The sequence below is a fragment of the Phyllostomus discolor genome, chromosome 1 (assembly GCF_004126475.2).
Source record: "Phyllostomus discolor isolate MPI-MPIP mPhyDis1 chromosome 1, mPhyDis1.pri.v3, whole genome shotgun sequence".
Lineage (NCBI taxonomy): Eukaryota > Metazoa > Chordata > Mammalia > Chiroptera > Phyllostomidae > Phyllostomus > Phyllostomus discolor.
Genome location: NC_040903.2, coordinates 41602665 through 41709217, shown reverse-complemented (window position 1 = coordinate 41709217; position 106553 = coordinate 41602665). Strand labels below are relative to the sequence as shown.

Genomic DNA, 106553 nt, shown 5'->3' with positions numbered 1-106553 from the left:
ATAATCAAATTGTTGGCTTTCCTTATTTCAAATAAACTCTTAAAATTTTTTTCCCTGCCTAAGTATTTATGGAAGTCATAATATATGAAGGACAATCCTAAACAATTTATTTAATTGGTTCTCCAAGAAGAGAACTGACAACTAGACTCGAAAGGCTTGGCACTTTCTGCTGCCTTATAATCAAGCTCTGTAACTGAAGCAGGCGTCCAGCTGACACTCCCTTGCTGCACCCTGCGAGGACAGCATTAAACTGGTAATTTAGAGTATTCTCCAAAGGGACTGGGTTTTTTGTGCCTGTGTTGGTGTGTTTGAGAGTATGTATGTGTACACACTGTCACGTAATCATAAATATATTATTTATTCCTACATTGAAAACTATATATAGGAAAGTACTTATTTAAAAGAATATAGAGCAAACTCAATTATTTAGTGAAACTCTAGCAAAAACTTTCTAGCATCCTAGCTCAGTGCCAGAAAGAGTTAGAAATACCAAAGAAAATCCTGTTTGGCATATAGAAAATGAACAGACTAACCAATAAAAAACGTGGCAAACAAACTGAATCCTTCTCAGTTCAAAATAGTGAACACAACTAACAAAACAGTCAGAGTTATCCAAGAAAGTTTAGAGCAAAACAATTGACCTTTTCTTGCACTTGGAGGTCTTGATTACAGAGTATAAATCAATAGTTTAAAAAATGCAGGAATGGGTGGGGCAGGTGATGTGGTGGGGTGAAAATGGAGACAAATGTACTTGGACAACAATTAAACAAAAGAAAAAATGTATTAAGCTCTTCCATTTCGCAGTTTTCTACTACATAGTGATGAAACCAAGATACACAAGATATAGTCCCTGCCTGTAAGACACTCAGAGAATGAGGATGTAAACAAATATATAGCATAATGGATGGAACAATGATGAGTAGGATATTTAATACAGAATAACAAAAGAGGGGGAAGTCCTAGAAGACTTGGGGAAAATATTTTACAATGATATAAAAAGTGAGTCTTCCAGAGCATCAGTTTTCCAAGAACCTTGCTAATTACACTGTGGTTAGAGAGAAGCGAGCTACAAACTTCTCAGATTATTCACTTGAATTTGGCACAGGCTCTAATTTACCCAATTCAATTCCCATTTTTCAATTTGCTGAACAATAAATGGTCTAAACAGAACCAAAATAGATTTTCTCTTTATGCTTTTCATGGCTACAAATCTCAAAACCCAATCTTTTCCATTTCTAATCAGTCAGTTTGATTATTTGCCAATGAGGAAAATAGGTCACTTCCCCCACATATTTCAGTTACTTAAAGAAACAGTTGTCCTTTAGAAATGTTTTGGAAGGTTTCTGGAATGGATTGGGCCTAAAAGAGATCATTTCTCTGTCCCTTTTCTCCCCATGACACACAAATGATTCAGAGAGAACATAAGAACTCTGTGGGAAAGTAATTCCAGAGTACTGAAACACTCGTTTGCTTGTTTAATCTGGTGCACAACCATGAAATAAATCATCTAGAGTAAAGAAATCAGACCAAATCCAAGTTAAGTAGAAATTTCATTTTGGAGAAAAAGGCAACTGCATGAAGTTGAAGAGTTAATTCCAAGCAAACAGAGCTCATAGGGCATTTTCCAGGGCTACCCCTACATTTAACCTACCATCACACACACAAATTAGACTGAAATTACTAATGCAATAAAAAAGTGATTTATTAGTAAATGTTTTTCCCTTGAAAAATTCATCTGTCTAACCCAGTCATTTATTTTTTTTTCATCCATCCATTTGTTTACAAATAGTTTTGAGCATTTATAATGTACCAGGCAGTATTCTGGACTAGTCAAAGCAAGCTCTAGGAAAGAAGAAGCCAGGCAGAGGAAGAAGCAAGGCTAAGAGTCCTGAGGTGACAAGTCTGTGGATTTGAACAACAGTAAGAAGTCAATGTGGTTGGGGCAAAACTAATGAAGGAGAGACTGGTTAGATGAGGGTGAAGAAACAGGCACATGGGCCATATGAAGAAGTTTTGATTTTTCTAAATTTAAGGACAAGATTTTGTGATCAGTTTTCCATATTCTAAAGATTTATCTGGCTACTCTAAAGAGAAAGGACTAAGAGGACAAAAGTAGAAGGAAGATGAGTCAGGAGACACAGTAATCCAGGAAAATAATGGGACTGACAGATTGAGGTGTGAGCAGTACAGATGGTGAGAAAGAGCTGAATTCAGGAAATACCAGTAGGAAGACACAGTACAAATTTCTGATAGACTAGATTTAGTGGCTGACAGAAAGGAAGAATCCAAAGTTGACTCAAGTTTTGAGCCTGAACAACTGAGAGGAAAATTTTGGAAGAGGACCAGGTTTAGGAACAGGGAATCGAGTTTCTTTCTGAATCTGTTATATTTGAAATGTACAAGCCAGCAGATCAGGCAATCAATGGTAAATACAGATATTGGAGGAATGATTGAGATGGGAAATATACTTTGAAGGCATTTACATTTTCAAAGAAGGAGGGGACGAGTGCCATATTGCATGATTAGAAGAGAGAATGGGAAATGTAGCTTTTAGAAAATAATATAAGGAAATATATTGATGACCTCAAGAAATATCTTCATAGCTTAAGATGAAAAAAAGTTTTTAAGTATCACAGCAAAAAGAAACTTAAAGAAAAAATGTTACATTTGATTTTATTAAAATTAAGAATTTTTGTTATTCAAAAGGCTCTATTAAAGGCTAAAAAGGCCAAATGATAGTGCAAGAGAAAATACTGGCAATACATATAACTAACAAATAGCCTGTATCTACAATTTATAGGGAATGACTACAAATCAATAAGGAAAACTCATAACTTGATAGAAAAATGGGCAAAAATGTGAAACAGGTACATCAAAAAAGGAAGAATCCATGTGACTGACAAATATAAGAAAAGGAGCTCAACCTCATTACAAATAAGAAAAATAAAAAATAGAGTTGAGTAGAAAAGGGAAAAAAGAGAAGTCATGGACAACAGTGTCATGACTGTAGGGGGGTTTGTAAAGGTGGAAGAAGGCATAGGAGGTAATGGAAAGAATACAATAAAAAATAATGTCAAAAATAGTAACGTTAAAATAGATAAATAAATAAAGTCACTACAATATACCACATCTACAAACCAATGGATATAAATGGAAAGTCTGACAATAACAAGAACTGGCAAGATGGGGAAGTATAAATTGTTTTAATGAGCTTGGGGAAAATAAGCATTACCTAACAAAGGATATATGCATATCCTATGACCTAGCAATTCCATTCCAAATATGGTAAAATATAGCATAGGGAATATACTCAATAATGTTGTAATAACTATGTAGGTGTCAAGTGGGTGCTAGACTTATCAGGGTAGTCACTTAATAAGATATGTAAATATCAGCCCCGAATGGTGTGGCTCAGTTGGTGGGGCATCATCCCATAAGGCAAAAGGCTGCCAGATCAATTTCAGGACAGGGCATACGCTTAGGTTGCAGGTTCAGTCCCTGTTTGGGATGCATACAAGAGGCAACCGATCAATATTTCTCCTAACATCAGTGCTTCTCTCCCTTTCTTTCTCCCTCCTTTCCCCTTTCTCTAAAAATAAATAAATAAAATCTTTTAAAAAAGATATAGAAATGTCTTATCATTTTGTTGTATACCTGAAACTAACATGATATTGTCTGTCAATTGTAATTGAAAAATAAATTTTTAAAAGAACTATATTGTTTGGGAATTCATTTATACTCATGAAAAACTATAAAGAAAACAAGGCATTTATTACAAAAAAATACAGGATATTGTTTAACTTTAGGGGTGAAGGGTTAGAATTGTAATTGGAAAGGAAAAGGCACAGAGCTGCTGCTTTATTAGCAAACGTCTATGGATATTTGCTTCATGGTAAATCGTTAAGCTGTACATTTCAGTATTATGTGTCTCCTGAATGGGCATTGTTTTTCACATCTCTGATGCAGAACATCTGTGGGCATTCCCAGACATGGTGATGGGAAACAATTATTCTCACATCATTCAGGAAAGAACCTTTGAATAAAATATACAAAACTAGCCTGGCTGGCGTAGCTCAGTGGATTAAGCGGAGGCTGCAAACCAAAGTGTCGCAGGTTCAATTCCCAGTCAGGGTACATGCCTGGGTTGCCGGCCATGACCCCCAGCAACTGCACATTGATGTTTCTCTCTCTCTATCTCCCTCCCTTCCCTCTCTAAATCAATAAACAAATAAAATCTTTAAAAATATATATATGTATACAAAACTCTTTTTTAAGTATGTATCATAATGGATAGCAGGAAGTCATTTTATTCATATTCATGATCAACATTAATATTTTAAAAGTTTTATTAATTTAAATTTTTATGCATCCAGTAGGATTGCCTATCAATGTTACCATTGTTAATATACTTAAACACTTCTAATGCGCACAATTCTATTCAAACATTAGGTTCTATTTCTTCCACAACTATTAACTTTCCTAAACTATAAGTTTTTGAGGGTAAAATAAAAAGTATATATAATCCCGTTTTGTAACAAGAGACAAGCTCAATTGGTTCAGAGAGACTGTTAATCAATTGAATTTGCAATGACAAAAGTGAAAATGTTTTAAATAATAAAATGGTGAATGTGTGTTGTATTTCAATAGAATACTCGTACAGCCCTTAGAAAAACAGTTAGGTAATCAATGGCCCCAAGGTTTCTTTGCTGGTAATTTTCTACCTTTTCATTTTTAGTCCTTCTCTATGAAAGATATAAAATTAAGACTAGCATTTTACAGCCTTTATAATTTGCAATACTTTCATAGTGAAGGTTCTTAAATAAATATCCTTTAATATTCTGAACATTTCCTTTCCTATAATCACAGCAATTTAATTTCCTGTTTTAGTTCTATTAGTCAGGAAAAATGGCCAGCTGTTTCTTTATTTGATTTGCAACTGGGAAAGAAACCTATCAAATTTAGTGGCCAACTTTGTATGACTTTGAGATACTAATATATGTTCAGAAGAGATCAATTCAGTAAACCCCTTGAATATTACTAGATATTTATATATTTCCACTAACAGCAAGAAAGTATAAGAATTTTACTGAAACTTTCTATTTTATCTAGTGTTCTGGATAAAATTAACTCGTAATTTTTTTAAAATGGGTTTTAGTGCAGATATCCACACTAAAGAGAAACTTGAACATTAAGTCAGAGCCTTACAGATGAATTTTTAGATGGCAACAATATTCAGATAAATTTCATAAACAACAATGACAGCTATTAGTGTACCTACTATGTTCCAGTGTTGACTAAAACAAGGGCATGCAAAAGTAGGTTTACATTTGTGAATACATGAAACACAGTTTATTCTTATATTTTTATTTATGTATCAACTATTGTATTATTTATTATTATTAACCTACTTTTGCACATCCTATATTTTCACATTATCATCAGACATTTTTGCATACTGTTACTTTTTAAAAAAGAAGGGATAAGGAAATAACTCAACTCACAATATGATCTAAGGGTTACATCTAATCAAAGTAGTAGTAATTCCCTTAAATATTATTTATACTCTATGCAAAAGATCAGAGAAGTTAATTGATGTGACCAAGTTCACACAGTAGGAAAAGGCAGAAGACAGCTCAATTGCTGGTTATCCGATTCAGACTGAAGTCATCCCTCACTGCCCACCACCTCTTCTAGCCATTTACAATATTTCTCCACTCACATTGTTCTATTAAAGGACCATGATGGGACATGACCAGTGTTTCCATTTCCTTTTCTGTAAAATTTCAACAGTAATATCCCCTATTTCATAGGATTTTATTTCAGGTAAATGAGAAAATGTATTTTGTATAAAATAGGTAATATAAAATTTGGCCATTTACAAAAAATTAATAGAATGATCCAACAAAAATAATCTGAGTGGAAATATTTGCTCTGAAGATATACAATCAGGTAATTTATTTCACAACCAGCTATGCAGTCTAAAAATTTATTTTTATATTACTCTTAATTTCAATGATAATAAGCAAGATGTCTTTTTCTAAAGATCTATCTAAATCACTCAGGAGAGATCCAATATGGTGGAGGAGTAAGTGGAAGCTAAACTAATCTCCTACTAGGACCAATCTGGAATTACAACTAAACTGTACAGAAATCATCCTGAAAGACCAACTGAACACTAGCTGGGGAGAAGCCTTAAATCAACTCAGAAGAAAAGTGCCACTCTTTAGCAGAAAGCACACAGTTGTCTTACATTCGAATGTTCCCATTCTAAGGATCTCAGTTACCTCCAATCTGGTTGAGTAGTTTTATAAAGGCTGTCTGTTTGAATGATTGCATTGAGCGCCATTTCAGAATTCATGCAAAACACAACCTGATCAGGAAAAACGAAAGTGTGAAAGCTTCAAAGTTCACACTCTCTTGCTAGCAACATTTCCATTTTCTCATTAAGTGAAGTTAACACGAAATCTCTGTTTTTACACACACAGATCAAAGTGCTTTTCCTAAGTTAGTAGAAAAAAATAAGTTCTCATAAAAATGCTTTCTGGATCTCTTTCTTTTATAAAAATGAAGCACACCTACAATATTATAAAGTTAGCTTTTTTACAGAATTACAAAACTCATTTGGGTAGAACTCATAAAGCAAACAATTTCAATGAATTCTAACATTAATATGTTGAAAATGTGGTGGTTAATATTTTCAGGCCTACCCTACTATTAAACTATACATTATCTAAAACTTCCTCTACCCTATCTGTTAAAACTTGCTCCAGATAAAATAATTTTATAAGGCTGTCTGTTTTTACTGCCAGTTTTGCTAGGGTACACCCACATAAGCTGATTTACTGGATTAGTCCATGTAAACTGCTCTCAGTCTCTTCACCTGACCAACTTTGAAGTGATACTTCAGCTAAGAAAGCTTATTTTAATCTAAAACTTATACATTTTTCTCGCTGTTTTACTTCATTGGGGATGTTTTGTCTTTGAAAAATAGAAACCATGAAAGCAAAAATTATCTATTTTTCCCAGGATATTTTAGGAAAACAAGGTATGACAGTAGAACCAAACAAAGTTGACTGATACTCTAATATTTACAATTGTAGCCTAACGATACTCAAATATCTGATCAAGTCAGGCACCTTGCTTCCCACCATCAGGCAGTGCACATATGGTTTTTCCTCAGTAAAGAACAGAGGACTCATGCATTTCCAACCTACTGCTTTACCAATGTGTTCACACACATACACAGCTATATCTGCTTAAGGTTGCTGAGTATTTAACTCCTGAGATTGTTCTACAAAGCCATTGTGAACAGCTGCTAATTCTCCTTTGGGAGACCATATGTTCAGGTATCCAGCATACCATATGTCTCACATGTTAAGGAATAAAGTACAAAACTATGTAACAAAAATTCTCATTAATGACTAAAAGAATACAGTAAAATTTCATACAAAAAATCATGTTTTCTTACAGATCGAAAACCTAGTCATCAAAATGATAACCTGAAATAGTGAGGGTAATGATAAGAATAATAATTATAAATAGTTGATACTTATAAAGCATTTTCTAGCCATTAGGCCCCCTATGTAATAAATCCAGGACAGATATTATTATCATTACAACTATCTTTAAGAGGAAAATTTAAGGTTCAGGGCAGTTAAGTAAGTATCTAAGATCACAGAGCTGGTAAGATGCAGAGTTTGGATTTCCAGACAGGTTTTCAGGTTCTAAAGCCTGTGTACTTATCCTTTGGGCACTAATGATCAGAATAAGCATAATTTCAGTTTTTCAAATATAAATATTATTTTTATTTTCCCAACCCTCTGAGCTTTCAACCCAAGAATGAGACTCTCTGATACAAGTTCCCCCACATGTGCCTCCACATGTGCCTCCACATTACAGGAACCACCATGTTCTCATAATCCAGATTTTCAAGGGTTATTATTCATTTGCATCCTTTGTTATTAATAAATATGCACTGACTCTAATTCAAATTGAAACCTGCAGAATAATGGCACTTCAGTACATTTCTTTATGTCTTTCCCCACATCTTTCTGAACAAATTCTCACTCTTAGTGTGATGATACTGACCTATACCTCCTTTTGAACCATGCTGCTTCCATGTGTAAGTAGTACATAGAATTCTGGCCTATTTTCCTCTCTTTCCCAATCTCAAATAGCCCCATAGCATGCTCCCGTGAAGCCCCTTATAGATATACGCCTCACCACTGCAACCACCTGTCTTGCACATCCAGCCCGCAAGGGCTACCTCTGAAGATTTCCTGAACTTCCAAACCTTGGAAGTGATGGGTGTCTGCAGGGACAGAAAGGCTGGCTTCTCCCAAAGCCTGTGGCACACTTTTTCAACAATTATTAAACAATAAACAATTCTGAGCTTCCAAAGTCTCAATAAATATCTCTTGAATATACTATTTGCCTTGTAACTAATCATCCCTTCCTTAAAATCTCACCAAACTTCTCATTTTAATAAAATGTTCTGTTTTGGGCTGTGACTCCTCCAACTCCAAGACCAGACAGTACCAGGAACCTGACACATCCTCTGCACTCCCTCTGGCCATTGCCACCAAGATATAACTGACTCATCTGAAGGCAAGAAAACTAAAGCTTCATACATGTCAATGCAAGGAAAACAGATGCTGCAAGAGAACATAGGGTGAAGGTGTGAAGGTTGTTTCTAAAGGCTTCTGGACTTTAAGTAGTGTTCTGCTGTAGTTTTTCTACACTGTGGTTAACTCAATTAAACACTATCTACCATTCCTAAACTCCTTTCTAGTTCTAATGCTGCCATAACTTAATAACACTCATACTCATACTCATACTCATCATAGGTCAGCTAAGAAAACCTTGCCCTGTGTTCCTCTTATGATGATTTATGCATCTTATGGAATAATTTCCCAGATACTTTGCTAGTCCTGAACAGGTTTAGGATGCACTCTTTTTTCTTTTCAAACTTAAATATACCACTTTCTCTCATCTTTTCAGAGTCAGAGTAATTTAATGAGAAAAGTATAAATTTGAGTGAACTGTCAAAATCACAAGCAATATAAATAGTATTGTAAAAAAACAATACAAGCTCCAAAGATGTGCTTATACCACCTACTTGGACTAATTAAAAAACTTTTAAATCATTCTACAGATTTTATGGTTTGTATAATTATATTTTTCTGGTAAAGAAATAAATATATCCCAGTTTGATTTGTAGCTCCTAACAGAACAACAACAACAACAACAACAAAACCCAAAATAAGTCCTGTTCATCTAAAATTCTGAACCTTTTTACAATCCTGTCTCTAAAACCTTTCTTTTGAGAAGACTTGTCAAACTTGTTTTATATAAACTGCCTATAACTTCATTTTTTTCCAAACCTGGCTCATGAAACTTTGATTACAACATGAAATGCCCTTAATTTTACAGTAATAATTGCCCATAGTATGAAATTAAAATGAAGATTCCTTTTTATTTCACTAATTCTAGGTACCCAGAGGCAACTGTGACTTTTGTTTCTTTGTAATTCCTTATAATCTGGGGGACATATACTAGTTAAAAACATGTAATTGTAGGACTTTCCTCAATGGCAAACATTTTTAAAAATTAGAAAATAAGAATTACTCATAAGAAAGATTTTTCTAGTTAGAGGGATTCTTAAAATCTACCTCTCCCAAAAAGTGAGATTTGCTATGCTCCTGTAAAATGTTCTTAAATTTTAAAAGTAAAATTTTAAAAAATTAAATAATTTAATAGTAAAAAAAATAAAACATCTCTGTGAGGAAAAGAAACTGGAGAAATTGGAACTCAAACATAGAAGATGAGAATAGTCATCATGATCATGTTTGCCTCAAGCCAACTTGAAATTATCTACCAATTAAAAGAATATTTACTGAAAAACAAATATACATTTTAAATTACTTACATGCATATGGAAAAGTTTAATGGAATCCTACATTTTGCATATTATATTTTAATTGTTCAGGTAAGTTTTTAACATTTAAGAAAGCAAGATTTATGTATGTGTGTTTGTAGGTTAGATTTCTTATGGAAGTCAACAATATTGAATGCTATAATCATTGTGATTCAGAAGACAAGAAATATATAGCAGTTAACCTAATGATGCACTTATATCACAGCTTTCTCATGAAATTTACACAACCGTACAACACATGCATAAAACCGTCTCATAAAATCCTTAAAGGATTTAAATTTTCAATAAATTAGAATGTAGTTGGCTTTTATCTTAGAATTCCCATCATGATGCATAACAGATAAAAGACATGTAATGAATGTTTGCTGAATGAATGAATAAACAAAAGTTTAAAAATTGTAATAGTGTCTATACTCAAACGTTTCTATGAGCATCCTGATTACCACTGCATCTGATAGGTTGGCTAACTCCTCGTCACTTAGTTCTTTTTCTGAAGTTTTGATCTTTTTCTGTTCTTTCACTTGGGCCATATTTCTTTATCTTGGCACTCCTGTTATGTTGTAAGGGGCAGGGCCTTAGGTATTCACCAGGACAGATCAACCCATGTCACTGCATTGTGGTATTATATGTGGGGGAGGAGTCATGGAAGGAACAATGTTTTTTGCTTGGCTCTCACCCCACTTTCAGTCCCACTACCCAGAAGCAAATTGGGCCCTTCTGGTGCTGCTTCAGAAGTGAAGGCTATGCAAAGTGAAATTAAGCAAAATACATAGGGATCCAACAGTGAAGGGAAGGAAACCCAGACTCAAATTAACAATTAGGAACCAAAGGAAGAAATAAACATTCAACCAGAACAGAATGAAGAAACAAGAAATCAAAAAAATGAGGCAAAGCTTAGGAAGCTCTGGGACAACTTTAAACATTCCAACATCCAAACCATAGGGGTGCGAGAAGGAGAAGAGGAAGAGCAAGAAGTTGAAAAATTATTTGAAAAAAATAATAAAGGACAACTTCCCTAATCTGACAGAGGAAATAGACTTCTGGGAAGTCCAGGAAGCTCAGAGAGTCCCAAAGAAATTGAACCCAAAGAGGAACACACCAAGGCACATTATAATTAAATCACCCAAGATTAAAGATAAAGAGAGAATCTTAAAAGCAGCAAGAGAAAAGAAGAAAGTTATCTACAAAGGAGTTCCCATAACTCTATCAGCTGCTTTCTCAAAAGAAATCTTACAGGAAAGAAGGCACTGGAAAGAAGTATTCAAAGTCATGAAAGGAAAGGACCTACATTCAAGATTATTCTCTCCAGCAAAGCTATCATTTAAAATGGAAGGGCAGATAAAGTGCTTCCCAGATAAGGTCAAGTTAAAGGATTTCATCACCAAGCCCTTATTATATGAAATGTTAAAGGGACATTTAACATTATCTAAGAAGAAGGTCAAAACCATCAACAGTAAAATGACAATGAACTCACAAGTATCAACAAATGAACCTAAAAAACAAAAACAAACAAAGCAAACAACTAGAACAGGAACAGAATCACAGAAATTGAGATCACATGGAGGGAGGAGAATGGGGAAAAAGGTACAGAAATAAGAAGCATAAATGGTAGGTACAAAATAGAAAGGGGGAGGTTAAGAATAGTATAAGAAATGGATAAGGCAAAGAACTTATATGTGCAACACATGGACATGGACTAAGGTGGGGTGGTATGGAATGCTGGTGGGAGGAAGGTGAAGGGCAGAGGGGGATAAGGGGAGAAAAAAATGGGACAACTGTAATAGCATAATCAATAAAATATACTTAAAATTTTTAAAACATTGTAATGACATTGGAAGGAAAATTAAATTTTTTTCTACAATAGATGAAGATTTCAGCCACAGAAAATTTCATCTTATATGCAGTCATTTTTATTATGATTTCCAAAATGAAAATACACTTAGAAAAAATCTAGAACACATTTACTTTACTAAACTTTACTAAAGAAACTTTACTAAACTTTCTTTTAAAAACTTTTCCAGCATACAACATTTGTTATTAAAGGTTGCAGTGCGAATGGGTCAGATAGGTAATACAGAGATATACAAACACACAGAAACACAAGTGCTGTCAAACACATACAATTAAGGAATTTAATACATATGTATTACATATGTATATATAATACATACATATATAAAACATACATGCATATATTCATAAAAACAATCTTATGCACATTAACCAAAAAAATTAAAGAAAGTATTCTCAGGTTAGAGAATTTAACCAATACCAATACAGTTGTTTTTATAAGTTAGAAAAGTTTTACAAAAACAAAGTATGAATTATCAATGAATATACACATAGATACTCATTAAGAAAGTCCATAATACTGTTTCTGAAGTTATGAATTTCATGTAGTTTTAAACTAACTCATTGGTATTCTAAATAAAATATTTTACATTGAACAATGTACTCTAAAATAGCTCACTTATGTTTAAAAACAAATGAAATTTCTTATTTTGAAAGTGCCTTTTTAAACATTCAAATATATTTATGTTTTAGCCTTTGTAGTTTTACAACATTTCTCTTTGTTTCATGTTTTCTACTTGAAAACTGGATGGAAAAATACATAGCATATATTTTATACTTTTAAAAGAGGTCTATTTTAAATTTGCATGTGAAATATTAAAAGTGACTTTAAATGAATAAGCCAAAAAAAGTTTCTTCATTTTGAAAGAATGAATTGTGTAGGCAATGTTATAATAATTGGGAAGGAATTAAAAGCTTTAAAAATATCAGTGACACTGCCAATAACCAACAATAATCAAGTTTTACTTTCTCATATTTTCCTCCAGTTCACATCTAAATATATATTTAAAATTTTACTTGGTTTATAATCATAACTGTTGGTTCATAACTTGGCCCCTGTACACAGAGGGCAAGGAGGGATGAAAGAAAGGCAGAAATAACTCTAGATTTGTAGGAGGCAAGTTTAATAAGGGAACTTACAAGGCTTGGTTTGAGCAGCAGCAATATCAAATCTCCACACCCACCTACTAGAATCTTAAAAATTTGTACCTTGACTAAGTTCAGTCACGTATTCAATTCAGATGCCCTCAAGGTCACACCCTTGAAGATGGCTCCCACTACGGGAATGGTGGGCAGAACTTACATTTCAAGGACGGGGCAGAGGTGAGGAACCTCTGATTGCTGGAGTCCAGCTTGTGAGTCAACCTCCGGTCCTATTCTCTCAACAACATATAAAACAATTTTGTATTATGGTTTATTCACTTTATATTTTAATGTCATTTTATTTTGTTTCATGATAATTATCAAAGGCTTTTAGATTTCATTTAGTTTATATTTTTTCCTTTTTATTAAATGCTTATTTTTCATTTATTTTTTATTGTTGTTCAACTACAGTTATCTGCCTTTCCCCCCAAACTCCCACCCCTGAGCCCCCCCCACCTCCTTCCCCAGTCTCCACCCTCCCTTGTTATTGTCCATGTGTCCTTTATAATTTTTCCTGTAAACCCTTCACCTTTTTGCCCCATTATCCCCTCCCCTCTCCCCTCTGGTCACTGTCAGCCTGTTCTCAATTTCAATGTCTCTGGTTATATTTTGCTTGCTTGTTCATTTTGTTGATTAGAAAAAATAACTATTGTACATTTACACAGTGGAATTGTACGTAGCAGAGATGTACCATAGTTTATATTTCAATGCATCAGTTAATATTCATTTAAAAACTAGTTTTTAAACCTTTCTCACTTTAAGCCAATGGTTGGTTGCTTGATTATTAGTGATAGCTTTTAAAGTGTGTACTTAGAGTTATAATATGCAAATGAAGAAAATAAAAGTAAAATATAGAACAAGAATTTGAACTGAACAGCCCAGCTTATACACAGATTTTATTTTCAATACATTTGACCCATCATATCTTCAGGTTTCTCATCTGCAGATTCAATCAATCAAGAATTTAAAACAATATTTTTGAATGCCCAACCATAGATTCCTAACTGTGAATTGAAATACAGTTAACCCTTAAACAAGATGGGAGTTAGGGGAGTTAGTGGTGCCAACTCCAGAACAATGGAAAATTCACATAAAACTTTTGGCTCCCCAAAACTGAACTACAGTTTAGACCCAAAAGGCTTTGGGTCTATTGACTCAATCAGTCATGCTTGGGAAACTCCATCTGTGAAAGCAAAAATCTGTTTCCTGTCTGCAGTTGGTTGAATCTATGGTCATCAAACCTGCAGATACAAAGGGCCAAAAGATCCATTGAGAAAGATCCATGCGTATTTGGACCCACACAGTTCAAGCTTGTGTTTTCTATATTGTGAACTATATTGTTTGCAACCCAAGGGTGGTTGAATTCATGATGCAAGGGGCCAATTATCAACACTACTTAGAAAAAGTTGTTTCTTTTCATTCACAGAAAAGTTGTTCACATTCTGGGAAGTGAGCCACTATCACACAACTCATTGTTTGCTGTATTGTACACCAAGATATCATATGTGCCTTTGTCAAAATTATACATTCATAAAAGCATTCATCAATGTTGTTTTTGACTCCTCAACTCTATAACCCCCACATCCAATCAATCATTAAGTGCTATCAAGTCTCATCCAAGTCTAGAAATCTCACTGCCTTAATTCAAAGCCCTTCCACATGGATGAGTAAAAGGCTGTTTCCTTCCAGCTCCATAATCCAGTCTCTTTTTCACATAGCTAGTCAGGATTATTTTCACCACATGTCAATCTAACCATATTTAAACTCTTCATTAGCACTGCATTTATTTCCCCCCTCATCTTCCATCAGCTTCTCCTCCCTATACACACACATATACATGCACACTCCTGCATCCTCTATAGCTTGGTCAAATTTCATGGGGGTAATTTTCAATCACCCAAAATTACAATGCTCTCCCTTGTTTTTTACTGGGCTGATTGATTCATTACTCTCACCTGTGGAAATATTATATTCCTGTTCACCTTCAGGTCTTGAGTCAGATATCACATCCTCTGAGTACTCCTCTCTGACTCCCTCCCACAACAGTGGGATTTGGTTTCACTTCCATGTTCACATAGCACTCCATGAATGTTCCACCTATGGTTTATCTTATGTATTAAACACCAGTTTATTTGACTGTCTTCATTGTAAGGTTATATTCACCTTAGGATGTAACTTGTAATTCAATAATTAACATAGTGCCAAAGCCATAGTAGGTATGCAACACATTTTTTATAAAGACTTAATTTTTTATTTATCTTTAAAAGATTTTATTTATTTTTTTTAGAGAGGGGAAGGGAGGGAGAAAGAGAGGGAGAGAAACATTGATGCATGGTTGCCTCTCGAGCATCCCCTTCCCAGCTGGGGACCTGGCCCACAACCCAGGCATGTGCCCTGACTGGCAATCAAACCAGTGACCCTTTGATTCACTGACAAGCGTTCAACCACTGAGGCACACCAGCAAGGGCTAAAGACTTTATTTTTAAAAGAAGATTTAGGTTCACAACAAAATTGAGAGAATGGGACACAAATTTCCCATATATTTCCTGCCCCACACATGCCCATTATCAACTTTGTTCACCAGAGTGTCCCATTTGTTGCCATTAATGAACCTACATGGACACATCATAATCACCCCTAGTCCATAGTTTACTTTATTGTTCATTCTTGGTTTTCTACATTCTATGAGTTAGAACAAATATATAATGACATGTATCAATCATTATAGTATCATATAGACTATTTCCACATCCCTCTGTGATTCATGTATTCATTCCTCTTACTGCTACCCTATCTTCTGGCAACCACTGATAATTTTACTGTATCCATAGTTTTGCCTTTTTCAGAATGTTATATAGTTGGAATTGTATAGTATATAGCCTTTTCAGATTGGTTTCTTTCAGTCAGTAATATACATTTAAGTTCCTTCCATGTCTTTTCATGGCTTGATAGTTCATTTGTTTTTTTTAGTCATATTCTAAAAAGACTGAGTCATATTCCATTGTCTGGATGTCCCACAGATTATTTATCCAATATAAATTTTTATCAGTGAAGAAAAAAGGTTTAGATAAACATTATTTGCACATCTTTGTGTGCTATGTAATCAATCAACACACTTCTTTGACTTAGAATTAGTCAATCCTGTATTAGAATATTTTGTTTCTTGATCACCAAAGACCATTGTAAGACAATAACTTAGGAATTTTACTATTTGATCCCTGGTCTTATGTACCCTGAACTCTGTATAGATTTTGGTGAAAGATCCCATGAGTTTGTGAGCCTCAGATGGTACAACAGTACATATTGAGAAGGTCATATGGAAAAAGGAAGGACTGATCTAACCTTGAAGGCTATGTAGGATTTACACAGACAAATGAGAGTGAGAACAAACTAGATATTTTGAAGACTAGGGTAAAAGCATACAGCCTAGAATGCTCAAATAAATATAATTAAATTGGAAGTTTTTTTAAGCATGTAAATATCTGATCAAGGTCTTATTAATAACTAATACAAGAAATGCCATTGTGATTCTTTTTAGTTTTAGTACAAGTATTTTTTCTGATTGTCTTTTCTTTCACATGTTTTGGGAAGAAAGGAGATTGCCTAGGTGGAATAATGATTCTACTTGATCATATAATAAGGTTGAGCCTCTTTAACAAAGACTATTACCCAAGGAAGCTTTCTCCTCCAGCATAACTTGATTCACATAGCAAGTCACAATTATTTTAATCACATAGCAATCTAAACATTAGGGTGTGTCCTATCTAGTCTTCACACCAATATCTAAATTGGCTGCCAAGACCCATACTGCTATCCAAAACTTTGGAAAATTACTAGTTAAACCTTTATATTTTGTAATAAAAAATCAACATCCTTTGGATTTCAGGGAATATAAAATTCTTTGATGATCACTAGTATTAGGGTCACTGTAAAAAATTCAGAAAGGAATTCATCAAAAGATGATATAGGGGTTGAAAGAGACAAGAGCATTATGAGTTGGAGAGGATTCATATCCTAATGGAGGGTTAGAGCTTGGAGAGCCACGGGCCTTCCACCAAAAAGTAATAATGAAACTGCCAGCGTTTTTGGAAGTGGATTCAAAGGAGTGAGAAGAGCAGTTGCTCACTTCCAGATTCACAAAATACAAAATCTGGATAAAGGCTCACTGTCCTCCAACCCAGTGGCCCTATTGCTTACTCACTCATAACTGAGAGTTTTAAATTTTGCCTCCACTTGGGTCATGTGATTATTTATTACTTATGGAGCAGCACCTATACAGCTCATGTTTTACTAATGTAAAATTAATTAGCAAGTGTTCAGAAAGCACTTTGAAGATGAAAAGTTGTGTAACTGCTAAGTATTATTATTATAATATTATCATAAAACACATAAAAGTCACAGGATCTTGTAAGCTAAATAGATGGAGAATGACTGTGCAGCACAGCACTCGAGGAGAAGATGGCAGAGGAGCAAACTCCGAGGAGGAAGCTGGCATGGACTCCCCTGCAGAACAGGTAGGCTTAAGGGGAGAAGGGCTGGGCTGCAGGATGGCCAGCTGTTGCTTCTCGGGTCAACTTTCTGAAGGGACAAAATTAATGTTGCTTTGTTTGTATTTTAAAGTTCTTAAAAACAAGGTTACACTCTCAACTATTTATATGAAAATGAGAGCAATATAAATCACAAAGGAAAAACAAAAATGAGTAAGACTGATAAGCTTTAATCATTAAAATTTGTTTTGTGAATTTTTTGTGAAAAATCTTACCATCACAATTGGACCTTTCATGAAAGTATATGTATAATTGCTGAAATTGCTGAAGTAAAACTGGGGGAATTTACTTTTAAAAAGATAATTTCACTTAGAAAATGTAAAGATTACAAGGTAGTTACATCAATTTCTCATACTGTATGTTGATATAGAGACAATGTGTTCATAACTTGCTGTTTTACCTACAGGAAGTTTAGGTCCTAATTTTTATTACTGAAACATTGCAACACTGCACTGCTATACATTTTTAGTGGCATGATTTAACCCCGTAGTTGGAAACGGCTTCCCACTAGCAGTGCCATATGGTCAGATAGGAATTGCCTGAAAGTCAAAGAAATGTGTTGACTGATTACATAGCACACAAAGATGTGCAAATAATGTTTATCTTTTGATTCTTAATTGATCAAACTTGCTCACAAACATAAATGTTCACATATATATTACAGTCTTTCCTGGGAAATGCAGGCCTTGATAAACCTTTTGAGCTTAACATACATTTTTAATAAAAATTTTAGATGACTTTTCTGATTTTCATATCTTACCAACAACTACACTCCAAGTAGAGTATAATATTGAGCCGAATATACCTTCCTGATAAACAGTTTGAATAATCAGCCATTTTACACATTCACCTCAATATTTAGTTTAGTCAGCTATAAGAGAACCTCTGAAATGTTTTTCATCAAATGAAGTTCTTATTATTCATTTTGATTTAATTAAAAAAAAAGCTGGTAAACTATTTAATCTTGACTTCCAAGTAGTATGTTCTATGTTCTTCACATTAACTTGCTGTGCTCCTTTTGCTCCATAAACAGTATATGAGAAATCAGACACTGGTTTCATCCTTTAAAGGAATTAATAATTTTCAAGTAGAACTCACTATCAAAGCCACTGTTTCTGACATCCCTAATAATCGTTCATATCATTATTATCTTATCATTATTTTACCTAAATGGCTTCAGGGTACATTTGATAAAAATATATAATACTTCAGGAAATCATGGCAAATTGCTAAGATCAAAACAAGTTTTTCTATTCCTCCCTTAAGCTCTCTCCTAAGACTCAATTTCTGTTAAATAATAAGTAGTCTATTTTCCACCAACATCCTACATAATAACACTTTGAGAAAAATAGAATTTGTATGTCTGAAATTGTTTTTAAAGAACATTGTAAACAATCTAAATAGTGACAAAGTTGAATTTTCCTTTAAAATTAGAAATATACATGTACACACACATACATATACACACAGAGGAAAACTTCAGATCAATTAAACACTTTGAAAGTAGGAAGAATATATATTATTATATAATATATTATTATATATTATATATAATTATATATACATATATAATCTTAGAAAACTCAGCTGAGAATGACAGAAATAAACACTCAGTTCACCTGCCTTTAATTTTTATTTATTACCATAATTTTACATTTATGAATTAAGGTGGATAAGTCACTGTAATGATATTAGATTTTGGCTAACAGATAAGTGAGAGTTGCAAGTTAGAGTGGCTTAGATGATTTAATTTTAGAGGGATTGTGGGAGGAGGATAACAGGGGAAAGAAGGAGAAGGGGCAAGTCAAGGAACATGAATAGAGGACTCATGGGCACTGAAAATGGGGGTGTTGACTGGGAGTGGGGAGCATGATGGGGCAGGGGAAAGCAATGGGGGAAAAGGTGGGACAATTGTAATTGAACAACAATAAAAAAATTGAAAACAAAGCCATCACCCTCAAAAAAAGATCAGAAACAAACCCTAATCTTAACTCTAAACCAAACCCTAAATATACTAATAGTAGCCAGAGGAGAAATAGCTATCTAGAATTCATGTTATGTTTCCTAGATTTGAAATGACTTAAAGCAAAAATATCATTTTACAATTTCCCTTCTTTAAAATTAGAAAACTAGAATGGTGATTTGCAAAGTTTCTTCCACTTCCAAAAAGTTAGGTATGTCTCATTCTAGTTACATCACCATATAGACAAATTAAGAAGGAGAAACAATAAATGAAGTTTACCTGTGTATAAGTGAATTATTATGAAATTTGGCAACCTTCAATTTTTTGATATACAAATGCAGTGTTTTTATTTGGTTTAATCTATTAGAAGGACATGGCTGAGAAGAATAGAAAAATATACTCTAAATGTTTGCTACATAAAATTCACACTCAATTTATTACATTTTTTGAGACTTATCCCATGGCAAATTGTGTTGAGTAAAATACAGAGACATGCACCCATGAGTATGAAAAAGTTGCTTTAGAATATTTTATTCATCTATAAGAAATTGAGTTTTATAGTATGATTAGTCAGTTTTCTTTCCAAAAAATGTAAACCATGCCCTGGCTGATGTGGCTCAGTGGATTGAGTGCCCACTTGTGAACCAAAGGGTCCCCGGTTCCATCCCAATCAGGGCATATGCCAGGGTTGCAGGCCAGGTCCCCAGTGGGGGACATGAGAAAAGCAACCATACATTGATGTCTCTCTCCCTCTCTTTCTCCTTCCCTGCCCCCCTCTCTAAAAATAAATAAATACAAAATCTTTAAAAACATGTAAACATTTTAGATTTAATAAGTGAGTTGGTCAGATTGGGAAAGTGTTCTCTCCTAAATTTTTACATAGCGAGATGTCTTTCAGGTGTTTAATTTTTTTTATTATAGACCCAAAAAGTTCATAGACATCATATTTCTGTAGAAATATTAAGAATTTACTTTATGTGCAGGGTGCAACACTGATGAAAGAGATCAAAGACCTAACAAAATGGAAAGACATACTGTAATAATGGATTGGAAGATTCAGCACAGTAAAGATTTCAATTATCTGCAAACTAATATAGTTCTACTGCAATATCTATCAAAACCTAAGCAAGATTTTTATTTAGATACAAATACAATTATTTAAAGTTTATGGGGAGACTCATAGGAATTAATATAACTAAAAGCAATTTTGACAAAGAAGATAAAGTGGGAGGAATCAGTCTCCCTGATTTTAAGACTTATTATACAGCTATCATAATGGAGATCGTATGGTACTGGTGAGACACATTGATCTGTGAAACAGAAGAGAACCAAGAAGCAGTCTCAAGTATCCCCAACTGATTTTTGACAAAGGTACAAAAGCAATTCAAAAGAGGAAAGATGGTCTTTTAAGCAAGTAGTACTGGAGCAAGAAGACAGCCAAAGGAACAAAAAATAATCTCAACTTAAGTATCTTGCCTCATATAAAAATTAATTCTAATTGCTTCTTGGCCTTTTATCTAAGATCAAAGTTAAAATTAATTTAAAAAAATAATTTAAAGTAGATTATGGAATAAAACATACAAAATGTTAAGGAAAATAATATAGGAGGAAATCTTTGCCATCTATCTAGGGCTAGGCAGAGCTCTTAGATTCAACACCAAAATCATGATCCATAAGACCTGTATGAGAAATCAGACTTCATCAAAATGTAAAACTTTTTCTCTGTGAAACACTGTTAAGAAAATGAATAGACAAGCTACAAACTGGGGAAAATATTCACAAAACACAAATCCCACAAAGGACTAGGATCCAGAATATATATAAAGAATTCTTAAAATTCAGCACAAAAAAAGAAAACCCAATTAGGAAAAAAAAAAGGAAAAAGACATAGATGTTTCAGAGAATATACAAATGGCAAGTAAGCACATGTAAAGATATTCAACATCATAAAAAGTAAAATCACAGGATATTTCCCCATAGCTACCAGAATATTTAAAATAAAAAGTTGTTATAGCGAAAAATGTAGGCAGGGATGCACAGAAGCTGGGCCACTTACACATGTCAGAAGAATATAAAATGTTACAGCCACTCTGAGGAACAGTTTGGGAGTTTCTTAAAAATTAAACATAAAACTTGCATATGACTGAGCAATTAGAGTTCTGAACATTTATCCCATGGAAATTAAGATTGCTGGAATGGGAGTAAGTGGGAGAAAACTGTACTTGAACAATGATTAAAATAAAATTTAAAAAAAAGAAATTAAGATTTATTTCCACACAAAAACTTATACATAGCAAGTTTTATAGCAGCTTTATTCCTAACAGCCAAAAAAGTGGAAACAATCCACATGTCCTTTACTGAGTAAATGATTAAACAAAATGTGACATATCTATATTAGGACTTATTTCTCAAAAATGTTTAATATTTTAAAGAACTATTGAAACATAGAACTGCTTGAATGGACCACCAGAGAATTTTGATAAGTGAAAACAAATAAAATTCAAAAGGTTGCATATTGTATGATTCCATTTATATTAATTCTTGAAATGACAAAATTATAGAAAAGGAGAACAGTTCGGTGGTTTCAGGGGTTAAGGAGGGAGAGGAGGCAGGAGCCAATCAGGTATGATTATACAAAGGCAGCATGAGGGACCCTTGTGGTGATGGGAATGTTAAGTATCTTGACTGTGTCAATGTAAATATCTTGATTGTGATATTGTACTATTATTTTACAAGTTGTCACCATTGGGGGAGACTGGGTAAAGTGTTCAAGGGATTTCTCTAGAGATTATTTCATATACTGCATGTGAGTTAAAATCACAAAATGAAACATTTAATTAAAGTGTTTTGAAAAAAAATAAACAAAGGTCGTCTGTTAGGCAGAACATTCCATAAGACAAGTGATCCAGTATCTTCAAGTCAGTGTCATAAAAAATACAAAAGGAGAGTGAATATAAAAGCCATTCTAGATTAACAGAGATATAAGAAATATAATAACCTAGTGTAATGGGGAGATTTTGATTTAATTTTGTTCAACAATAAAAAATTGTAAAAGACATTTTAAAGATAAGCAGAAATATTGAATATGAACTTGGTATTAGAAGATATTAAGGAATTATTATTCATTTCATTAGGTATGACAATGGTCACATTTTTTAAATATCCTTACTTTTTAAAGGGAAAACATTGAGGGGTGAATGTCATAATGTAATATTTTTCTGTAACTACTCTAAAGTAGAAAAATACATGAAATATTGCAAAATGTTCATAGCTCTTAAATCTATGTGATAGTCATGTGGAGGTTCATTAAACTATTTTCTCTACTTTCAAGTATACTTTAAATTTGTCCATGATAAAATAAGCCTTTTCTTTATCCCATTTTCTTCATCAGGTATAGTCTTATTCCTTCACTTCCCGTTTCATCAAACTCTTTGAAAGAGGGGTCAATGGTCATTGTCTCTAGTTCCTTTACCACTCTCTTTCATATCAACTCTAATGAGTCTCCACTCCTAAAATATCTTTCATCAAGGTCAGCAATTACCTTTAGAATGCTAATGCAATAGTCCATTTTCCGTGTTCATTTGCTCATCTTATTTGACCCATTTGCAACATCTGACATAGTTGACTCTCTTCCTCATACTTGAGACACTTCTATTGACTCCCAGGACACCACTTTCCCTTTGTTTCCTTCCTACTCTCACCAGTTGTTTCCTGTCTCCTTGGCTGGGTCTTCCTCTTCTCTATAATCTCTTCACATGGGAGTACCCTACTGACCACATCTCGGTCTTCTTCCTTATCTGCATTTATTCCCTTGGCAATTTCATCTAGATCTTCTTTACATAACTCTATTTTTCCTGCAGAACTTCATATTGTTTTGAGAATTATGAATTTTATTAATTACACTCTTTGTTTGTTGTCTATCTTCACTCAGTAAAATGTAAGCTCCATAAGGAAAGAGGTCTTTTTTCTAAAACTGTGCTTAATGAATAGTAGACCATCTAAAATATTTGCTGAATAAATGAATTTTGATTTTAGTATTACCGTCATTATTCATATGTGCTAAAAAATAAGCATGTCAATTATTATATTTACTAATTCTACATGTTGTCTTCCAAGCTCAGCAGTCTACTGAACCCATAATTAGTGAAAACTAATATACTTTTATACTTAACATCAAATTTATGTTTATTGCTAAGAGAATTCTATATCTTACTACTGTTAACACTTGCTTTCTTGTTCTTTCCATTCAGAACAGAGTCAAACACAAAAATTAAACTCACAAGGTGTGGAAAGATTACCCTGGGTGTCATAATACTGGTGATCGCTGCAGTAATCATCGGACTCATTGTTCATTTCGTCACTCGTGGTAAGTACTCATGACACCTGGATTTCCAGTCACATGGATTTAACTTCGCATTGTTGAAAAGTTAGGAACTTTGACAGTGGGGGAAGGAAAGGAATCAGATAACGTTATTTGGCAGAGAGAATGTCTTATGGCTAATAACATTTACTACAGTCTCTGTTCTTTAGTGACCTTTGGCTAGGGCATTCTGAACCTGGAGATTTTGTATGCTCTTTTTTCAAATTCCTGGCAAAGATTCATGTGCTGGAAGTACATTAATAAATACAATAGTCACAGTCTTTATTGTTGTACTTACAACTTTCTGAAGAGATAATGAGTTAATAAGCAAATCTAAAAGCCTGAAATCTAGAATTCTAAACTAAGATTTCTTATTCCAAAACCTACAATTATTCTCTATACATTTTTTCTGATAAAATTCTCTCTAAAAGGTAGAGTATTTTCCATTAATAGAAGATTTAAGAAAGTACAAATTTTTCTATATATTTTTTATAAATTGAAAAATGTATGGGATCCTCAAGTTTGGTTTTTCATAAAAATAGTTCTTTGTGCCAAGCTATCAGTGTCCTGTGCTTATTATTTTCTTTCACCAACTCTTTCCTAACTTTTTCAAGTTAGGAAACTTGAAACTTTTTAAAAAATCTACATTCCCACAGGAAAATTACTTTGTTGAATAAAACAATAAAAATAAACAGGTACTATAAACTTAGTAATGCTTTTCTTTTTTTCTTTTTTTACCTTTATTTTTAATTATATTTTATTGATTATGCTATTATGGTTTTCCCAATTTTCCCCCTTTATCCTCCCTTTAATTCTCCAACTCTCCCCAACCCTCCAACTCTCCAGCATCCCCCTTAATTCATATGCATGGATTGCACATATAAGTTCTTTGAGTTCTCTATTTCCTATACCATTTTTGACCTCTCTCCATCTATTTAATGCCTACCAATTATGCTGCTTCTTCCCTGTACCTTTTCCCCCATTCCTTCCCTCCCTATCCCCACTGAAAACCCTCCATGTAATGTCCATTTCTCTTATTCTGTTCCTGTTCTAGTTTGCTTTGTTTTTGTTGTTTTTCTTTCTTTTTTTTTAGGTTCATTTGTTGATAGTTTTGAGTTTGTTATCATTTTACTGTTCATACTTTTGACTTTCCTTTTCTTAGATAAGTGCCTTTAACATTTCATATAATAAGGGCTTGGTGAGGATGAACTCCTTTAACTTGACCTTATCTGGAAAGCACTTTATCTGCCCTTCCATTCTAAATGATAGCTTTGCTGGATAGAGTAATCTTGGATGTTAGGTCCTTGCCCTTCATGACTTCAAATACTTCTTTGCAGCCCCTTCTTTCCTGCAAGATTTCTTTTGAGAAATCATCTGATAGCCTTATGGGCACTCCTTTGTAGATAACTATTTCCTTTCCTCCTGCTGCTTTTAAAATTCTTTGTCTTTAATCTTGGGTAACATAATGATGATGTGCCTTGGTGTGCTCCTCTTTGGGTCCAACTTCTTTGGGACTCTCTGGGCTTCTTGGACTTCTGGGAAGTCTATTCCCTTTCCCAGATTGGGGAAGTTTTCATTCATTATTTGTTGAAATAAGTTTTCAATTTCTTGCTGTTGTTTTTCTCCATCTTCCACCCCTATAATTCAGATATTGGAACATTTCAGGTTGTCCCAGAGATTCCTCAGCCTATCTTCATTTCTTTGGATTCTTGTTTCTTCATTCTGTTCCTGATGGATATTTATTGCTTCCTTTTGTTCCAAATCATTGGTTTGAGTCCTGGTTTCTTTCCTGTCACTGTTGCTTCCCTGAATACTTTGCTTTATTTCATTTTGGGTATCTTTCATTTTTTGACCAAACTCAATCAGGTCTTGTGGGCATTTTGATTACCAAGGCTTTAAATTCTCCATCAGACAGGTTAGCTATATCCTCCTCACTTAGCTCTTTTTCTGAATCTTTGCTCTGTTCTTTCACTTGGGCCCTATTTCTTTGTCTTGGTGCACCTGTTAAGTTGTAAGCGGGCGGGGCCTTAGGTATTCACCAGGGTGGGGCAACCCTCCTTGCTGTGCTGTGGTGCTGCCTGTGGGGGAGGGGCCAGAGAGGGAACAATGCAGCTCCCCTGCTCATCTCTAGCCCACTTTCCAATGAACTCATGTGAGACTGGGAGTTTCTCCACCACGGCAACCCCAGCCTTAGCCCACAGCCACCTCAGGGTCTATTTCCCCTTAAGTCAGTCCCTCCCACACAGTCTGCCACCTCTCCGCAGCCAGACCCGTCCACACAATCCGAAGCCGCACCTCAGTTTCTTTCCATCCACCACGCTACCCTTCTGGTTGTTCTGGTTGATTTTTTCTTTAATTCTGTGGTTGATGGAGTTCCATGCAGTTTGACATTCTGGCACTTCTGGTTGTTTATTGATTTTAGGTTAGTTGTTTTCTCCTTCTGGTTGTGCAAGGAAGTGAAGGGTTTCTACCTATACCTCCATCTTGGCTGGAACTCCCTTAGATTATCAGTAATGCTTTTAAACAAACTTGTATATAATTAATTACATCTACCTATATTTAAAAATCAGTAATACATGTTTGTATAAGAATCAGTTTATTAAGTATAGAACAATGCCTGGTGTGAATATAAATATTTTCTCCTAGAATTATCCCTGCCCCACCATGCCCCTATCCTATATAATTTATGGCCCACAAGTTGGGAACTACTAATTTAAAATATAGTATTTTCTGAATAAAATACATTTAGAAAAGGGGCTGTAGGGCTAAATAAACATCTATTTCAATTTGTAAGGGTAAAGACTGACAATGAGAAAAAGCGGCACACTGTGTAGTGGAGGCCATCTCCTCAAGCTCCAGGCATTTACTACTGTCTCAGCCTCGTCTTCCACGCACACACTCCCACAGACACAGCATGATGACTTGTGCAAACACTGTCATTAGGTAGGTTGTCATGCCAGCTGCTACCCTGACAGATCAAGAATCTTAGTCATAGAATGTGCCCATAAACCTTTGAATAAAAGATGCTCACTCAAAACATAGACCCAGAACCTGCTGCCTTTCATCAAGTGTACAAAAGTGCCAAGAATTGGAGATAAGAAAAAGATATTTGAAGAGGTTATCATTAGAAATAGATGAGCTGTAATTTCTCATACTGTTACAACTACCCCAATAGGTAAAGAGGGATTTCCCTGTCATATCAAGCTGAGAGATGGCTTGGAGTGAGAGACAAATTGATCTAAGAATCTTACAGAATCAGGAACACCATACACTGAAGTCTGACTCATACCTGGAATATATAAAGGGCAAGAGAATTGGAGCTTGTTTAGAGGAGTGAAGGGGAAATTGTGCCTGTGGACAGTTTGAACAGTCTTTAAGAGAAACAATGCCTAAATGTTTCCTATGAAATGGACATAGGTCATCCAGAAAAAAAAAAGTCCCATCATCTTAGGCCCTGTCCAAGAGGCCACCTGGATTGGTAATCAGATTTCAGGTTTAAAAAATGGGAAATATCTTCAGCTGTCTAAATGCTGAAGAAAAGGTAAACTCAAAGTGGAATAGTTACATTTATCCATGTAAGGGAGCTCTAGCTGACACACCTCCAGCAAGGAGGGGGAAGGTAATTTCAAAGTTCAGTAAAACCTAGAAGGGCCTTATTTTTAGACATGTACTAAGTTTCTAGAACACCAAAGCTAGCTGTCAAATTCTCAGCTATTCAGGTAAGGACCTAGAGGGATCCCAACCCAGTTAATGAAGTCAAAAAAGTAGGAGAGCAGGGCTAGTATGAAAAAGCTTGGGGAGGGAGAACTCTCAACTTTATATCAAGTTCAAATACTGGTTATTATGCAAATCTGGGTATTTTAACTTTTAAATAGAGACAATATTTTGTGATTAATATTACCATATAACTTTTTATTACTAACAAACTTAAAAACTTGGTATATGGTTATATCTTATAAAATATACTTGTTTGAAATACCAGTTTATATGTATCTGTGCATATGTATGTGTACAGTTACCACTTTTGTTTTATTCTGTAGATAGTTTTGGTGGGCCTAGAAGAAACTACTTATGTGAGAATTGTTATGGGCTCCAACATATTTAACACCTTCCTCTTGGATTTAGTCATAGTATTACCTCTTCCCCAGACATTATAAACACTAGTGGGTTATAAACACTTCTGAAAAGAAGAGCAATCAAAATTAAGTACTTCTGCCTCAGAAGAATAAGTTTTGATAATAAGTTTTCTCAAGTCATAGTAAATCTGTAGAAGCAATAATGGAATCATTTGAGACTGTGTAAAATACTTTGATAGGGCTTCTTAAATCCTAGATTTTATTTCCTTTTTTTAAAGTCGTTAAGTGGTTTTTCAGCTTAAGGATACAGTATCTTTTCTGAACTAAAAAATTAAACCAGAAAGATTTTTAAATATATAAATTTGTCACTAAACAAACTAAATCTCAGTCTGAGTAACTGAATTGTATACTTTTTATACAGATGCTTTGGCATCATACATAGGCAACCTTATAATGCTCCTCATCTGAATGAAATTTTCAGTATCATTTCAGATTTTCTCGCTCACTATTCCAGATTCCAAAGCAGGGAGCAACCAGCCATCTCCTCCCTATAACTACTGTTTACCTTGGGACAGTAATTACTTAAACAAGACAGCTGACCAAACCAAAGCATAGAGCAAATGCTCCAGAATACCTACCTTTCTCTGCTTCACATGACTTTATATAATGGTAATGCCATATTTTCTATTTAGTTAACATTTTAAAAGATACATAGATGATAGATGGGTAGATAGATAGATGATAGATAAAATGGGGAAAAGAATAAGAGTATCTGAAACTATATACAGATTCAACACAACAAACATTCACAGGTGACTACTATGTACTTAATGACAAGTACTGGGTGTGGCACTCTAATGGGGGATAGCAGTAATGAAGGAAAGCTTCTAGTGCATCACATTAGTCCTTGCACTAAAATTGCTCCGAATCTAAAGCAGAGCCAGCATACTTTCTCTGTAAAAGACCAGATGCTGTGTATTTTCCACTTGACGAGTCATTACAGTCTCTACTACAACTACTTGAGTCTACTGACATTGTGTTAAAGTAGCCAATATGTAAATAGATGAATGTAGCTGTTTTCCAATAATACTTTATTCATGGACACTGTAATTTTAATTTTGTATAATGTTTACATGTCACAAAATATTTGACTTTTGACTTCTTTTTCAACTTTTAAAAAATATAAAAACCATTCTTAGCTCACAGGCCACCTAAAACCAGCCTGTAGGCTTGATTTCATAGTTTACTGACCCCTGGTCTAGAGCAATGAATCTTAACCCTGGCTGCACTTTATAACCACCTGGGAAGCTTTTTTAAAAAAGTATGTGTACACAAGTCCACTCTCAGAGATGCTGTCTAGAATGGAAATTGTCATTTTAAAAGCCCCACGTAGTTCTAAAGTGCAGCCAAGGTAAAGAACCACTGATCTAGAGAGAAACAGGTACATGTAAGATTCAGAGACAAATAAGTTCAGAGGTCAGTAACCCAATTCAGTATGTCACTTCAGGATGACAGAGACCCGGGCTAACTCATATAACTTATCCTGGTAAGATGTGCGTTTTGTTAATCCTGGTCCATAAAGAGATGATGGGACATTTGGAGGGGACCTGACACTGTATTCTCCTTCTTCACTGATACCCCAGGGCTCTACCTGATCCCAAATAGAAATCTTGGAGATAAATACTTTTTTCTAAGTTGATCTGTTACAAAGGAAATACTTTCAGTAGTTGTAGATCAGGGGTGTCAAACTCATTTTCAGCGGGGGCCACATCAGCCTTGCAGTTGCCTTCAAAGGGCTGAATTAACTTTAGTACTGTATAAATATAACTACTCCTTAACTGTTAAAGAATTGAAATTACATTCCACCCTTTGAAGGCAACCTCGAGGCTGATATGGCCCCCGGGGAAGATGAGTTGTACACCACTGCTGTAGAAACTTGCTCATGGTGGGAATTGCTCAAGGCATGCCTAAAGTGTGAATGGAGAGAAGGCTTAGGATATGGGGAGAGGTGTGCTAAAAAGCTAATCTTGACTGTTATAATTAGATAATTTTTTATTTTAATATTTTATTTATTTTTATTTACTTTTTAAAATATATTTTATTAATTATGCTATTACAGTTGTCCCATTTCCCCCCTTCACTCCCCTCCACCCTATACACCCTCTCCCACCCACATTGCCCCCCTTTAGTTCATGTCCATGTGTCATACTTATAAGTTCTTTAGCTTCTACATTTCCCATACTATTCTTACCCTCCCCCTATCTATTTTCAACCTACCATCTATGCTACTTATTCTCTGTACCTTTTCCCCCTCTCTCCTCCTCCCACTCCCCTATTGCTAACCCTCCATGTGATCTCCATTTCTGTGGTTCTGTTCCTGTTCTAGTTGTTTGCTTAGTTTCTTTTGGTTTTGCTTTAGGTGTGGTTGTTAATAATTGTGAGTTTGTTGTCATTTTACTATACATGTTTTTTTAATCTTCTTTTCTTAGATAAGTCCCTTTAACATTTCACAAAATAAGGGCTTGGTGATGATGAACTCCTTTAACTTGACCTTATCTGAGAAGCACTTTATCTGCCCTTCCATTCTAAATGAAAGCTTTGCTGGAGAGAGTAATCTTGAATGTAGGTCCTTGCCTTTCATAACTTTGGAAACTTCATTCCAGCCCTTTCTTGGCCTGCAAGGTTCCTTTTGAGAAATCAGCTGACAGTCTGATGGGAACTCCTTTGTAGGTGACTGTCCCCTTATCTGTTGCTGCTTCTAGGATTCTCTCCTTCATTTTTACCTTGGCTAATGTAATTATGATGTTCCTTGGCATGTTACTCCTTGTGTCCAACCTCTTTGGGACTCTCTGAGCTTCCTGGATTTCCTGGAAGTCTATTTCCTTTGCCAGACTGGGGAAGTTCTCCTTTATTATTTGTTCACATAACTTTTCCACTTGTTGCTCTTCCTCTTCCCCTTCTGGAACCCTATAATTCAGATGTTGGAACATTTAAAGATGTCCTGGAGGTTCCTAAGCTTCTCCTCATTTTTTTGAATTCTTATTTCTCCATTCTGTCCTGTTTGGTTGTTTTTTTCTTCCTTCTGGTCCACTCTATTGTTTTGAGTCCCAGTTTCCTTCCCATCACTATTGGTTACCTGTGCATTTTCCTTCATTTCTTTTATCGTAAACTGCATTTGTTCATCTAATTTGCAACCAAAGTCAACCAATTCTGTGAGCTTCCTGATCACCAGTGTTTTGAACTGTGCATCTGATAGGTTGGCTATCTCTCGGTCGCTTAAAAGGATGAGTTCTGGGGCACTGATTTGTTCTTCTGTTTGAGCCATCTCTCTCTCTCTCTCTCTGTCTCTCTCTCTCTCTCTTTTTTTGGTCTGATCGCTCCTGTTACATTGAGGAGCAGAGCCTTAGGTGTTCACAAGGGCTAGGCACCCCAGTCACTAGATTGTGACGTTGTATGTGGGGGCAGGGTTGAGAAGGAACAATGGCGGTTGCTCCATTCTCTGTGGGACCTCAGTCCCTTCTCTGGGATCCTGAGTTGCGCACTCTGCCCTGCTCCACAATCACCACCTCACTGGGTCTGCCAGCTGCCACTTGTGTACTCAGGGTCCACCCGCTGTGATCTTGCATGCCCCAGATTCCTTACACCACCCCTGGATGCCTTATGCACCCAACTCTCTGCTCTCCATGCCTCAACCCACGCCTGGCTGCTTGTCTTCACCCCTCCTACTGGTCTGGATGAATGGGTCTATTTCAACTTCTTGGCTGTCCGACTTCCATTCAGATAAATTTTCTGTCAGTTCTGGATGTTATTCTGCCTCTAAATTGTTGTTGTTCCAATCTTGTTTGTCCATGGAAGTACGGTGCGTCCACCTTTGCCTCCATCTTGGCCGGGAGTCCAATAATTTTTTAAAGTAGTTAAAAACACACTTGTTAAGCAGAATTACCAGAGGTATAGATATAAATGTTTGCTTTTTCTAAAACCATGGCACATTAGAACAAAAAGAGGGCACAACCCCTAACCCAGGACATGACATATACCTGAGAACCTTCCATGTCGTCCCCTTCTCTCTCTTCTCTGGGTTTTTTCCTCAGGTAAGGTTATATGGAGAAATTGCATCTGCATCTTGAGAATATGCCTTTAATGGCTTTGTCACAGACTCTCCACCTGCTACTGCAACAGCCACAGGCAGAAGGGCCTGGAAATGCAGGAAAGTTCACCATTCCCTGCCCTTTGTCACAAGAGAGATTCAGGAAAAATAAGCTTCTACATGGAGACCAAACTTTTGAGTTTCTCTATACCTGTCTCCTCACAGATGCCAAAAAATTCTGCTGCAGCATGGATAATGTGGCTTCACTGGCTTGGCCCAAGCAAACCCACGCAGAGTAGATCCTGTTACCTCCCCCTGGATCAAAATCTGAACTCAGTTCTCATATAAGTTTACTCAGGAATCATCATACTGAACCCTGGCCTCACCTTAGAATCACTTGGAGCATTTGATTAAAATAACATTGATGTTCTGACCCAGACCAATAGACAGACTCTGTGGGAGAGGGCACAAGTGATGAAAGCTCTTAAAACTCCACATGTAATCCTAATCTAGAAGCCTTGGCTGAGAGCCATTTATCAAAATAAGTCTTTCTTCTTATACTGTACTATGCATAAATATCACTTTGATGGATGTTAACTAGATTTACTGTGGTGATCACTTTATAATATATACCTATATCAAACCATTATGTTGTATACCTGAAACTAATATAATATTGTATGTCAATTATACATCAATATTTAAAAATTACTTGGAAATCAAAAAAATATTAAAATACAAAGAGGAGAATTAGTCAGGATCTAGTCCTCCCTGGAGTTATAACCTTAGCCCAGAATGTGACCTGGATTTGAAAATATGACTTTTCCAGAAAGAAAATTTAAAAAAATGAAAATAACACTTAAAAGAGATCCTAGGTCATAAGTATTTTTCTCTGCTCAAAATCTAAGTTTCATTTGAAGAGAAGGAGTGTGTTGTAGCCTTGCAAGGCCAAGAAGGTTCACTCTGGATTCGGGCAGACAGAAAATGCATGAAGCCCTGGAAATGGGTCCACATTGCTGCAAGCCCTATGTTGCACTGGTAAGGAGTCCCAACTCCCTCATGTACTAAGTGCACACAAAGTTGGCCAGGTGCCAAGATATTCTATAACAAAGTATGATGCTGTGCATGTGGGCCCACTCAAGGTTATGGGAATACTGCTTATCAGGCCCAGTGAGAGGGCCTGACTGACTCCATTTCCCCTACAAAAAGCTAATCCTTTATTATGATAGTCTTCTAGTTCCTCCAAAAGCAGCAGCACCTTTCACTCCCACGTTTACCACTATACCTGCTAATTAAGGGCTCAGTGCTCTAAGGATAACAGCTAGAAATTGACTTTCCTCTTCAGTGTTTAAAATTTATTTAGTAGTCCAACAAGTTACTGTAACCTAATACTGCTTCAATACTCTAGATTTTCAAGCTTGATATTCTAATAGAAATATAAAAGACAGCATATAATACATGCATAAAAATATGTAACAAGAAAATGTTCCTTGAAAATTTTCTTTTCCCAGCTTCACTGAGATATCATTGACATACAACATTATGTAAGTTGAATGCATATGAGCTCATTTGATACCTTTTATATTACAAAGTGATTACCACCATACAACTCTATATTATTTCAGATGTTTCCTTGTTAATGTATAAAAATACAACTGCTTTCTGTTTGTTGATTTTTTATCCTGCAACTTTACTGAACTCAGTTAGTCTTAAGGTTTTTGTAGAGTCTATAGGATTTTCTGTCATAAGATTATATAATCCATTTTATTTCTTCTTTCCAATTTGGATGTCTTTTATTTCTTTTTCTTGCCTGATTGTTCAGACTAGGTACCATGTTAAATACAAGTTGTGAGAATGGGCATTCATGTCTTAATCCTGACCTTAGAGAAAAAGCTCCCAACCTTTCACCACTGATGATGTTAGCTATGGGTTTGTTATATGTGGCCTTAGGTATGTTGAAGTGTGTTCTTTCTAGACCCAATGGGTCTTTCTAGACCCAATGGGTTTAGCATTTTTACAATGTGAAAGAATGTATTTTGTCAAATGTTTTTTTCTATATCTATTGAGATGATCATATGATTTTTTTATTTTTTATTCTATTTGGTATACCACACTTACTGAATGATATATCACATCTATTGACTTGTATGTATTGAACCAACCTTACCTCCCAGGAATAAATTAAACTTGATCAATGTGTATAATCCCTTTAATGTATTGTTAAATTCAGTTTGCTAGTATTTTGTGGAGGATTTTTGTACCTATATTCATAAGGAATATTTGTAGTTTTCTTGTAGTGTCTTTATCTGGCTTTAGTATTAGGATAATGCTGGCCTTATAAAATGAGTTTGGAAGTGTTTCCTCCTCTTCTGTTTTTAGACAGTTTTGAGATGGATTGACATTAAATCTTCTTTAAACACTTTGTAGAATTCACCAGTGAACCCATGTGGTCCTTGGCTTTTCTGTGTTGTGAGGTTTTTGATTACTAATTCAATCTTCTTATGCATCATTAATCTGTTCAGATTTTCTACTTATTCATGATTAAGTATTTGAAAGTTGTATGTTTCTCAGAATTTATCCATTTTTTCTTTGTTACTGTTTTTTAGCTTAAAGTCTATTTTGTCTAAGAATAGCTAACCCAGCCAGGGTATTATTGTTTTTGTCATCTTTGACAATTTAATACAAAAAATAATGCTGTATTATTTTTCTTTCCACTTTTTAATTTTTTTAAAGATCTCGTTTATTTATTTTTAGAGAGGGAAGGGAGGGAGAGAGAGAGAGAGACAGAAAAACATCAATGTGCAGCTGCTGGGGGTTATGGCTTGCAACCCAGGCATGTACCCTGGCTGGGAATTGAACCTGCAACACTTTGGTTCGCAGCCCATGCTCAATCCACTGAGCTATGCCAGCCAGACCACTTTTTAAATTATTTGTAAATGTGCAGGAGAGAGTTTCTTCAAATAATTTTCTCAGACATGAAGAATTTTCTCAGAATATTACAAAATGCTTTTACTCTTCCATCTTTTTCTATCTTCTGTCCCTTTTCTTTCTTTCTCCTCCTTACCCTCTCCTCACTCCTCCCCTCCTTCTCTCTTCTCTCTCTCCCTCTGTCTCTCCTGCACCCAGTGTATGAAGTAGAGGGGTACAATGGGACCTGAGAAAAGTTACCAAAAACTTTAATTTCTACTATATTTGATGTATTAAAATAGTACAGTCCAAAAAGCCAAAGCAATCCAGAAAAAACAAAGAATGAAGCCAGAGTTTTCACACTTCCTGACTTCAAATTATACTATAAATTAATGATAATCAAGACAGCATGATTTGGTGGAAAAACAGACACACGGACCATGAGAACTGAGAACTGAAAACTAAGAAGTAAACCCACATATATATGGGCAAACAAGTTTTGACAGAGGAGCCAAGAAAATACAATGGAGAAAAGAAAGCCTCTTCAATATGGTGCTGGGAAAACCAGAACGCCACATGAAGAAGAATGAAACTAGACTGCTGTTTGTCCCCATACATAAAAATTAATTCAAAATGGATGAAAGACCTATATAAGACCTGAAACAATAAACCACATACAAGAAAACAGGTACTAAACTTATGGACCTTGGTTGTAGGAAACATTTTATGAATTTGACCCCAAAGGAAAGAGAACTAAAGGCAAAAATAAGTGAATGGGACTGTATGAAACTAAAAAGCTCCTGCACAGCAAAAGGAATCATCAACAAAACAAAAAGGCAACCAACCAAATGGGAGAAGATATTAGCAAACAACAGCTCCAACAAGGGTTTAATATCCAAAATATATAAAGAACTCATACAAGTCAACACCAAACAAACAAATGCTCCAATTAAAAAATGGGCAGAGGACTTGAACAGACATTTTTCCCAAGAAGACATACAAATGGCCAACAGATATATGAAAAGATGCTCAACTTCATTAGCTATTAGGAAAATGCAAATCAAAACTACAATGAGATACCACCTCAGACTTGTTAGAAAGGCTATCATCAACAAGACAAGTAATAACAAGTGTTGGAGAGGTTGTAGAGAAAAGGCAACCCTTGTTCACTGCTGGTGGGAATGCAAACTGGTATAGCCACTATGAAAAACAGTATGGAGGTTCCTCAAAAAATTAAGAATACAGTTACCATTTGACCCAGCAACCCCTCTTCTGGATATCTACCTGAAAAATTTGAAAACATTTATTCTCAAAAAATATGCATTCCTATGTTCATTGCAATGATGTTCATGGTGGCCAAGACTTAGAAACAACTTAAGTGTCCTTTGATAGATAAATTGAAGAAAGAAGATATATTACATATATACAATGGAATACTAACTACTCAGCCATAAGAAAAGATGAAATACTATTATTTACAACAGCATAAAGGGACCTTGAGAATGTCATGCTAAGTGAAATAAATCAGCCAGAAAAAGTTAAGAACCATATGTGATTTCACTCATATGCGGGATATAAAACTGAAAGCAACAAATGAACAAATAAGAAAAACGAATAAAAACTCATAAACACAGACAACAGTATGGTGGTTGCCAGAGGGATGGGGTTGGGAGTAATTAAAAGTAAAGGGGATAAAATATATGGTGCTCGAAGATGGTTTGACTCTGGATGGTGAGCACACAATGCAATATGACTATGCATCATGGAAATATACACTTGAAACCTATATAATCTTATTAACCAATTTCACCCTAATAAATTTAGTAAAAAGAAAAAATTCCTCTATCATTTTGCAATAAATTTTTTACCACAAGCTTTTCAAAAAATAAATAAAATAATACAGTCCAGCCTACCTTCAACTTTATCCTTTGCTTTCTGAATGCTGTAGATTTGATTTCTTTGTTCTGTTTACTTAATTTGCAGTACTTACAAATTATACCTTATTTTACTTTTTTTCTGTATACATTTTCATTTCCTACATACTTCACAAATAATTAAATCTGTGACTCCCCTGTTTTCCTAAGTGTTATCTGTGATGATCACAAAAATTAAGATAGCTCGGCCTTAACGCCATCTTCTTAGAAACCTCTGCTCCATGAGAGCCAAGTGAAGGAAGAAGCAAATGGGCAGGCTGAAGCACAAAAGAAGAAAGATGAGGCAGAGGTCCAAGTAAATTGCTAGCTTGTGTACCCATGGAAGCCACAGGAGCAGAAATAAGGGAAGCCAGAGGCCAGGGACACTGGTACAAATTGTTCGACTGCATGCCTGCTATCGAGAACTTGTTGATGGATGTAGAACATAAAGTCTGATCTCCGCGACCACCTTTTGAGAGACCCATGCTGCTCTTACAACAATAGTCCCTTTTGGTCCTTTGCCCTGGACCTGTGACATTCTGGACTGGTTCTGTTATCATTTGTGGCTGAGTGTGTACAATAAATCATTTCTTCTTAGCTGAAGAAAAACAAATTAAGATAATAATTTATATTTTAATAAAATTTAATTTTATCTCATAATAACTAATCTGTCTCCAGATTTCCCAAACTTGAAAGCTAGCACATTGAAATATCATATTAAAAATCCTGATGACATTCTTGGGTGAAGTTATAATTTAATAAACATTCCTCTGTCAAAGTTATTTAAACAGAGATTAGAAATCAAGTTTGCTTAAATGCTAAAAACCTGAAATTTTATCAGAGTATTGTATTTCACATGATTTTCTTAAAAATAAAAGTAGTTACACAATGACCAAAGTAAGAACTATTTTTTTTTTCTTTTCTCTCCTCAGGGAAGACATATTTCTATTATCACATCAGCTTTAAAGTCAATAACATTGACTATGACAAAAAGTTTGAAAAACCATACTCACAAGAATATATGGACCTAAATAAAAAGACAGTGTCTTTGGTAAGTTAAAATGTTTTCTTATGAATTGTCTTTTTAAACACTATTCTCCTTAGAAGCTCCAGAATCCTAGCAATCACTGTCCAAGTTAGAATTTAATAACTTGTAAATTCACACTATTTCTAAATTAGGATACTCAACCCTTTCAGAAAGTCAGTTTCTGTCTTGATTCAAATGTTTTCCACACCCATAAAAAAAAGTGTATTCAGTTTCCTGGAGGGTTATTTTTCCCCTACTTTTAAGTTTTAATATACATGGAAATAGTTTTAGTAAAAAGTAGGGGCCCAAATTTATTTTATTTTAGGTATAGATAGCCAGTTGAGGTGGCAGTACTTATTAAACAATCCAGCCTATCCCAATGATTTAAAATGCTATCCTTGCTACATCCTAAAACCTCATATATTCTAGGATCTATGTTTTGGATTCTATTGTATACTGGGTTCCACATTAATTGTATAGTATTTCTTTCCCATACCTTCATTTTGAAGTCTTTCATCCCTTTATTTACAAGTATGATACTTTTAAATAATAGATAAATAAGGTTCTTTGTTTGTTTAATGCAACTTGATAGAGTCTTTCATGAAAACAAATTAGTATATTTGCTTTAATTGTAACAAGTATTAACTTGATTTTATTTCTCTGGTTTGCTTTAAGTAAGTTTTTGTGCTCTCTTTTTCTTATTATTGCTGATTTAAATCGTTTTCCATTCTATTTTTTTCCTCTTGAAAATTTCAGTACACTTCATTAACATTTAACTCATTTTTCCTGGAACTCAAAATTACATAAATATTTTCCTGCTATTATTTCAAAAGCTATTAGTCCCAACGAAATGTTATTTTTCTTACCTAACCCTCAATCCAAAAAAAGGGGGCCTTTAACATACTTTCTGTCTTCTCCTCCCTTTTCTACTCCCTTCTCCTCATAAGACCTTTTAACACTTTTATTTCCCCTCCCTTCTCTACCCTCCTTTCATCTTCCTAATAACTATACTTTGCTGAGATAGTACTTCAAGTTCTAAACATTGGACTATTATTAGGATATTTCTTAAAGTATGTTGCTTCCACTTTAAGCATTGAAATTGTACATTCATTATATTAAACACATACACACATCCCAAGTTTTACTGCTCTCCATATGCTCCCTCTCTTCTTAATCTTCTCCTCTACTGCAATCTCAATTCAGATTTATGAGGCCTGTCCAGGAAGTATCCATCCATTTAATATGAAAAATAGAGACACTTATTGAAGAAGATGCAAGAAACATTGTACATAGGACAATGACACCTTAGTCCCCTTCAAGGGAGGCACCTTGGTGCCTCACACCATTCTCCCGACTACAGCACAATGTTTGTTCTGCTCTGGTAGTAGAAGCTGTAGAACAAATTTTACCATGACAGGTTTTATGCCAAGATCCCGCATAAAAATCTCGGGCACAGTAGTTTTTGGAATCCCCAGATCAGTTTCTAGTTCTCACACTGTTAGTCCCAGATCTTGGTTGATTGCAGCCCAGACACGTTAAACATTCTGAGGTGTTCTGCTTGTGGCAGGCCTTTCAGAACATGGATCCCTTTTAACGGATTCTTAACCATCTTTGAAGCATTTGTGCCGCATTTTTATTTGTATTGCACTTATTATGTCATCCCCAAAAGCCTTCTGAATCATCCAAATAGTTTCCATGGAGAAATGTTCAAGCTTAATGCAAAATGTGATGCACATTTGTTGCTCTAGTCGTTCAGTCATTTTGAATGTGATGGCTACATAGTACATATGCTGACTCAGCAGCGTCTATAGCCCACACTGACTAATACAGTGAAATTGTCATTGTTCACACATGTGCATTTGAGTCCACTCTCCTTGGCTACCAGATTACATTGATGTCACCCAAACTGTTATATTAACAGTGGCTGGACTTTTTCTGGACAGACCTCATATATCTTACTTGACTAGTGTCTGTACTCATGTGTTTTTCTCAGTTGTGATATGTGAATGATGTATTACTAAATCCTTGCATATCCACAAAATATCTCTTTTCCTCTGACTTATAATTAAATCTTGACTGGGAATAGGTTGAATCGTAAATTTCTTATCTCAGAGTATGAGGATATTATTTCACCAGCTTCCAACTTCAAATGTTACAAATCAAATTTATTTTTTCTATAAATATATTTTTTGTATATAGAAGTTTGTAGAAATTTTTCTTTGTACCTGAAGTTCAAGAATATTACCCAGATATATCAGACATGTCTGAAAGTCAGTATACCCCTTTGAATCTACAGGTTTTCATCTTTATTTGTCAGAATCTCTATGTGTCACTATTATATGTCATCCATCTCTTTTTTTACATTCCTATTATTTATAGCCACATCAGAAATCATGCTCTACATGTTTTGTTTTTCACTCATTATTTTCTTTTTTAAATTTTACTAATTTGTGGTTATTTACTTGGCCTTTTAGACCACAAATTTGGATCTCAAGAATAATAATCATCTTTTTAAATTGATTAATAAATTTTTAACTTGAAAATTGTATTTACTTAATACCACATAGTCTTCTTCTTCTTCTTTTTTTTTCCACCTGAGTGCTCTCATGTGTGCTTTTTTCCATTAAGTTGCTATGTGTTTCCTCCCGTTCTGTTTTGATAAGCACCTAATCTATTGTACTCCTTTCTCTGGCTGCTGGTCTCCTTTATTGTCATTTTCTCCTGGTGGCATATTGGGGCCACTGTTTTGTTGGCTATAAGATGGGAGGTAAGATGTTCTTAAATCCGATAGGCCGAAGGTTGGGCAGCAGTCATTCTCCTTACCAAGCTTCCAAGGTGGAAGTCTTCCAGCTCCCCATTTTCTGCCCACCATACTAGCTTAGCCTCAGGAGTGAGGAGTCTTTGACCCCCTTTGCAGTTCCTTCTTGGCCATATTGGCACTTAGAAACCAACCCACATGGTCCAGTGTCAACTTGATCCCTGGGCATCCACAAACCTCTGTTGGCCAAGGTCTCCCAAGGGCCTGTTGTGATTCCATCTTTGTACAGGGCTCTCAGGTCATTCTCTAGGTTCTTCCTGACCCACAGAAGAGAAAGTTCCTCATCATGTCCCTGCTTCCAAGACTTCCATTAAATCCAAACCCATTCAACTCCAGGAGAGGCAGATATATTGGAACTGGGAATGAAAGAGAAATATGGCACAGTTTAACTATTATCTAGTTAGAATTGTTCCATTCACTGTATTTAAGAATAACATCCAGACCCTTATCATGGCCAACAAAGTTCTTTTTGTTCTCAAAGTTCTCAACAAAGTACCTACATGAACAACCTCAACTTATATACTCTCTCCCTTGCTCACTTTACTTGAGTTACAACACTTTGTTTCTATCCCTCAGTTATACCAGTTTCATTCTTATCTGAGGCCTGCTGTTCCTTCCATCTAGAATGCTCCTCTACTGTTTTCCTCACTCAGGTCTCACTCAGATGTCACTTTTCAGAGGCCTGATTTGATCATTCAAATTCTGTCCCCTGAATGACTATATCACTTTATCTTACATTTTTATATCACCTAACACTATCTCAGATTATCATATTTACATATTTATTCTTTGATCTGCTTATCATCTGTTTCCTGTTTTGAATCTCTAAAAAAGAATGGATCTATCTAATTAGTTCATAGTTTTATTTCAATAAACATTTATTGAACCAATGAATACATTCCAATTGCTTTGGAGCAGGAGGAAAAATAAAGATTAAATCTTTACAATTCCAATAATGAGTCAGTTTTTGAAGGTTTGTGTTTGCCAAAGTAAAAGTCCCAGGCATTGCAATTTGATGTCTGGTGCTCTGCGATGGTCCCATAGTGGGAACTCACCCATTAGGCTGAGATCAGGAGCAGTTGAGAAAATGATTTTTTAATAAAATTTCCCTGAGAAACACCTACGTATCCCACTTTGAACCTGTCAGCAGCATATAATTACAATAGAAGTCAAAATAGCTTGCAGTCCAGATATGAAAGAAGGATGCTACAGTAAAGAAAAAAATCCTTTTGGGAACATTTCTGTCAAGTTTATGTCACCAATGCTCAATAAAAGGCTGAACATGGAAGAGAAAATCTATTAGTTGGTCTTTTGAATCTACTTCTTCAAAATGAATATTCTGATATATATATGCTGCTTTTATAAACAAATATTTTTATCTCACTGTGCCACACAATTTTTTTGATTTAAAAACACTTGTAAATGAACTGAATCAGTATAAAGGTAATTTTCAAAAAGGCACATACTTAACACATCACGTCTTTTTCCTAAATGAGTCATGATCTGGGGAAATTTTAATACTATGTATTTGACGATATTAAGGAATTATTTAATTCCTGGGATGTAAGTAGTAATAAAATGAAACCGGGTTGACCATTTCATGATACCTGGTAAACTAAATGATGAGTACAAGAGTTTGTTACACTATTCTTTCTGCTTTCATGTATGTTTGAAGTTTTCCACTATGAAAACTTAAAATAAAAAAATTAAAATGTAATCATCATGCATTTTACTTTTTAACAGATAAATGAAACATTTCATGGATCCAAACTGAGAAGACAGTATGTCAAATCTCATGTTGTCCAAGTAAGGTATATAAAATATCCTGAGAGGCACAGAGAAGAAACTTCTGTCCTTCGCTTTCATATATCACACTCAACATAATATCTTTGCTTGGTATATGATTGAAAGGTTGAAAGAAATTTCAATTTGGGGCTTCAAAACCACTAGCATTAAATGTGAAAAAAAAAAAAGATGTTCAAGGTGTATTGAGAAATTATTAAACCAGAATCAAGAAATTCAGTTGATTGTGAGTTTCACATAAAAGTTAAATGCCTTTATTTTTTATTTTAAAGCACAAAGTAAAGAAAAGCAAATCTAAAATCAGAAATTGAGGTAAGAAAGAATCAGGAGATGAAAAAAGAAAGAATAGGTAAGGTAAGAGAGTCACATACAGAATGTCTGACCCAGGAGTGGCCAACTGGTAGCTAATGGGCCAAATCTAGCTTAGAGTGTGGATTAAATGTAAAAGTTAGGATATTTCATATAAAAAAAGGACTTTCAGAATGCTGAAAATTCAAAAGATGTGACAACATGGAGCCCCCATTCCCACATGGTACCAATGCACTGAAATCGGGGCTTTGCAGTTTGCAGCAGTCTCAAATACCTCTGCAAGGTGTGCATGTGACTTTTACATGACCTTTCTGCCCCTCTAAAACTCCAGTTCTCCATCTATTTTATGGCAGTGAAGATGTTTATCTAAACACTTAACCTGCAATAGATAGGAAAAATAATTATTATAAGCATACATAGAAATGTTAATATGCTTTGGGATCTACCTCTCCTTAAAACTAGAACTTGTGCTATTTAACTCTCTATGTTTATTTTTAAATAATTCATATTCTTAACTTTTTATATATTAATCCACTTAACCTGATGGCAACCCTGTGTGTTTTTATGTATTAGTTTCCCATTCTGCAAATGAGGAAACTGAAGCAAAGGTAGGTTAGGTCACTTGCCAAGGTCACACATTTACTAAATAATAAAGCTGTAGTTTGAACCCAAGTAGTCATATCTAGCTTATTTCATCAACTTGTCACTCATGCTCCACTACAATCCATTCCCCACACAGCACTTAAAGTGAAAGAGCTGATTATTTCCCTACCTAATATTATCTGACCATTTCCCACTTGTTCCAGAATCCTTATATAGTCTACATGGCCCTACCTGACCTGGCTGTCTCTCTCTGACCTCATGTCATACCCTTGTCCTCACTCATGACTTTATATCCAGACTTACTCACTATTATTTTTCCAATAAACATGAGAAATTTCATCACTGGCTCTTCCCAAGGAAAACTAAACTCATGTTTTCATGACAGGAGGTGGTTTTACAACTTGGAGTAAGGTGCCCATCAAAGTTAACCTTTCACCTTTGCACAGAAACTGAGAGGTAGAGGGGCTATGACCTTTGATGGTTTCATGTCAAAGAGATGGCTTTTAGGTCCTTGAGAGAGACATTTCTGGGGTTAAAATACAAGAGCCTTTTAAAAATTTTACATATAATTCAAAGGGGGAGAGGAAGAATTTATAATGACAAATTTTCTAAAGTAAATAATTTTTAAAAAGGGATTCAGGGGCTTAGAGTCAGGAACAAACCTGTCAAACATTTAATAAAGCTGGGGAGAATGTTAAGGCTATCTCGGTCAAGGTTTTTAAACTTGATGTTCCTTCTTTCTGGAACATTCCTCCTTCAGATCTTAGCATGACTCACTGCTTGTCATGCAGCTCTTACTTCAGAGAGGTTTTCTATAATGTTCTTACCACCACTCTTCAAATCATTGCTCTATTTTCTTCATAGAATTTGCTGGAAGATTATTTTACTTCTTTGTTTTCTTGTTTATGTCTCTCCTACTAGCATGATAGCAAGGACCTTGTGGTCTTCTATGAGCTGATACAGCTCCAGTACCTAGAACTATGAATTGAAAGTTCAGGAATATAAAGGAAAACAGGCACTCATTTTATAAAACTAAAAAGTATTTTATGAGTCAAGAGAAGATAAAATTAACTTTTAATTCACATTTTCAGTAAAAAAGAGGATCGTAATACCCTAATAATGCCAAATTAAGAATCCATATGTCTATATTTAGTTTAGTTTTATAGTTATTTGACATAGGAGAAAAAGTCAAAGTGACATCCCTGGTTTGAAAAAATATTTAAACAAAATGATATATGTCTTTGTCTGTTGCACAAAAAGTAAAGAGTTTGTCCCTACAGGTCAGACAAAAGAAAATTAGCATTGCACCTTCATAAAAGCATTAGAGGTGAGAATGCTTAATAAATTTGCAGAAGATAACTAAATGCTTAATATTATATAAAGGAAATAAAAATAATTCACACATAGCACTCAAAGGAAGAGCACTTTTACACATACCCTAAAATATAAGCAGTAAGGAGTGACATAAAAATTAGCTAATCTTTTCATTTAGAATTATCCTGGAAAAAATATTAAAATAATAAGGCTTTATAATCATTTATAAACTTGTATCTTGGCCATGGTTTCTGTTTTTGTTTGTGAGTGTTGTAAAGGTTTGCAAGTGTATGTTTTTAGAAGCTTTCTCTAGTCTCATAAAGCTTTGGGGTAGTTGTTGGTTTTCAAACACACAGAGGTGAGGAGGCGTAGAAACAGACAATAGAGCAGAAGAGACATTCCATTGAGTCAATGGCACTTACTCCTTTGAAAATTTTTGTTTTGTTTATTTATTTTCACTTTGCTTATTTTATATATTTTGTCTTTAAGTCAGAATTACAAATTTAATAAATCTAATCTAATGTTTTTGTTTGTGATTTCCAACAAGTAAAAAGGAATTGGCCCACTCTTGAAAATTTTGCCTTCATTAAAAAAATGATAATAAATGATTATTTTATCTTACCTATTATATTTCATTTTGTTATTTGCTATTGGCACTTTATACAGAGTCTATACCAGATTTATCATGCATAGATACATCCATATTAATGAATAACTCCTGCACAGTACTCGAAAATTTTCAAAATACCTCCATATACATTATCTTATATGGTGCTTATAATAAACCAGTAAATAACATTCCTATTCCCATTATAGAGATAAGGAAATTTAAATACAGAGAATGCCACAGCTTGCTGTAGTCAAGGAGGTGCCAAACAGTAAATCTAGAAGACAAACTCATTTCCCCTGAGTCTAAATCACAATCTTTTTACCCTTGCCATGTCCAGAAAGTGCCACTCTGATGCCCTTGGGAGAAACTAATAGCTACTAGGAGCTCTGCTTACTGAAGTATAGAATGACTCTATTAAAAATGATAGAGGCTCAGTAAAAAAAAAAAAGCCTAATTTATTTGTCTGTTTCTATTCTGCAGCCGATCCAAAGGGAGAGTGGTAATACATGCTGTGCTGAAGTTTATGCCCTGCTTTAAATATAAAGCAGCGAAATTTTGGGATAGGATAGAAACCATTTTACATCAGAAGTTAAATGGTGAAACTGGGTCTTTACATATAGATTCATCTTCATTTAAACTTTCAGGTAAACATTTTTCTGTATGGTATAGAGTGATTTTCAACTTTTAATTTGAATGTGATATTTTTTATGCAATTGAAAACAGCACCTCTCTTTAAAAATACTTCATATACAGTAAGAACACTGTTCAAGTGTCCAGGGTTCATTTTAATCAATTTCATGATATAATATCACCTTTGTATTATTGGAATTAAACCTAACTTGATGATAGCTTTTTAAAAAGTAATCGGGGTCCCCAGTAACATTTCTTTGCCATACAAAGGCAGCCTTTAACTCTTAAACTGTTATGGCTTGTTCTCTGGGTTATGACTTCTCCCTCTACTGTTTTGGATGTCTCAGGAATCTAGAGGCCTGTACTCCACAACTGAGTCTGGATCTCTTTAACATCAAACTTACTTCTTGATAGGCCTCCAACGGACTTTGTCTCTCTCTCACTCGTATGTACAATCTAATTCTCATTCTTAGTCACCTAACACTATTGTAAAAACAAACTTCTAAAAGGTAGAGACAAATGTTCCATCATTCACAGGAAATGAATGTCTCTCTAATCTTGATAAAAATACAGCCAACATTTGACACAGCTGAGCTAGGTTGTCAGTTCTCTGGTACAATAAATTTGACCAAGGGCAGAAAAGTCTCCTTACCCCTACAGGAAAAACTAGAAGGACTAAATGTTTGCGGTAGGGGAAAGGGGAGCTAATCTAAGCCACAGATTCGTTTGCATGGAACATCAGAAGTCTCAAAAAGCAAAACTTGAGCATGGTTTTTCAGGATAAGAAGCCATCACGTTGCTGAACTATGACTCTACACACATTATTTGATATTTTCTCTGAGAACCTCACACAGCCTACTCTATGTATAATGGCCTCAAAAGAATATGGAGAAATAAAACAGCTCTCCAATTTATAGAGAAGTTGCCAGCAAAGATATATTTTCGGAAACCCATTTGCTAAAACCATGAACTCACAGTTAAGAAACAGCATTTACCCCTGGTATTCCTCCAAGCTTAAAAACATTATGTAGGATACCAGGAAAACTGACTTTCTGGTGTCTTTTCCAGATTTATGATTTTTCTCAGTATTATCTATTATAATGCCATCCGACAATTTTATGCAGAGCAGTTACTGTAAAGTGTAATACACTTAAATGTGGTTGGTTCTTTGATATTGTTTTAGCCTGTACCTGATGCTTAGAAACTCCCTCTTTCCTTTCTCATATCTCATTAGAAGGTAGGTGTCTCCTGAAACTGACTAGGGGTTCACAGGTGCAGGATCAAACCCAGCAGCCAAATGGGCCAGTCCTCCAAAACATTGTAGTTTTTTCATTGTAGAAAAAAGTTGACACAAAGCTCACATTCTGGACAGCAAGACAGCTCTTACTGAAAGGGAATGTGAATCTTCATTGGTCACCACATAAATGGGTCTCTGGCTTAGGGATCTATGAAAAGCTTATTTAGGTAGTCAAGGTTGCTGTCACAGCATCTTAGCTTGACCTTGTTATGTTGCCTAGTTAGGTCAGTTACTTAGAGCCTGCTTCTGAGGATGTCAAGGTTGTGGGTTTCATTTTCATACAATCTGCTTAACATAAGGAAAAATCAAAACTTCCTACACTAGCCAGTGATATTAGTTACAATAAATGGCTAAATACAGCACCAGTTTTCTTATATCATTATGCCAAATAGAGGGGATATAGAACAGAGGTTAAGGTCGTGAGTCCTGTTATGAGAATTAAATCCCAGGTCCTCCACATGTTAGCTGTGTGACTTTGGAAAATTTACTTAAACCCTGGCTGGTGTGGCTCAGTTGGTTGGAATGTCATCCCACAGACTGAGAGTCATGGGTTTGATTCCTGGTCAGGGCACATACCCAGGCTGTCAGTTCCATCCCCAGTTGGGACACCTACACGAAGGCAACCAATCAATGTCTCTCTCTTGCATCATTGTTTCTCACTCTCTCTCTCCCTCCCTCCCTTCCTCTCTAAAAGGAATGAAAAACTGTAATTGGATGAGGATCAAAAAAAGTTACTTAATGTTTCTGTGCTTCAGTCTAACCATCTCATCATGAGAACGATGATAATAATAAAAATACTTCATGGAATTGTTGTATTTTAAAGACCTAATGCACTTTAAAAAAAAAAACAACACTGGTACAGATAAGTATTGTTGGTTTCTATCTGGAGAAAAAAAACGTGCTCAAAGTATATGTCATGTGGATTGAAGATTTGAAAGTCATCTCTCCCTATAGATAGATGACAGATGATAGACAGATAGATAAATAGATAGATCTGATATTACTTTTACTAATAGCTCTGTCCCTACTGAGGCCATAGTATGCATTAAGGGGAAAGAACTGGAGGCATTTCTAAAAAAGAATGTCCTCCCAAAATTCCAGTACAATAAGAGTAACTCCATATCCCCACCCTTAAACTTCCAACAAAAACAAATGATTTTATCCCATAAGGCCTAATTTCTTTATCTTTACAAAGGAGATTATTGTTCATATACTTCATTGTGTTTATTCTGAAAAGAAAATGAGCACATACATCTAAAACCCTTAGTGTAGTGCCTGCATAGAGTGAGCACTTAATAAATAGTAACCAACATAATTTTCTTCTATATACATGCTTTAAAACAGAATATTTTCCCAGCCATCATGGTTATTCTGATAATTATAAATTTAGATATTCACTGCACAGCCAACTAAATCTTAGGGAGTATACCTATATGCTTTTTATGTATGGATTCAAAGCAGGACAATAGCCCATTTAGAAAGATTTTACAAGCCTCAGGTGGGATAAAAAAATCAGTGGCAGTTGAACCAAGGAATAAAAATTAATGTTTTTATAAAATTAAAAATTAATCAACTAGTGTCCATTATTAACTTTTTGGTACTTAGTAATTATGCCTACCCCTAGGAAAATTGCTTTATGTAATTCTTAGTTATAATACCAAATCATTACCAGGAAAGTTTTAGAATGTTTGTTATTGTCTTAATTTATTTATTCATTTATTGAAAAAATGTTGACTGACTATGGAATATGGTTGAGGAAATGTGGATAAAATGTTACCTTATTAGTTATTTTTTATTTATACTGATTTTAAATTCATTTACTTTTTCTATACACGTATCAAATTATACTAGAATGATATCTAAAAGGAGTATGTTTGATAATTTTTTAAAAATTTGCCATGGATCATCATGACTAAAAAGCAAATCTCACAGGATATTCACTTAGAATTTGTATTCTCTATAAGGACTGTGCATGTTAAATTATTTATTCCTGACGAATGGCAAAATCAGGAATATTGAAAATAGGTTACTGGTTTTCGGTCCAGATCAAATCCATAAAAATGCATTATTCATTGCACCATGGACATACAGAAGACTTTAGAGTTGGAAAAGACCTTAGAGATCTCTGATCTGGTTGTCTTATTTATAGGTAAATAAGGAGCAGCCCCAAGCCTTGAACTCATGTCTTGTGATTCTAAATGCTCTGTGCATTCTCTACACTAATTTATGAATCAGTTTCAAACTGAGATCTGCACTGAAAATCTAATTAAGCTGCAGATTTAAAATTCTTAGAGTAAGAATAATCTGCCTTCTTTTTCCAAATATGTAGTCAATCATTCTAAATCAAAATCTTTACACACTGTCTTCACTTTTAAATCAATGAAGAAACAATATAAATCCATATCTAAGTTAAAGAATTGCTGAGAGTTAAAATTAAATATTATAAAATATTAATTATAATAAACAACTGTGAGGTTCTTGTTCAAACACTTTGCTAAGCATTATTGGGAATGCAAAGAGAAAAAGAGTATTTTCCCTTTCAGCAAAAATCCTGTATACATTTGAACTCACACTGAGTGAATTAGTGTATATGAGACAAAAGACACAATTAGTATCATTATTTCACAAATATATTTTAAGTTTATGCAGTATAAGCAGTGTGATGTGGATTGGACCTAATGCTCTCAATGGTTGGTAAAACTGAACGATGACTGTAAGCCACTAGAAGAAAATAAATGAAAACTGGCTTTTGCCAACAATGTGCCCAAAGGCCTATGTTTTTCAGTCCACTGGCCTCTATGTCCTTGTCACCAATTTTGGCCAACAATTCCAGTAGAGGTTATATTCCTTTGAACAGCTCTTGGGGAAGTCCACTCTTTTCCTTCATAGCACTTCCTCAGGTTTTAACTATATATTCACTAAGGTAAGGTGATTATTTGATAACTGATTCTCTCTCCCATCAGATCATAATCTCCATGAGAGCAGAGGCCATGTCCATTTTTGCTTAGCATTATATTTTTAGAGCTTAGCATAGATCCTGGCATGTAGCAGTTAATGGTTGTTGAGTAAATTAATGAATTCCATAATATCAAAGCTACAACTGAAAACCAGAAAAGAGAAAATATATATATATTATCTATATAAAAATATACATATACATAAATATTTGGTGAGATATCACTTGCATTATTTAACTTTTATACACACACACACACATATATATTCTGGAGAGTATGGAGTATATATAATAGCTTTTCTCAACTGAGGTTCCACAGAAGAATTAATCCCTGTTCTGGAGAGTATAAAATATGTATGATCGCCTTTTCTCAATTGAGGTTCTGCAAAAAAAATTAAGCCCTAAAGAAAATGGTATGCATGACTGTGTTCAGTTGTTCCAAGGATGATACATAGCACTATTCCAAATGGATAAAAGAGAACTTCATTCATTTCATAAAGACTAAATCTACCTTGGGCTTTAGAGTTTAATTCTCCTTCAGAATCCCAATTGAGGAGGGCTGAGAGCAAGTGTGCTACATGTATACTACTAGTAGACATAGCTACCCCAGATTTAGGATGTAAAGAGCTTCACCTATGAAGACCCATGAACATAATGGGTAATTAACTTTTCTACTCTCTCCTGAATTTCATGCAAAATAACAATGCTACTATGTTCCAGGGTACTAATAATCAGTGAGAGATCAATGTTTTCCTCATCAATTCTAAACTCACTAGATTAGAAGCTTTCAAAATTGACTAGTTAGCATAAACCTAGAAAAACTTTTGATAGTATAGTTTCCCCAGCCCATGAAAGTACAGTTCCCTGAAAAATTTCTCAAAAAGTGAGTTTCTCAACCTAATACCATTGATGTCATGGGGAAACCTTTTATGCATTTCCAAACCCCTAAATTTATATTCACATATATGCTTAAATAATATCAGTCCTTTAAAATAGAGATGATAATCTCAATAGTTAAAATTAATTAACATAATTTTCCTTTATAATATAACTGCTTACATGATCTCATTATTTAATAGCTTAAAAATCAAACCAAAACATACATATGATATTTAATGTTTATGTAATTCAAAATTCAATGCAAAAAAGGAAAAACAAGTTAAACAATGCAAGTTATCGTTCATCAAACAAGCTGACTTCACAGCATGATGCATTTGACTCACTGCCATAAACTCTCAAGCCCAAAGCTAAGAAGAAAATGTAACACTAGGCTAGATATATCAACTACACAAATGAAAAGATGACCACATGGTGGCTCTCTTCTGGAAGCTCTGGAAGGAAAAATCCAAGTCATTCCTTAACAAAAGTAAAGAGATACCTCACAACCTAAAGTGAGGTTTCTAAATAAACTTCCTTATAGAGTTGAATGCTCATAACTTTAATGGGCATATTTAAGGATATGACTAATTTGTTTTAAATAATAACCATTTCCTTAACAATATCTGTATATACTGGTACACAACCGTCTATTAAATAGGTATAAAGTATTTTAAATACTTAATGCTAAATTATAATTGGTTAAAGTAAAAATTTGAAAAATGTTGAACAGAAAGACTAATTGCATAGCACTTCATGTACAGATGACTGTCCTGGACCACTATTAAGAGTTGTACAGGAAGAATAAAGCTCTGGCCTAGCACTTATTTGTAAGCAGCTGGACAATACTGACATATGGATGACTGGTAGAACACACCTTTTACATGTGCCTTGATCCTGAGACAATGCATGGCTTCATTTGTATTGTGCTTTAAGCAATTGACTAACCAATCATTCTTTAATAAATCCTAGAGGACAGTTTTTAAATTTTTTTATTGTTGTTCAGTTACAGTTGTCCCTTTTTTCCTGCATTACTCTCCCTTGTCCTGCCCATCCCCCTTTCACATTCAATACCCCTACGTTGTCCTTATCCATGGGACCTTTATACATGTTCCTTGACTTGATCCTTCCCCTTCTTTCTCCTGTTATCCCCCTCCCCCTACCTCTCTGGTCACTGTCATTTTGTTCTTTATTTCCATGTCTTGGGTTCTATTTTGCTCATTTGTTCATTTTATTGATTAGGTTCAACTATAGGTGAGATCATATGGTATTTGTCTTTCACTGCCTGGCTTACTTCACTTAGCATAATGCTCTCCAGATCCACCCATGCTGTCCCAAAGGGTAGGAGCTCCTTCTTTCTTTCTGCTGCATAGTATTCCATTGTGTAAATGTATCATAGTTTTTTGATCCATTCATTTACTGATGGGCATGTAGCTAATCCCAACACTTGGCTGTTGTAAATTGTGCTACTATAAACATTGGGGTGCATAAATTATTTTGGATTGGTGTTTCAGGATTCTCAGGGTATAATCCCAGCAGAGGAATTGCTGGGTCAAAAGGTAAATCCATTTTTAGTTTGTTGAGGAAATTCCAAACTGTAAAGCATATTATTGCCCAGAGTGTCCTTTCTTAGTCAAGAAGCAATCTTCAGCTCTATAAATCTGTTTTATTAGTGAAATGTTTCTTAAAATATTCTAAGTAGTATGAAACCTTGATCTTTGACAATTCATTAAAAATAACTTTTTCTAAACACATGTTCTGAATAGTTTACATTTTATATTTTAACAAAATATAAAAATTCTCTTTAAAATTATGTTTCTACAAAAATCTTTCTCAAACTTACCAACTACTTTCCTGACATTACCATGGACATCCATCAATACATAGTTCATACTGTAGTGCCCTCTGGGCATTTAGGAAAATGTAGGGTTATTGGTACCTTCACCAAATGACTCCAGTATTTGTGGTTTTGAGCTCTTGTTCTTTATATTTTATATCTTTCTCATACTTCAATGTTAAGCAGAGTTCTTACTGTCACATCTATTTTTCTCTGTCTTCAAATTCATTCTAAATATTCTACAGTAACTTACATGAGAAATTAGGAAAGCAAAGTCTTTAAATGAGCATGTATTGAGCCTTCTTAGTTATGTATACTTTAGTGAGTAGATCTATCTATTTCTCTGTTGGCTCCTTGGATATCATTGTTTCCTGACTCTTGATTTTATTCCAGAGAAAATGCTGCCCAGTCTTCTGAGAGATGTGGAGCACTATTCCTGTTGGTATTTTGAAATATCTTTCAATAAAGCAGGACTTTATTTAAAATCATATTATTAAGTATTTTTAAAATGCAACCTTAAGTTAGAGTTTGAATTATATATTATTGAACCATACAACTTTATATTAGACATTGTTCAGATACTTTAAGAGAGTTTAATATTAATAGATAGTCATTGCATTAAAGGAGTCACTATCAATAAGGCACACAAGAACTTTATTCATAAAAATATCCTTGAACTAAAAATGGTCTTCCAAGCTAATCATTTTTATTTTCAAGTCTTCTTGAGAGGAAAAAACATTATAATTTTATGTTATTTTTTATAGTCAAGCATTAATTTTAAATTATTAACATTAAAACACTCCACACAGTGGGACAATTCAGTTAACTGCCTGAGCTACTTGCTTAGATCAATTTGGAGTGATTCAGTTCTAAACACACAAAAAGTCTCTGAGACTCCAGATCAAAATAGGCAGGCTATTAATAGATCAGACTCTGACAGATTTTATTCAGTGGAGTTCTAAATTGATCTTGCCAATTTAAATCCAGTATACATAGGATAAGTCCTGAACTTCTGCCATATGCCCTCTGCATCACAATCTTTCCTTGACACTTCTTGACTGAATTCTCAATCTGTTCTTCGTGTTAGATAGAGATCTTTATTTCAGCTATTTGTGGTTTTGCATTTATATTTTTTGCTAACACTGAAGTTCTCAGAAACTTAACCCTTAGGGCAGGGTTCTCAATAGCTAGACTAGCTCCTGCCATCTTCCCTAAAAATGCTTGGGTTCTTGTACCCATGAGACTGAACACCTGGATCCCAGATACTACAGTCCTGATGTACAGCTTCATCCATCTGAGGTTCAGATACATCTGTGTGATAGACAGTTTTATGTGTCAAATTGACTGGGCCACAAGATGTCCGGTTATCTGGTTAAACATTATTGCTATGTTTCCTTATGAGGATGTTCCCTAAAATCATTAGCATTTGAATCAGTAAGGAAGTAAGGAAAATTGATTGCTTTCCCTGATGTGGGCATCCAATCCACTGACACTCTGAGTAGAACAAAAAGACAGATAATGAGTGAATTTTTTTTCTCTGTCTGACTGATTGAGCTGGAACATTGGTTTTCTCTTGTCTTTGGACTGGAATTACACCACTGGCATTTCTGGGACTCCAGCTCACAGATGGCAGATTATGGGACTTCTCAGCCTCCATTATTTCCCATGAGCCAATTCCTCATAATAAATGAATTTTAAAAATAGGTTCTGTTTCTCTTAAGAACACTGCCTAACACAGACTGCAGAGTGCATTGCCAATCAGCATCAAGCTCCAATCAGTTCAAACTTGCTGTGGGCTCTTGGAAACCCCACTTGACTCACATACTCATAAGAGGTCAACTGTACATAAAGCAAGACCAACTCCCCTACCTCCTTCCAAATACATCCTAGCATTCATTTATTTCCCAGAAAACCAATCTTTTGAGGCCACAGCATTCCTTATATCTAGCTTGATTGTATCATAACATAAAATTAAGAGTGATGAGTTTTAGGTTAAAAAATTTATACTTTGGTAGGAATAAGGGTTACATTAAGAGCTATTAAATCATGAAAGACATAGTCTAACTTTGATTTCTAAAATTTTATGTTAATATTGTGTAAAATGAACAGAGGATAGGGTCTTTTAGCAGAGACATCAGTTAGAAAGGAATTACAATGGTCCAAATGTGAAGAAATGAAAACCTGAACTATTATAGTGAAAATAATATTTAAGATAATAGACATATGTCAAAGATAATATACTTATAGAATTAAGTATAGCAATAAACTTAACAATTACATATGAGGCACTATCGTGAGAAAAACTGAATACAACATCAAAATTTTAAGTCTGAGTAATTAAGGGATGATAACTTCATAGAGAAATAGAAGGCAATGGAGGAGTGAATTACAGGTTATTGAATTAAATTTTGAGTATTACAATATATATCTCCAGGGAAAGTTATTTATCAAGCATTTGAAAATAAAGGATTGGTCCCCCAGAGGAAGCTTGGGACTAAAACCATAAATATGCATATGATAGTCTTAGAAGGTGATGATGAAGTACTTAAAAAGGATAAAATTGCCAAAAAATATAGAAAGATGAGAAAAGGTTAAGTCAAAATAATGACAAAACCAAATGCTGGCAAGGATGTGAAGAAACTGAGTCACTCATCCAATGCCCGTGGAAATGTAACATGGTACATTCACTCTGGAAAACTCTTTGGTAGATTCTAAAAAATTAAACAGGCAACTACAATACAACCCACCAATTTACTGGCTTTGAGAAATTTGGGAGTCCTTTTGATTCTGAAAATATCATTATGGAGTTACTCCTACTAAAACATAATAATGATATTTCATCTTCTATTTTAGCATCCTGAAATCTTTTGATATTCATAAATACTTTAGATAAGACTGTGAGGTGAGGGTCCTAAAACTATTAGAAAAAAAACACTGTGGTTCTTCTTTCATATGACTATTTCTTTCCTACTTCTCTTAATGCAATACATGTTAAATAATACCATATAATAAATGCCAATTTAAATTTTTCCCCTTAGAGTGGTTTCTTTTTCTGATAAGATACCCACCAAAGAGCTTTTATTAAAGCTCATAAAAGTCAATAAGGACAAGAAAAGACATCCACAATATTAATAGCTCTATGTTAAAAAGAAATATTTTTACCAAGTCTGTTGACATAAGCCAGATAGAAATTTAAACTTAAGACTTCAGAAATTTCTTCCAGACTAGCTTTTCCATTCTTTGTAGGCTGTGCATTCTGTGTCTCTTATTTAGAATTTCTCAAGAAACAGAAGAATCCTATGAGTTCTAAGTAAGAAAAAATAGTTGTGGTTTGTGTTTAATGATAGCTTACTTGTGCAACCTCAAAAACCAAGCAATTACTATGAATTTATTCATAAGTGTTGCATAAAATAAGTCTATAAATTCTGTTATAGTTGTCATTGTGTCTATTAACCACTTCTTAAGTATTTTTATTTTTATGTAGTTTTTCAAATAAGTATAGTTCCCAGAAGAAATCATTTTTTTAACTATAGGAAAGATACATTTAAAACAAGCATCTTCAAATAAGTTTCAGAGAAAAAATTTTAAGTTCTTCACAATGAAGAAGTGAATATGACCAGGTGGTGGTTATTTCATATCAAAAACTATTACATTCAAATTGGTAATGAAATATGAAGCTAAGGCATTTACTGAGAAGAGGGAGATAACAAGGAAAACTTCTTGGAGCAGCTATCTTTTAAGAAGGGTCTTAAAGAAAGCAATGGGTGTGGACTGAAAGAAATCACAAAGTATTCTTTGCTGGGTGAAACACCAGAGCTGTGTCATCAAATGCAGACCTCCCCAAGGTACCCAGGAGAGCCAAGCTAGAAACTTCCCAGTCCGAAAGCGCTAATCCTAAATATTAACTTTCTGTCCAATGTGTTTTTGAAACAGCCCCTGAGACACATAATGAGAGCATTTCAAAAGAAAAAAACAGGTTACTAATTCCATTGTACACTACTCACTACATCAACATAGCTGTCTAAATATGCTCCTCAGTACATGTCTGCCTTCTCTTCATTACAGTAGTGTCTTGTACTGCTTCCAAAGCTTAAGATCAACAATGGCTAAGTCATGGGAAAAGTATCTATATTACCGAATACAAATAAATATTTCTCATTTGTCATTTTTCTTAAAATCTGCATAAAACTAAAAAAATAACTTGGAGCACAGTTCTACCTTAAAATCTACTACCTGAATATACAACTAGTCATTAAGTTTAATCAACATAAAATTTTAATTAATTAAATCTTAAAATATTTTTTAATATTTTATCTTCAAAGTCAAAATGATGAATGTATTGAAGATATGTACTGTGAAAAACAATTTACATCATTCTGAGGGATGAAAAATGATATTCAATATATATACATAGATAAAATTTTCAGTCTAATTAGAAGCTTCAAGAGAAGCATTTACTGTTACATATGCAGCCAGGTGAGTAATCAAAGCCTGCAGTGAGTGAAGGATTCAGACTTTGATCAACCACAATCCAGGTCCACACTCTATTCCTTTGCCCTTTAATGCAGCTCAGTTATATTAATGATCTATATTAGCTTTTTTTTTTTAAGGAAAATCTTTTAATGCTAGAATTCTAGGAAAACTATCTGAAAATTAGGAATAATGAACTAGTGTGGCATTTAGACTCATGAAATGTAATAAGCTCACCTGAGTTTAAATCCCCCAGTATATGTAAAATTTATGTCATAAATATATCTACTGCTACTGTAAAACTCTTACTTTAGAATCACACAGTTTAGTTTATTGTTATGTTTCAGATTTTTTCCAGGAATAAAACAGTCACCAGATACCAGACTTCTAGGCAGTTCTGACTCTTTTGAATACACTAAGCTTGCTTTTCTTGTTTCCTAACACCAGAAAGACACCAAATATGAAATAATTAGATATCCAAAAGTCCATTTAGAGAGTATTTAAGCATATTTTCTAATCTAAACTTCAACGATGAGTGAATTATGCTTGTTTTCTCCCCAGTAAAATTGATTTCTTGATTAATTTTATCATTAGCAGTTCCTATTCCCCTATCACCCCTATATATTAAGTGACTTTTCTTGGTACATCTACTTTTCCATGCATACAACTGTCATACCACTTATCACATAATATTATATTGTCTACTCTATTGTATGTCTCTTCCACTAAACTTCAAGTTCATTGAGGACAGGGGCCAGGTCTATTCTTCTTTGATTCCTGACCCACGAAAGAAAACCAACACACATTTGCTGGGCTGTTTTTAAAACAGCTTTGTCTTATCCATTGATGAGATAAGACAAATTATCTTCTTTTTGTCAGTGGCAGTGCTCTTTTTTTGGTCATTTCTTTTGAATGGTACTTTGTAAACAGAGTACCTTCACTTACAGCACTGAGTCCTTGATTCAGCGGTAAATCCACAGGAGTTCCAGCCTTTGAGTGTGAGCCAAGGGACTTCAAAGGAAGGAAACACAGTGACTCAGACCAAAGGAGTTATGATTTAAGTCATCTCCCCATTCATTGTACCTGTCTGTCTTCTACCCACACAAGCAGTAGTTATTCTATTAAATTCTGGGATAATGCATACAACTATTACAAGTAAATTATAGTCCTGTCCAGTGTGGCTCAGTGGTTGGAGCATAGTTCCATAGCAAAGGTTTGCAGGTTCAGTTCTTGGTCAGAGCACATACCTAGGCTGCAAGTTCGTCCCTGGACTCTTAGATCCCCAGTCCCAGCACAGAATTCCGGCCTGAGTGTGTATGGAGGCAACCGATCAATGCTTCTCTTGCATTGATGTTTCTATCCCTCCCTTCCTCTCTCCCTTCCTTTCTCTGTCTCTCTCTCTCTCTCAAAAAAAATGAAAATGTGAGGATTTTTTAAAAAGTAAATTATAAGTCAGAAACATTTCTTTCCTTCAGCAAGTCTTAAACCAATAAAGAAAACCTCAAAAAAAGAGGAAAGTTCTACAAACATGAAAGAGTTCCTAAATAATTAGTTCTTAAGGTATACAAATTAATATTTTTCCAGTCAAGTTAAACAAGTTTATTTCCCAAAATCTTAATGTGGTTTGATATATTGTACCAACTGCGAAAAGCTGAAAATTAAGCTCTAAATGTACCATGTTGAACAAAAGTTAACCTCCGGAAGGCAGTTATGAGGGATTAGGTAGAAAATATGCCACCTTCCTGTATTAGTAGGTGTGGCACACATCTCCTCATAGTCCAGCTCTGACTACTGAATTGCTGAATTGTTCAGACAGGTTGACTTTCTGGTAAAGGATTCTTTTGTCTCCCTGGTTCGTTGTGCAACCTAATGTAAAGGTATGTAACTGTAATTGGCACATGGAACTGGATACTCCCTCCTGGATTTATAGAAACCCAAGAATATGATAAAATTAACCATTGACATTTATAGTATTTAATTTATAGAGCAACTAGAGATCCTTTCTTGAAGAGAAACATAAATAGAAATGGCTAGTGGATTTAAATTCTCTGCATCTGAAATTTGAATATTATAGGGATTCATTTGTTCACTCTCTCCTCACGCACTTCCTTCATAAATTGAACAGGTTTACAATTTTGTAAAGATGTTGAATTTTGCAATTTTGCAGAATTGTCTGGAGTAAATCACATCCTGTGATATTCCCTAGATGCTAGAAATGAGTAGACAATGTTAAAGTCTGTTTTATTACTAAAGTAAAAAAAAACTTTTTTGTTACCCAAAATGAATGGGAAATGAATGGCTTAATTAAATGTTCTGAATAATTAAAACATCACACAAAGGGAATTAATTTTAAAAGGATCAAAATATATCAATTTAAAATTATTTATTATGGGGAACTTGAGAGTGTTTTTAGAAACAGAAAAATGAACACTAAGATATTGTTACTCTCTATGCTGATAAGCATAGAAATTATATAGTCACGGTTGAATAAATGCATAAAAATACATAAAAATGTGTTCCCAACAGCAATGTAATTAATATTAATTAACATTAAAATAACATGTTTATAAACATAAATATTTCCATTTTCTTTTCACTTGACTTTTAGACATGGAAATGCCAAAAGCAGAAAATCTTCTCAATACCTGTAAGTTCGTCAACAAAGTTATTTTCTAGTGAATCTTAATTCCTTGGATGGAAAAAAGACCTCCACTTGAGTCAATGTGGTAATCATAACTGTGTAGTGGGAAGCCTGCTTTTAGAAACTTGTGTGAAGGTGACTGTAGTTGACCTTAAAATAACTGATATTGTAGATTTAAAATGAGGAATACATTATCACATGCCATAGTGGCAGAGGGGATCTAGGGATACACAGTGATAATGAAGAAATTAGAATCTAAAATGAGCTCTACGTCAGTTTTGAGCCCCAGATCTGCCATTTCCTGCTGGATTAATTTATACAGGTTCTTTAACCTCTCATGCCTGAACTTCCAAGTTGTTGTGGAGAAAAAAAGAATGTAGCACAAGCAAAGTACTTAGAAAAATTGAAATACTCCCTTTTCCAACTGCACATCTGTGTGGAGCTAGATTTTCTTCATATACTTTGACCAAAACAACATATCACAAAAGATTGAAACAAGAAGCAGATATAAGAATTCAATCATCTTTAATTAAGACAGACTCACAAATCATAAAACAATGTTTTTTCCTTAAATTATATTTTAAAAATACATGTTTTTTAAAATAAAAATGTCTAATTTATGCTATAGAAAAAAGCACACAGCTTATAATAAGCTTTCAATAGATGTCAGCTGCTTGATTTTCTATTCTGCATATGAAAACTTCAGATTTAGGAATTCACTATGGAACTCTGATCCCACACACCAAGCTTAGTGTGCTGAAAAGTTAGCTAGATGCCTTACATGCGAGCAGCTTCCTGGCTGGCCAAGACATTCTGCTTCCATCCTCCCAGTACAGTAGCTGCCCTAGGAAATGTGATCCCTAGGGTTGCTACAACCTGACGCAGGCTGTCAGAAAACACTGTTCTCTTCAGGGGAGCAGAACCAAATGGGGTAGGTGGATTAGAGGAATCTCCCTCCAGAACCAGGTGACACTGACCCTGGTGACTCTTACTCTCCTTTAGTCAAAGCAAAATTATTTCTGAGCAACCTGGGCAAAACTGAAACACAAAGTTTATTAGATTACTTTCCTTTCTGATATATTCTGGCTGAACTGTCCTCAAGTAACTTAATATCTTCAAGTCACTTACTCCAGTTAAAATTTTAGTACTAATGTGATCAAAATCTACAATTATGAATTTTGTCAGGTTGGTAGAGGAGAGGGAGTCAAGACACAAAGAAAAGCAATGGTAAGAAAAATATAACCAAAGACACTGAAATAGGACATAGTCTGACAGTGACCAGAGGGGAGAAAAGAGGGAATTTCAGGGGGGAATGGGTAGGGTTTACAGGAACAAATTTGGAGGACACATGGACAAAAACTAGGGGTGGGGGGTAATAGGGAGGAAGGGGGGAGGGTTGGGTGGGTGGGCTGGAATGGGAGTAGGGGGGAGAAAACTGTACTTGAACAATGATTAAAATTAAATTAAATTAAATTAAAAAACCAAAAAAAAAAAAAAAAAAAAGAAAGAGATCAGCCAATTTATCTATTCCTCAGCTGGAACAATAAACAACCATCCAGGTCAGTATTCCGAATTTGACTTGGCCTGAGATTTTTATTTTACCTCAGATAAAAGGGGAGAATGGAAAGGTAGGCAAGCAAAACCAAACAGGGTTAAAGAAAAAATAGATTTTTGGTACGTGGCATAAAGTATTTAAGTCCATCAATAGGTGATGAAGTAAAAGAAGGGTAGGGAGGCTGTAAGAACTTGGTAGATTCTCTGATGTTCCTGAAAGTATCAGCCAGAGAATGTTCATTACACCCAAAATCCTTGAAATGTACCATGTGGCCTCTTTTGATATAACAAAAGCTACACGTAGCTGGTGTAAGATTTCAGCAAGGTAATAACAAGGTAATACTGCAGAGGTAGCACCTGAAAGCTTAACAGGGAACTCGAATGGCAGTTGATGCATAATTATAAATTCTATTAAAATTCTGAGTAAGGGCAGAAACAGGGGAATTAAGAGTGGCCCAGGGCAGGTTCTCCTAGCTCACAGAAAATCATCTTTGTTTTTATAGCCCTTTGAAGGAAATTGAATAAAAGCCAACTTCCTTTAGGAGTAGTCCAAACAGAAGGGAAGATAGGGAGGAACCATTATACCTTTGGGTTCTGGATTGTTTGTTTTATCCTCGGTAAGGGACTTGATTAGGGAGTGAAAAGAACAAGGAAAAGGAAGTTACATTCAGTGAGTCAATGAGAGAGCTCTCCCATCCAAAATAGCAATCCCATAGCTCTGTTTCAGCTCAGTGATTTTTGTGAAGAGGATAAAAACTGAGGTTCGTGCTGCATCAAACAGCACACTCTGGAATCAGAAGCAATATACAAACTTGAGGGCTTCGGAGGGCTAATGAAGGCCCTTTAAAAAGTCTACACGTCCTTCCCCTGTGCTTCTAATTCCTTTAAACACTCAGGAAAGAATATCTCAACATACATCTTGTCACATATAATTAAAAACATCTCTGTAAAGCAATGGACCATCTAACCTTTCTGATTAATTTAAATCACATTCCTAATACAAATTCCTTTCTCTAACTCAGAGTTTCTCCGCTTTCACACTATTGACATTTTGGGCCAGCTAATTCTTTGTTTCAAGGACAGTCCTGCATGTTATAGAATTTTTAGCAGCATCCACAGCCCCTGCCCACTATATGTCAGTACCTCCTGCCACAATTATTACAACAAAAATGTCTCCAGATACTATCAAATTTCTTCTGGGGATGGAGGGTAGTATGCAAAAGTGACCCTGATTAAGAGCCAATACTTTAATCTATGCTCACAGCATTGATTATGGCAAGTTTTTTGCACTCTCTAAATGCTTAGGAACTTAACACATTACAGAAAAGGGTTTTGCAGTAGAATATTTTTATTTCAAGAAGTCTCTTGGATTAATAGACTGTATAGACTTCATTTCTCCAAACATTTGTTGAGCTCCTTTTATGTAATGGATTCTCTGGGGTAGCTTCTGGAGATACATTTTTTTTTAAAGATACAGTTCCTGCCCTCTTAAACTATTATTAATGAAACTGATAATATTTAGTAAAAGATACAATAATTGTTAAGGTATAAGCTCAGTGCTGTATTCGGAGTAACATGAGATAGTCAAAAGCATCACAGAGAGAGTCAGACAGATAAAATGATAATGAAGTCATAATATTACTGCAAATTTGCTTTAAAGACTTAAGTTAATTCAAGTAGTTTCTCTGGTTCTAAATTGGCATGAAAGCAGTCCTGATTTAGAGCAGCATTTAACTTCAAGAAATGGTTGACTATATTCTTGTGTTATTGCCTATATCCAAGTATTGTGTATTGTAACTTAAGTATAAACACATTTCTGTCTACTCTAGCTCTCATAAATATCTCATTCACATTCACATTCATTCACACTTTCTTATGAATAGCAATTCTCTTTCTCTTTCGTAGCAATGATTACTTTAAACATTGCTCATGAAATTAAAAAGCACACACTTCTCTATGCAACTCTGTAACTGGTTATGCAATTATTATCTTCCAAATTCAAACATTTCACTTCAGCTGCCGCTTACAACAGGAAAGGCCACACAGACAAAGAAAGAGTGTACGTAAGTGATGAGGATGGGGAAGGAAGATGTCAACTTATATTGAATCCTCAGGAAATCTCATGACAGTAGTAACTTAGTTCAACTTCTCCAAAACTGTCTGAGCTTTCCCTCAATTAATAGTTAACAGTGAAATGTATTACGGGGAATTTGTTTACTATAGCAATGTATGCATAAGCAATAACAATATCATGGCATGCTAATGAACTCTATTTTGAGCAGGTTGTGGACATCGCACTATAACTCCCTCTGGCCACAAGATAGCAGGGGGCATGAATGCTGAGGAAGGGGAATGGCCCTGGCAAGCTAGCCTTCAAGAGAACAATGTCCACCGATGTGGAGCCACTCTGATTAGCAACAGCTGGCTTGTCACTGCTGCTCACTGTTTCGTAAAGTAAGCTCTGGACCACATAATGGCCCCAACACATGCAAGTACCTACAAGTTTGATACATACAAGAATATGGACACACAATGATACCTCCAACTTTTCAATATGGTGGAGAATAACCTCAAAATTACTCAATGAATTATCAGTTTAAAAAAAGATATATTCAGGCTAATGCAGATTTGTCAGCAGTGGCATTATTGACATTTAAACCAAATAGTTCTTTGTTGTGGGAGGCTATCCTGTGCATTAGAATGTATTTAGCTGCATTCCTGGCCTCTACCCACCACGTGCCAATAGCATTCCCCCAGGACTGACAAGCAAAAATGCCTCCAGTTATTACCAAATGTGTCTGGGAGGATAAAACAGCCCTCAGTTGAGAATCCCTAAGCTAGATTCACTTAATTAATTTTATGAAGAAACTATAAATTTCAAATTGAACACAGGTCTTCTATTTCTCACTGTTATTACATTGGTCTTATGAATCATAAGTATTTGAATTCATTGTGTGTCCTCCTATATATATTATAGACCTATTTGAAATACAGTGATTATTTCTTTAAAGGATATATAATTGCACCAAAAGTTTGCCTTTTTTCCTAAAAGTGTTTTTTGCCCTTTTGTCTGATGGTTTATTTCAATAATTTCTATTGCTTTTTATACAGTATTTATTGGTTTTATATTTTTAAACAAAAATCCCTCTCAAACTTGGAGTGTGAAAGTGTTCCAGAGCACTAATTTTCAGGGCTTAATATAAAGTCCTGTCAACAAATAATAGTAAAAGTGAGAAATATCTTCCTATTTATAGTTTTAATAATTATATAAGAAGATTTAGATATTTTCTTAATTCCCATATCTTGCCCACTTTTTATTTAATCTTTTTATCATGTGTTGCCATAGTTATCTTTCTTATCTTTTCTGGAAAAAAAAAAAGAACAAAATGTAGTTTTCATGGATTATCTTTTTTTTTATGTGTTTCTACTTTATTGCTATATAATGTTGCTTGAATTGCTGCCATGTTGTTATCCAATAACTTGTCTGTTTGGAATTAACAAAAAGGGATATGAATGTTGCCACCCGTTGGAAAGTAGGAAGGATATACAAGGAGGGGTCTTTTGGTGCTTGCCAAGCCCAGTGGGACCAAGGAGCTCTGTGTTTGACTAAGTCAGCACCAGGAAGGCAGGAGGAAGAGATCACCAGGGCAACTCCTAGGCACTTTTTTCTGCTTTCTTACACCTGCTTCAACTATATGGCAGACCTTCCTTAGGGAGTTTCTGGAGAGCCTGGCCAGATGGTCTCTCTCTGCCTTTCTCTCCTTAGTAGGTGGGAAAAAAATCTGATTTGCCTTTTCTCAGTACCAATCTATGACATTTTAATTTGCCACCACGCATGACAAACATCTTCCCTGAACTTATTGTAATATCCACCTCCCTGTTGGATGGCTCTATCTGAATGTCTTCTTAGTACTTCATGCTCAGTACATTCAAATGGAAGCATCACTTCACACCTTAATCCTGATCTGCTTTCTGTGAGGACCATCTCAAAGATGACACTACCACCATTACAGGTACCCAAGAGGAAACTTGGGTGTCCTTGTCCCTACCCCAACACTAAAACTCACAATCACCAAACCCTGCTGATTTATCTACCAATCAATTTTCAGGTTTTTTCCAGAAATAACTTTCATTGTATTTTTTACCATTAAAATTTAGTCCCCTCTGACACTCATAATCAAAAGCACTGTTGTCCATGTCTATGAGTTCTTTTTCCTTTTTGACCAATCTCTCCACCCCTTAACCTTCCCCCCTTAGCTATCATCCTGCTCTCTAAGTCTGGCTCTGTTTTGCTTGTTAGTTTAGTATGCTTGTTAGATTCTACAGATGAATGAAATTACATAGTATTTGTCTTTCTCTGACTGGCTTATTCCACTTAGCATAACGTTCTCCAGGTCTAATCCATACTATCACAAGGGTGAAACTTTTTTTCTTTTTTATAGCCAATATAGTTTCTTGAGTTATTCAAAATCTATCGATTTTTTTATTTTATTTTGCCTCACATATAGCTTCACTTTTGTATGCTTATATACACTACAGGAATTCAAAAGTCATCTAAATGTTTTTAAAAGTATAAGAAATTAATTCCTACAGCTCCAACTTTTAATAAATATATCTATTTTATTTAGCACCAATGATCCCAGAAAATGGAACGTTAGTTTTGGGCTTCTTTTAAGTCATCCACAAACAAAACGAGGTGTCAGAAATATTATAATTCATGAAGACTACAATTACCCTGCACATGATAATGACATCGCTCTTGTGAATCTGTCTTCACCAGTACTATATACAAGCAACATTCGGAGAGTATGTCTTCCTGAAGCTACTTACACATTCCCACCCAACTCAGACGCGGTGGTCACTGGATGGGGCTCATTAAAGACTGACGGTTAGTTCCTGACCTTCCTCCGTTACCCGTTTGAGTTTTAGGAGTTAAAAAACGATACCCAGAACCACAACTAAACCTGAGAAATACTTTCTGTGAATCATTTTTAAAAGGATAATGTGCAAAAGATTGAAAATTATCCTCAAGAACATTCATAAAAACACTACAATTTCATAGAACTATTTACCGTATTTCCCTTAACAATAGCAGTTTTCATAAAAATGTATTACTTGAATAAGCAATTCATTTTTCTCTATTTCATTAATTAATTCATTCATTAAAAAATATTTATATTGATTACCACCTTTGTTCCAAGTACTATCCTAGGTGGTTTAGATATATTAATAAATAAAATAAGCAAGTATTCCTACCCTCATAAAGCTTACATTGCTAGCAAATAAAAGTAAATAATAATCATGAAACATAATCAATAAGTAGATTATACAGCATGCTTTGTGCCAGTAAGTACCACAGAAAAAATAAGGACAACAAAGGACTAGGCATTTCTGATGTGGTGAAATGAGTAGTGCTCTGCAATAAGGCAATACCTGAACAAAGATCATTTAAACATATGCATCGTGATGACCCTAGTAATGTAAAAATTTAGTGGTTAGTTATATTCATAAATGCATTTGAAAACAGAAGAAAATAAACCTGAAATTAATTCCAAGATTCAGAATTATGGTAATAGCAGAAAATCTAAAAATGATCATAAAATGTATATTTCTAGAATATGAATATTTAATTTTGTTTTCTAGGGAATACATTTAATAAATCTAAACTTCTAAGACAATTCAAAAGGAAAATATCTCATTACATATGGATGAGCACTGTACTTCAAAACATGATCATTTTTAACAATAGCATGCCGTGTGCCTAACATTATTTCTTTGTTAATGCAGAGACAAATAAAGCTTAATTAAAATAAGTGTTTTACATTATTTTGAAATTGCACATAGTGTTTGATACTAATAACCTAGTCAGTGAGATTAATATTGACTTTAGCAATAATTATATAATCTCCTCTTCTTTTAGGATCAATATCTAATATACTCCAAAAAGGAATAGTAAAGATTATAGATAACAATATCTGCAACAGGGAAGAAGTGTATAGTGGTGTGATAAAACCTGGAATGTTGTGTGCTGGGTTTCTGGAAGGAAGGGTGGATGCCTGCCAGGTAAGCCTTCCTATTCCACTTTCAGGAAGATTGTTTTTCTTATAGTTTTTAATTTCCAATTAACCAGTTCAATTTTCTCAAAAGGTTGACAATTATTAAAGGCTTAAGTATGTTTTATAGCCAAAGTGCTTAAATTATATTGCTTTGATGGGTCCCATTAAAATACTAAAGCGTTAAACTTACTATTACAAGAAGCTGTGGGTGGGAGTAGGGAAGAGACTCAATTTGGAACACAATAAAGAGAAGGAAATGGAATATTGGTGGCTTTAGTTCAATTGGTCCTCTTTCACTGAGAAGCATTTAACCGAGTCCAACACCACATCATGGAACTTTCTTAATTAGGGTGGCTCCAACAGTCTAAATATTTTATTTCAAAACACTTATGTAGCATGTCCATGTGTCAGTCATTGTTTTAAGATCTTTACAAATATTACTTTATTCAAGTTATGATAGCTCTGTGATGTGTGTTTGTACTATTATAAACCTTACTTCTCAGATAAAGTGACCAACACAGAGAGCAATTCGTCTAAACTTGCTCAGGCATTAAGTGGCACAACTGAAATTTATGCCAGGAAACAGCTCTACAATCTATACTCTGAATGCTACACTAAGCTGCCTTTCCTTATGCTTTATATGCTTCAAACTCTCCTGATGCTACTTATAAACTGTCATCATAGAGCAACAAAAGTACTACTGTAGTTATCTAGGCAGGCAGAATCAGTGATAAACCCAGGAAGACCCTCATTTTACTAATTAATTATTTCATGTAATGGTTGTTTATTGACTACTATGTGCCAGACTGTGGACTAGGTGCAGGAAAGTTAAAAGTGAATAGAGCATTATTCTTGATCTCTAGGAGCCAGAAGACGTGCACACAAGCACTTGTAATACATAATTATCATCTCTAATTACATATTTCTAGCTTTCCAACTGTTCCACTAAACCTATTCTTTTCAAGTCATGACAAGCTTAAATCCCTGTTTCTCTCCATTTCCTTTCAGCCCATCACTCTGTCCCATGACCCTCTTCTAACTTTATGCATTCTAGAACCCGTGTTTTATTATTTCAACCACTCTGTTGACACCACCCTGAATGACTTCACCATCTTTTACTTCCCCCACACCCATCCTAATAATCTCCAACCACTGAGCAATCTATCTGCTTTATTTACTTTATATTTGAGCTCCTTAGCACAGCCAGAAAAAAATCTTGTAGCCTTGTAAATTTGTATCATATAATCACAGCTGAGTCTTTCATACATTGTAGAATTCTTTAATGCATCTTTCATGTGCTGTGTCAAACTTTCATTACACTGTTTGAATGCTTCCCACCACGCCCTTATATTCCTTAACTTACGACATTTCCTCCTACTAACTATAAAAAAAAGTGAAAGCGATCACATGAGAACTCGTTTATTTTTTTTTTACCTGATAGATTTGTATTTGTACTTATCTTTATCTTCTAGGCTCATGATAAACAAGTTTCTCCTCCTATTCAAAGCTAATCTCTTACCTGTGTTCTTCGTCCACCCTCTTTATATCTACATAGATATTTGAACTTTCTATTAATTTGAAACTTTCTTCCATATTTTCCAAACCATCCCACTCAAATGGACTCTTCTACATATTCTGCAAACATTATGAGGTCTCTCTCTCCTACTCTACTTTTTTTTCCCTTCTTAGTCAAATCTCTAAAGAACAGTTTACCATCGTGGTTCTACATTCTCAATTTACTCCCTCTCTAACCCACTACTTGCAGTCCCCTTTTGCCCTACCAGTTCACTGAAAGTACCCTAGCCAAGATTACTGATTGCCTATTTGCTACATCCAACATATGCAGCATGGAAGACAGACTGAAAGCAAGTGAGCTAGAGATAGTGTGGTCTATTAAAATATTTTGTCTTGTCTGAGAAAAGTAATGAGGGATTCAACTAAGACACAGTAGGAATAAAGAGAAGGTAACAGTTGAGTAACAAGATGATGGGATCGATTAGATGTGAGGAAGAAGGAAAAGGAGAAATATAATGCCAATTCCCACATTTCTCCCTGAGAACCTGGAAAGAAGGTGTACAGGAGAAAGAAGAAGTTTGTAGAGGGTGAAGGTTCAGTTTGGGATGTGCTAAATTTGAGGTGCCTGTGGAATACCCAGGCAGGTATGTCTAGTATATCATTGAAAATAAAAGCCTTGAGCTCATGAAGGAGTTCTGGCTAGAAATACATATGAAAAAGCCATTGCCTTCTGGGTGGTAGTTAAATTCATGAGCATAAATACAATGGCTTAGGTAAAGTGTATGAAGTAAGAAGTACCTAAGTAACAGAACTCAGTTATACATGTTTTTATTGTGCTAACAGTAAAAGATAACAAAGATCAGAAAAAAAAAAAAACAATAGGAAACTGGTTTCACAGAAGTCCAGGAATCAGAAAAAGGGGGATAGTTTATAGTGACACATGCCACAGGAAAGTCAAGTAAGATAAATACTGGAAAGAGGCATCAAACTTAATGTTTGTCAGTAAAGTTGGAGAAGATGCATTTGGTGGAAAGAAAAGCTGTGTAGACATATATTAGAGTGGGATGAGAATATGGAAACTTCAATACAGACTATGACCTTAAATCACTTAGATATGAAATGAAGATAATTAGGGCAATATAGGAAGTATTAAGATCCAAAAAGGTTGTCACGTTTCAGGTAAATAAGACCAAAAATAAATTTTTTAAAAAGCATGTATATGCCTGGAGAGGAAAGGAAGTGGACAAAATGAAGACATATAAAATAAGGTTCTTGATCCACAGGATAGAGGGATTAGTCTCGGAAAGAACTAAATACACCTACTCCTCTAAAAGGGAGAGTAGATACAGATGCGGGCTGGGAAGTCAAAAAGCACAAAACAAGATGGAAAGATTCCTACCCGTTATTCTCTACTTATTCTATGAATTTGAAACTAAGATATTAGATTCAGAGTCAGGGAACCAGATTTTTAGAAATTGTCAAGCAGGCCTTATGCCCTGTTGGTAGGAATGTAAAATGGCAGCACCTCCATGGAAGACAGCATGGTTTTACCTCAAAATAAATTAAAAATAGATTATCATATTATTCAAAAACTCCATTTCTCAGTATATGCCCAAAATAATTAAAAGCAGGAACACAAATAGATCATTGTACATCCATGTTCACAGCAACATTATTCACAATAGCTAGAAGATGCAACCAACTCAAATGTCCATTGATGGATAAATGCATACATATATATACACCATGTATATATACATACAATGGAACGTTATTTAACCTTAAAAAGGAAGGAAATTCTGACATGTATTGTAACATGAATAAAATGAAATAAGCCAGTCACAAATACTGTGTGACTCCACTCATCAGAGCTACTTGGAGTAGTCAAACTCACAGAGACAAAAAGTAGAATGGTAATTACCAGGAGCTAGGGAAAGGGAACCATAGCAAGTTATACTGTATGGTAGGTATACAGTTTCAGTTTTGCAAGATGAAAAAAACTCTGGAGATGGGTGGTGACAATAATCACACAACAATAGCAATGTACTAAATGCCATAGAACTGGTAGAATGGTACCTTTGAGGTTACGTATATTTCATACACTTAAAAAAATAAATAATGATTTTTTAAAATTGTGAAATGAGAGAAGTTTGGATTGGCTGCTCTTAAAAATGAGAAAGAAATATGGTTAGGAACAGATAACTATTAGGAAGAGGTATTGGTTTGAGGATGTGAATTTGTAATTCAGTTTTCTTTCACAGTGATGTTTTGGCCCAGGTTATGGTGGGAAGGTAAGAAGCTGAGAATCCTGTTGAAAGAGCATTGGTATGGTTAAATTAAGAATATAATCATGCAAATAAAAATGAAAAGTTAGAAGTACATAGGTTAATACACTAGAAGAAAAGGTAGGAGCAAGGATTGGAATTCTTAATGAGGTTGAAGAGCAGCTGTACAGTGAATAGTGGTGGAATGAGAACACCGAAAGAATAGCTACATGCAATCATAATGTTTTAAAATGGCATTTCAGAGGCAGAACAGTTCCAGATGGTGAAAATTTTCCCTTTTACCCCTTTCCACCCCTGTCCAGGAGTGACATGGAGATGTTTAATAAGCATGTTTTATAAGCATGTTTAATAAGATCAGAATTAAGGAAACCAAGAGTCTGTGGTTTCATCCAATAGATGTTGAAATTATCCAGGATGGATGTGAAGGATTAGAGCAAAGGAAAATTCAAATACCAATGGGTTCAATCATTCTGGAAAAGTGACCTAAATATAAGTGCATAAAAACCACAAGAAGTTACAGGGTAGTTTAGCCAAATTACCCCGTTCTGAGAATTGGAGGGATGTTTACACAAGAATGGAAGAGCAATAGTCCAGTGCTGGTGGTAAGTAAATAAAAACCTTCCTCTTTCCCAGTATCTACCTGAAAATAGGAAAGTTTGGGGACATAATCAGCGAAATCTTCAGCATACTGGTGATTGCATAAGCAACAATACCTTCAGTCTCTTTTAAGTAATAATTGAGTTGGAGTTTTTCATACTTGTTTTCCATTATTTTATTTTATATGCAAAGACATACACTGATATCTTTTATTTAAATAAATTATTATAGAACACAAAAATATGCAAGACTAGAATCATTTTAATATTGACATACTTAGGTTTCTTCTCTGCCTTCTGTATCTCCCTACCTTTACTATAGAAAATAAAAATAAGCAGTATTCACCTTAAATTATAGCAATTGCATAAATTCTTTTTTCCTTCTAGGGTGATTCTGGTGGACCTCTGGTTAGTGCAGATCAGAGAGGCACTTGGTTCCTTGCTGGAATTGTAAGCTGGGGAGATCAATGTGCTCTTCCAAACAAGCCTGGTGTCTACACTCGAGTGACATACTATCGGGACTGGATCAAGTCCAAAACTGGCCTCTAATGCAGAAGATTTTTGCAGATTAAAGCTTGAAGGTTATATGCGCAGTAAATATGGTTATAATTCCCAAACTACATTTAACTAAGAAAAAATTTAAGGACATTTATTGTTGCATATTTACACATATTAAATTTTAGAACTATGAAAGCTTCTTGTGCACTAGATTTTGATAAAGTTTTAATGAAAGTAATGGTACAGACATACAATTTTCTCCTTTACCCCTTTCTCGACCAAAGGCAATTACATAAGAAAATATAGATTACAGTTTGCCAAGAAGGCCTTCACTGCTGATTTGCAGATCCAATTCCCTTGAGAAATCATAAAATAATTGTTCACAATAAACTTCCTTCTGAGTATATAAATAATCTCCCGATAGGCACGTGGATTCTACAACACCAACATATTGGTAGGTTGTAGCCCAGTGGGTTGCAGTAATACTGCCTATAAAAATTTCCCAAGAAATCTGTCTAGCTGTTTTCTTTCTAGTTTTTGTGCCAGTGCTAAGCCCTTTTCTTTTTATGGCTTCTTCACTTTGAGTGACACAAAGCAGCATGATAAGCCCATGGGGCACATTGAACAGATCTTGATGCTTGTTGATTTGTCCCTATTTTTTTTTCTTTTTTTAATTTTATTTTAATCATTGTTCAAGTACAGTTTTCTCCCCCCTACTCCCATTCCAGCCCACCCACCCAACCCTCCCCCCTTCCCCCCATTACCCCCCACCCCTAGTTTTTGTCCATGTGTCCTCCAAATTTGTTCCTGTAATCCCTACCCATTCCCCCCTGAAATTCCCTCTTCTCTATTTTTCTTCCACGTGAAAGTGAGGCCAGAAGATGGTTCTCACATATATTTACATAATAATAAAATTATCCTCAGACACTATGTGGTCTTGAATAAACTATGCAAATAATGCCAGATTCCATATCTCCAAATTCTTAAAATTTCTAAATAATACAAATTATCAACCGGAATAAATAATATGGAAATTTTGCTTCCACTTTCCTTTTGCCCACTCAGAATCATCCTAGCTATCTTCTGAATCAATATTATGTTTTTAAAAATTCTATTACTTCATAACAAATATTTTCATGTTTATCATCTTAACTATGGATTTTGCATAAAGCAATGTCATATTACACATATTATGGTATTTTGGGAAAAAGCATGACGGACTAAGGATTTAAGCCACCAGTACTCTTCTTTACCTGATTTCTTTGTGCCAAGAAATTGTATAAAATTCTAATGGAAAAAAGTATAGGTACTTAACTTTTATTTTTGAAAGTAATTTGACATGAAGACAGGTAAGCTAGACAAGCACATTTATGAAGTGTGCCACTTCCAAATAGGGCTGGTGTAAGTGAACCAACCTGCATAATGATATATTATATGATGATAGACTGCCTTTTCCTCTCTACAGAGAGACAGCACAGTAGTTAAAGTCAGTTATAATGGTGCCTCCCCCTCCCTGGGCAACGGTGTCAGAACTACTGGATCTCTTCAGATTCAGGAATTTCTGTTATAAATAGTATTTGGAAGATTTCATAATTTGCAGGGCATCCTTCGTTGAGTTATAACTGTTTAAAATGTTGAAACTTCAAGGAGAGAGACCAAAGGGATCTCTCATGCTACCATTCCTCTGAATAACTTTTAAATTTGTCTCTTGTTTCCAGAGCAATTTTATGTAAATACTTCCTCATAATTAATAATTCACATTTTCTTCCTCAAATTCTTCAATTAAACTTTAAAATGTTCCCCTTTTACTCAAATCATAATTGTCACAGACACTATCATTTTTTTTATATTTTTTAATCCTTGCCCAAGGTTATGTATATTGATTTTAGAGAGAGAGAAAGGGAAAGAGAAAAACATCAAAGTGAGAGAAAAATATCGATGTGAGAGAGAACCTCTATTGGTTGCCTCCCATATGTACCCCTATAACCCAGGTTTGTGCCCTGACCAGGAATTGAACACACAACCTTTTGGTGTGGAGGATGATGCTCCAACCAACTGAGCCACTCAGCCAGGGCCAGACACTATCATTCTTAATTAAACAAAGTAATGCATGTTTTGAAAATGAGAGATACTGGCCTTTTTTGATACTGTGCTGCTTCTGTCTTTTCTTCCTACTATAAACAAATTTTCTCCCAAATACTTTTCACCCATGTACTTCTCCTTTGGAAGACCTGCCTTCTTTAATTCTTTCAGTCTTAGTATAGAGATGTAAAAAATATATATCTTGCTCCTCTGGATCACTTCAAACCACCAGTTCTTTTGCATTTCAGAAAGAGCTGACCAGGTAGGTACACGAAGAGGATGGAGAAGATAATACAAAGGGAAACAAAGATATCATGCCTGAGTATCAGTTCAGGTCATGAGGGAGAGTCACTCATCCCTAGAGCTGCCTGGGTTCCTATGGGCTTTCTAGGCCTTGTGTATCATAAAAGAGAGGTCTGTTACCTAAGAGTCTCATTGTCTTGCTACCAAAAAGACCTAATTACCATGACCCTTCATTCACTAAGGACCCTGACATCTTGCTCAGTCTTTCTCTTTACCCCACACCAATAAGAAAGGTAGTATAGCATAGGAGATAAGGAGAGTGGCTCTGGAGGCAGATGCATATGATATAATTCCCAACTCTGGTGTATAAATGGCACCCTTTATTCAACCATAAAATAAAGATAATAATAGTACTGACCTCTAGGGTTATTGTAAGGATTGAATGTTTATATATGTAACATGTTTAGAAAAAGGCTCGAAATGTAGTTAGTACCCAATAAATGTTAAATATTGCTAATAGTATCATTGCCAGCATCAGTGAGCACCTTCAAAATCCACATGTTTGACCCATCCAATAGCCTAGACCCAAAGTTCTTTGAGTTCCTTAAATGCATCAGACTTCATTCACACTCTACTCCTATCCACTTTCACAGCCACACACTGTATTTTCTTGTTAGAACAGTTTCACATCCCAAATCTTAAATTCAAATTTCTATCTACATTGTCCTAGGTTATGATCTGTTACTGCATTATAGCTTGTTTTCATTCCATCACGATCCTCTTTTCCTAACATCCCCTTCTACTTGAGTCTACCCCCACCTCCACCACTTTCATCTATCCACTTCCTTTCTTGTCTAAGCTCCTATACTAAACTCCTTATGGTTTTACTGAATAATCAGCTCCCCCAATGGATCTGCTCCCTTGTCGTTCTGTAACATCTGCCCTAGTCCCTTGAGCTGGTTCTGCCTCAAAATCTCTAAACATCCTCAAGACTTACATATCTATCTTTAAAACCCTTTTTTCTTTATTATGTGTCCACTTCCTCAAATCTCATATGGTCTTGCAATGGCTATTCTCATCAAAGCACTAAAGCTAAGGCAGGTTCTCTTCCATCAACTGCCTGAGTTATGCTGTAAGAAGAAACAACCTCTCCTCCTCCTCTATGCCATCTACTTGGCAGCCACAAAGCAGCAACCATGCATAAATGCATCTCCATCCACACTGGCCAAGCTGGTGTCCAGACTGGAAATGGCTACTGGGACTTCTATGGCCTGTAACATGGCATCCAGCTGGATGGCCAGATGCCAAGTAACAAAACCATTACATGGGGAGATGACTTCTTCAACACCTTCTTCACTGAGACAGGTACTGGCAAGCATGTGCCTATGGCAGTGTTTTTAGACCTGGAACCAACAGTCACTGATGAAGTTCATGCTGGTGATTACTGCCAGCTCATCCACTCTGAGCAGCTTATTACAGGCAAAGAATATGCTGCCAATAACTGCCAATGTTCTCCCTGCCAATAACTATGTGCGTGGGCACTACGCCATTGGCAAGGAGAACATTGACCTCAACCTGTACTGAATGTGGAAACTGGCTGACCAGTGCACAGGTCTTCAGGGCATCATGGTTTTCTACAGCTTTGGTGGGGTAACTGGTTCCGGGTTCCCCCTCTCTGTTGGTGTAACGTTTCTCTGTCAATTACAGAAAGATGTTCAAGCTGGAGTTCTCCATTTACCCAGCCCTCCAGGTTTCCACACCTACAGTTGAGCTCCATAATTCCATCCTCACCACCCACACCACCCTGGAGCACTCTGATTGTGCCTTCATGGCTTACAATGAGGCCATCTATGACATCTGTCTCAGAAACCTTGATAGTGAGCACCCAGCCTACACTAACCTGAATAGGTTGATAGGCCAAATTGTGTCCTCCATCACTGCTTCCCTCAGCTTTGATGGAGCTCTGAATGTTGATCTGACCAAATTCCAGATCAACCTGGTGCCGTAGCCCCACACCCACTTCCCTCAGGACACATATGCCCCTGTCATCTCTGCTGAGGAAGCCTACCATGAACAGCTTTCTGTGGCAGAGATCACCAATGCATGCTTTGAGCCAGCCAACCAGATGGTGAAATGTGACCCTCACCATGATAAATATGAGGTCTGTCTAGAAAAATTCCAACCAATGTTAACATAACGAGAACAGCATATATGACTTCGATGTAACCTGGTAGCCAAAGAGAGTGAACTAGAAGGTGCATATGTGAACAATGACAACTTCACTATACTAGTCAGTGGGGGTGGTAGATGCCATTGAGTGAGCATGTGTACTGTGTGGCTGTCCCATTCAAAATGACTGAGCAACAAATCTGCATCACATTTTTCATTAAGCTTGAGCATTTCTGCACAGAAACTATTTGGATGACTTAGAAGGCCACAGCTATGGACAACTGGTGATTGACAGCTTCATCACCACAACACACCTGCTCATGCATCATGTCTCGTGTGGAGTTTTTTAGCAAAATATCAAATCACCCAGATGACTCAGCCCCTCTACAGCCCAGGTTTGGCACCCTGTGACTTCAGGCTTTTCCCAAGACTAAAATCACCTTTGAAAGGGAAGAGATTTCAGGCCATCAAAGATATCAGGGTAGTATGATGGGGCAGCTAATGACAATTGGGAGAGTTACCTGAGGTTCCAAGCTGCCTACTTTGAAGGGGGCTGAGGCATCATTGTCCTATGTACAATGTTTCTTGTACCTTGTATCTTCTTCAATAAATGTCTCCATTTCTCATTTACATGGCTGGATACCTTCTAGACAGACATATATACCAGGTATTTAGTAACTATTTATTACATGAATCAATATGAAACAGGCAACAGTGTGGTGATTGCAAGGGGTTGGGGGTATAAAGGTGTTAAAAAATACAATAAAAATAAATAAAATAAAATAAATAAAACAGAAAAATACAAATAAATAAACCAACAAGATTAAACCATTTAAGTCAAAAGAGCCACCTCTACTCTTAATATTCTTCTAGCTTTGACTGCCAAAGAAGCAAACTAGTTGACAAATGACAAATCAAGCTGGTGATTTAATACATTCCAGGGTAAGTCATACCAGTATTGGTAAATAGCTTCATCAAACACTTACCACGAATGTTAAAATAGTAATATAGGGAAAGTTTCTAAGTGGACCCAAAGTGAAATGATCAGATAACATATAGAGGAATATAAGCAAATATTCTTCTTATATAGAAGCATAGTAATATGGTTATAGCATTGATATAGCATTCTCTCCCATATCTAGTTACTATATGCAATAATGCACAATAATGGTAAGTATAATATTTTAAGTGGAACCTAATCAACAAAACAAACAAGTGAGCAAAATAGAATCCAAGACATGGAAATAAAGAACAAACTGACAGTGACCAAAGCGGGGAGGGGAGGGGGATAACAGGGGGAGGAAGAGGAAGGGTCAAGTTAAGGAACATGAACAGAGGACTCATGGGCACCCACAATGGGGGCAGGGGCAGACTGTGGGAGTGCGGGGTGTGGGGGACAGGGTAGGCGAGAGCAACAGGGAAAAGGTGGGACAAGTGTAAATGAACACCAATAGAAAAGCAAGTCAATAATTTTTTAAAATAGTTAATTGTTTTTATTCTACCTTAAGAGTGGATAATCTAGCCACTAAGATTGATTGATAAAACTGAATACAGCCCAATTTGTACTAGATCAAACTGATTCTGTTAAGGTATTAATTTGGTGTTCCATGGAGGATGCTTCTAAATTAACATATTTGTCTAGTGTTTGAATACACAGCAGTGTGTGATTGAAAAAAAAACAAATATTTTTGAGAAATGTATTAATTTTTAAAACAACAATTCTAACTAGATCAACTTTTTTATTTTTCTCTTCATTTTCATTTTGCATCCTTTGGACAGAACACTAACACCTTTTAGAAAATCTCTTTATTAAGATTACTTGAATAATATCCTGAGTGAATTTTAAATTCAAAATTAAGCTTCAAGTGTCCTTCCTCACTTGGGAAAAATGTGAAAACCAGGCCACCTGCTGAGGTACTACAATTACATTTGGCCCTCAGAAGGTGTTTGGTGTGCTCTGTTTCAGTACTCTGTTGGATTATAAGCCCTCAAAACAAGTTCACCTTGATCTTTCACATTAATATAAAGCCCCTTCAGGACAAAGTGTGACATAAGTCTAAACCGGTGACAGAAATAAAATGGGTTCAATTATGACACAACACCAGAAGTGCCAGAAATACAAATCTTGAGGTTCTGTCAGCTGGGAAGCATGGCAAACAGTGCCTCTCTCGAACAGAATCAAAACCACTGTTCGTCCATCAACAGCAGCAGCCCACTGATGCAGGGCCACCTCCCCACCCTGACCTTATCTGGAAAGATCCGAGTGACACTAACTTTCTTCCTTTTTCTACTCTCCACGGCTTTCAATGCTTCTTTTTTGTTGAAACTTAAGAAGTGGACTCAGAAGAAAGAGAAAGGGAAAAAGCTCTCAAGAATGAAGGTGCTTTTAAAACATCTGACTTTAGCCAACCTGTTGGAGACTCTGATTGTCATGCCCCTGGATGGGATGTGGAACATTACGGTCCAGTGGTATGGGGGAGAGCTCCTCTGCAAAGTGCTCAGTTACCTGAAGCTTTTCTCCATGTACGCCCCAGCCTTCATGATGGTAGTGATCAGCCTGGACCGCTCCATGGCCATCACAAGACCCCTAGCTGTGAGCAACAGCAGGCCGGGACAGTCTTTGATTGGCCTGGCATGGCTCCTCAGTGGCCTCTTTGCTGGACCACAGGTAAACCATCACCATAAACTTGCTAGTCTATGGCAGTCACAGATTTCCCATCTAAACTTGAGTGTCGTATTATGCATCGCATTCAGAATTGTATTATTGTTGTGCATGGGCTCTGGACATCTGAGAGTAGGGTATAATCCTGGCACTTTTACTGTGGCAAATTTCTTAATCTCTTTGGGTTCTAGTTCCTTTATTTATAAAATAGAGGTAATGCTTACTTTATGCAGCTGTTATAACGATTAATGTATTGAAGCATCTAGATGATTGCTAGTATATAGAAAATACTCCCCCAAAATATAGCCATTCTCAAACTGTCTCATCTCCATCTTAATCTTCCACCTATTTTTTTCTTTTTGCTCTGGTTGACATGCTAAATTGACAGACTCTTCAGGAACTATGAAATTTTCATAGAAAGTTTTTATAGCATCTTCCCTGGGACTTCTTGAGTGGAAACATTAAGAATTCTGTTGTAGTTCAGAAAGAACTATTCTCAGTTAATATGTTCTTAAGTTTGCAGCTGAGTGGGATTGAATAAAGAGGAAAAGTGGGAAATCTTGGACTCTTGGAAGTTTGAATATTTCCATGAGGCTGACTTGACCTTTCTGGAGTGAGTTAGAATGTAATAGACTGTTAGCAAAACTCTAAGACTCTTGTGGTAGGCATAGGCCCTCTCCTACAAGTGGCAGATGGGTATCTCTCCAGATTGTTTTCAACAGAGGCTGTCTGCCTTTGCTAGCAGTCACATCTCTGAAGAAAAGGACACATGCTTGCAAACAGAAGGACCCTTTAATAACAAATGAACAATTTTCTGTATGCTTGTAAATGCACAAGAATGTGTCAAAAAGTAAAGTCAGCCCTAGCTGATGTTGCTTAGTGGATTGAGTTCCAGCCTTCAAACCAAAGAGTCATCAATTTGATTCCCAGTCAGGGCACACATCTGCGTTGAGGGCCAGGTTTCCAGTAGGGGGCACACAAGAGGCAACCACACATTGATGTTTCTCTCACTCTCTCCCTTCCTTCCCCTCGCTTTAACAATAAACAAATAAAATACTTTTTTAAAAAGTAATGAAGTTACTTAGCTATAGCTTATGTCCTGAAGTCTTCCATTTTGTTTAAAGTATGCTGCTTATTGATTGGTTTTCTTGGAGAAGATAAAGACAAAATGGCTTCCTAACACTGAGCCTTGTACTGATGAAATACGGAAACTGCTCTCAAAGAAACTGTAATTCTGTTGTGAAGACAAAACTTATAAAAGACTAATATAACTATATACTAAGTCATTTTAAACCTATTACAAGAGTAAGAAGAGGGAGAGATGAGTATGAGTTAAAATGGTAAAGGAAGATTTTAGGGTAAAAGAATAAACTCAGTTTTTAAAGAGGAATGGTATTTAGATAGAAGAAATATTGTAAGTCAAGGATCACATACATTTTTAGGAAAGGTTGAAAGTGTGATTTTCATAGGCGACATGTCTGAAGTGAAAAACTGAGAGTTGGGACTGGAAAGAAATTGGATTCGGTGGTTGCTCCCTTTGCTTTAACCTCATAGCATTCATTGTCATAAAGTAATGTGATTATGGCTTTTGGCCTATCTTTGCCTTTAAGGTATATGCTCCTCAATAGTAGAGACTGCCGTGTTCAACTTATTTCATATTCCCAGCACCTAATCAGATACCTAGAAAACATAGAATTTCAAAATATTTGGACCAGAGGGTTTTTTTAAATATGAAATAATTCTTTCACCTTTTACTAAAAAAAAAAAGTTTAGATGAATGAATCAATGAATGGGGGTACAGTGGATTTATATTACAGAAAACATCAATAGCCAGGGGAAATTCTGAAATGTGGGAACCACAGAGCTTTTGTGAGTCCTACACAAAAAGTAAAAGGAATGTTTTCCAGTTTTATTGGGAAAGAATCGATATGCATGACTGTATGACTTTAAGGTATACGACATGATGGTTTGACTTACATGTATCATAAAATGGTATTGGAAAATGCAGTTTTTGTTTGCTTATTTTCTTGCTTACAAAATTGTTTAGCCCTTGCTGCTGTGCCTCAGTTAGGTGGGCATTGTTCTGCAGACCAAAGGGTCACAGGTTTGATTCCCAGGGAAGGTGTGTACAGTAGGCAAACATTCCATGTTTCTCTCTCACATCAATGATTCTGTCCCTCTTTCTCCCTCCTTTTCCCTCTAATAAAAAAATTAATTTTTTGTCATAAAAAATCAGCACATAGATATAAAAAACAAGCCTTACTTTCCCTTAATCCTATTACTTTACAAAAGTATCTTTATTTGAAAGGACAGGAAAGGCAGGCTTTGAAAAGAGCTAAAATATTTGCTTTAGGACATAATATGGCAATATAAGGTCTTTATATTAGTACACTTATTTGCAAAATAGTTGGCAATTTGGAATACTGATATAGATGAAAGTTAAAACAGAAGTGGTGCCCTTCTTTTTTCATAAAAGGCCATATAAAATGATTTTCCCTTTCCTTACTTGGGAGCTTCTTCATTTTAATGTCTGCATGAATTCAAATGCAAAAGTCTGTCACATGGCAGTCACACTCTCCCGTGTGATCACAGTCAGCACACTCTCACCGGAGGTCCAGCGCTGCACAGGCAGCTTCCACTCGTCTGCCTGCCCTCTGCCTGTGTCCAGCCAGTGCCGGAATGCAGGCGGTCCTCACGTTGCACACTGCTGTGGCAGCTGAGACCCATGCAAAGCATGGACGCCTTTGCAGTCTGCACAAGTTTCAGAAGAAGTGGTACAGTGCCAAGTGGGGCCTGCCTCTATTTAACGTATCATTTGCTTCCTTTTCCCAAATTACAAAACAAACATTACAATATAAACCTTTTCTCAGGTGTCTTCTTATGTCTTATGTATTCTTTAAATTGGAACACCTGAGTAAAAGTGTAAAAACATTCAAAATTTCTTAAAAGATAATGTTAAATTGATTTCCAGAAAAACTATATACTATTATTTTTCCTGATACCCTCAATGTAGAAAGCACCAGTCTTTTTTAACTTTCTTGAATATAAATGTGAAAAAGAGTATATTTTTTGCATTTTTGGTTACTGATATTTTGACTAATTTTAGCATTTTTGTATTTTTATCAATATTCTAAACATAACCTTTGACATTGATTTATATGATGTTGTTCTAGTACTTTGAGTGATTTAACTTAGTTGTAGCTTAATAAATGTACTACTTTGCCTTTAAAAGAAGACTTAGGATTATCACAACAGGTGCAGCTAATCTATCATCTCATATAAATACAATAAGAAAAAAGAAAACAATTTTTCTCTTTGTGATGAGAACTCTTAGGATTTACACTCTTAACAACATTTCCTACATGTCATACAGCAATGTAAACTATAGTCATCATGTTATACATTGCTAAAGTGATTTTTAACCAAACTATTTTAAGAAACTATATGGAGAGAGGAGAGAGACAAAGAATTTAGATCATCTGGCAAAGAGGTGATTAGGTTGAGAACAAAGGTGGTGTCAGAGGGAATCAATAGTAATTACTAGGATATTCCAAACAAAAAGCAAAGCTTGGCAACAAACAGGCATTAGTAAAAGGTTAGTAATGGAGGGGAGTAAAATACAGCTCCAATATTTTTAGCCAAGAAATTTTCAGTAAAACCATTGAAACAGACAGGTTGAGGAGTGTTTTTTTCTTCATCTGCCTGTTTATTTAAAAAGAGAGGAAAGAAGGCTTTGAAAAGAGCTAAAAACATTTGTGTTAGAATGTAATATTGACACTATAAAGTCTTTGTGTAAGTACAGCTATTTGGAAAGTAGTTAGTAATTGGGAATACTGATGTAGGTGAAAGTCGAAACACAAGTAAATATGTCAGTTTATGATCATAACTGCAACACAAACCAACAATGTCTCTGTCTTTTAAAAGAACTCTCCCAGAGGCTGTAAGTAAAATATTGATTTATTAACTCAATTTTTTCATCTAAGTATAGCACAGCAATCATAGGAAGAAAAGAAAATGCCAAATACGTATCTATCTTGATGTATTGTAATAAAAAAACATACAAAATTACATTGTTTAGGAGTTTTAAATGATACATAGGCTGACCTCAAATACATTGCTCTACCTGAGATATTTATGTGAATATGGGCCACAGAAAATAATGGTACTATTTTTTTTGTAAGACAAATAACTCATGTTTACTTTCATCAGCACTTTAAATTTGTAAAGAACTTTGTGAAGTTTCTTGAAAAACCTAAAATACATAATCATATTTTATACTTACATTAACTCTACAAAGTGCATCAGAACCATGTTATCACCCGGTTTCACACGTAAGAGGATGTCCAAGGACAACCTCTGAAAATAATGACATGCAAATCGTTTTTGGTGGTAGCCCCAAGTAAGAAATGCACACTGTGTGCAGACACGGTTTGCCTGCCTGTCTGCCTGTCTTTCTCCCACACACCTGTGACTGACAAAAGGTTTTAATGAAAGACGTATCCACTCTGTTCCATTTTATTTTTTACTGTCAATTATGACTGACTCATGGGCACAACCTGCAGTTTGAAAACCGCAGGTTTAAAGGGATTCCCTGGCTTTCCCAGTGTCACTGGCCTGTTGTCTTTTTCTTAAGGCCAGTTTTCCTTCTTATTACAGTTCTCTGCTATCTCTCTGAATAAAAGAGGTTTCAGCCCTGTGACCAACATTACAGGTATTTGGTGTGGAAGACAAGAAACGCAGAGGGCTTTTCCCTTCCCGATGGTGACGCAGGACCTCAGGCTTCAGTGTGCTCTGCGGACCAGCCCATTAACAAAGACGCATCCGTGGTGACTAATCCACATTGAAAGAGTGACTTTGATTTTCATCCCCGGGTGTATATGTTAATTTTCTATTACTTGCGTAATTCATTACAAGGTTAAAAAAATCCAACAAGTTTGTTATCAAAATTTAGGCCTGGCAACCTGGGAATTTATGACATTTTGCTACAGGGCAGAAAAAGTACATTTCAAACTGGCCACCTTGGTTTTCCACCTTTCTGATTACTAACCACAGAAACTAAATTCTGTGATAGTTTGGGAATATATGTCCATAAGTTTCTGCATAGTATACTGTAGGAACTTCCTAACTTTTAATTAGTAATGGAGTTTTTAAAAATTCTATGTGGAGCCAATAAATGAAACAGATATAAGTGGATTTACTCTGGCTGAACAGGGGTAAGCAAGGCCTAATTCTCTGCTTAGTATTCACTAGCCCCAGTCATGGGGTCTCTGAAGACCTCACATATCCCTGCAACAAAGTGTGACAGGCAATGGGATGGTAGAAATGGCATGGGTATTGGATTCAAACAAAGTTGGCTTCAAATCTCAATACTATATCTTACCAGCTATGCGATTCTGTATAAATTACTTAACTAACTTTAAATGCAATTGTAAAGAATCAGATATATAAAATCATCTAGTACAAGACTTTGTAAACACTTGGTTAATGTTCATTCATTTCTTTCCTGTCTTCATTCTTTCTTTCATCAAGTCAGGACAGGGAAATAGTAGGGAAATATGTGTATTGTGATGCATGGTTCTTTGAAAAACAGCAAAAGGAATTGGTTATGTAAAGGTTTGTTATTTCAAATTTCTCAAAATTATAACACTTATTCTGACTGATAAGCAAATTTGGCCAACCTACTCCATGGTCACCAAACTACCCTACTCATTTTGGAAAGGTGTGTGTGTCAGAACACAATAAATCAAGTCTTGGGGGCATCATTGCTAAAAGTAAGAGGAGAAAGGATAGGAAGGAGGGGGGAGAAGAGAAAAGAAGAAAGAAAAAAGAAAAATAAAGGGGGGAAATAAAGCAACAAACATGACCTGAAAGAAGATCTAATTTAAGAGCATCTGTGGTTAGTCTGGTAAGTATATGTTGAGGAGAAAACATTTCCTAAACTAGGTGTGTCCACAGATAATTAAAATTTACATCATTTCCAATGACAGTCATTTAAAACCACAAGAATCCCAGAGCAGCAGATTGTTTGCAGAAAGAGTCATACCACTAGCTCATACCACCGTTTAATAAGAAACATCACATATTGACAGTATTAAAACTCTATAGGCCTGCAGGCAAGATACCCGAGCCATTTTTCAGTCCTTGGTGTAAAGACGCGTGGTTTAAAGATGTGTGGAGACTTGTGTTGACACAGAGAATTTACAAATTTATAGGGCTAGAAAGCACTTCCAAGCTTGACAAACAGTTAAAATTCAGTAAATACTCATCACACACGTACAATATGCCGAGAAATATACTGGAACACAGTAACAGTATACTTGTAGAAATAACAACAGCGATGCTGATGATAATGAACAATAGTTATGGAGGACATAAATGTTGGGCAGGAATTATGCTAAATGCTTTCGAATGCATTACTTTGAGGCTCCCAACAACCCTATAAATTAGATATAATTATTGTCCTTGTTTTATTCATGAAGAAACTAAGGATAAGAATGTTATATAACATGCCCAACATTACCATCTATAAGTGGAGGTGTCAGTGCATCTAATTAATTCCATACTCAGAGCTTTTAACTACTACACAATACCACACTGAAACGTTGTCTACTTTCTTTTTCCCTGTAGGAGGCTCCAGAAGGAAAAGGCAGGACATTGTTAACATGAGGAGAAATAGTTAAGAGATTTCAGGAAAAAAATATGTGGCATATATTTATAAATACATATAAATTATAAATACATATATATGGATGCATATTTATAAGTTGTGTGCCTTATACATTGCATCATAATAACTGTTATAATTTATATAGTGTTTGTGCCAGGCACTATTCTAAGCACTTCCTAAGTATTAATTCTTTTAATTGTTATGACAGCCCCTAGGGGGTATTAACTATTAACATCTCCATTTTATAGATGAGGAAATTGAAGCACATCATCTAAAGATAATTACCTTTGGAAAAGATTACGTCATGGGGTAATGGTGTAATTAGTGTGGGGTGAGGTGAGGGTTAAAATAATTCTAAAGAGAAATGGGCTTCTGCAATTGACTGTAAAGATGGAAAACAGATTGCTCTTGTTTATGACTAAATAAAGCAAACAGGGATGAAATTGGGGTCAGGGATGAGAAGGGAGAGACATAAAGAAATGAAAGAAATATAATACTAGGACAAAAGAACCACTGGAAGTAAAATGATCGCTCTAATAATCATTAAAATGAACATGGCCTTGGAGCATAAAATAAACTGAACCAAGCCTAAAACAAATTAGTTTATGAGCAAGTAGCATTCTGATTTTCCATACCATTTGACTATACCTTTCTTTTTTTTTAATTTACCAATCTATCTTGTATTGCAAGTGTCACATACATGCAATTATCTTCCCTACCAAATATTCAACTCTATGATAGTAGAATATATCTGATTTACCTTTCAGTACAGATAAGCACCTAGTATAGTTTTTGATCAAGGAGATGCTTTTAAAAATAAGCATTTATAAAATTTTAAAAAGATGATAACCAAAACTTGCATCATAGTACTATATTTCAAAGTAACTATTATTGGGAACTTCATCATTAAAACTTAAAAATTAAAATATTAGAGTGGAAGTGTGGCCCAGTGCTGAGAATAAAGTCAAGCAAAGATTTTAAGGGAATATATGATTCTCTGGTTCTAGGAAAAGTACCCCTTCCAGAGACTTCGACTCACATCCACTGGGTCAAATTAAAAACTGAAATTTAAATAAGGTGGCTTGGAAATAAGAATAGAAAACTGAAATGGTCCCTTCGTATTGAAGAAAAAGTTGTTCTGGATCATAAAATAGAATTAGCTGACCACATATTCGAATTAATCTTGATTTTAAGATTAATGATATGATCATTGGGCACCCTCTAGTGGAATAATTTTAAAATTCTCTTTGCCCTCAAAACAAAATCAACATTTTAATTGTGAATAAAATAAACAGGATTGTATTCTATATTATATTTACTTATTTATGTTATATTTATATGTTAATAAAATTTTTCTACTGTAAAAGCAAAGAAAGGAAATACAGTATCTTTTTGAAGAGCATTTTCTAGCCTTGACTCATGTGGCTCAGTTGGTTGGGAATCATACCTCAAAGAATAGGTCACCGGTTTGATTCCTGATTCCCCCGTCAGCTGGTTGCAGGTTCAGTCCCTGGTGGGGCCATGTGCCAGAGGCAACCAACTGATGTTTCTCTCTCACATCAATGATTCTCTTCCCCTCTTTTTCCAACCCTTCCTCACTTTCTAAAAATAAGTTTAAAAAATAAAAATAAAAAGCATATTCTACTCTGGTGCTATCACCTCAAAAATGAAAGAACTACCTGACTTGTTAAATTAATTAAATGTACTAATTCAATCAAAAACATTAAAAAAGTGCTGTCCCTCATTTACTTTTAAAATAAACCTTGGCAACAAAATCAAAAATAAACAAGTGGAACTATATCAAACTGAAAGCTACTGTACAGCAAAGGAAACTATCAACAAATTTAAAAGACAACCTACCAACTGGAAGAAAATATTTATAAATCATGTATCTGCCAAAGGGTCATAAATGACTATTAATATCCAAAATACAGTCTATCTCCCTCAACTGTATATATGACAGTGGTCCTGTAAGATTATAATGGAGCTGGAAAATTCCAATCAGCTGGTGAATGTTGTAGCCCTCCTATCACATTGCATTTCATAAATGCTTACCATTGTATTACAGTTGCTGGTAGTATTCAGTACAGTAACACGCTGTACAGGTTTATTGCCTAGGAGCTGTAGGGGAAGAGGACTTGTCACCCCAAAGTCTGTCATTTTGGCATAAGGATTATTTTAGGCTGGTTAATTTTAAGAAACAGCAGATGTGGGAGAAGCTCCAAAAATAACAACAAGTTTCCCTTTATAAAAATCATTTACATTTGTAAGGGAAATCTCCATTTGTGAGGAGGAATATTTTAAAGCAGTCACAGGCATCTCAGGCTATATCTCTAACAGATAAGTATTTCTTTAAAATTCTGCTAAAGTACACATAACATAAAATCGACCACATCATTCATCTTTAGGTGTACAATTTAATGGCATTAAGTACATTCACATCACTGTGCAACTATCACCACCATCCATCCATCCATCTCCAGAACAGTGTCATCACCTAAACTGCAACTGTAACTCTACCCATGAGCAGTAACTTCCACTCTCCCTTCACCACAGCCATTACCACTCTTCTACTTACTGTGGTTATAAAGGTACCTATTCTAGATACTTCATGTAAGTGAAATCACATGATATTTGTCCTTTTGTGTCTGCCTGTTTCATTAGCCTATTGTTTTCAAAGTTCATCCATGTAGCACAAATCGGAATTTCATTTCTCTTTTTAAATCCTTTTTTTTCCAATTACAGTTGACATACAATATTATATTAATTTCAGGTATATACCTCAGTGATTATATATTCTCTAACTTACTAGGTGATCATCCCAATAAATCTCATACCCATCTGACACCATACATAGTTAATTAGAATATTATTGACTACATTCCCTATGCTGTAAATTATATTTCCATGACTATTCTGTAACAACCAATTTGTACTTCTGAATCTTTTAACCTTTTTCACCATCCCTCCAGTGGCCCTCCCATCTGGCAACCATCAAAATGTTCTCTGTATCTACGAGTCTGTTCTATGATGCTTATTCTTTTATTTTGATTTTTAGATTCAATTGTTGATAGATACATATTCATTGCCATTTTTGTTCATATTTTTTATGTTTTTTTCTTCTACTTCTTAATGAAGACCCTTTAACATTCCATGTAATACTGATTTGGTGGTTATGGACTCCTTTATCTTTTTCTTGTCTGGGAAGCTCTCTCTCTGAATTCTAAATGATAGCTTTGCTGGGGAGACCAAACTTTGTTGCAGGTCTTTGCATCACTTTGAATATTTCTTGCCATTTCCTTCTAGCCTATAAAACTTCTGTTGAGAAATCAACTGACAGTCTTATGGGAGCTGCATTGTAGGTAAACAACTACTTTTCTCTTGCTGTTTTTAAGATTCTGTCTTTGTCATTCAGCCCATTCTGCATCTCCATACTGACGAGTCTCAATGTGGCATCTTCTTTAAGTCCCTAGTTATAGAACTTCCATTTAGCTGGATGGATTTTAGGTGGTTTGTTATGTAGTTAAGCGGTATTTTTTGACATCATCGTGGAAGGCTTGGAGTACCACATTTCCCCACGCTACCATCTTGACCCCTAATGATGCACTTCTCAGAGCAGATGCCCATCATTAGTTAGAGATGACTGTATACAAAGAACTATGCAACTCAACAGCAAAAAAAAAAAAAAAAAATCAAATAATTCAATTAAAAAGCAAGCAAAGGATTTGAATAGATATTCTTCCAAAGAAGATATACAAATGACCAATAGGTACATGAAAAGGTGCTCAGCCTTACTAATGATCAGGAAAGCTCAAATCAAAGCCACAATGCAGTATCACCTCACAACCTGTTAGAATGGCTATTATCAAAAAAAAAAAAAAAAAACAAGAAATAACAAGTGTTGAAGATGTAGACAAGAAACCCTGTGCACTGCTGGCAGGAATGTAAATTGATATAGCCACTATAGAAAGCAGTATAATGTTCCTCAAAAAAATTAAAAATAAAACTACTGTATGATCCAGCAGTCCATTTCAGCATATTTATCTGGAGAAAACAAAAACACTAAATCAAAAATATGTGTGTACTCCTATGTTCTCTATAACATTAAGTACAACAGTCAAGCTACAGAAATTATCTGTGTCTATTGATAGATGAATGGATAAAAAATGTGATCATATAAATACACACACACACACACACACACACACACACTGGAATATTATACAATCATAAAAAAGAAGGAAATTTGCTATTTCTGATGACATGGATGGACCTTGTGCACTGTGCTAAGTGAAAAAAGTCAGACAAAGAAATATAAATACAGTATGATACTGCTTATATGTAAAATATTTTAAAATAAATAAATTAAATTAAAAACCCAGCTCACAAATACAGAGAAAAGATCGGTGGTGGTCAGAACGGGGTCTAGGGCTGTGGCAGCAGGGGCATGAAGGAGATCAAACCATCCAAATTTCCAGCTGTAAAGGCCATGGGGATGTGACCTACAGCATGGTAGGGATGTTGTGCTTAAAAGCTGCTGAACAAGTTGCTGAGAGTTTTCACAATAAAAAGAAAATCTGTAACTATGGTGACAGATGTTAACTGGACGTATTGTGGTTGTCATTTCAAATATACAGGGGTTGGCAGAAGTAGGTTTACAGTTATGAGTACATGAAATACAGAGTTTATTCTTATATTATTAATTATTGTATTGTTTTTCCACAAGAACAACTGTAAGCTTACACTGGCCCACCCCTGTATATAAATACCTAATCATTACATTGTATACCCAAAATTAATGTAATGTTATATGTCAATTACATCTCAATTTTTAAAACGAAGAAATAAAAGTATACAGGAAAAAAATTCTATAATATTTTGTTTGAATTTACTTGTTATCAGTTTTTAAGTGCTTGGCCATAGCCCCGACCAGGGTGGCTTAGTTGGTTGGGCATCACCCCACAAAGCAGAAGGTCACTAATTTGACTCTCCAGTCAGGGCACATGCCTGGGTTGGGGGCATGCGAGAGGCAACCAGTCAATGTTTCTCTCTCACATTAATGTTTCTCTCCATCTCTTTCTCCCTCCCTTCCCCTCCTTCTAAAAGCAAATATTTTTAAAAAATATATAATAAAGTGCTCTGACACTCTTATCTTTTCATCTTATTAATATTTCATGGTAAGTTGAAGTTTCTCAGTTGAAAAGCTTGGAACTAACTTGGTAAGGAGCATGCTTGATGAATGGGAAAAGGATGAACAAATGTCCACTGCAACTTGTTTTTGAAAACTACTTGCAACTACTTTTGAAAACTATTTAATAGTTGATTCAATTTGTGCTTTAAAAAAACATAATTTCGTACTTAGAGAAAGTTTGCCATAATTGTACAAAGATTTCTGGAATATTCATCCCTCAGATTCCCCAAATACTCGTAGCTGTTTTCAATGTCTTTCCGTTACAAACAATGCATCGGTGAACAACCTGTATAAGTGTATTTTCATGTAATGGAGGTAGGGGTGTGTCTTCCGAGTAAATTCCTGGTTGCAGAATTGCTGGATCAGAGGTAAATGCATTTGTATTACACTACTTATTGCCAAATATCACTCCATTATGGTCATACCAATTTGCATCCTCGCTAGCAATGTATGTGAGTCCTTATTTCCCCATGGCCTTGCTATGAGACTATGTGTCCTTGTTTCCCCACAGCCTTGCTATGAGACTATGTTGCTGTTTTTAATTTTTGCCCATCTTGATAGTGACAGTGGCATTTCAATGCAGACTTAATTGGCATTTCTCTTGTCATGAGTGAGGTTGAACATGTTTTTACATTCTTACATTCTGTATCTTTTTTTATGAACTGTCTGTTCATATCTTTTGACCACTTTATGGGGGTTTTCTGTCTCAAAAATAAAACTTAAATATGTATCTTGGGGGCACATTTTAAATACCAGACACAGTTTTAGATGCTGCAGATTGAACAATAAATAAAATTACTTGAAAAGTTTACTCAGCATAATTGCACCTGAAATTGAGATACAAATGAGGTTTATATCGTTGGTTTAGGATTGCTCTGCAAGTTTGAAATAATTTCCAAAATTCCAAAATCCTATAGATCCATTCACATTACCCAAACATGTTTTAAGTAAAGATCCACTTACAACTTTTCATATAAATTCCAAAAGGAAAATATTGCATTTGGGCAACAACATGCTAGAAAGCTGGCAGAATGCAGACGAAAAAAACTTTCAAGAAAATGTGCAAATACTATTGGAAATAAAGTAACATGGCTTTTTAATTTTTTTATTTTCTTATACAGTTATATATCTTCAGAATGATTCACTTGGCTGACGACTCTGGACAATCAGGAGGTTTCTCCCAGTGTGTAACACACTGCAGCTTCCTGCAGTGGTGGCACCAAGCCTTTTATAACTTTTTCACCTTCAGCTGCCTCTTCATCGTCCCTCTTCTCATCATGTTGATCTGCAACACAAAAATCATCCTCACCCTGACTCGGGTCCTTCATCAGGATCCCCACCGTATGTATCCCTTAGATTTGGTGTTGATCATGGGTAAACAGTTTTTATACAGCAATAGGCAGAGTGGCACTTCCTATGTGCCAGATGCTGTTCTGAGCAGTTGGCGCGTATTAACTCATTTAACATTCACAATCACCCCAGGCGTTTAATACTTTTATTACCTCCAACTTGCAGATGAAGTTATATCTCCTAATGTCCTCAATTTGCACATAGGGTTAAAGATGGAAGGGCAATCACCACATTTACCCAAGATAAGCATTGGCAAAGTGTTCCTGCTGGGCCTTCACAACCCTATACCAACACCTGATTTGTATAATGTAGAAAAGTACAATTTATTAAATGTTAGCTAATAACCTGTTAAAATTAAGCTGCTCTAGTTCACAGCCAATCCCCTGTACCCACACAAAATAATGATGCACATGTATATGTGTATGCATGTGAGTGTGTATGTGTTGCATATGCAAAATATTGTTGAATGTGTAGTTGACTATTTCATGTGAAACTTCACAAATGTGTTTGTGCCATTTTCCCTTCAATGCACCTGGTGTATGCTCAAAAAATAAAATTTAGGGATGTGTGAAGTAAACATGGTTATGTTGTCATGACAACCAAGATGCAGAGCATTCAATTCCACTCAAGCTCAGTCTGCTGTTTTAAATTTATATTTTAAGAATCTGAGTACCCCATATTTCAAATCCAGATTAGTTTGGTAAAAACTATTCACTATATGATATAGTGGAAAACTTGAGATATAAATATGCTTTTCTAACAAAGCATCATTATTAAAAACATTGGAAATTTATTTCCATTATATTCATTAGGTTGAATTAAGTGATTCTCTCCTCCTTTTTGCCCATTTTAGTTTTGTAATAAAACTGGTCTTCAAACACCTACTCTTTTCCCTTTTTACTAGAACTACAGCTGAATCAATCCAAGAACAATATACCCAGAGCTCGGCTGAGGACTCTAAAGATGACAGTTGCATTTGCAACTTCCTTTACCATCTGCTGGACTCCCTACTACGTCCTAGGAATTTGGTACTGGTTTGATCCTGAAATGTTAAACAGGGTGTCAGATCCAGTAAATCACTTCTTCTTTCTGTTTGCTTTTTTAAATCCATGCTTTGATCCACTTATATATGGATATTTCTCTCTGTAATTATCAGACAATATAGGAAGTCTTGGAAAGAAGAACAAGGCAATGAATTTTCCCATTTGGGAATGATACAGGTTGCAGCATACATACTTATAAACAAATCAGAGCTTAAAATTATGTAGTCATTCTTTTTTCTTTTAATCATATAGTCAAAGACTCATTTACAAGGAAAACAAAAACTTCAGGAAAAATCTTGAAATATTTTCCCTTAATCACAAACTGCTGAATTAATCTCTGCTCTTTCTGAGCAGCTGCAACACATTATTGGGTTCTCTATCACTTTCTTCTTCTATAATAATGTGCAAATATTTAAAATAGCCATGGTCTAAGGCAAAGAGATCCCAAAAAGTAAGGCTGAGAAAGCACAACACAGTCTTAATATCAGCAACCTGTGAGAGCTTTTCTCTAAAAGGGCTTAATAGCAATTCTGACCTTATGCTATAATAATACGTGGAACACAGAGACAGCATTTCCTCCCCCCATAAAAACAATTTTCCCTCCTATGGTTAAAGAATGCAATGAATCTAATTTTTCTTTGGTCTCAATAGCATTCTGATGTTTGGAGTATCAGCAACAACCCACTATCCACTTCCTCAAACTGACAAGACTTATAAGTAGTTCTTCATTTCATTCTTTACCTTGTACATGAGGGCCTGTACATAAAGAAGCATCTTAGAGGGATTCGGATTTGGACAGGAGTTAGAGCATTCCTCTAGGCTGTACAGTCTATGGAGTGTGTGGTAATTAAGTATAGTAATAATAATAACATCGTATTAAAGTAGAATCCAGAAAATAACTAGACTGGTTATGCTTTAAACATCATATACCCTGTCTTTTTATCCTACAAAATTTGTGTTTCTTACATCTATTATTTCTTTCTTTTTTATACCCTCTGTTCTAACATGAGGAATTTTTCTATCTTCTGATCTAAATAGCAAGCAAATGTACAAGCAAAAGATATTTGATATGTAAAAGAAACTCTGAAAACCAGTTTCAGTATATACAGGTCAAAGACAGGAGAGTGTTAGAAGAAAGCAAAAGAAAAACTCTCTGTAAATGGGTGACTAGCCCTACTGATATTCACATTAAGTAGTATGGCTTCCAAAATATATCAGTATAATACTTTTAGTTCAGGTCTCTTTCTACTCATTCCATGAAAAAAGGGAGAGGATGAAAATAATGGGACTATAATATCCATTACAAGAGAAAATTATATAAAGGGCTCAAAAGGAATTCAACCACTATTTAACTTTTTTAAAGACTTTATTTATTTATTTTTAGAGAGAAGGGAATGGGGGGAGAGAGAGGCAAAGAGAAACATCAATGTGTGGTTGCCACTCACATGCCCCAGACCTGGTCCACAGCCCAAGCATTTGCTCCAACTGGAAATCGAACCAGTTACCTTTTGGTTCACAGGCCAGCACTCAATCCACTGAGCCACACCAACAAGGTCAATTTATTTTTAATAGGTAAAATACCATTATATTCATCTGAAATACATAGTGCCACACATAAGATGAAATGTAATTTCCAAATATTGCAGGACATGTGGACTTGTGGAAAGTAAACTGCTAATCAGATGCATGGCAGGTCTTTCCTTCTCTTATTTTTCTCTTTTCATACTTTGTTTTTTTAGTGTTGTAGTTTGTGGTATTTTTTTTCCCACATCCTACTTCATCTTCCAATTCCGTCTCCATAGATCCTATTTCAGTCACCACTGAGCTCCTTCCTTCTGTACTTTCATTCCTACCTTCTTTTTCACTAAAGTCATACCTTTAATCAACTAATCCATTTTACCAACATCACAGTTGAATTAGACAAGGCTCAAAATTTATAATGTAATAAAGTGCTTGACTTTAACTTGAAAGTCATGTATACTGGTACAAAGATTTTATAGCTCTGCTAGATAACACAGGAATATTTATTCACAACAAAACCAACCTTCTACAAATCTCTATTATCATATACTTATTTCTAAACTGATAAAAATTCTTACTTCTGAATCTAAAGGCAAAAATAATATATACATACAAAATATAACCTAAGGGCTTTATTAAATATGTGTTTAATGAAGATATTTCAGTTTGGCTGTTATATGTTCAAGAAATTTTTCTATGTAGATATGTTCTCAGGCACTTTTTCATGTATTAAGTAAAGGGCTATTCAAAATCTTGATGAAAAGGGTCTTTAACCTACGGTCCATGCAAAAACTAATTTAAATGCACATGTTTTTTATTTCTATTTGTATTATATTATACTTTAAAAACATTACCCTGAGAGGGGTTTACAGGCCAAACTAGATGGCCAAAGGAGCTCATATCACAGAAAAAGGTTAAGAATCCATGATTCTTATGTATTTATAAGAAAGCTTATTACAACAAAAATGTATCAGAATGTACTCATTTGTTTATGTACATGCATAATAATGTTAGTATTGAAACTGTATTGTTTCAGTTCAAGTACTCATCACTTTGAAACTTATTAAGCCTCTCAAGGTTCAATATGCAATGCAAAACTTAGTAGAGATAAGTGTATTACACGAATATGATGGTACACAAATCATAATGTGGGTATGGACATAAACTAAAATTCATAGTCCAAAAGGTAAATGTAGCTTTTAAGTTAAAGATACACCACTCAACAAAGGATACTTAATACTTGATATTATAATCAATTACTCTATTTCCAAACACAATAAAAGGGAGAATCCAATATATTAGATAAATAAGATTCTATCTTGGTCACATTCTCTTTTATTTAGCATATAAATCTGGTTTAAAACTTGATTTCCTATTGCAGCTCAATTTAGTGAAGAAATTGCATGAACTAATGACAATGAATTGAACAAAAATTGCACTAATTCAATTTTGGCCTAAGAAACAGAGCTATAATAGCTTTAAAAAATGGGGGGATGGTACCACAAGCATTATCTTCTAGGGAGCTTAAATCAGTGTAAGTTTTAAAGTTCCTTAAAGTGACCTGATCTCAGAATTTATTTGGTAGTCACAAAGAGATCTTTGTGGGCAGTTAAAAAATATTTAGAATTTAATATATTTTGCCTTTAGCTTAGTTTCAAAAGTTGAGCCAATTCACTGATACTGTCTAATTTCTATAAATTGCATCCATAGGAAACTAAGTAAAATAAGGTTCAGCTTAATCTCTAACTAAGATTATTTAAATGTTAACTTAATTCTTATGGTTATTAAGTTTTTTAAACTCAAGTTTAAAGCAATTAGTCTAATTTTAAAAATTATCTAATATATAGAGTGCATGCATAGGAACAATAGAATACATACAAAAAGTGTTGAAATAGTTATCTCTGAGTGATAATTTTTTAAAAATTACTTTCTTGTAAATTCTTATAACTTCAAATTTATAAATTAAATATGTATTGCTTTTGTAATGAGAAAAAAGTAAGTAAATGTTATTTGTGTGTGTGCTTGTATAACTTTTATCTTATGCATCCCTGTTATTGATAGAATGATTTCTGCTGTAAGTAATAGAAATGTCTGAGTAGAAGTGGCTTTTTTTTTTCATTTCATGTTACCTGAAATCCAGAAGTAGGCAAGTAGACATGGTGAAATTCAAAGCTTCAAGTCATTTTTTCTTCTTTTACTAGACTTGACTTTAGTGATTAGAAATTAGTTGCCACCAACTAGAAGTCTCAAAAGCAGAAAGAAAAGGTGGCTTCTCATTGTGAATGTCTCCTTCCCAGAACTTCAGCACTTCCTCTTAAACTGGCTATAACTGGAACACATGACAATCCCTAAACAAATATTGGATTGGCAAAAGAGTCCATTTAGTTTTTTTATTCTGTAATTATAAAAGACACATTTTTCACTTTCACTAATACTTTTATTGATTGGATACTTTGAGTATGTCAGGTATCTCCCACATAGTAGAACATTGACTGTTCTTAATTAATGTCTCGATTTGATCACTATCAACTTCAGCTGGTCTACCCAACCGTGGAGTATTGTCCAGCAAGAAATCTCCAGCACGAAATTTTGCAAACCATTTTTGACATGTCCAATCAGTCAAGGCACCTTCTCCATACACTGCACAAGTCTTTTTTTTTTTTTTTGCATTTCAGCTGTGTATTTACCTTTCTTGAAATAATAAAGCATCATGTGCTGTGAGTGTTGCTTATTTTCTTCCATCTTCAATATTAAAATAGCAACAGAAAAATTTGCCAATTTTGGTAAGTTTTTTAAAAATGCACAGTGATATGAGAGCATGCAACACAATCTAACAAAATTGTTGCAAATGAAGTTAAAGATAATTAAGTGCTACTAGAGCCATCTTATGGAAAAAAAACAAACAAACATTCTAACCAACCCAATAACTAGTAAATGAGCAGGGGATTACCCTAAACACTATAATAGTGTGCTTTATCCTATGGAGGCAGTATTCAATTTCCTGAACAGTTAGCCACCTAATAACTGAAAGAAAAAATTGTAGTTCTTAGAGACTTCTGGTCAAGATGGTGGCATAGGTAATTGCAGCTTGCCTCCTGGTGCCTCCTGGTCCACGTCAAAATCACAACTAAAATATAGAACAACTTTCACTCAGAAACATCAGAAATTGAGTTTAACTGAAGTCTGACAACTGTGGAATTAAAGAAACCACATCCATCCAGACTGGTAGGAGGGGCGCAGACATGGAATGGGCTGAACCCACATTCATGTGCGGCAGATAAAAATTCGTGAGGGATATCTCAGGGGTGAGGAGTCCCAGCCCCACACAAGGCTCCCCAGCCCAGGGTTCCAGTACCAGAAAGATAAGCCCCAAAATTTATGGCTGCAAAACCCAGCAGGGATTGAGTCAGTGGAAGAAACTGTTGGAGTCCCAAGTAGTTCCTCTTAAAGAACACACACATGGACTTACTCAGACTCACTCCCTCTGAGCTCCAGCATGGGGGTAACAGCTTGAAAGGCACCAGCAGCATACAGGAAGAAACTGAAGTGACTGTAATCAAGGCAAGAGCTGGGGGACAGCTTTTTCCCAGACAGAGAGGTAGGCAGAGGTCATTGTCCCTTTTCTGAACCTTCCCCCACAGAGCCACAGAGCTGGCAGGCTGGTGTCATATCTGAGACTCCATTAACCTGTCTAACCCTGTTTGACCCACACTGGAGATCCCCTGAGACTGTCCCACCCAAATTATGTGCCCACCCACACTACTTTTCCATATGAATGGCTGGTCTTGGCTCATGATTCACAACTCCCTAAATCCTCTCAAACAAGAAACAGCCAGCCTCAATGAGCCCTCAGCCCCTGAACCACTTGCTAAGTGGGCCCAGGTCTGGTACTACTAGCAGCCAGCCTAGATTCACAGGTTGGCTTTGCCTGGGAATCTCTGAGCCCAGCACAGATAGTAGCCATTTCAAACTGCTTGACATCATAGGCAGGGTGGCCCAGGTCAAAACAAAGATGAAGGTTGACCTTGGCTTCCACCACCTGGGAAAACCCAGAGCTTATGCACCTAGTGGACAGCTATAGACCACGTAGGAACACCATCACCATGCCACCACACAGCTGATCCTCCAAGGAGGGTGGAGGTTGGTGGTCAGTGGTCACAGCCAGTCCTTGCAGCTGACTGGCCTGGGAAAACCCTGCCCTTTGACCTGCCAACAGCAATGAAGTTTCAACTACAAGAAGAGGGTGTACTCAGCCCACATGAAGGGTACACCTTGAATACCTAGCTTAGGTGATACAGGAGGCTGTGCCACTAGACTCTACAGGACACCTACTTTATTAGGCCACATTACCAAGAAAAGGAGTCATAGAAGCCCACCTAATACATATAAACAAACACAAGGAGCCTGCCAAAATGAGGAGACAAAGAAACATGGCCCATATGAAAGAACAGCTCAAAACTCCAGAAAAAGAGCTAAATGAAATGAAGATAAGCTATCTATCAGATGCAGAGTTCAAAACACTGGTTATAGGAATGATCAAGGAATACAATGAGGACCTCAGCAGCATAAAAAAATCCAGCCAGAAACAAATAATACACTAATTGAAACAAAGAACAATTTACAGGGAAACATTAGTGGAGTGGATGAAGCTAAGAATCAAATCAATGATTTGGAGTATATGGAAGGGAAAAACAACCAATCAGAACAACAAAAAGAAAGTAGAATCCAAAAAAGCAGGATAGGGTATGCAACCTCTGGGACAACTCTAAGAGGTCCAATCTTTGCACCATGGGGATCCCAGAAACAGAAGAGAAAGAGCAAGAAATTGGAAATCTATTTGAAAAACATAATGAAAGTAAACTTTCCTGATTTGGTGAAGAAAATAGACATGCAAGTCCAGGAAGCACAGAGAGTCCCAAACAAGATGGATGCAAAGAGGCCCACTTCAAGACACGTTGTTATTAAAATGCAAAAGGTTAAAGATAAATAGAGAATCTTAAAAGCAAAAGAAAGAAGCAGTTAGTTACCTATAGGGGAATTCCCACAAAACTGTCAGCTGATTTCTCAAAAGAAACTTTGCAGGCTATAAGGAATTGATAAAAAACATTCAAACTCATGAACTGTAAGGACCTATAGTCAAAATTGTTCTACCCAGCAAAGATATCACTTAGAATCAAAGGGCAGATAGAGAGCTTTATGGACAAGAAAAAACTAAAGGAGTTCATCATCACCAAACCTTTATTATCTGCAATGTTAAAAGGACGTATTTAAGAAAAAGAAGATCAAAACTGTGAACAATAAAATGGCAATACATACCTATCTATCAATAATTGAATTAAAAAAAAACAAACTAAGCAAACAATAAGAACAGTGACAGAATCACAGACATGGAGAGAGTTTTGATGGTCTCCAGATGGGAAGGTTGTGTGGGGAAATAGGTGAAGAAATGAGGGTATTAAGAAGTACAAATAGGTAGTTACAAAATAGCCATGGGGATGTAAAGTACAGTATAGGAAATGGAATAGCCAAAGAACTCATATGCATGACCCATGGACATGCACAATGCTGGAGGGATTGCCAGAGGGAATGGGAGGTGCTGGGTGTAGGAGACAAAAGGGGAATAATTGAGATAACCGCACTAGTATAATCAATAAAATATAATCTTTTAAAAATCTGGACTTCCAGCAAGATGGGGGCATAGGTGGATGCACCATACCTCCACGCACAACCAAGATTAGAACAACAATTTAGAGGCAGAATAACACCCAGAACTGATAGAGAATTTATCTGAATGGAAGTCGGACAGCCAAGAAGTTGAAGTAGACCTGTTCATCCAGACCAGTAGGAGGGGCGGAGACAAGCAGCCAGGTGCGGGTTGCAGCAAGGGTCCCAGTGCGGAGAGCAGAGAGCAGTGGGCACATAGCAGTAGGGCAACCGGCAGCGTGTAAGGCATCCAGGGTGTGCAAGATTGCAGCAGGGGACCCTGAGTATGTGAGCAGCAGCTGGCAGACCCAGTGAGCCCACAATTGTGGACCGGGGCAGAGTGTGCAGCCCAGGATCCCAGAGAAGGGACTGAGGTCCCAGAAGAGTGCAGCTACAGCCAATGCTCCCTCCCGCCCCTGCCCCCACCCCCACCTACAATGTCACAATCTAGCAACTGGGGTGCCCAGCCCCAGTGAACACCTAAGGCTCCACCCCTCACCGTAACATGAGCGACCAAACCAAAAAAAAAAAAGAGAGAGAGAGAGAGAGAGATATGTCTCACACAGAAAAACAGATCATTGCCCCAGGGCTCATCCTTTTGAGTGACCAAGAGATTGCCAATCTATCAGATGCCCAGTTCAAAACACTGGTGACCAGGAAGCTCACAGAACTGATTGATTTTAGGCACAAATTACATGAAAAAATGCAGATTACCTTAAAAGAGATGAAGGAAGATGCAAGGAGAACCAATAGGGATGGGAAGGAAACTGGGACTCAAAACAATAGAGTGGACCAGAAGGAATTAAAAAACAACCAAACAGGAAAGAATGAAAAAATAAGAATTCAAAAAAATGAGGAGAAGCTTAGGAACCTCCAGGACATCTTTAAACGTTCCAACATCCGAATTTTAGGGGTACCAGAAAGGGAAGAGGAAAAGCAACAGATTGAGCACACATTTGAACAAATAATAAAGGAGAACTTCCCCAGTCTGGCAAAGGAAATAGACTTCCAGGAAGTCCAGGAAGCTCAGAGAGCCCCAAAGAAGTTGGGCCCAAGAAGAAACACACCAAGGCACATCATAATTACATTAGCCAAGGTAAAAATGAAGGAGAGAATCCTAGAAGCAGCAACAGATAAGGGGACAGTCACCTACAAAGGAGTTCTCATCAGGCTGTCAGCTGATTTCTCAAAAGAGACCTTATAGGCAAGAAGGGGCTGGAAAGAAGTATTCCAAGTCATGAAAGACAAGGACCTATATCCCAGATTATTCTATCCAGCAAAGCTTTCATTTAGAATGGAAGGGCAGATAAAGTGCTTCTCACATAAGGTCAAGTTAAAGGAGTTCATCATCACCAAGCCCTTATTTTATGAAATGTTAAAGGGACTTATCTAAGAAAAGAAGATAAAGAAAAAACATGCATAGTAAAAGGACAGCAAACTCACAATTATTAACAACCACACCTAAAGTAAAACCAAAAGAAACTAAGTAAACAACTAGAACAGGAACAGAACCCCAGAAATGGAGATCACATGGAGGGTTAGCAACAGGGGAGTGGGAGGAGGAGAGAGGGGGAAAAGGTACAGAGAGTAAGTAGCATAGATTGTAGGTTGAAAATAGATAGGGGGAGGGTAAGAATAGTATGGGAAATGTAGAAGATAAAGAACTTATAAGTGTGACACATGGACATGACTAAAGGGGGGGATATGGGTGGGAGAGGGTGTACAGGGTGGAGGGGAGTGAAGGGGGGAAAATGGGACAACTGTAATAGCATAATTAATAAAATATATTTTTAAAAATCTACTTCTATTTTCTCACTTTGTGCATGTGTGTGAGAACGGAAGGGAAAAGTTTGGGGGTCAGAACCTAGAAGTAGCTACTGCAATCACCATTTAACTTCTCAAAATAAACTGAGGCTATGTATGCAATAAAGTTTAAATAGCAAGTAATTTAAATACAAACTATAAATACTAAATACAGTAAGAACATAGTAATTGTACAATAAATGTAGTTGTAAGGGGAAAGAACAGGTTTTTTTCCACAGTCTAAATCCAAACATTTTAAATTCCAGTAGTGGAATCTTCACCTGATGAATAGAGGGTAAGGTCTGCCCAATTATTGGCTTTTTGGAAACTCTTGGGCCCTGGTTTTTTTCTAATTAGTCCATTGAGTAGGAAATTTGCATTGCTTTTTTAAAATTCTGGCTATCACTTCAGATCCAGAGAATAATTGCCCAAGATACTAATAATTAAATACATGGCAACATGAAACAGATTTCTTATGAAGTTAAGAAAATTTAGCTTCACAGTTCCTCCATTGCCCTCACTGGTGTGGCTCAGTTGGTTTGGGTGTCCTCCTATAAACTAAAAGGTCACAGGTTTGATTCCTAGTCAGAACACATGCCTAGGTTAGGGGTTTGGTGGTAAGGGTTCATACAAGAGGCAACCGATCAATGTTTCTCTTTTACATCAATATTTCTCTCCCTCTTTCTCCCTCCCTGCCCCACTTCCTGAAATCAATAAGGTTGCCCTCAGATAAGGATAAAAAAAAGCTCCTCTATTTATTCAGCCCCCTCCTGAGACCCTAGAAAAGAAGTCTTCACAGAGCAATACATTTTTATGAAATTCACAAAAATAAGATATAGTTGCAATTAGTTAAAACAATCACTTTTCGCTGTTACTTCCCCTCTGCCACACTTCTGCCCTCAGATCAGGTGGTCTTAGAATGGCCATGGATATTTTCGGGATCCAAGCAAAGCAAAGGGAAGATGAGTTAGAGATATATTTATACTGAATCTAGAGAAATGTTATATGGCTCTTGTTTACTTTCATATATAGTTAAGTCACTTTTAACCATTATAGCAAGGTTTCGAGCATAGTTAAAAATGATACATATATCAAGAGAAATAAAATACATAAAGCACTTTAAAAATTCTTTTTGATATCTCTGTGTGTGCAGAAATAATACAAGTTTGCTGCCTTAGTGTTTCTATTAGGTAACAGGGGAAAGTATTACCTTTTTCAGGACACATTAAGCAACAAGAATGAGAAACACAATTCAAACTGGCTTAAACAAAAAGACATTATTTCACATAACAATCAATCCAGAGCCAAGTTAATTTAAGATTTTGGCATATTCACTACAGCAATTGTTTTTATCTCAGTGCTTATCTATTATGATCAGGGAAAACCTCTAACATCTGCTCACAGAACAAGTCCAAAGGCACAAAAGGGAGTATTTCCTTCTGTCAGTTCGTATCAATAGGGAAACTCTTCAGTAACCCATAAGCCTAAACTTCACTTTTATTATCCAGAATTCCCTAGAGTACCAATGCCTAAACTAGTTCACTACAAGGAGATTGATATTATGACTATTAAACCAATGACAAATCTGTATCTAGGGTTAGGGAGAAATCCAGCTTCCCAGGAAGCTCATAGCAGCTCTATATCTGAAGAAATTGAGGCTTTTTCAGAAAAAAAAAAAAAAAAAAAAAAAAAAAAAAAAAAAAAAAAAAAAAAAAAAAGAAGGAGGTCTCTCAATAAGAAAAAGAAAAGGGGTATGGAGTCTGTCAAACTGGCTTTCAGGAACCTAAAATACTAAAGGGTAGTGATTAAATGTCACCAATGGCCATCATTTCTGTCCACTGGAAGTATTAAAAGTGATAGGAATATCCCCTTCTTTGAAGCAATTACCAAATCGGTCCACAAAACTTGATGGTGAGCAAATGTACTGTTTGCCTGTCCTGCTCATCATAAATTGCCCAAGACTTAGAAAAAAGCAAAAATCTCACCATCAGAGAGCTGATGATTCATGCAGACAATTTGCTATTATTACTTAACATTATATTTAGTTGATAATAAAGAATCTGCAGGAAAACTCTTTTGAGTAGCATTCTAAAATTGTTATTACACTGATTATTAAAAAGAGGTATCTTTATTTCCACCTTATTGGAGAAGATAACCTGGACTCAATGTCCATTCCCACCTCTTTGTTTCCTGCATTAAAGCATCTCTAACCACATTGGTGAGACTACTGTCCAGATTAGAAATATCCATTAGGAACTATACTGCCTGGAATGTGAAATCCAGCCTCCCGCCTGAAGCCAAGTGATAAGAGGCATGTGAGAGAAGATGAGTCCTTCAACACCTTCTTCAGTGAGACTGGCCCAGAGTGCTGCCACGAGTGTGTGTAAAGCTAGAAGCAATTGTAAGTGAGGTTCACTTTAGGTGCCATCACTGGCATCACTGGCAAAAAAGAAAAAATGTTGCAAATAGCTCTGCCTCTAGGCACTACACCATTGAAAAGGAAATCATTGACCTAGTGTTGATGGGATTCAGAAACTCACTGACCTAAGTATGGTCTTCAGGCTTCCTTGGATTTCTGCTGGCTGATTGTAACACCAGTTTCTATTTTGCCCTCAGGCTGATCCTTGATTATAGGAATAGAGTTCTTCATTTACCCTACTCTTAGTTTTTCTTAGCGATACCTAAAGTCTTCAACTCCATCTACTCTGGAGCACTCTGACTTTGCTTTTATATTAGATAATGGAACATCTACAATATTTGTGTAGGAACCATGGTATCAAGCACCCAACATACAATAACCTTAACCACATTACCAACCAGACTGTATGCTTCATCACTGCTTCCCTCAGATTTTATGGTGCCTTGAAAGTCTATCTGTACAGCAGAATTCCATACCAACTTGTTCTCTATATCCATACCTACTTCACTTTGAACACATATATCCCAGTTACTTTTGCTGGGAAACCCAACCACAAACATTGTGGTGCAACATTCTATGTTTTAACAGATGAGCCAGGTGATTCTAATGAGAGCAAAAGCTTGATGCTCATTGGCCTAAGCCATCTGCTATCAAATTAAGCAAAGATGAGGAAAGAAAGAAGAGAAAAAAAAAGATGATCTGAAACAATTTTCATTCAAGAAAAAAATATACAAATGCAACAGCATATTTTAGATGGCAACTGAGTCTGACCATGGCTGAATGTGGATCTCTGATAGGGCTCTGAACATCCTCTTTCATAAAGAGACCAAGATGCCTTCACCCCCAATTAGGATATCCTGATTCATTTACAGAATATTGTCTAGAAAGCCATGAGGACTAGATGCCCCAGTTAAGGACTTTCAGTTTTGTCATCTATTTTCTATCATTATTAGCAGAAGATTGAATTTGGGAGCATAATTTATTATATTTTATCATTAGTCACTGTTGCTTAAGTAGTTAAGTAAAACAGTAAAATGTCTTGGAAATTTTACTTCCATTGTTAATCTGTGTACAGCTATATAATAATCAAATGGGGCAATTTCCAATGTATCATGATATCCTGAATTGAATCCCAAACAGAAGAAAGGATATTAGTGGAAGAACTGGTAAAATCTGAATGAACTGGGTAGATAGTTAATAATAGTGTGCCAATATTAACTT

The 106553-nt window shown here is 35.5% G+C and overlaps 2 protein-coding genes and 1 pseudogene across 3 annotated transcripts; all 3 read left to right on the top strand.

Moving 5' to 3' along the window:
• The first annotated feature begins 17358 nt into the window (after positions 1 to 17358).
• LOC114491854 (transmembrane protease serine 11C-like) lies at positions 17359 to 72535 on the top strand. Its single transcript, XM_036032094.1, has 11 exons — positions 17359 to 17445; positions 20425 to 20477; positions 23638 to 23807; positions 37717 to 37835; positions 42373 to 42440; positions 45749 to 45912; positions 59943 to 59981; positions 63812 to 63983; positions 66158 to 66417; positions 67450 to 67592; positions 72369 to 72535. The coding sequence occupies exons 1-11, from the start codon at positions 17359 to 17361 to the stop codon at positions 72528 to 72530; spliced, it is 1437 nt and encodes a 478-aa protein (XP_035887987.1). The 3' UTR covers positions 72531 to 72535.
• Positions 72536 to 76000: 3465 nt separating this feature from the next.
• Positions 76001 to 76950, top strand: LOC114492996 (annotated as a pseudogene).
• Positions 76951 to 79122: 2172 nt separating this feature from the next.
• Positions 79123 to 93992, top strand: GNRHR (gonadotropin releasing hormone receptor). 2 transcript variants are annotated; one of them, XM_028508084.1, is made up of 3 exons: positions 79123 to 79641; positions 92615 to 92834; positions 93748 to 93992. In XM_028508084.1, the coding sequence occupies exons 1-3, from the start codon at positions 79123 to 79125 to the stop codon at positions 93990 to 93992; spliced, it is 984 nt and encodes a 327-aa protein (XP_028363885.1). The 2 variants fall into 2 exon arrangements, with proteins under 2 accessions (XP_028363885.1, XP_028363886.1); XM_028508085.2 differs by having other exon boundaries at positions 92743 to 92834; positions 93748 to 93889.
• Positions 93993 to 106553: the final 12561 nt, after the last annotated feature.

What these genes read in the sequence shown, in the direction of transcription:
- LOC114491854 (XM_036032094.1), top strand. Translation starts at nt 17,359, where the DNA reads ATGACTGTGCAGCACAGCACTCGAGGAGAAGATGGCAGAGGAGCAAAC. An exon ending in TCTCATGTTGTCCAAGTAAG is followed by an intron (nt 42,441 to 45,748) that starts GTATATAAAATA and finishes TCTATTCTGCAG; the next exon opens with CCGATCCAAAGGGAGAGTGG. An exon ending in GAAGGGTGGATGCCTGCCAG is followed by an intron (nt 67,593 to 72,368) that starts GTAAGCCTTCCT and finishes TTTTCCTTCTAG; the next exon opens with GGTGATTCTGGTGGACCTCT.
- GNRHR (XM_028508084.1), top strand. Translation starts at nt 79,123, where the DNA reads ATGGCAAACAGTGCCTCTCTCGAACAGAATCAAAACCACTGTTCGTCC. An exon ending in GCCTCTTTGCTGGACCACAG is followed by an intron (nt 79,642 to 92,614) that starts GTAAACCATCAC and finishes TTTCTTATACAG; the next exon opens with TTATATATCTTCAGAATGAT. An exon ending in CCTTCATCAGGATCCCCACC is followed by an intron (nt 92,835 to 93,747) that starts GTATGTATCCCT and finishes CCTTTTTACTAG; the next exon opens with AACTACAGCTGAATCAATCC.